Consider the following 144,179-nt stretch of genomic DNA (forward strand, 5'->3'; position numbering starts at 1 on the left):
ATATTTTAATTAAGATTTGTATTTTATAATGTGTGCAAGTGCAATTTTGGAATTACTGTTTATGGAAAACAGCATTTTCTTTCTTTCTTTTCCTTTGCTTTTTTTTCTTTTTTCGTTTCTTCTTACTCTTTATCTTCTTCCACAGTTTATGTGTGGCAAATATGTAAACAATTGCGTTTTTGCAGATACGTCTGGAAATTTGATTGTATTATTCAATAAAGTTATATTTATTTATTTTTTAAAAAGTCCTATTGGGAAGAGAGCGAGAGCCTCCCCTTTCGAGCAGGCTGCTGGCTGCTGCTTCGGGCTCGACCAGCCCCCTGGCTGAGGTAACTTGAAGGGAACCACGCGCCCCTGAAGGAAAAAGAGGGACGTGGGGGAAAGCCCCGTCACCCCAGCCCCGTCTCTATGGCAACGGGAGGAAACTCCCTCTCGCTTTCCCGCCTCTTTCTCTCAGTCCGGGCGGGCTGCCAAGAGGGCGGCGCCTTCAGCCCAGCCCGCTGCTCTGGCTCAGGCCGCCCCGCCTTTCTCCTTTCCCCGCGGCTCTCGGAGAGGGGAAGGCGGGCTCTCTGGTCGCGGGAGCCCCGGGGCTGCTTTCCTCCTCCTGGAGATTATTCCATATTATCTGCAGGAAAGGAGGAATGCAGCAGCAGCAGCAGCGACGGACTTCTGGGGAGATGAATGCGGAGAAGGAGGGTGTGTTGCTGGAGCTGGAGGAAGATGACGAGGAAGAAGAGGGGGAGGAAGAAGAAGATGGGGAGATGGGTGAGTAAGGAGGATTTTGTGTGCGCGTGTGTGCGTGTCTACACGTGTACATCCCGTGCATTTAAAACTCCCCCCTCCAGGGAAAAGGATGTTGGGAACTGTAGTTTTACCCCACGCCGAGCTGCAATTCCCAGCAAGCTACAGATCCCAGGGGAGAGGCGTGCTTGAAATAGGCTTGGAATGAGACGGCGGAGGAAGCGCGTCTCAACTACAGCACTTTCGAGCTAAGGCGACTGAGCTTGCTTTGCAACAGGGAGAGTTGAATCACGTCTTAAAAGTCTCTCCCCAAAGAGAGAGAGAGAGAGAGAGAGAGAGAGAGAGAGAGGAAAGGGTGGGTTCCCGTTTCATTGGCTGCCCTTTGATTCACCCTTTTTTGTTTTTAAAGCGGCGTGTCAACAGCTTGGACAGTGGCGCAGGCAGCAGAAAGTGAACTCGGAAAGTTTGGCTCCGCTATTCTTTCCAGCTCCTTTGCAGGCCGTTCCGCGGTGTTCTTTGGCTTGCACCGTTCAGCTGGGTCTGATAGTGTCCTGTGCCTGGAGGAAAAAGTCTTCTTTCTAATCCTGAGTTGAAAGACCGCGTCGTTATTCTCTCCCCCGTGCTCGCTTCGCTCCCCTCCCTGCTTCCAAAATGCTGATCTGAGATTTGAACGGAACATCCGCAAAGAAAACTGACGGCCATGGGCGTTTTGATGGGCTTGGGAAAGAATGCAGTGTTGTTCCGGAATCTTGGGTTGTTGCTTTTATTATTTTTGTCTGGGAGTTGAAAGTTCAGTGATCATTTGTCACTTTTCCAGAGAAATGTGAGTCAGAAAAGACGGAAGAATAAGCTGGGAGGATAAATGAGACCTAAAGGCATGGTTGTGTGTGTTTGTTTTTTGCAACAGATGATCTGGAAATACTCAAATAGCGCCACCTTTCTCCCGTGCGAAAGGCAATTCTTTAAAATACTGCTAGGATATATACCGGTAAATGGAGGGTAACAATCCAGCAAAAGTCTCGACCAAGGCTGTAGTCCTCCTGAACCCACCCCCCTGGGAGTAAGCCCCACTGAATCCGAATGGGACTTACTTCTGAGTAGATGGGCTGCAGACCTATGGCTCCATTTAAAGCACACCTCCCACCCCCCGTAGAATCGAGGAAACTGTAGTTTACCCCTCACAGAGCTATAATTCCCAGCACCCTTGGCTACAATTTCCAGGATTTTTGGAGGAAAACGTGCTCTAAATGTATGGTGTATACACAGGCTGCAAGTCCCACTGAAATAAAGAAGACTTAGGTTAGTCACAAACCCTCTGCTGCTCTTTTAAATAACTATATCAGTAAATAAAGCAATAAAATGTGTACTTTATTAAATCTAAGCTGTCCTGTTCTGGAAAAGGACATGGAAGTAAGTTTAACAAAGAAGCAACATACAGGAACTGACAATAGGAGAAAGACGCAGTTTGCTGTAGTGATGGAGCCAGCATTCCACCGTAGGTCCAGCAGGGAACTCGATCTCTTGGGTTGCTGCGTTAAAAGCCACCCCCTGTGTCTCGCTTGGACCTCACGGCTGGCATCAACATCAAGAAGAAGTGGTTCTGCTTTCCCAGTTTAGCCATGCCTTAATTTGACTGCCAAAGCATGAGAGAAAAGGCATGATGAGTAAGAAAATCGTATTCTCAGTCTGTAAGGGGGAAAGTAGTTACCGGTAACTGTCTCTCACAGATAAAACATAAGAGGGCTGTTTGCTTATTTATTAAGTTATATATTTTTAATCAACTGTCTTTTCAAACAACCTGGGGGTTGGATTGCAGCCTAAGTCATGCTTAAGAGTGAACCCATTGAAACCAAAGTGACTAATTTAGGCTCCACTGATTTCAAAGGGTCTGGTTTAAGGATTACCAAGTGTGAAGTCCATTTCAATGGGCTTGTTCTAAGCATGACTTAGACTGCAGTCCAAACCCTTATATGCCAAGCTAATGCCATTTGGCATTGGGTCTGATCTGGGCCTGGTCACTGTGCCAGCCTGGCATTGCCTCCCCTCCCCACAACCCGCATTCCCTTCCCACTTTCCTTTGCTGTCAACCATGAGTGGCAAGACTGCTGGAGCTAGGATTGCTCTCCCTGTGTGGATTCAACCCTTGCTGCTGCAGGTGACATATAATTAATGAAGAGCAAATGAACAGAACAATGACAAAACAGTCTATTAAAGCTGCGTAAAAACAATGACTCACCAAAGAGACAAAACAGTACCAATTGAAGGTCGCATTGATCAACCATAACCAATTATACTCCATGTTAAAATTCCATTTGCTGCCATCAAAGGTGATACAAAGAGGGACTCATCCAGGTGCCACAAAAGAGAAACTAGCAGAGTACCACTCCAAACAACCTCTGATGCACATTCACCATACCCTCATAAATAGGCAGAGGCCACATTCAGATGTACGGCTAAATCCTTGTTTAACATTACATAAATGAGCCTAGCCTCTTCCTGTGCTTGTAAGCTATTCCTTCTCCTCTTTGTGGCTTCCTGCATGCCTGAGAAGAGGAATTTGGAAGATTTTGCTTTCCCTTAACTGTGGTTTACAACTTTCCAGCCTTAGTTATAAATGTTTCTTTCCCATAAAATTGTCACAAAAATTGCTTTTTGTAATTTAGTACACAAAAAAATGTTACTCCAATCTTCTCCTTCTACTTTGTAAAACGAACCTGGCATTTAACTCTTCTAAATTATAGTGCAGGTCTGTCTACGTAATTGACACGAGTCTTCCTTGCAATCATGAAACGGTTTACTTCTGCCTAAGTTGTCAACGGAAATAAAACGAAGCAAAGACAACAAACAACTGATGTGTGTGATATTTGCTGGTGATGCATGGAATCAGAAGAGAGCTGTTCAGATTTATCAAAGGGATAGTGTGTGAATTATTTATCATCTTTGCTTCAAATTCTAACAAGGCAAAAGTCAATAGACATGTGATTGTATCTATTGCCATTTGTATTATGCTTAGGTCAAGTACTGTTATTTGTTGAAAAGTAGCAAAGTTATATAGGCAACTATCATTGGTGTTCAGGAAGTTTTTAGTTTATCTGTGTCAAATGTAAATGTAAGTCTTGGTAAATGTCAACACAATTTTTTTTTAAAGTGAGATTGAATGTGCAAGCAATCAACCTGGTTTTAAAAAGACTTCAGGTACTTGGAAGTTCACATGAGCAAGTTCATTTTCCATAGCCTCTGAAATAAATTTATTGCCTTTGTATGTTCATTACATTTCTGCTCATTCTGATCATTGACCCTAATCAAACTGAAGCTGATTAATAGGGTGGGAGTTAGGTTTTAGTGTGTGTTCAGTTCAGGCTCTATACAGCATGGGTAGGCAAACTAAGGCCCGGGGGCCCAATCGCCTTCTAAATCCGGCCCGCGGACGGTTCGGGAATTAGCATGTTTTTACATGAGTAGAATGTGTCCTTTTATTTAAAATGCACCTCTGGGTTATTTGTGGGGCCTGCCTGGTGTTTTTACATGAGTATAATGTGTGCTTTTATTTAAAATGCATCTCTGGGTTATTTGTGGGGCGTAGGAATTTGTTCACTTTAAAAAATATATATATATAGTCTGGCCCCCCACAAGGTCTGAGGGACAGTGGACCTGCCCTCTGCTGAAAAAGTTTGCTGAACCCTGCTATAGAGAGATCAGGGAAGTGTAAAAATGAAACAGAGCTACAGTATGTTTCAGGAACTAAGTTGGCATGGCATCACTTCCTTCTTTGTGGGTTGAGTCAGTCTTCTGGTTTTATAATCGAATCAAGCTGTCTTCTTAAAAACTGTCTATAGAGAGAAAGTGAACTCATGGACATTTTGTTACTTGTTTATTTCTAAAATGTCCATGCTGCCCTTCTGCATTGCTGCATTGCTTTCTCAACTGCTGTTGTTGTTGAATCTAGAACATCAACCTGTGCTGGAGATTGTACTCCAGGATGTAATCCAGAAAGAAAGTGTCTCATTAAAATCAGTGTCTTTGAATGCATGATTTGCAACCAGGCAAACTGATACTTTCTTTCCCTCAACTTGTCGTGGGCTGGTTGGACACAAAGGAATGGTGGGAGGAACCAGCTGTGGAACCACCAAGGCAAGAAAGCTCAGAGCCCAGGGAGTGATGGTGGGACAGTGATGAGAGGTCAGAGGGAGAAGACTGGAAAGAGGATGTGTCAGAAGCAGAAGCAGAAGCAGAAGCAGGGCTTAGTGAGCAGGGAGAGTCTGTGGCAGAGAGGTCAAGAATTGGAAGCTGAAGTTGAAATTAAAGGCAGAGATAAGTCAGGCTAGTGAAAAGTCATGGTTCTTTTCTCCTGCCACTGTGACAGGCTCCCTCCCAGAACCAGGAGAGGCATGAAAAGGTCAAGGAGAGTTTGGCTGTACACAGACACATAGTCTCCAATTGCTTGGGGAAAGCCCTGGAGAGGAGAAGACATAGACAGCTGTGGGAAGGTGGGGACCTTTAGACTTGGCAACTGATTTCCTGGAAGAAGACTCACTGGGAATAAGTTGCTGCTCATTAGCCCTGACACTCAGAAGAGTCTGTGGAGATTGTGTTTTTGCTCATCAAGTGTTAACTCCAACTTTGGACTGTGTGATTACTGACCACCACACCCTGTGACATAACTGTAGCTGTTGTTGCTCAAGAAAAGTTTTGTGTCTTGTCATGGAAGGCTTAGTGCACATACCAGAAAGAAGAAAAACTAGGCAAGTTTTGTCTCCCTCCAAAAAGAACGGCAACAGAAAACTTCTGGCTCCGTGTGTGTGTGTGTGTGTGTGTGTGTGTGTGTGTGTCCAGTTGCCACCTGGTGGCTAAATCGTATAATGACACTATCCACCTGTACTGCAGTAACAGTGGAATACCATGCAAAGCAAGTAGGGCCTAGATTAAGCTAGATCTCTAGCTTTCATGTGGTTTACTGTAAGGGGAACCTCCCTTGGCACAAGGCTGCCTGGCGTTAAAAACTCAGAGCCACAAAACTGCATGACAGGTACTTCATTAGGATGGAACATTGCCCCATTCTCCATGCCTCCTATTCCCTAATATAGCCATTGAGCCTTGTCTCTATGATGCTATTGTGCAATGCTGTTTGGTACTCCTGCTTGGCAAAGGCACAGGGGCTGCTAAAATGAGTGGAATGGTAGAATTATTCCTTTATTACCAAGGAAGAATGCCAAATAATTGTGGCTCATGTGAAAAGGAAAATGGAAAAGTTATGGAACAACAGCAAAAAATCAATAATGAATTCTGTTGTGATGTCTGTCATTCTGAAATTTGTGTAAAAATGTATATAAGACTTACCCCATACCATCTTAGGGCCCAACCAGATGAGATGATGGAGATCAGTGGTAGTGATGCTTTCTTCAAAGCTTCAAAGCAGCCATTGGTTGAGGAAGCGATTGAATCAGGCCTGTGGTGCTAGTTAATTGAAGTTGCTGTTAGTTCTGCAGGGCAGGAGTGGGAGACAGAGATACCTGTAATAGGGGATGTTATGAGCATTTGAGCAGGACTAAAGCGAGTACAAGTGGCTTTCTCTCTCCCTGCCCCAAGGCTCAAAATTTATCTTGTTGATCATATTTTTAAAAATTCTTACTATAATTTAACAAGTACCTGGTTGTACAGTATTTTTTTCCTAGACAAGTTTCAGTGAAATACATAGTTCCAGTGAAATAAAAATCTTCACTTGTTGACCTGAGTTGAGGTTCTGGTTGAATGAGGAATGCCACATTTTTAACAAGTGGGAAAAGATTTATGTCTGAACACTTATTTTAATTTCCCAAGCTTCTAGGCCCCAGAATTCTGGGTTACTTGGCAAAATACATTCTATCTTCTCTGGGATAGAAATCTAATAATTTGCCACCTTCCTAAATTATTTATTCAGTGACTGTACAGGTGCAATAAAAAAATGATCCATTATCCGTAACATAAATTTATTTTACAAGCAATTGCTAACTTCTTTAGTATACTCCTAGGAGTTTTTGTGTGTGAAATATGACACCCATAACATTAGGATGCAGCAGAGCATCTTCTTCAGTTACCTAGGATAGTTTAAGTCATGTTGTTTTCCTGGTTTTGCTCTATCTCTTGGATATTTTTATGTACACGGGCTTCTTCAAGAAAACACCCATTTAGAATTCATTTCTCCTTGACTTTTCTGAAACTACTCAGTGTGTTGTTTTACATGCTAAAACTAAACCAGCCCAAACTGTATTCCCTTCCAGTTATTTGTTTTCTTCATGTTCATACTAAAGAAAGTTATTTCTTCTACTATCTAACTGTCAAAGAGGTGGATACGCAACTAGTCAGCTAGAGAGTAAAGATAAGATATTTCTAGAATTGTTGCCTTCCTTACAAGCAGAAAGTGGGACATCAAACTTTCCACACACAAAAAGGCAAAAAGTGCCACATTTTGAAGAACTGCACATGTTATACTATAGGATTGCACTTCCTACCATTCTTCCAAAGAGTTCAGGGTAATGTACATGGTTCTTATCCTTTCCAACCCTGTGAGGTAAGTTAGGATGAGACAGAAATAGCCAACATATGCCCTCCAGATATTGTCAGATTAAACTCCCATCAGCCCCAACCATTGGTTATCCTGGCTGGAGCTTGATAACATCTGGAGGAACAATACTGGCTACCTTTGGACTGAGACATAGTGACTGGCTCAAGTTCTCCCAGCAAGCAGCAGTCTCAGGACCAACTCATGTCTGGAACTGCTTTTCTGCATGGTTTGGTCCATTCTGATACATGAATCCAAGAAGTAGTGCTATGCCAAAACATAGCCTGCTTTTTGCCTCATCCCCAGCATACTTTAGAATTACTTTAGTGTATAGGTGAATGCAAAATCGAGCTTACTATATCATTGCAAGGTGGCCAAGGGTGTTGCATGTGTCTCCCACCATCCCATTAAATATTTCTCCAGCACTCTGCAACTTCCCTGCCTCTCCAAACTCCCTGGTATGAAAAAAAGCCTCATGGTAGTCTTTATCTAGTGATGGGCTTTAACTAAAGTGCAGGAAACTTAGTAGGCTGTCAGGGTACATTCCAGACAGGAAGCCAAGGATTTGGGAAGGCCATCAAAGAGAGGATTTATAGAATGAGAGAGAGGATACTCACAACCTCTGAATCTGTGTCGAAAGTAAAGTAAATGTGGGTGACAAATCCACCAAGTTTTCCCTCCCCTTTGATAATTTTCAAATGTAATTTCTTTTCTCAGTAATTGATGGAGAATAGTCACAAAAAATATTGGAAGAAATATTTGGCACACTACTATAGGGCTGCACCCCAACAACACCTGGAGGGCCACAGGTTAGCCTTTTCTGGTCTACACCTAAACTCCCTATTCTTACTAGTGTTCAGATAATTGAGGTCCAGGCTATATTGGAGTTGATGTAATCTAAATCAAGAGAGAAGTAATCTAAATCAAGAGAGAAGGGCTAGTCAGCTTCTGTGGCCAATTCTCCATTCTTCATCTGCATTTGCTCTCTGCCTTAATTCTTTTGTTTAATCAAATTCAACTTTTCTCCAGAAGCAGCACAGGGATATTTTGAAGATAAATACATTAAAGGCTCTGGTTACTATAGCAATTGTGGGGGGCAAGAAGAAATAAATTGTACTAATGATCCAAATTGTCTTTATTACCCATCTCCCCCCATAAGACCAGACCTTCCTTATATGTCCCACTGGCAAAATCTAATATGTATTTTGGCAAGCAGCCTCGTCTGCTTTAGTTCTCGAGCAACTTATCTCATACTAATTAAGATTCTGAATAGAAGATTCATCTTTTTCCTCTAGCCTATAGTTTTATGATAATATATTTATATCCTGCACATAGGCCTGCATGATAGCTTACAGTAATGCTAAATACTAATAAAATAATTAATAATACAATAAAATAAAATATTAGTGTCACAATAAAACAGGGAAGCAGTATAGAGAAAGCAAAATGGGAAAGAAAAACAGAACCATAACTAACATTAAACTTCCTGTTCTCTCCCAAGGCATAGTGGAACAGGAAAGTTTTAATTTGTTTTCCAAAGACAGATAAAGAGTCCTGTGGCCTTTCTGATAAAAGAAACTCTGAAGTGAAAGTGCCACTAGAAAGAATATTTCACACCTAATTGCTGACAAACTAATTTCTGATGAAGATGGCATTGGGAGTAGGCTCTAACCAAATAACTTAACGTTCAGGGGAAAAAATCATGGGAAAAGCAGCCTCTGGTATATCCTAGCCAGGCTGGATGGGAAGGTCTATGGCAGCACTTTGAAGATTGTATCTAAACTCACCGTTTATCAGTGGAACTCCTTCAGCACTGGTGTAATGTGTTCTAAGGGGCCAACACTGGTTAACAGCAGTCCTGCTACATTCTGCGCTAGTTTCCAAAGGGTGTTTGGAGAAGTCATTTTGTAAAAAAATGTACTTACCCAAGCAGGATTTGATTTAGTTAAAATGTATGTGTATGTAGGGTCATTTAATGTGGGGTCATCTGATGTCCTGTTAAAAGCGTTGTGGGAGGCGGGAATTATTGGTTTGTTGTTTGTTTTTACTATGTATTTTGTGGTTTTATATTACGATTTTATTTTGTGAACCACTCTGAGATCTGTGGATTTAGGGTGTAATACTAAAAATACTAATAATGCAATGGTTGATTTAGAAAATATTAAGTACCTGTTAATGGCTGGTCATTGGCTGTTATGTAAGTACATGAGACTGGCCTGAAAGCAAAGAGTAAGGTTACCATAACTTCCGTCACAGAGCTTCAGTATGCTGATGACAATGTAGGGTGTGCACACTCAGAGGATGACTTCCAAGTCATCCTAAATATCTTCGCAGAAGCTTATGAAAAGCTTGGCCAAAAAGCCGAAGTGCTGCACCAACAAGGACAAAACAATCCCTCTGCAGTGCCACAAATCCAATTCAATGGTGTAATGTTGGAAAGTGTTGCTCACTTCTCCTACCTGGGCTGTTATCTTTCTACAAGGGCCAACATTGATGCCGAAATCCAGCATCACCTGAGCTCTGCAAGTGCAGCTTTCTCCTGATTGAAGTGCAGAGTGTTTGAGGACTGGGACATTTGCAGGGAAACCAAAATGCTTGTTTACAAAGCTGTTGTACTACCAACCTTACTGTATGTTTGTGTAACATGAACCACTTATAAACACCATCTCCAACTCCTTGAAAGATTCCATCAATGGTGTCTCCAAAAAAAATTTACACATCACTTGGGAAGACAGGTGAACTAATGTAAAAGCAACGATTCTTCAACATCAACTTTCTTGGACTGGTTATATTGTGCAGATGCCTGATGATCGTCTTCCAAAGCAACTACTCTATTCTGAACTTAAAAATGCAAAGTGTAATGCCGGTGGTCAACAAAAGAGGTTTAAAGACTCTCTCAAGGCAAATCTAAAAAAATGGAGTGTAAACACCAACAATTGGGAAACACTGGCCTGCAAGTGCTCCAATTGGAGAGCAGCCTTTACCAAAGGTGTCATGGGCTTTGAAGACACTCGAACTCAGGACGCAAGGGAGAAAGGTGCTGAGAGGAAGGCACGCTTGGCAAACCCTCACCTTGATCAACCCCCACCCGGAAAGCTATGTCCCCACTGTGGAAGGACGTGTGGATGCAGAATTGTTAAGACCATGTTCATGGAAAACCATCCTACTCGGCTACGAGTGATAGAAGAAGAAGAAGAAGAAGAAGAAGAAGAAGAAGAAGAAGAAGAAGAAGAAGAAGAAGGGCTGCTATGTAAGTACCTGAGACTCGTCTGTTGGAAAGTGGTTAGTTGGTTTTGCAATATTGAGAGTACAGTGGTAACTCTAGTTACGAACTTAATTCGTTAATTCTTAACGGAGGTCCGTTCTTAACCTGAAACTGTCCCTAACTAGAGGCGTGCTTTCACTAATGGGGCCTCTTGCTGCCGCTGCGCCACCGACACACAATTTCTGTTCTCATCCTGGGGCAAAGTTCTCAACTTGAGGTAATTCTTCCAGGTTAGCGGAGTTTGTAACCTGAAGCATTTGTAACTCGAGGTACCACTGTATTGTAAATTACACTTCTGATTGGCTTATTGGGCAGAAATTATTAATTATGCATTGGACAGGAAAAGTGGCCTGATTGGCAGGGAGGACTCTATGTCTCTCAAATCTGATTGGTTGGTGGACAGACAGGCTGGGACATAAATAGGCCTAATCTACTCATACTGAGAGAGACTGCTGACCAGATATGGAGAAGACAGAGGGTGAGACTGGCTGAGAAGAAGCAGCCGGAGGCTAAAGGTGAAGCAGATGGGAAAGAGACTATCCAGGCTGGAGGAAGCTGAAAATAATAGTCTGCCTTAAAAGAGCAAAATCATTAACCTTAAGCTGAAGATGGGCAGTGAAGACAGTAAGAAGAATTCAGCAAGGAGCTGACCAGAACTGCCTGTAAGCCTGGCTCAAAGGTGGTCCACAGTAGCTAGTGGCAAGACTGACTGGGGAAGAGGGGCTAAGGGTAATGGCTATTATGTTAAAAAGTGTTAGGAACTAAAGTGTATCAGCCAGGTTCATGGAAACATCTGTAACAGAGTCAGTGTTTAGATACAGCAGCTTTATTGCAGCATATATAAGTAACCCTTAAAGAAGCAGCAACAAATTGGAAGCATGGCATTCACCTTATCATATCAGAACTTCTATTAATCCGTACTTCTATCAGAAAGGGTTAATAGAAAAGTAAGCTGTACGGTATGCAGCTCAAGAAAGATATCTTAAATGCAGTTTCTTGCCCTTAGGAAATATATTGTCCCCCTCCCAAAGACCTAACTGAGGAAACATAGTCTTATCTGTGCTAAGTTTAGATCTTGGACATGATGAGTTAATACTGCATCTGGCCTTTAAACTATGTTGGCATCTTTTTCTGTTTTATTTCCATGCCGAGATATTTTCCATCTGTGTTTTATGGACACGTGCAGGACTCAAGTTCCCCGAAACTGCCAGTTTTATCACAGTAATGTCACTGTTTTTCTTCATTTCTGTGTGTATGTTTAGTAACCAGCTACATATTAATTAAGGAACATTTCAGTCAACCCTTGTCTTCAGCAGCGAATGCAAAATGAATGTCTGTCGAAGAGTAATTGCAGATGGGCAAGAGGGCGATTCAATTGCAGTTCAAGCAAAACATATTAAGCTACAGCATATGCACAGGAGAAGGGTTAATATGCAACTTCCTCTGCCACACTATTAAAGTACCAGGTGTTGAATGGTTTCTTTAAATGTAAAGGTTCATCATTGTTCCACTCGATGTGTATATCTTAAAGGGGCCAGAGCAAGGGCCAGAGCAAGATAACGAGACCCAACTTTAAAGCTGTGAAACATAGCAGGTGCTGCTGAGTTGTATTTGATTAAGGTGTGTCAGCATTTGGGTTTAGTATATAAGGAGCAGCACCTAGCTCTCCCATTACCCTGGGGTTTGGGTTGGTGGTTGGGTCTGGTTTGGTTGTTAATGTATTTAGTGTAAATGGAGTTTTTGTTTTTCTTATTAAAACCTTGTTTAAGTTATTTTTGAGTCCTTTTCATTTTTAATGCATGATCTCCCCAGCAAGCTATCTGCAGCGCTACCATACTACAAATAGCCAACATCTTTGGTTATGGGCCCAGCTGCTGAGTGGATGACTGCATATTTTTGGACTCTGAGAAAGGTTTGAGTTTTGAGTTTTCTGACCGTGAGCTTAGCCTACAGGCACCTCTTCAATCTGACAATGATTTACAACCTGAAACTAGTGGTTTACTTAGTCCCATTAAGTCTGAGAAGTCTGACTCTCCTTCTGGACTGAGACGTTCAGATAGAAAGAGACAGAAGCCACAACGATTTGCAGATGAACATTTTAATACTGTGTATGCCAATAAGGTAGTTTTTGAGCCAAAAAGCTACAGTGATGTTCAGAAATTACCTAAGCAACAAGCTGCAAATTGGTATAAAGCTATGAACTCCGAGATAGCTTCTTTAAAAGAGCATAACACTTGGTCTCTTGTACCACAAACCCCAGATATGAGACTTATTGATTCGAAATGGGTTTATAGAGTTAAAACGAATGACAAAAACGAAGTTGTAAGGTACAAAGCAAGATTAGTTGCTAGGGGTTTTCAACAAATTCCAGGCGAAGATTATGATTTGTGTTATTCACCAAGCGTAAAATATGAAACAGTTAAGCTTTTGTTAAAAGATGCATCACAGCGTGGACATTCCGTTTATCACCTAGATATAAAAACTGCATATTTGTTTGCAGATTTAAAAGAACAAATTTTTATGCGTGTTCCTGAAGGCATAGACGCCGCTGAAGGTTTGGTATGCAAATTAAACAAATCCCTTTATGGTCTGCACCAAAGTGGAAGGAATTGGCACCAAACTTTAGCAAAAGAATTGCTGGATATTGGTTTTTCACAAGGAAAGGCAGACAATTGTGTGTTCATAAAGGAAAGGGCAAACTCTGTAACAAAAATATGTGTGTATGTAGATGACGTATTAATTTCTACAAAAACTAAACAGGAATATGAACAGGTGGTATCACAGTTACAGAAGAAATTTGATGTAGTGGAATTAGGCATAGCTAAAAATTACTTATCCATGCAAATTGAGAAAGGCAAAAATGGATCTTTTCTGGTTCATCAAACTGCAAAAATTGATGATCTTGTTGAAATGCTATGTTTAGAAAATGCAAATGGGAAGGAAACACCTATGGTGTGTGGTTTCACCTTTACAGGTGAAGACAAGCCATTTCCTAACAAAACTTTGTATCGTTCTGCTATAGGCAAGCTAAATTTCATTCAAAGAATCTCAAGACCAGATATAACTTATGCTTTTCACTTTCTGGCAAAATTTGTGGAAAAGCCTACTACACAATGTTTCTCTGCTCTTAAGAGAGTGGTAATGTACCTTAAACATACCAAACATTATAGGTTGCAGTTTACAACATGTATTGACAAAGGTTTTGAAATTTTCTGCGATGCATCTCATGCAATGGAACAAAATAATTGCAGGGGTGTGTCTGGTATGGTGTTTTGTTATAACGGTTGTCCATTTGAATGGAAGTCCCAAACACAAACCATTATTTGTCTCTCCACAACAGAAAGTGAATTATGTGCATGCGTTCAGGCCACTCGTGATGTAGAATGGTATCTGCAAGTGTTTGCAGACCTACAGATGCAAGTAACACTACCAGTAAAAGTTTACCTTGATTCCCAGAGTGGACTTGCTATCCTGTGCTCAGAGACCAATACGCAGCGCACTAGAGTCTTAAGGTTACGTTTAGAATTTGTAAAGCAACTAATTGCTGATGAAATGGTTGTATTTGAATATGTTCCTGGTGACAGTCAAATTGCGGACATTTTTACAAAAGCACTTCCAAAGGTTACACATGAAAAACATGTACAAAGTATGCTTTCTGTTTTTGTTCCACAATGATGAACCGCAGGGGAAATGTTGAATGGTTTCTTTAAATGTAAAGGTTCATCATTGTTCCACTCGATGTGTATATCTTAAAGGGGCCAGAGCAAGGGCCAGAGCAAGATAACGAGACCCAACTTTAAAGCTGTGAAACATAGCAGGTGCTGCTGAGTTGTATTTGATTAAGGTGTGTCAGCATTTGGGTTTAGTATATAAGGAGCAGCACCTAGCTCTCCCATTACCCTGGGGTTTGGGTTGGTGGTTGGGTCTGGTTTGGTTGTTAATGTATTTAGTGTAAATGGAGTTTTTGTTTTTCTTATTAAAACCTTGTTTAAGTTATTTTTGAGTCCTTTTCATTTTTAATGCATGATCTCCCCAGCAAGCTATCTGCAGCGCTACCATACTACAAATAGCCAACACCAGGCTCATGCTAGAATACTAATTGAAGTGACTTGCTGGCACAAAAAGCAAAGGCAAGAGCCAAAAAAGCAAACAAAAGGAAATCCTTCTGTACTACACTTGTTCCTTTTTTATTATTCAGTGCAGCTCTGATTTATATTGAACATTATCTGGGCCATTTCACACCCGTAAATGCCGCTAATATTCTGCATGTGATATGAAAGACCTTAGGAAGGAGTGCTTGTGTGAATCATCAAGAGCACAGAATAACTTCTGGTGGCACCATTTCCGTCTGATTTAGATCAAAAATAGCTATGCACTGCTCCTTGTGATCTAGCTCTTAATACCCAGCATTTGTAATTCAGCTTTTAAGAGTGTAACAATTGCCTTGGCATGGTCAGACTAAAGGTCCATTCATTCAGTCTCCTGTAGTATGAGATACCCATAGCAAGCCTCCATGCCATAATGATGGTAGCCTTCCTTTGTTGTTTGTTCTCAGCATCTTATGCTACTTCAATTATTGTAATTGACACCTATTTCTCCATAAGGGATGTGGGTGGCACTGTGGTCTAAACCACTGAGCCTCTTGGGCTTGCCGATCAGAAGGTCAGCAATTTGAATCCTCGTGATGGAGTGAGCTCCCATTGCTCGGTCCCTGCTCCTGCCAACCTAGCAGTTTGAAAGCACGTCAGTGCAAGTAGATAAATAGGTACCGCTGGGGCGGGAAGGTAAGTGGCATTTCCGTGTACTCTGGTTTCCATCACGGTGTTCCATTGTGCCAAAAGTGGTTTAGTCATGCTGGCCACATGACCTGGAAATCTGTCTGTGGACAAACGCCGGCTCCCTCAGCCTGAAAGCAAGATTAGCACCACAACCCCATAGTCACTTTGGACTGGACTTAACCTTCCAGGGGTTCTTTACCTAGTCATCCATGAATTTGTCTTAATCCTTTTAAAGCCACCTGAGTCCCATTTCAGATGTTGCAGTAACACAGTACAGTGGTACCTCGGGTTAAGTACTTAATTCGTTCTGGAGGTCCGTTCTTAACCTGAAACTGTTCTTAACCTGAAGCACCACTTTAGCTAATGGGGCCTCCTGCTGCCGTTGTGTCGCTAGACCCCGATTTCTGTTCTTATCCTGAAGCAAAGTTCTTAACCTGAAGCACTATTTCTGGGTTAGTGGAGTGTGTAACCTGAAGCGTATGTAACCCAAGGTACCACTGTAAGCCTTATTTCCAGTGTGGCTAAAATCGCCACCTTCAGGTGATAAAGGGGCCATCTGGATGTCATTCCACAGCACTCCCACAGAAGGGCATCTTCATGCAGTGTTGGCTTCAGGATTTGTGGGGTCCAGCCTCAACAGTAAGGAGTACTTAGGGGTGCTGTAAGGAAACCTGAGTTACTTCTTAGCATAGCAAATGCTCATCAGGTTTCTATAGCACACTTGTGAAACTCTTTCAACAGAGTGATAACATATACCAAGGAAGGGCAAGAGAAGGAGATCTGTACACATAGCCTTTCCCTTGACGTACAATAACTGTGAGATAATTTTTAGAAAACTTAATTCTACCATTATTATGTTTGGTCCAGGAACTTGCCCTTTCATGAGAACTGATGGTATGGGAGCGTTTAGCCAACCTGCCTTGCGAACAGAGTTTTTGCAAGAAAAAACACGGGAAAGGAATAAGATGAAATGAAGTTTCCACTGCCATAGAATCACAGATTGTATGTAGAGTTGGAAGAGACCCTGATGATAATCTAGTTGAACCCCCTGCAAAGCAAGAATATTTGTTGTCTCATATGGGAATCAAACCTGCAACCTTGGTGTTATTGGCACCACACGTTAACCAACTGCACATCATGAGCATGTTTAAAACACAGAAAGTGGAAGCTCAGCTGTTTGTTGCCACTGGCATTAAACTCGTCTCATACAAAAATTGAACGCGATCAATCTACTGTTCATAATTTTACTAGCTTCCTTTACTACTTTTTAAAACAAAAATCAAAATCAGGACCTTCAAGTAAATGCCTGAGACACTCTCCCATAAAGGCCAAACGTGCAGTTTGGCAGTGTTGCTGGATTCAAACCAAGTGGTGTTTCAGTGGCCAGCAGTGCTTTCCACCATCTTTAGCTGGTACACAAACTGCAGCCCTATCTGGAGAGAACTGACCTTGCCACATTGTGATGCACAACACAAGGGGCTGTCTTTGAAAACATTTCAGAAACTCAGAATGTGCCAGAATCCATGGAGGCTAGGTAGTCATCATTGTTATATCAGCTGGGCTATGTACGGATGTGTTTCTGGGCTCAATTTAAAGTGCTGGTTTTTACTTTGAAAGCCCTAAACAGTTTGGCACCGAGTTCCTTTTTGGACCACCTGCAACTATCCTGTCCACACTTTAGGATCTGATTCAGAGGCTCCCTGACATATTCACCTTTTAGGTTGCTTAGGTGGAAGTCGACAGGAAAGAGAGGTTCTTCTCTACGGTGCCTGCAAGACTTTGGAATTCCATCAGATCTGTGCAAGGTTACTATGCTGCAGGGTTTTTGGAAGACATTGAAGCCTCTCTTTTTCATTCGTTGTTCTAGGAGTGATGTTTTACTGGCTGGGTGATGGCTTTGGGTGGTTTTTTTTTATGAAGAGTTTTCCCTAAGAACCTTAAGCTTTTTAAAGCTTAAACTTTTTGTATTATTGTTTGCTTCTCATGCTGTTTTGTGTTTGTAAACCACTCTGGCTGGAAAATGTCTCCAAAAGTGGCCTAAAGTGTTGTTGTTTTCAAATAAACAACGCAACAGGGTATATCCCATTTTATTGTGAGAAAATGTCATTAAGTATAAACAATGTGCTTGATGCTATAAGGTTGCCATGGGTTTGCAGAATAGATTTAGTAACATGTCAATCCCAAGCAGAATGTATAAAGGGTTTGTATTGGGGGTTTTGATTATTGATTCTGTTGTATCTTATATCAGGCATACACAGGACTTGAGCAGAGGGAAGCTGTCCGTCAAGATCAGCTGCTAATCCCAAGCTCTGTAGCACAGCAGAAAGAAAAGCTGTTTCATCTTATTTGTGCTGCAGTGGTTTCCTCTGTGTATATATCTGTTGGCAGGTTAGCATCTAAGTGTAGATCTGTTTTACAGATACATTATTCAACAGTTTCCTGACCCATAACCATTTAAATGGATCTAAAATGTGAGATAGTTCCCATAGCAATGCCCCTGAGTTTGCTTGCAGCTGTAATCATTATTTTTGGCAGGTTTACTTTTCCAAATACAATGCTACCTATAAAAAATGATACATGTAGCATATGAGAAATATGATGAATTGTTCCATCTAAGCAGCCTGTCTAGTGGGACACGGAGGTGTCATTCATCAAAATATTCTCCTCAAATCATGGCAATTCCCCCCAGGTCAACTGTACAAACTCACAGTCAGCTTCAAATAGCCCCAAATGCCCCCATTCAAAGTGCAGAGCCTATTATGTAGCTTATCTCAGAGTGTTTCATTATTTCTGGTTGCAACTGAGGAAGAAGCACATCACTGCTTCTAGAACTCAGGATGTGTTTATACATTAGCCATGCAACTGTCTGGCCAGTGTTCGTCTATATAGTCAAATGTATATTAGAACAGGGACCGTGGTTAAAAATTAACAGCATTGAAAGTGCACTAACTAGAACAATATGGAGTTGCCACCATTAAATAATTCTTGCCACCATATGCAATTTTACAATCTCCATAGTTGGTTTGGAAAAGAGAAGAAGGGAAAGAGAATGGAACCCCCACAAACCTAGCAGAGTTTTTTGAGTGGGGGGGGATGAATCTGTAATCCATTTACTAAAAGACAACAACTTATTCTGTAATTCTTCATCTTATAGTTTTTCACAAATATGAGAGATTTAGGTAAGATTCCCATGTTACAGGTAAGAAATTGTGGTTGAGACACAATGGCTTATACATAATAGGTCAGTGGATAAAGTGGGATTTGAATCCTGGTCTCCTGTAGGGGAAATAACAGCCTATCAAAATATTTCTGTCTGGAAATAAAAACACTACAGGACATAACCACAATGTAAGCCTCAAAAAGACATCTTCAATGTTACATTGTCAGAAGAAGAAAGTAGCTTACTTGCTTGGCTATATGGCATAACTGTGTTACTAATATTTGCAAGTCATGTTTGTAAAGTGGTACCAACCCAGCCATGTTTGTTACAGTTTTTGTGTGCAGAAAAAGCTTGCAAGTCTTAAATTGTTTGGAGAGAGGGCCTCTTCTTCATGCTACAAATATAATCTGTTGATTTTTTTAATGTCCAAATTGGCGGTGGGGGGGGGGGCAATCCCAAAATGCGTGAAACCTTAAATCAAAAGAGAATAAGTGTTCTTTTACACATGCTAGCAAAAAACCACACAAAAAAACCACTGGTCTTTGAGTATGCTGTGTCCACTGTTAATTGATTTCATGTGGATTAGATGGTGCAAATTAGAGCACTGTCATTTAGAGTTTACACTGTATACTTTCCCATCTTATGTCTTGTCATCATAATTCTTCTGAGCTCTGTAACTGAAAAGGAAGAATTTGGGAACAACTTCTCCCCACCCCCAGTTTCTTGTAGAGCAGTATATTCCCATGTTAATCCGGTCAGTCGGGTTTTTCAAGATGTTGGGACACTTTGCTCGCTAAGAAAGAATTTGTACAAAGCTTCTTGAGATAGAATAAATACCTTGCTATTTCTATGTAGGAAATTTGCTTCATTCTCCCCTCCTGCATTCCCACCATTGATAGGGCAAACGGACACCAGTTCTTTTCAAGGTGAAATTGTTGTCCTTGTACAAGCGTAGGAAAGAGCAGCTGTAGCTTGTGTAGGACTCTGCTTCTTAATCGGCAAAAGTGAATCACATCACCAGCCACCCAGTGCTGCCAAAAGAGCTTAATTCTGGAGCCACATGGAAGAACAGCAGCCAGGTAAGAAAAACAGCTAATGGAACTGTAAGGAACAGAAGTCTCAAGAAGAAAGTGCATGCTTGATTGAGAGGCAGCAAACCTTTTTATGTTATATGCAGGAGTTTCAAAGGGCAGATATGGGGATGGAGTGGTGGGATTTTGCCAGAGAACAATATGGAAGGAAGCGGTTTTTGAAGGGACTCAATCCACAATCTACAAAACTTGCTGCGCAGATGCAGAAGTACCAGTAACAGTAGTAAGTTAAGCAGCAGAAAGGTCATAATGTGAGCCATAATTGACAAATTGCTCATGTGTGTTTGTTAATCATACATTTAAGCATGCAATATTTACACTGCTTACCACTGGGGCCGAACTGTGGAAAACAGCCTGGGAAAGAAGGATGCAGAAGGGAAGGACTAGTCATGTAGAGAAATGCAGAGTTCTTAATTCATATCACATAGCATCTGAATAATAAATAAATAGAAACATTCAATTAAATATCAGATTGCATTTGGAAGATTTTTCTGTAACTCAAAAAGAGATATTTCCCTTCCAACATGGTTTAGAACAGACCTTCTTCCTTAATGACATGTTCAATGTTTCATGAAAAAGAAGGGAAGCCTGAAAAAGAAGCAATTTTTGTCTTTTCTACATGTATATTTTTGCTTGAAGCATGCCTTAACGCTAATCTAGGGAGGTTTCTACATAGCTTTTCATCGTTTACAATCTTTGTTGAACTTCAAGGGTGGAGCTTAATAGTACATACATCCTTTCCAAGCATGTTCTTGGCACGTTTGATATAATTAAAGTAGCAGTTTCTGTGATCTAATAGCGGTAGGAACTCTCAGAGTCATGTTCAGAGAGTAGCTTCTGGTATGAGGCAGGCTCAGGCATGTATGTTTAACATTCTTGTCAAGTGCAAACTTACAGCCGAACCAAACGTTATGCCATAACATAAATAACAAAATCCCAAGGGCCACTTTAATGTGGTGGGGATGGTGGAGATGACATATTTCTGTTTTGCCCTGACTCACCTTGAATGGTCTGCTATTTTAATCCGCCGCCCCCCCCCCATCTTCTCCCACCTTTTTCCCAGGGTACCTTGGTGTTACTTTAGGATACATATCTCTGCACTACTTAAGCTTTCCCTCCTACTATTTGGCACATGGTATGATTAAATGCATGAGATCCAGTAGGTGGGCTCCCACGAGGCAAGACACAGTAATAACAGCAAGAACCTTTATTGAACTACATAACTGGGAAACAGAGGCAAAGCAACTGCTTATATACACTTCTGAAAGCCTGGGCCACTCCCACTCCCAGCAGGGCCATAGCTAGGGGGTGGTGAGGTGGGCCCCTGCCAGGGGCGCAGGCGAGGGCCCCCGAAAAATTGACTTTAAAATATGTCCACAAATATGTCTGCGAATCACGACTCATAGTTCAAGGGCCAATGGCAGAGATCCAAATCCTGATATGTTCTGTGATTGGACAACATGTATCAAATCAGAACACAGGAGCTCAGAATCCTTAGTCCAGATTCCAGCTCAGGGAAATACAGACCCCTGAATATATAACACGAGCTACCAACTGTTGCTTCTGGGAAGGCGGGTGGAGTAAAATGATGTCTTTTTCAAAGTGGCCTAAGTTGCTGTAGGTGTCTAAAAGTTTTCACATTTCACAGAAGCAGTTTACCTTCCTTAAAAAAAATAAATCAGTACTTGATAGCAATTGTTTAGCAGCACTAGTGGAAAATATACTGTGGATATTCTGCAGTGCTGCGAAGATCCTTTTTAAGATTCATGGTTTATATTATAAACTCACTAAAAGGTTTCACCTTGAATGCCTTTTTAGGGTGTGGGGGAGGCTTTTAAAATGCTACACTTTCAAAGCTCTCACTATAATTCCCACATCTGCACCAAACTCTACTTTTGGTTTGAGAGCCAACCAATTGAGATCATTGAACAGGACCAACATTTTAAGTTATGACTCATATTTTTGAAATTTAATGTTGGTGGGAAATTGCTTGAAATATTTTCTTGTTTCCCTCCCTGGAGCAAATACGACACCACCCCCACAACAGCAGGCAGGAAATGGAATTATCCACTTCTGGAAGAAACGTTAAGAAGCTTAAACAATATGAAGAGTAGGTTGCCACAACCTACATCTCTAATCCTAGATATGTTTTATAAGTTATACTAGGCTATAGTTTCTGCCCAGTTCGCATGGCAAGTTTTTATTATACAAGTCCCTTTGTGCAAAGTAGTTTCTACACAATTTCAAGCAATTTTATCTAGGCCAGCAAAAAGCCATATCAATTAAAACATGGTTTGAAATGTCTGCAAACTTTGGCAGAATCTTCCCCTCTCCATAGCAAATTTGGTACACAGGGATGTTTTTAGGTTGTTATCTAGAGCAGTGTTTCCTAACCTTGGGCCTCCAGCTGTTTTTGAACTACAATTCCCATCATCCCTGACCACTGGTCTTGCTAGCTAGGGATGATGGGAGTTGTAGTCCAAAAACAGCTGGAGGCCCAAGGTTGGGAAACACTGATATAGAGGACCTGAACCCTGAATCTTCTGCCCTTTCCTTCTACTTCTTTTTAATTACAAAAAAAAACTACTTACAGGGAGGCTGGGCAGATTGCAAAGTGCAAGGCAATCACAACCATAATTTCTTCAAAAATCTAAATTTACACAAATATATTAGCATATGCAAATTTATGTCTTAAGTCAATGCTTTGAGACTTTTAAGTACCTGGCGCCTATGTGGGATACTAAAAGTGATATCAAACCAGCTGCACTATTTCATAGAACTATAGAGTTGGAAGGGGCCATGAGGATCACCTAGTTCAACCCACTGAAATGCAGGAATATGCAGCTGTCGCATACAGGGATCGGACCTGCAACCTTGGTGTTATCAGCACCTTGTCTAACCAACTGAACTATTCATATCTCCACAACAGAGGTATTCCCTTTGGGCATTTGAAACTCTCCCAGCAAGTGCATAACAACTCCCATGTATTGCATGCGAAGTCCCTCTGTCTGAATTTTTCGTGGACAATTACATTTCTTTCCTTTAAAACAAAGAGTGAATTATGGCTCAGTCTTTCAAATGCTGTGACAGCAATTGCATAGTGTTATCAAGAACTATGACTGTGAAAAGTTACATAATGTTACACCAGTGCTGCAGGTAAATATACACAAACACAAGTGTTTAACAATGCACACCTGTGCACCAGCAGCAGGAAACTGGAAACAGAAGACTGTTTTCAAGTTTAATGGTGGTGGTATATTTTCAGGAGAAGATCACAGCTGTGTATGGAAAGGTTAACACTTTCATTCCCTGCCACAGTTTGAGCATCCTCCCCTACCAGAAATGGTCTGCAAATGGATTTGAAAACAGACTTCTTCTTTTTTAAAATATAATTTTTATTAACAGGCCAATCAAATCACATTAATTCCAAATCACATTAATTCCAAATTATACAGCCAAATTTTTAAATTTTTGTTGGGGGTACCCAAACATCAAGCTCCGAAAGGGGACCAAACATCACTCATGTTGCTGCTTTAATTAAACAGTTCTATCCAGTTCTGTCCAGATAGTCTCTTTGTTACTTTCCTCATCTTCTTGTTGCTATCATATATTCCTTTCTTTGCGATCTCTGATCTCTGTGATCTTCACAAGCAGGTTGAAAACAAACGCCCTCTGTGTGGGTTTTACACTCTCCAAAAATCATATCACACAAAGAACAGAAGCCATTTCCACGCCTCCGTAAAGAACATTCCCTCCGTCTGTCCGTTGATTTCCCCAGGCTTGCCAAACATATCTCAGAGGGCCCTGCCAGGTCAAGATATTCCGATAACCATACATTCACATTCCGATGACCCTGGTCCTCCTCCCCCTCGTCATTCTATAGGCAAGCCTGTCTTAGCGAAACACCATTTGTAACTGCGTCATAAAACTTTCCATTCCTCGGTGTTTCTACCAGTCCTCTCTTTGATCATTCCCACACAGTTCTTGATCTCCTGCTTGTGATTAATAATTTGCAACGATTCTTCTCTCCGGAGGGGAGGGTTATTGGTACTCACATAAGATAAAAAAAGAAAAGTTTTTTCCTCCCCCCCCCTTTCCATTTCACTCCAACGTACCTGTCTTTTAATGATGATTCATCACTTGATTTACTGTTCAGCCCGTTGCTCCGCTCCCAGAGATCCATTAATCAGCAGTCTTTACTCCCGATCTTCCCTTGATGTATGTGCATTAGCTTCTTTCCAATTATATATTTCCAATTATATATTCCGAGCTAATGTGAACCAGTGCGCGAATTAGAGACAGCGTCCGGGAGAGCCGGCCTCACTCGAGGGCTTCGTGCCAAGTGCCCACACCCCCTTCTTTCGAATCCGGGGATGAATTATGGACACCACTGGCTATGCAGTCCCCCCCATTCCCTGGGGGGGGGGGTAAGGGAGGCTGCGTACTCCCATATCAGCCTCTTAATTACCTCGTGTGGGTCGGAGAGATGTTATTGTCAGCCATCTTCCAATGCGCCCCCTGGTGGGCCCCCTTGAAAACAGACTTCTATGGGTGCCAATGGTAGGCTGGTTTTTTGAAGCTTGATTGTTTCACAGATGCGATCTTCCTTCCCTACTTGCAGTCTCTGTGAAGATCACACACACACACTTCCCTCTGGCAAGAAGGGTTGAAAAACGCTGAAATGCTTTTGTCCACCCCTAATTGCTGAGGTGGGAGAAAGGGAGACTTTTACATGCCTAATATGTGTGTGCATGTGGTGGGGGTATGTGTTGTGCGTGTGTGCACTTTGTGTATGTGTGAGAGAAAGTGCGGGGTGTGCCTCTTGTTCTGATCACACGTACCATGGAGATGTGACCTCTGGAGGGTTGGCCAAGAGGGAATGCAAAATTGCTGCTTATCCTTGCTACACGTGTTTTCTCAGATGCCCTATTATGTGCAGTGGGGCTTACGTCATCATAAGGGTGTTTATAACTGCAGCCTAAGACTAACACACTGACCTGTTGCAAAGGGCATGTCTTTTTGAAAGCAAGTTCAATTGCTCATGCTTTATATGAACCTTGAGTTGAATCAGAGTGCCTCGTAGTGTTTGGAGGGTTTACCCAAGATGAGATAGGATCTCTGCAAGTTCCCTATCCCACAAATTCCCCTAAGCCTTGTGGCACTTTGTCTCCTTGCTTGCAAAAAAACCAAAACACCGCAGACCTTTTCTTTCTTTCTTTCTTTTGCAAAAAAGCAAAACCATTCTAATAGGAAATGTCCTTGGTCAAGCTGGGGCTGGGGGAGAGGGGGGAGAAGGATAGCTCACTGTGACGGACACAGGGCTTTTAATCAGAGGGAATTATTTCACTGTGGCTTTCTAAACACAGTGGTTTGTGGGAAGGATGTTGATGGGAATAAACACATTGAACTCACATGTTTGTTGCTCTTTTCTCAGTCTCTCTTTTCTTTTGTCTCTCTTGAGTAGGATACATAGAATAGTTTTGTGGTGGATTAGGAGGCACCCCTCCCCTTACCAAATATGGACCCAAACCAAATCTTGATGCCAGTGCATACTCCTAATAATTGCCTGTTTAAACCCTTACCTTGCCATCTTCTGTGGGTGTTTTGTTACATAATGATCTGCATATTTTCTTGTTTATCCTTCGTTTGTCTCCATGGGATAGGAAGATATAAATAAATAAGTGGAAATTTAAGAGTCAATTGAAATTTTCTCCACTGCAATGCAGAGCCAATAGTAATTAACCAAAACTCTGATGAGTCATATTGCCCTGTGATTTACTCACGAAGGAAGGAGGAATTCACAAAAGAGAGAGCAGGGAAGGGAAAGAAGGAAGTGAACTGTGATCCATGAAAGCTTATGCCACAATAAGTATTTAAAGTACTGCTGGACTCTCAGTTGTTTTTGCTGCAAAAGACTAGCCGTCTGGAAATAATTACGGTTCAGAAAAAAACAGCAGCATTACTTTTACTCTTGCCCAGAGTTAAGAGAATCTGTTTCTCAAGCAAGATACCAAGTGAGAATTAAACTGAACACATGCTTAAAATCAGTGCTTTCCCCCATATATACATATATAGGGGTACTCTCATTTTCCTACTCATATTGAAATACTGCCCCTCAATGAGGGCAAACTTAGATTCAAAAAATGTTTAGGGGTATGCGTACTCCCAGAAAAAAAGGACTGCTTAAAATATAGCCTTTATTTTACCACAAACTTTCACCATGAAGCACTAGCGTGCTCACTGAACTCTGCAGCCAAACTTAAAATTCATCCTGTTAGAAACAACTATATCACTGGTTTCACATCAATCTTATTGTAAAATAAATGTGCTTTATCTACCTTTACATCACTTTTTATAGTACAGTAATGTTTCCAGAAGGCACACCTATGTTCAAAAAAGTCTCCTGGGGATGACTGCCCATCTGTGTTCTTAAAACTACATTTACTGGATAACCAACATAGTCCTGTCCATATGTTTTGAACTACAGCTCCCATAATCCCTTATTATTGGCCATGCTGGCGTAAAGCAAAATTGGGCTTTATATATTTATAGGGAACTGAGAGTGATGTAGGAACATAATCTGGGTTCATGAACCTAACGTAGCATATTATGTTCTTAACTCTCAGTGGTAGGAATGAAAGGGCAAAGCTGAGAATTTCACCCCAAAATGAGGAAGATGTCACAAAATTGAAGGCTGTAACTAAACCGTCTCTTCTGTATTGTTTTAGTCTTGGAAGAAGTGGAACAAGATGTCTTTCAGAGCTATGGAACAATGCCCGGCCAGCAACCACTGCATAAGCCAGAATGGGTAGGTGCTACTTCAACGAGTGTTGTTATCTTTGCTTTCTTCTCCAAAGCCTTTTCTGTGGTGGCCCCATCACCACCACTATTTGTGGAATATTGTCCCCTTCCATGGGAGGAATGGAGGGTATGGAGTTATGCAACTGCCAAGCCAAGAAGATAAGTAACTATGCAACCTTCAGAATACATCTGAAGGCAGCCCTGTGTAGGGAAGGTTTTTTTAAAAAAAATGTTTAATGTTTTATTACATTTTTATATATGTTGGAAGCCATCCCGGGTGACTGGGGCAACCCAGTCAGATGGGTAGGGTAATAATAATAATAGGACACCTCTATATTCATCAGAGAAATATTGGAGTGTATGTGCTTGTGTTCTGGCAAGGAGAACAATAAGTAGTATTATTGTGGCAGCAATTTTGGCAGTGGTGGCAGAAGAAAGGAAAACATAGTGACACTGGGGTTTTCAAGGACACTGAAGAAGAAGAAGAGTTTGGATTTGATATCCCGCTTTATCACTACCCGAAGGAGTCTCAAAGCGGCTAACATTCTCCTTTCCCCTTCCTCCCCCACAACAAACACTCTGTGAGGTGAGTGAGGCTGAGAGACTTCAAAGAAGTGTGACTAGCCCAAGGTCACCCAGCAGCTGCATGTGGAGGAGCGGGGAATCAAACCCGGTTCACCAGATTACGAGACTACCACTCTTAACCACTACACCACACTGGCTCTCACTGGAGACACTGTGCCAAGACCCCTCAGAAGTCTGGAGCCTGAAGAGAAGGAGAATTTGCAGGGCCATTCTCACATGACACTTTGCTTTGTTCTATGATCTCCCTTTACTGAAGAATATATTGAGACTTCAGAACCTTCATTTCTGAAGGATGTGCTAGCAGGCTTAGGGAATTAGATGTGGCAGCAATGGACTGAAGATGAACCCAATTGTATTTGACCCTTGACCTCTGAGTCTTAGTTAACATCCCAGAAATACTGATAACCATGGCACTAAGAGGAATATAAATGAGAATAGAGACACTCACATGCAAGAATTACGTAAAGAAAAATAAATTAAGTGTACTGTATGATCAATTACTGCTTTGCTTTCATAGGGTTTAGCTATGTTGATGTATCGCAATAAAACCAACTGCCTCATTGCCCAATAAAGCTTATACCACAATAAACCACTTAGTCTTTAAAGTGCCACAACAGGCTTTGTTGTTTTATCTTGTTTTGCTTATGCCACACAATATCAACCCTATAAGGCCCCCATGGGCTACATAGGAAAGTACACAACAACATTCATGCTAATTCTACGTTCTTAGGATAATTAATAGCTGGTTAATTATTCAGGAATAACTATGTCAATAACATGCAGTGCTTTAGTTTTAGAACAGATTATGTGGTCTCTTTTCATTCAGTAACATTGCCAATTAACTGTTGTAAGGCTGTATTCATATAATACATGAGTAATTAGCAAGTGCTGCACATTATAAGCCCAAATTGGAAATGGAAGTGAAAGATGGAAGGAGGCCTTAGGGTTTTGGCTGAGTTTAAAGTAACTTCATATTATCATTATTATTATTCCTATATCACCCAAGGATCACAGGGCATTTTACAATATAAAACCACAAAAATGTATACCATAGTAACAAGCGAAAACAATAAGACCCACCCCAATTGTTTAAAAGGCCATAGATAGTTTCATTAGCCAAAGGCCTGAGTGAAGAGGAATGTTTTTGCCTGTCACCTAAGGATATGCCACAAAGACACCAGGTGAGCCTCCCTAGAGAGAGCCTTCCACAAACTGTAAACGCTGTAAAAGATGTGGTACTTAACATTAAGTGGCAAAACCATTGTGCAGGTGAGAACCACTAGTGCACACCTCTCTTTGAAGAGTTGCTTGCCCACTTGTCTAGGATGTGTAGCAATTCTTTCCAGCGAAATAGCATGACCCTTTTGCTCAAGCCATCCAATGGCACATTAGCAAACAGAGACACACAAGCCAGTATGCATATTTGAGACAGCTAGGCGAAGCTTTAGTGCACGTCTGAGATAAATATTCAGATCAATGTTTGCTTCCAAGATCTGCAGCGACAAGCTTATGCATTCCATTGGCTTTTGCTTTGGTAGACTATTCATTCCATTATATATAAAAAAACCAATTTCTTCAGCATGTATTGGATTAAAATTCAATCTTTACACCTTGTGGGGCGGCACATAGGTTTCGTGTATGTTGCGATGTTATCCAAACGTTTTCCTACAGGGCTCTGCTGAGCCAATTGAACATACATGTGCACTTTCTTGAACTTAGAATCATAGAATTGTAGAGTTGAAAGGGACCCCTGCCCCAGGGTCATCTAGTCCAACCCCCTGCAATGCAGGAATCTCAGCTAAAGCATCCATGGCAGATGGCCATCCAACCTCTCCTTAAAAACCTCCAAGGAAGGAGAGTCCACAGTCTCTTATCAAAGCTGTGCTGGGTATGTTCTGTATGATAGTATGTTGGAATTTTCACTCTAGTATGTAAAGATGGCTGTAATGTTAAAGGTATGATATGTTCCTTACAGGCAGAGTTTAATCTGAAACCTGACTCCCTCTACTTTAATGATGGCCAAAGAAGAATCGACTTTGTTTTAGCATATGAAGATGAGAGCAAAAAGCAACATAAGAGGAGCTTTCAGAAGAAGCAAATGGTATGGCTTGCCTTCTTGTTTTATGCTGCTGTTTTGGGGGGCTCCACTTTTATGGGCAATTTGAAGCATCTGTTTTTAGTGATTGCAACTTCCAAAGGTGTGCCTTCCCTTCTTTGCTTTTGTCTTTTCCCACAAAGCTGATTCATAGAATCTCAAACAAAGAGAGGATTTGCTGTTCTTCCCCTTGGCCTTTTTTTTTTTTTTGTCTTGATCTTTCCAGTTGGGTTTTATTTCTCGTAGTTGAAAGCTATATTATCCCTTGAATTCAAATGTACTTAGTGCTGGCATGCTCGGTTACTTTTCTGAGCGCTTGCCACAAAGAGAGGACTGAAGCCAAGAATGAGAAAAGGAAGCTTTTAAAAGTTATGCGTTCCGTACAGTTCCGTACAGGGACGCGGGTGGCGCTGTGGGTTAAACCACAAAGCCTAGGACTTGCCTATCAGAAGGTCAGCAGTTCGAATCCCCATGACAGGGTGAGCTCCCGTTGCTCGGTCCCTACTACTGCCAACCTAGCAGTTCGAAAGCACATCAAAGTGCAAGTAGATAAATAGGTATCACTCCGGCAGGAAGGCGTTTGCGTGCGCTGCTCTGGTTCGCCAGAAGCGGCTTAGTCATGCTGGCCACATGACCCGGAAGCTGTACGCCGGCTCCCTGGGCCAATAAAGCGAGATGAGCGCCGCAACCCCAGAGTCTGTCACGACTGGACCTAATGGTCAGGGGTCCCTTTACCTTTACAGTTCAATTTTTAGCTTGGTATTGCGCTTTTGGGATAGTACCCCTTCAGAATGAATCTTTGAATGCAACCCAGATTAAAACAAAAACAAAAACACTCTTCCCTGCACTTAGAAAACCAGCTCATCAGAGAGACAGGAAAGCTATCTTCTGTACTTGCTAGCTTTCTATAGGAAGGCGTCTTTAGAATGGGAGGAAGGGTTATTCAACCATCCAATTTCCTTATCCAAATTTAGGTAATAGCAGGAAGGCTATACTATATAATATAATAAGGTATAATCCTTATTAAACCAAAAAAGAGGAAATAATGAGCAAACGGAGACATAAATAGCATAAATGTGCCTTGGGGACCAGCACATGGCGCCAGCTGCATCAACATCCTATTTTTCATAGGTCTCTTGTGGTCAATCTAGTGAACCCTGGTTGCCTCATTGCTTCCTAATAGTTGCCACTGCATGATAAGCAAGAATTCAATAGCAGCAGTTTACTATCACTCCAAGTCTACACTGGAAAGAATTTCCCCTGCCCGATGTGAATATGTCACATAGCTGTTAAAGGCACAAGAGCAGTTAAGGACCTACTGACCTCAAAATACTACCTAAAATGTGTAACTATGCTATTTACCTTTGAGTGACCTATAATTTATATTTTCCTCCTAGGTGACAGGAATTCAAATTCTTTCTTTCCTTCTTTTTGAATCGCACTGACTCTTAACAACCGTGTTTAACTGTTGAATATTTCGCCTGATCTCCTTCCTCAATTAAACTAAGATTACACTGTGCAGTTCCCATGTTCTTGCTAGCTTTCCACGCATGCCAGTTTGTGCTTTTGTTTTGTTTTAGTACATATCTGTTTGGTTCCCAGCATAATCTGCTGACATGTCTTAGTCTTAGCATATTGTATTTTTGTGTGTGTTCAGTCAGTCCATCAGTCCATCATTTTATTTGTATCCCACCTTTCCAAAGTTAAAACCATGCTCAAGGCTGTTTTCAACATATAAAAATACTACATAAGTACAATCATAACAACAGTAGTCCTAAACAATTTTTAAAAATCAAAAAATTCATAACCAAATAGAACAATTAAAGGAATATTATTAATTTATGCCTGAGTTATCTATCTAAAAGTTCCCAGTAAGTTTTAAAAAAGCAGAAGTCGGTTCACTTTTTGCCTGCATTATGAAACCATTATATCCTGTCACATGCTTTGTATTCCATGACTAGTTCTGGGTTTTGAACTTGCAAAATATATGCAGCCACATGGAAATGAAGTCATTGGCCACCCATATGCAAGCAAGTAGGGGGATGTAAAGCACACATGACTACGCAATCTCACACTGCCCACCTAAGCCAGGCCAGCTATGGTGCTAGCAGCCCCAAAGTGCAATGAAAATGAAAATGGCAATAACACCAATTTTCTTTACATTGACTAAACATGATCCTGACCTGACCTTTCTAACCTCAATCGAGCCATTTTCATATTTCCAGTTTGTAGCGCAGGGCTTAGCTACACCATATTTGTAGCTATGCTAGTAAGAGTTTTAAATTAATGAATGAGTAACCCTTCATAACTTCAAAGGCTCCATTCAAAAGTAACACTGAAACAGAGTTTGGGACTAGAGGAACAAGTCCTGTGCTCATGTGCATCTCCTCTTCCTCTCTCTCTCCTTCCCTCAAATACCTGGTTTTGATTAAGTGCTTTCTCTTTAGCGGGTGGCGCTGTGGGTTAAACCACAGAGCCTAGGACTTGCAGATCAGAAGGTCGGCGGTTCAAATCCCCGCGATGGGGTGAGCTGTTGCTCAGTCCCTGCTCCTGCCAACCTAGCAGTTTCCGTGCACTGCTCTGGTTCATCAGAAGCGGCTTAGTCATGCTGGCCACATGACCCGGAAGCTGTACGCCGGCTCCCTCGGCCAATAAAGCGAGATGAACGCTGCAACCCCAGAGTTGGCCACAACTGGACCTAATGGTCAGGGGTCCCTTTCCCTTTAGCACAAACCATAGTTTCCTCTTACATTTAAACCAGCACTTTTGATAGTCCAGGATAGGGAGCTAAGAAACCCCTTATCTAGAGCATGTGTGTGTAGTGGACAGAAAAAACTTTCTTTTGTTCTGCTGATGACTGCAGGGAGATTTGCACCTCCACCTTCTGCCTAGAGAGGTCAGCCTCTGAGGACTGTAGGGAGCTTGTCTCAGCACTAAAGGCAGCAGCAGAAAGGCTACAATGATCAGCATAAAATAATCTCCTCCTCACTGCTCTGTGTAAACATTGCTGCTGAATCTTAAAAGTTTCTACTGGCTATTGTTTCAGTCTCTGCCCCTAGACTGCAACAACTGTAGTCATTGCCTCATTAACACTGGATTCTCTTAAGATGCTATAATTCTGATTCTAATTCTAATTCTGGTAGCTAAATTGAACTTAATAGCAATTGCCAACAGGGAAGTGAGAACACATATAATGCTAGTGGAGCCCTCCCAATAAAATAAAATAATAAAATAAAACCAAAGGGTTGGATCCCATGTAACACCAAGCTAAACCATGGTTTGGCATTACATGACCAAGCCTCAGGCTTGTGCTTCCTCTCTCACTCCTATCTCTCTTTCCTTTTACATGGCAAGCCTAATTAGCTACAGTATTTTCTTCTTGGCATATACCATTGGCATATACCATCATTATCTCTGAACTGGCAACCTATGGTTTCCACTTGTCCTCGCTCCAAAGCAGGATGGTTGGTTGGATATAATTGCAAATCACTTGCCAGATTTGGATGACACTGCAAACCATGGCTTGCCTCAAACCAAGATGCAGCTAATGAAACAGACTGCATGAAGGACAGAAGAACTGCATGAGCCAAACCACTCTACAAAGTGGCTCAGTATATTGTAGATTTATCATGAGATACAGATCAGAGAACATCCAGTTTACCAGGACCTGAAGAGCCTGATTTCATAAGTAAATAGTCTTTTACTGACTCACTTGTACCATTCAAATACAGTAATTCAAATTTAGTTTGGCTGCTTGACAAATTGAGAAGTTGTTTGAACAGTTTTCTTTAACGCAAAGAGAAAACTTTCTTTTCCTGTCCTATAAAACAATAGCGTGAATCGGTATGACTAATTTGACCCAACAACCCCCACCCCCTTGCACACACGAAAAAAACTCACTGCAGTCAACCAAATGCAACCAGCCATGCTCTGGGCACTCCAGTGTCTCACACAGCCAACAAAAACAAACAAATAAATAAAGAACCTACCCATGTGACACTGATGCAAATACTCCACACATACACTATGCAAAAGAATGAAAGATCATGACCCTCTTTCTTTCTCCCACCTCTCTCTCCCCACCTCTTTCTCCCCAAAACTCAAAATTCCTATGATAGCAGTGTCTCACACTGAATGTAACTGACCTGTAGAACAGACTCTATGAATTGAAAACGTGGTCTGTGTTATTTATGGAATTATCTCTTAAAATTCAGTATTGCTTTATATTTACTTTTGTTCTGTTTTATGAACAATGTCTGTTTGTAAGAAAAACGCCTGCTTCACACTCAGTGGCAAACCCATACTTGCCACCTTGCACATTCACAGAACCATGGCCAACAACAGCTCCCTGACTTGTGTACTTGTAGAATGCACACATGTTCAAACATATACATGTGTTTGCTGTATGGATTCATTGCATTGTGTGTGCAGCTTAATATTTTGATGTGTGAAACACATGCAAAGAAAGCCAGATTCTAAGGCTCCTTGATGATAAGTTAAATGCAGTGATTTGTTCTTTTTGCACGAAGACCTTGGTGCATTTCTGTTGGGAATATGAATTGTTATGCTCTTCATGGGGGGAAAATAAAATCTTGAACTATTTTTCAATCGATTTCAACAGCGGAAGAGGCTGGCATATGAATCTAACTTGATAAACTGTGGTTTGCAGCTTGAAGCAACAAGTTCGGTGAGTGCAGCTTCCTTTGTACTTTTGGCAAAGTGTGAATTTTTTCATCAAAAGGGGGGGGGGGAATGAATTTGTATGGAAGTGGCATTGAAATCTATCCAGGTGCTTGCATTTTTTCACACCATTCGCTCTTTAATCTGGCAATAGTGGGAGAGGGGGAACTCAACTCCCTCTTTGTTATATATATTCTATTTCTTAGGTGTGTGTGACAAATCAATACATTCAGAACACTTGGTTTGAAGTGGGTTTAGTTGCACAAAAGAATGCCTCAAATGTTACAGCAAAGAGAGGTGCCTGCACTTTCACCATGGGAGAACCATGCCTTTTCTGTTATGTCTTAATGGTGCTGTCTCTTCCTCCGAAATGAAAAGGAAAAGCAACTTACGCAAGAGCTCTGTCTGCACACTGCAACACAGTCAGTGCTCTGGTTCATAGTGTACCTTCTCCACTGCAAGTCAATCTGCTTTTATCTGAAATAGCATAGATTTATAATGCTTGCAGAGTATTTCTGTCTCATCAACTGCTCCTTCTAGTGTTCCTGCATAACTATTAGAAGTTCATTCTGTTTCTGCACTTGCTGGGCTATTATGGGATGACTCTACGATTGCTAGAAATGAAGTGATATGGTTCAGCTTCTCTAACGCCCTATGTTATTCCACCTTTAAAAAAAAATCAGAAAAAAATTGCAAAGTTTCTCACTTATGCACAACAATCATGCCTTCTTTCAGATTTCCATCCACCCATATTGCTGAAATATAGTAAGCTGAAGAGAGAAAAATTACCCCTCTTCAAACCGGCACAATTTACAGTGCCTCTACCAGTTCCCAGATATTTTATATTGTGGACAAGGAAGGTCAGCTGCATATATTACATGTGGCAAGTGATAAAAATCAAGAGCAAATCAAGCTTTAGAGCCAACTTGGTCATATTTATGACCGTATGTCATTTTTATGCTAGTGTCATCAACTGGCATTGTTCATCAATCAAAACATTTAGAAACAGCAACCTTGCTCTCAGAGGTAAATTTTGTAATCACAACTAGTAATAGAATTTCTTTATACAACTTTGTTTATAACATGCTTGATGGATTTATTGACTTAAAACAAGACAGTTATTTGTCCCTTTAATAGACACTTTTCTCCAGTGAAAACCTATATCTCCTTTTCCATGGAGCTTAGTTTGTGCCAGGGGCAGGGCTTAAACTCACAACTCTACTTTCAATGCCAGGCCTCAGCCTCAAAACAAGGAAACAACAGTAAGGCCAAAAGTGCCTCTGGGTATGTTTATCATACCTTCCGATCATCTTTGAATCATCAGAAGGAGTGATGGGTAAAGTCCTCATGACTTACCTTACACTTAACACATGCACACCTGCAAACTCCTAGACCTCTTTGCATCTTCTTCCTTTCCCTCTGCTCAGGCCTACTTGGAGGGATGAGGGATGCAGAAGGAGAAGCAATATTGGACGCTGCATGGTCTCTTTCTCTTTCCCTCTCCATCCATCTCTCTGTGTGTGCATAGATGCCTAGCAGACATCAACCCAAGCTCAAGGATAGAAGTATTGTAAGAAAGACCAGCAGCCATGTTGAAGCAGAAATTTCCAGGCTCTCCCTCAGGAAATAGCTACTTCTTCATTGAACACCAGTCTTTCCTATTCAAACTTTAATCCCTGAAGAACCAATAGTGTGCCAGGTTAGGGGAGAATGACTTCCAGTAGGCCTTGCACTCTTAAAAAATAAGCACCACCTTTCCAGTTGTAATCTTATGGTGCTCCTACTGTTATTGGTGTGTCAAGTGCAGGAGAACTTCTCAGCTGAGTTTGTCCAAAAATGTCCCTGGGTAGTCCTTTGCTGGTAATGGCTTAAAACAGTGATGAAATTTTATCTATGAATATCCATTCACTGCAGGTTGGGGATGAAAAGCTTATATTTGTAAAAGTGCACGCACCTTGGGAACTGCTGTGCAGCTTCGCTGAAATTATGCACATCAAATTGCCCCTGCAACCCAATGACCTGAAAACCCGTGACTCACCATTTAAGTGGATTAGCAGATTCTTCAGTGTGGATGAAAACATCATCAAACCAGAGCAGGAGTTTTTCACTGCGCCATTTGAAATCGACCGTTTGTCAGACTTTTACATACAGGACAAGGAAACTTTCTTCAATCCAGCAACCAGGAGCCGGATAGTAAGTTTGCAACATTTACATAAGGATGAATTTACTTTCTGTTGATGTAGATATCTAGACCGATTTTTTTTCTAGCTGTTTTGAGCATCAGATCAGCCAAACGATGCACGAACAATGTTTTGCACCGTACAATCAATCTCTGGGGATGGGTTGTAGCTTGGAGAAGGGCAAACTCGGCCCTCCAGATGTTTTGGGACTACAGCTACCATCATTCCTGACCACTGGTCCTGTTAACTAGGGATGATGGGAGTTGTAGTCCCAAAACATCTGGAGGACGCTCCCTTACAGCCACAACCACCGTCTTGTGGGACAAGTGCCATCTCATCTTCCTCCCCAAGCTCAGCAGCGGTAGAACTGGTGGGGGAAATAGGGATATTCCAAGATAAAACCAGAATCCAGGATGACTTTCGTAATTCCAGGATTGTCCCTGGAAAATCGGGACACTTGTGGTGGGTAGCTCAGTTCTGCAAGTGACAACAGGAGTCTGGCTGCAGAATGTGAGAGTTAGAAGGAGCAGGGATGCCACATCACTCTTAGTTCACTAACTGCAACCTGAAATAGGACTGAGTCAGGGGGAAAGTTCCTTGCTGGGCAGAGAAGCCTCTCTCTATCCATTTGCCAAGTTCCAAATGCCTCAACTGATCCTGCTTCCATTTCCTTTCTCCCTGATTCACAGCGTAAACCTACCTCCCATTTCAGAATATCTGTTCAGGCTACCTGCCCACTTCAGTGGTTTTCATTTAGTAGTAATACTTAAGGAACACTATGTATATTGCTCCATGAACTGCCATTTTAGGATTAATAATGTGCCTGATTAACACTATTAAGTATACATCAGAAGTGAATTTGTAAAAGTTGGTCCCCTTTTGCTAGGTGGGAGTCGGTGGTGGGTCTTTGGTCTGGACCAGTTGGAGGCCAATGATCAAGACAATGCATAACTTTAGACACTCCTACCACATGATAGATGTCCCCTGAGCTTATTCTGGTCCAATTCTTCATTAATAAAGAACTTTGGGGGTTTTTCAGGTTCACTTTATTCTTTGCCGTGGGGAATATGCTATAAGAGACAACGTGAGAAAGTTTGGAATCAATAAGCTGCTGGACTCTGGGATCTACAAAGCAGCTTTTCCACTCCATGATGTAAGTCCAATATTTTTAAAAAGTACCTTTCTGAAAAACCAAAGAAACAACCCTGCAATCCTATAAATAATCCTAGAAACAATGATACAAAAGGTTCTATAGAAGCCAATAAGAAAATACTAGCTGGCCTTTTAGCTGTTTGTTGAACATTCATCCTGATTTGCTTGCGCAAAAACTGCAGAGAGGCTAAAAAAACATTAACTACGTATTGAGCATTCATTCTGATTTGTTTGTGGGAATGTAATATTGGTGTTTCATCAAGGAATTATTATCATACACTTTCCAGTGCATTTCACTTATCACAAAAAGCCTGATTTGGGGATGGGGAGTGAATTTGTTGCACAACATCACCAAAGGAGTAGCCAATGTCACAGAAGACAGAATTGGGATTCAATGTGACCTTAACAGATTGGAGAGGTTCTACACTTAGGCAGCAAGAACCAACTGCACAAATATAAGATGAGAGACACCTAGATTGCCAGTAGTACATATGTGAAAAGGATCTAGGGGTCTTAGCAGACCACAAGCTTTGCATGAATCCACAGTGTGATGCAGCAGCAAAACAAGCTAATGCTGTTTTAGGCTGCATCATCAAGAAGTACAGAGTCCAGATCAAAGGAAGTCATAGTACTGCTCGATTCTGCCTTGGTCAGACCACACCTGGATTACTGAGTCCAGTTCTGGGCACCACAATTTAAGAAGGATATTGACAAGATGGACCTTGTGCAGATGAGGGTGACCAAGATGATCAAGGGTCTGGAAACCAAGCCTTATGGTTGAGGGAGTTGGGTATGTTTAGCCTGGATAAGAGGAGCAATTATAATTGCTCTACCTGAATATGTCAGTATGTGATTGACACCCAAAATCACACCCCAAAATCATAGCAATCTGGAAGCACCCTGTATGCCAAATTGTGGCCTGTCTCTTTTGCAGCTACTTCAGTGGACAAACAGTACATTTTCTGGAATACTGCAAAATGGACAAACACTAAGTGATATATACCATATTTTTCCATGTATAAGATGCCCCCATGTATAAGACGACCCCTATTTTTGAGCCCAAAATTAAGAATATTTAATTGCAACATTCCGTGTATAAGACGACCCCCAATTTTAAACTTTAAAAATTTGGGAAAAATGCAGTCTTAGACATGGAAAAATACAGTATATATTTTATACACAGTTTTAACAAAGTCACTACCTGGCTTTTGCCCTCAGTGTCTTTACAAGAATTATGTATACCATCTAGTATTGGGGAATATATTGGCCCATGGACCAAATAACAAAACTAATTATGTTTAGCGTCATATGAAGGAAGATTATGAACCTTTTAAAAGTACTCGGATTTTCAAGCTGCAACAAAAGATGAAAACCCAAGCTTTATTTTAAGCATTTTTTTTATATCTTCCATGTTGGTTTTGAAATAGAATTCCTGAGCTCTGAGTTGGCTTTATTCTTTAGCCGTGTACATTTCCCCTCCTTTCTTTTAACTCAGAGATGCCAATTTGACCCATGCTTGTGGCAGGTAGCTTTTGCCCCTTAGACTCACAGCAGAGCTTTCTCCCTTGACTAGTGCAATCACCTCTCCCAAGGTTTTCAACTATTCTTTGAGCTGAAATAAAACTGGTGTTATGAAACCTTTATTTTCAGTAACGATGGCTCTCTCAAAGGTGAAAACTCTTAATTTTATATATCTTTATTATTTGTAAACAGAATCTTTTTGTGAGGTAATGCTTTATCATCCGTCTTTGTGCTTTTGCCCTTCTAGACTGCGGCGTTTTGTGATTCACATGTTTTGTTCTTCGCTTTCCTTCTTTTTTTGGTTACGTTTGCACTTTTTGAAAATAAATAAATATAATATAAAAAATAAAATGCAACTAGTGTAATCACCATCATCATATATATATTTTATACCCCGCCCTCCCCAGCCAGAGTCGGGCTCAGGGTGGCTAACATCAATAAAATTACAATAAAACATAATGGGGGGAGGGACAAAAAAAAACCCAGTTTGTTAAAATACGAGTTAAAATACAATTTAAAATGCAGCCTCATTTTAATAGTAGCCCATAAATCAAAACCATAAGGGGAGGGAAACATAAGGGTCAGACTGAGTCCAAACCAAAGGCCAGGCAGAACAGCTCTGTCTTGCAGGCCCTGCAGAAAGATGTCAAGTCCCGCAGGGCCCTAGTCTCTTGTGACAGAGCGTTCCACCATGTTGGGGCCAGTACTGAAAAGGCCCTGGCCCTCGTTGAGGCCAACCTTGCTGCTTGGAACCTCCAAAGTGTTGTTATTTGTGGACCTTAAGGTCCTCCGCGGGGCATATCAGGAGAGGCAGTCCCGTAGGTACGACAGCACCTTCTCCTCAAGAGAGGAGGCTGGCAGTAGCAGCCAGGGAAAGACTATGGAGAGGCAACGAGATGCTCCCTTGCCACCACTGCTTGAGCGCAGGCTCAATCTCCTCCCTGAGCTCAGCAGCAACAGCACTGGAGGGGGAAATAGGGACATTCCAGCATCAAATGAGAAGCCAGGATGGCTTTCGGAATTCCTGGGCTGTCCATGGAAAATCAGGCCACTTGGAGGGTATGCCATCATCCCTGAAAGTTTGCCATGCTGAGTGGGACTGATGGGAGCTCAAGAGTCCAACAGCTCCTGGAGGGCAGGTTGAAGAAGATTATTCTACTTAATATCTCTTATCATTCGAAGGAAGCTAGAAATAGCCTCAGACATTCACATGTCAAAACGGGCAGCATTAACCGTCTCTGTGGTTTTTTTCTGCATAGTGTGGGAAGCTTCTGTGTCAATTGCAGCAGCTACCAGGAAATCATTTATGACTGCTGCGGCACATTACAGCAGCAGCATTACAAAAATAATGATGATGATAAAACATCAGATTGTAGTTTCCTCTAAATGAAAAACGGTGTAATTTGACCCTCAGGCATTTCCTGGTAGGCACTGCAAACGCTACAAGAGAAGCCATTCCCTTTTTGAGCAGGAGTCTGAACAACAGCTGACATTAAAAAGGCATGACATGAACTGTGCCTTCAAGGAGGTGGGAATTCTTTAATTATCCACTCAATACTCTGTTTCACAGTCAAGATTCAACTACCAGTCAGAGGATCCCAACTGTCCAAACGAACGGTATCTGCTGTACAGAGAATGGGCTCATCCTCGAAATATTTTCAAGTTACAGCCCTTAGATCTTGTCAGGTAGGTATGGACAAGCATGAGAGAGGCTGCAAGTCCTCTTCTAATGTGATCCCTCCCTGCTCCATGTATAATCATTATTTTTAGAGAAAACATGCAGAGTGCAGGTAGCTTAGTCAAGTCACCTTAATTTGTTTCTCTTGATGTTCCTTGGAGACAGTTTGATTTTGTATAGTCATCTACTGGTTACATATTTGTGAGAATGTTCAAGATGCCTAAATATATTTGCGTAATGAATAAGAAAACCAAGGTCCCACTTGGAAGTTATCTCAAAGCCATGTAATTTGCAGCACAATTCTATGCATGTCTATCCAATGTATACCCCTTCTCAACCAGTGGGACTTACTCCCGAGTCATTGTCTAAGTCTGCATAGGATTGCAGTTTTCATGCAACTGAATTATTTCTTTCTTGATATTTATAATTGGCCTTATCCCTAACACTGTAGCATAAATGGAAATCTTTGAAACTAGGTTTCTTAAAAATGAAATAAATATGTTATCCCCCCCAAAAAAATGTTAAGCAAAAGCTATAAAAACAGCCCTAAACCAAAAATTACCAGGCTTACACGTCAGCAAAATTACAAAATAAGGAGGTTTCACATTAGTAGAGAATCCAACTGTGGATATAATACAAATTTTAACACAAGTGAAATTGTTATTGTGGTGCTCTGATAGAGTTCCTTTGGGACAAGGCTCCCAAGGTTTCTTAACATCTGTGTGACAAGCAGAAATTTAAAAGACAAAAAGTATTTTCTATTTCTGTACCTCTGTGCCAGGAAGTGTCTTGTTAAACTTGCTAGGACAAAAAGAAGAAGAAGATGGAATTGCTGCTTCTGAATGCTCTTGAAGATCATTCATAAACTCAGAAAATGAGGCCTCAAGGTTCAATTCCTTTAAGGCAGGCTTCCTCAGCCTTGCCCCTCCAGTTGTTTTTGGCCTACAACTCCCATGATCCCTAGCTAGCAGGACCAGTGGTCAGGGATGCTGGGAATTGTAGTCTCAAAACATCTGGAGGGCCAAGGTTGAGGAAGCCTGCTTTAAGAAATCTGGAAGCACAAAACTGATGGCAGAACACAATGATCCATGTGTGTCAACATTAAATGTAAGGAGTTTCTCGCTTCCCCAAATTATTGGATTGAGAGGAATTGTATATTTGTCCATAGTTTCTAAATATGTGTTTTTATCTGCAGGAAATATTATGGGGAGAAAATTGGAATCTATTTTGCCTGGCTAGGATTCTATACTCAGATGTTACTCCTGGCAGCAGTTGTTGGACTCGGGTGCTTTTTGTATGGCTATTTCATGAAGGACAACTGCACTTGGAGGTAACCTGCACCAGTTCATGTCATTCACGTTGGATATGATCCAGCATACATATGATCCAGCATAAAGATCCAAATGTCATTAAGTGGACCATTCCCAAATAATAATTTGTTGTTCTAGAGTTCAGCAGAACTCAGTAGATTTTCAGTGAAATCTCAAACTTATCAACTCAGAATTCAATGAGGATTATTTTTGAGTCAGTGGGGTTGAGGCCGCAGCCTAAATTATGAGCATGCACGTATAGGATTGCACTGTTTGTTGTTTTATAATAACATACGAATGGTCAAGTTATTGTTTAAGTGTTCAAACATATTTTGAAAGATTAGAAAAAGTTGCCACCCCTTTTGCTACTGAGTAACCACATTCACAGACTTTCCAAGTGTCCCTATTTTCCAGGGACATCCCTGATTTAGAGAAGCCGTCTTGGTTTCTGATTTGATCCCAGAATGTCCCATTTTCCTTTAGGATGTCCCTATTTTCACTGGTTAAATGTTGGAGGGTATGGCGTTATCTGAACCCCTGAGCTGTCTGAAGGCAATCCTGTATAGGGAAGTTTTTTTAAAAAAGTTTAATGTTTTATTTTGTTTTTATATATGTTGAAAGCTGCCCAGTGTGGCTGGGACAATCCAGTAAGTTGTGTGGGGTATAAATAGTAAAATTATCATTATGGAATGGGACATCTGTCATCAGAGAAATGTTGAAGGGTATGCATTCAATGTGAAAAGGTTAAAGTATGCTAAGGCCAGTTAATCTTCAGTGTGTGGTACTGTATTGCCCCACAAATCTCCTGTCATCTGTGACCAATTTCCCAAACTTCTTTTTTGCCTCTGCTCTTATTCCTTTGTTTCATAGTTCTCTAGAGTAATATAGTTTGCAAATCTTTAACAATCCTCTCTTCTGGACATACCATAGGCTTAGAGGGAAATCTCAGCAGTTCTTTTTATACAACTCTCAGCTGAAATCAGTTGAAAAAAATCTGCTGTTGAAACTCACAAACCCGTATAAATATTAGTTTGATTTATGAATTTTAAAAATTGTGATGCTAACGATAATAAAATAAAACACAAAATAGCGATGGGGGAAAATAAAGGCGGAAATCAACAGGGCTATGCTACACAAAGGGTTTTAAGATTGTAGCTGAAGAACAATGAAAGATAAGTTACTGCAGTCTACATACAGAAGATGTGTTTGGAACTCAATTGCAAGAAGTCACATGGAGGGGTGGCATTTTGGAAAGAGAAACAGAAGATGGGAGAAGATTAAGCAGTTCCTCCACTCAATCATTTTCCTAGAGAATGGAGTTATGGAGAAGTTATCACTTCTCCATAACTTGTTTTTTTCTGTACAAATGGGTCACTATGGTAAAAAGCACTATTGTATGTAAAGTCTACTTTGGCCTTATTGAAGTAACTGCAAAGTGGAAACTTAAGGGAGTAAAGCATGCAGGGAGAACTATGAAAGCAGTGAATTAAGCAATTTGTTCATTGAATTACTCAACCTCTCAGATGGATCCTTTCAATTTTAGCCAAGAAGTCTGTGACCCAAACATAGGAGGTAAAATCATCATGTGCCCCCAATGTGATCAAGAATGTACATACTGGAACCTCACAATCACCTGTGAATCGTCCAAGGTAACAACAACATTTACTCTAGCGGATTATGGAAAGGCATTGTTTTCTGGGGCATGAAATTTTATTTTGAAGCGAAGTTAGAAATACATGCAAAAGAAAAAAAGAAAAGAAAAGAGGATGGATACTACATAATAAGACGAGACCACTAATGAAAAGGGGAGAATGCAACTTACTGATTACAACCATTGAACTTGTGCGAAGGTTAAGTTAAAAGACAACCTCAGGAAAAAGCTCATTAGATAAATGTGTCTATTTTTATTTGACTGGGATGTGAAACTTGAAGGCAAGTTCCTATACTGTCTTTCAGTATCCCATCTGTTTGCTCAGGTAAATGACTTTTGGCTTTATGAAGTATCCTTAGGAAAATGGATAGTCCATTAACTTGAATTGCTCCTGTCTACATGTGGTTTGTCCTGCGCATCTGTGTTTGAAGGAGCAAGAGTGATATTCTGGTGCTTCTTATGGCAAGGCAGACCTGGCCACAAACTGTTTTCTTCTCCTTCATAAATAGAGTGACCCAAACCTCACTTTAGAAGAGTAATATAAGGGATATGATAGAGATGAGAATGAAATAAATTGAATAAACAGAGCAAAGATATGAAATCATTGTGTGTGTGTGTGTGTGTGTGTGTGTGTGTGTGTGTGTGTGTGTTTTAATAGCACTAGACTTAGCATGCTTTTCATGTGATAAGCTTATCACATTATAGTTTGCCTTCCACTGGTAGATCTTTTGTTTATATGATGATAAGAATGCAGCAGCTGGAGCTGCTAATCTGTGATATTAGTTTTACACAACCATATTATCATCTGATGGTTGCTGCCATCACATTGGGAATATATAATTTTTGACATTTCATTTGTTTTCAGTTTGCTCAGGTTTTTATGTATGCATTTAATATTCCCAGCACTGAAACATATTTTGCCTCTCTTTTCAGGATAAGTAGGCGTTATAAAATGATTTGCCTTTAAAAACAAAACAAAAAAAACCTTATGTATCACATATTTTGCCGTTTTCCATAATGTGGGACTAGATTGGCGTTACAGTTCTGCTTTCTAAAACTTGGCAGAACACTAAAAAAAGGAAACTTTATTTAACTATAAAATGCAGGCTGTTATCAAGGCAACTTCTCAAACAGTAGCAAGCTGTGTGCCATGGCCATTGCTTCCAGTTGGCAAACGCTTCCTCCCCTCTAGCAAGCAGATGGTCAATGTCTTCAGCTGATTAGCTGTGGGGCAAGAAAGCAGCAAGGAGGTGTCTGAGTTCGGCCCTTCCCCATAAATGATAAGGAATGCTTTTCTTTTGGCATTGTATGCATACTGCAAGGATGTCAAATGTCTATGTGGGGCTTCCATTTCCATGGCAGAAGAGATGGTCTGCCATGTGAAAATCTGTTTCCATGCATAGGTAGCCCCTCTTATGAAATTAGGTGTTGTGTAACAGCCTATGTTCTTTAGCTGTGCCAAAAAAACAATGCAAAATTGTATGCTAACCCCTATTTTTCTGAATGCTTTCCAGAAGCTGTGTATCTTCGATAGCTTCGGAACACTTGTGTTTGCAGTATTTATGGGAGTATGGGGTAAGCTAATTTCAAATACATTATTTGAGGCAGTAGGTTGGGGGGGCTGGGGGGGTTAAATCCAAACCAAAGCCAAAATACAGTGGTACCTTGGGTTAAGAACTTAATTTGTTCCAGAGGGCCGTTCTTAACCTGAAACTGTTCTTAACCTGAGGTAGCACTTTAGCTAATGGGGCCTCCCACGATTTCTGTTTTCATCCTGAAGCAAAGTTCTTAGCCCGAGGTACTATTTCTGGGTTAGCGGAGTCTGTAACCTGAAGTGTCTGTAAACTGAAGCATCTGTAACCCGAGGTACCACTGTATGGCTTTGTTGCTGTGGGTAGACTTCTGGAGGGTCCCATTTCAGACTGCAGGTAATGGTTTCATTTTTGTGTGTGCTCCCCCTTTAAAAAAACCCTGCATGTGATAAACTATTACATCGGGAAAGAGGCACTTGTGTGGGTGAGAAAACGTTTGCTTCTTTCCTCATTTTATTAGTTCATATACTACTGCACACCTGGATAGCTCAGTCGGTAGAGCATGAGACTCTTAATCTCAGGGTCATGTGTTTGTGCCCCATGTTGGGTAAAAGAGTCCTGCAGTGTAGGGGGTTGGACTAGATGACCCTCGTGGTCCCTTATTCTATTCTATGACTCTATACACATAACAGTTGTTAGCAACTAATGTATTAAATGGTCATGGTAAAGTTTTGGGTTGTTGTTTTTTACCCAGAAAGCATCTTGTTTCACTGAATAGATGCTATTTACAAGGTCACAATAACTAGCATTAATCCACCCTGTTTAATCACCATGCTTGCTTGCTGGTGATTAAAATTAGTGCTATATTGAAATCTAATTGCACAGTATGTCAAGTAACATTTAGGCCACCATTAGCACTCTGTAAAGGTGAATATACAGAAAGGTGCCGTTGTAACATTTTAGGCAAATATTACAAATTGACAACAACAGGCTTTCAATGTTAAGTATGTTGCAACTTAGTCCTCCGACACTTAACATTAAAATGGACCAAAACTACCTATTTCCTACAATATTTAAATTGAATATAAAAGACTTGCCAGTAATTCACAATTCTTAAATATTTATTAACAATAATAATTACAGTAATGGAAGAACAACTTACTGAAGTACCCATGGGTCATGTCACCCAACAGCCAACTGCTTCACCATGTGAAATGGCTTTCTGGTGCTATTATAATTTAATACAGGGATTTCCAATGATGCAACACATTATTTTAGTGCATTATATTGACATGCACACTTCCCACAGTGGTGTTCTAACAGCATAGCTTCTGCAAGATTCAAATCCTTGCTAACTGAAAACTCTACTTAGAGTAGGCACCAATCATGGTTAAGGTGAGCAGGGGCAATGTATACCAAAGACAGGTGGGGGTAAGTCCCAGTCCCTTGTTCTTGTCTTAACCATGGCTGAGTTAAAACCCCACACATACACTAGTAGAAGAAGAGGAGCATTACCATCTCCCTCCACCTGTTTTCTTCCCATGCAACACTGCATGCAACACTAATGTCTCACCACAACTGAAACTGATCTGTAGAAAACACAACTTAGAAAAAGAGACAATGCACGTATTTTTGTAAACTAAGAAATCTTCAATAAAAAACACCATGGTTAGCATTGCATCAGGAGAGAGAGAGAGCGCGAGCATGTTACCCACAGCTTTCCTAAATAAAACAGAGATCCTCAAGTTTCTAACAAGAGCTGTGGATTACAAAAAAAGTGTATTGAGGCAACGTGTAGCTAGAAGAAAGCACATCATCCAGCACTGTTATTGAGTTGCATTGTTTGTTGTATGTGACACATGCTGCTGTTGCAGTCATGTCCTGCCTGCTTTGGAGCTTTCTATAGGCATCCAATTGGCCACTGTGAGGATGTAGGGCTGGACTGGCTGGGCCTATGGTCCAGTCCAGAGAAGCTCAGCTCTCCTTAAGTCCTTCAGCTTCCATATGTGCTCAAAAGGCACAGTTTTTGCAACACTAGTGAAGCATTCCTCTTTTCCCCATTGTAATCAAGGTAGGCCCAATTCCTACATTGTGCAGAAAGGACCTCCTGGCTTCTGGCAAAGGCCCTCATCTGCACAGTACTTTGATCATTTAGGTATATAAGGTTTGAGACAATCTTTTGGATATCCTGGTCCCAAACTGTATAGGGCTTTATACACCAAAGCCAGCAGCTTGAAATTTACCAGGGGACACGGGTGGTGCTGTGGGTTAAACACAGATCCTAGGGCTTGCCGATCAGAAGGTTGGTGGTTCAAATCCCCGCGATGGGGTGAGCTCCCGTTGCTCTGTCCCAGCGCCTGCCAACCTAGCAGTTCGAAAGCACGTCAAAGTGCAAGTAGATAAATAGGTACCGCTCTGGCGGGAAGGTAAACGGCGTTTCCATGTGCTGCTCTGGTTCACCAGAAGCAGCTTAGTCATGTTGGCCACATGACCTGGAAGCTGTACGCCGGCTCCCTCGACCAATAAAGTGTGATGAGCGCCACAACCCCAGAGTTGTCCACGACTGGACCTAATGATCAGGGGTCCCTTTACCTTTACCTTTTCTCAATGAAAAGAACAGTAACAGCAGAGAAGGGTCCCTGAAAAACAGTGGTAACCTTCCCCTGCAATGTGTATCTCTAAAGGAGACTTGAGTATGTTTTAGGTCAGGAGTGGGGAACCTGTCGCCTTCTAGATGTTATTGAAGTACAGTGGTACCTCTGGTTGCAAACGGGATCCGTTCTGGAGGCCCGTTTGCAACCTGAAAAGCCCGCAACCTGAAGCACTGTATCTGCGCAGGTGCGCGGCACGATTTCACGCTTTCTGGTACTTCCAGGTCGCTGTGGGGCGCAACCTGAAAAAACGTAACATGAAGCAAACGTTACATGAGATATGACTGTACAGCTCACATAATTTCTGACCATTGGCCACACTGGCTGCTGTGAGTTCTTTCTGCACGTATAGAAATAATGATGCATCACAAAAAGAAGACAATTTAAGTAAAAACAACAACAAAAAATAGTTTCCACTCTTTTCCTTATAAACACCTGGTTGCCATTCCATCAACTGGCAAGATTTGACTCCATTTCTTCACAGATTGGCAAAGAAAACTAATAAACCTTGGATTCGTAATCCTCAGCAGCTAAAATAATCCTTGCTTAATCCTTCTTTCATCAGTTACTTTGTTTCTGGAGTTTTGGAAAAGACGGCAGGCTGAGCTGGAATACGAATGGGACACTGTTGAGTTCTTGGAGCAAGAAGAACAAGTACGTCCCGAATATGAAGCGAGATGCCATCGCGTCGTAGTGAACGAAATAACACAGGTCTGGATAGGTTTGGTTTTTTAAAAAATGTGCTTAGATATATTATAAGAAAAGTTCTTTGGACTCTATCAAGTCCAGTATTTTTGTCAGGAGCCAGATCTATTTGTAGAAATGTATATCAGCTAAGCGGAATATAATGCAATACAAACAAAGAATCACTTTTCATTACTATGCCCTTGTTTTCTGGTATTTCTGCCTAGAATCACTTTTCATTACTATGCCCTTGTTTTCTGGTATTTTTAAGAATGTTGTTGTTGATTACTGGTAGTTTTAACTTGCATTTTTTATGTTGTACCCTGCCGTGGTATTAATACCTTAAGCAAATAATATATAAAATAAAATATTACATAGATAAAACTCCAACCTCAGGAATTTTGGGTGGAAAGGCTTGGAAAAGCATCTTCAGGAAACCTGGGACTGCTCCCGGGAACCGGGGACATCTGGTAACCCTATGTTAGCTAGGGATGGTGGGAATTGTAGTCCCAAACATCTGGAGGGCCGGAGTTTGCCTGTGCCTGCTCCAGGCAATGGAATGGCTCTTCTTTTCTTATCTCAGTGGCTGCGATCTCCTGGGTGATGTGGACACTATTAGGCAGTTGAATGCACAAGTGCGTTCTGTCCATTTCCTTCCTTCCCTCCCACCCCTCCGCATGGCCCTGGGCTCTGGCAACCTAAGCTACACCCCTGGGGCAAATGAAAAGCTGTTCAGTCCCATGCCTAAGAAAGCATGGATCAAGCAGAAAACCATTTGGACCCATGCATTCTAGTGTGGAAGGGTGGACGAGCTTTAAAGCAGACCGCTAACCCATCTGTTCACACAGACTGGCAGCTGCTCTCCTGGGTTTCAGGCAGGAGTTTTCCTAGCCTGGGAATTCATCCCAAGAGCCTGACACCTTTAAAGGATATGCTCCACTACTGAGCTCTGGCCCTCGTTCTGTTATATTTCAATTACGTATTCAATTATATAATAAGTTTGTCACTGCCTGAGTACTGCACATTTTAAATTCATAGTTCGGCTCTGGGGGGAAAGACCCAAACTTATTCTAATGACCTAGTAAAGTTCTCATATTAGAACTTTATTTCATCCTGGAAAGGAGGCTGTTCTGAGGGCAAGTCTCACCATCAATAAATAAGGCTCATGTCATCAGCCATAACTAGGAGTCAAAGGATATATTTCATAGCAGATTGTAATTTACGTGGAGGATTATGGAGTAAAGGGGGATAGTTTACAATGCTTTCCCATAACCTCCATCTGAAATGAGTTGATTTATATTTTCTAAAGCAGGGGAACTATTTAATATGATGTTGGGTATGAGGCAGGTGCTTGCATAATATACTACAACACAAATCTAAAGCAATATGATGAAAAAGAAAATCATTCTATGACTGGAATGGGTGCCATGTGAACAGAAGTTTATTTATTGTAATATTGATGCACCAGCTTTTTTCCTTTTTTTTTTAGTGTTCACAGGTGGTTTCCAAAAAAACCAAACATACACATGAAAATAAATCCAATGTTTACAGTATAAAGCAATTTAAAGCTAGCGCTCTCTCTATATATATATATATATTTAAAAGTAAGAAACCTCCAACTAATTTTGAATAACAGTGCTTTCACCAGAAATATTCAATATTCACATGGCTTTTCTGCTCAGAGATACCAAAGAGGGACCTCTTTGCTTTGAGCTATACTTTTGGATAAGGACTGGCTGAGTGGTTGAGAGATCTGATTGGCTAGAGAATGGTAGATTGACAGAAATGTCTGCAGAGCCTCTCTTGAATTCAAATGGAAGGATTAAATGTGTGTGAAACAGTATGCGGTTTTGATTTCATTTTATTTCTTTTGTAATCACTTGCCATTGGCCTTGGTAGGGCTGTGCCCCATTAGCTCTAGTGGAACAACCTCCCGCTGCCTGGTTCTGAGCAGAGACTACTGCTGGAACTTCCCAGGGGACAGAATTCCTGATGCCTGGAATCCTTATCTTCTCAAGGACAAACTCCAGAGCAGAACTTATTGGCAGAACTTGAAACACTATGCAAGTTGTATGGGAGAAAGAAGCTCCCTGAGATACTCAGGGCTTTACTGGTTAAACAAAAACAACAGCTGCAGTACTTTGAGTTGTCTGAAAGAGTCTGGAATTTGATGTAAACAGTCGCAAATAGTTTCATTACCAAGAAATAGTGTGATGACTTTGTCCTTACTCTGAAAGAATGGTCATCAACAAATTGGAAGGTGTCTAAAATGTCAAGCCTAACAATATATATTTGGCTGAAGAATGGCAAGAAACTATTTTAATTTTAATTTTATGAAGACCAAATATAGTTTAGGTATTAAGAGTTTTTGTGACACATGGCTGGTATTGATGTTTATACACCTATGCATTAAATTCAATTTGCTAAATTGACCTAAATAAATATCTCACCTGAGCTTTATCTCTTTCATTCTGTAGTCCAATATAGCAAGAATATTGATACTCATGAAGGCATGCCAGCTAATTTGCACCTAATATCATCTTCCCGAACATGGAGAATTCCAGATTAGCATTTATGAATATGTGGCATTTTCCCTACAATATTTTTATTCTAACATTATTATCCTCCAGTATTGAAATCTAGCTTCAACCCTTTGAAGAAAAATCTTTTGTTCTCCATTTTTGGTGCTGAAAAGCAATGAAATTGTTTTTCTCACTGTTTTGTTCTTTGTTGCCAATTCTTTAATGTTTTTGAGGTAGCATCAAAAAGCATATCACCTACCACTCTCACCTAGGGGGAAACTGCTTTCAGGTTATGCTATGGTGATCAGATACCTATTTGTTATTGCACAGCGAGTATAATTTACTTTTACTTTTAAGTCAGTTGATTATTGACCTGAATGGGTCTCAACTGCTTGCATCTTGTGTTAAACAATAGCAAATGTTAGTAGTGAGATTTTTGAAACTGCATTATTTTCAAGCAAATCTCAGTGCTGTCTCTCTGCTTTCAGCAAAGGGAATTTTCTATAATCCTTTCAAATTGTAAGCTTTTCCTTTGACAGAAACTTAAAAGCACATTTTGCTTTTTACTTTTACTTAAAATCAAAAAGGTGGCAGAGCAACTTTTAAACTGATGCCAGGGAAGGAGAAGAGGCATGTCTGCCTTGGAACAAAGGATAAAGCAGAAAATATTTGTGATCATTCAAGTGCAGGAGAGGTAGAACCAGACACTGAGAGGGCAGTGTCACATGACAGCAATTCAAAGAAGTCAATATATTTTACACAGTATATTTTCCATACATTTAGAAATGATCCACAGAATTACTTTAGGCATGGCCTTTTCTCCTTTGAAGAGTATATCCCCAACGTATATCTCAGGCTAGCCCAAGACATTTTTGCCGCCTGAGGCAAAACAGAAAATGGTCCCACCACGGCCATCACCCACACACTAACACAAATGTCATGGTGCCAAGTAACTAGTGCTGGTTGGTTTATTTTCACCTTCAGAGAGAAGATAGAGTGATCATAAATTAGAAAAGTTAACCATTTGCTGCCCTTCCATGACACCCAAAACCTGTCGCCTGAGGTAACAACCTCTCTCTGTCTAACAGCAGAGCCAGTGTTGGGGGATACTGTGCACTGCTTTTGAAATTCCTTACAATTCCAAAAGCCTTTTCCTAAATGACATTAGGAGAGCTGTTGTTCTGAGAAACCCAAAGCTCCTTTAGATGCATGGAACTAGTTGCAGAGTTTTTTGGGGGGCAGCCCATGTTTTTTGAGGACTATGTAATTTTAGCATGATAACCCGCTGAAGCCTCTCAAAACTATATTCAACAATGCTCAGACAGGTTGAGGACGATATGTGAAGCTAAGTATTTTAATCTGGAAACATAAAAAACACAAACGAACTGTTTTCCTGAAACACTGAGCTACGTGAAAAAGAAACGTGCATATTAACAAAGCGAATTCTTTCTTGATCCCCTTTCTTCACAGCAAGAAGAGCATATCCCCTACACAGCTTGTGGAAAGTGCGTGAGGATGACCTTCTGCACGAGCGCTGTCTTATTCTGGGTAAAGTTTCCACAACTGCCACTTGTCATTTATTTAGCTTCGCCAGCATGATAGATTCTGTAAAGCTTAAATGGTTATGGCCCCTTCCTGACGGATGGCTGTTCATGTGTTGGACTCATTTCTCACGGCTGTACTGCTTCAGAATTGCACAGGACTTTTCTTTTCTTAAAAACAGAAAAAAACACAACTTAGTACATTAATACATTTCTGCACATGGAAATCTCATTTCGGAGAAAGTTCCGGCCTGACATTTTAAAGCTTTTCATGGGTTATTTTTGTCTTAAGAACACTTTGAAAAACAGCTCTCCTTTCAAAGGAGACAGTGCAAGGCACTGCGAGAATTGAGCCATGCGAGCAACCGTGCCTTTAAACTGGATCTCAGAATGGCAAGGATTCCTCACTTTGTTCTCCCTCACCTCCAAGAAAGCATCTTTCTTCCTTATGCCAGGCTTGATCCCTTACCTTGTCCCATTTTCCCTCTTTTTATGCTATCCTGCATTGAATTTCAGGTGTTTTTGCCTAGCTGGACTTCTCTCCTGATGGCTCCATTTCTGGATTTCTGTCTCCTTACTCCCATCTCGATCCCCCATCTCTTCTGAACCCCCTTCTTACCTCTTGTGCATCAGCTTGAGTTCTTGGATACTTTGGCTCATTTCCTTCACAGGTTATATTTCAAAGGTACGTTTTAAAAGATCTACAAATGATACGTATGTGCACAGCAGAACATGATACCAGCAGCTTCTATAATAGGACTCATGTTCTAGGGAGCTGAGATAGATAACGGCTGGCCTGGCACTTGGGAGAAAACATAACGGTTTTTTGCCATGAAGTGATGGTCAGTCCAAACCTCGTTACCTTTCCTGCCACTTTTCAGATGTGTTGTTCCAGGCATCTGGGTCAATAGTGTGTTACAGATTACAGTGGTACCTCGGGTTACATACGCTTCAAGTTCCGCTAACCCAGAAATATTACCTTGGGTTAAGAACTTTGCTTCAGGGTGAGAACAGAAACCGCATGGCTGCGGCGCAGCGGCAGCATGAGACCCCATTAGCTAACGTGGTGCTTCAGGTTAAGAACAGTTTCAGGTTAAGAACGGACCTTCGGAACAAATTAAGTACATAACCAGAGGTACCACTGCAATGGGTCTTTTCCTACCCGTTTCATCTGATTAAGAGAGCAAAGCTGGGTGTCCTTTGCTCCCCCACCCCCACCCCAATTCCAGCTTAATTCAAAGGAGAAACTAAAAGAAGTCTATACAGCCATGGGGGGAAATGTGTGGCATCATGGAAGAGTTTCAAAAATAGTTCCAATGTGCACTAGCCAATGCCAGTGGTAGGATTGTCATTAGCACGGCTGTAGATACTGCCATGGAAGTGCTACTGTAATCTTCCTCTTAAGGAACATACCACAGGGCTACGAGAAGGAAGGACATTGCAATGAGCAGAGGCAACTGGCAAAAGGAGGAAGCTAAAATTATATTCAGGGCTGGAGGGGTGAAATTTATTACAGAGTGCTGCACTGCATGCTATTCTTGTGTTCCTGTCTATCTCCCTTTCTCCACTTTTCCTTTCACCCTCCATTTCCAGTTCCCAGTGCTCACCTATCTGTTTTCTCCCGCACAAATAGATATTGTGGATGCTGTTGTAGGAAATGTTTTCTGTACCAGAAATGAAGTAGAAAATTCATAGGTTGCCAGCTTTCAAGAAGTAAAATCCAGGACAAGAAGTTGTTGAGCTTTTTTTTAGGAAGACCCAAGCTTTTTTCTGAGATAAGCCCCCAAAATACAATTTTTCAATTGACTTGCATAAGATCCAGGACAATTTCCCCCCAGAAATTCCCCCCAGACATCAATTCCAGCTTGGAAATCCCAGTACTGTCCAGGAAAATCTGGTCATATGGCAGCCCTAAGATTCAGCGAACCCATATTTACTGTTGGGTGAAATTTAATGTCTTAAAAAATGAGTTACGATTTGGGAGTTTAATTATGTTCAGGAAGTTTAATTATGAGAGGAATGAAATGCATTGTAGGTATATGCATCAGAATAATAGTATATTGATTGCTATATACAATCAATCAGTGGCATGGAGGAAAGTCGGTGTTAACGATTGCATAGACACTTACTGATACATTTAAACACACTTTTGAAGAATGTATAAATCTAATATATTTGTATTTATAGTTTCATTTACTTTTTCTATAATTATATATGTTACGGTGTTTATATAATAAATTCATCAATTAAATGTGTGTGTGTGTATGCATGCTATATATGTGTATATATGTGACACATAAAATATATCATACTTATTTCATAGCAGTTTCATTGTTATTTGATTTCAGATCCTGCTCATTATCGCCTCGGTTATTGGCATAATTGTTTACAGGCTGTCTGTTTTCCTGGTGTTTTCCGCAACGCTCCCAAGGCATATCAATGGCACCGAAGCCATCCAGAAGTACTTGACTCCGCAAGCAGCAACTTCAGTTTCTGCTTCCATCATAAGCTTCATCATCATTATGATTCTGAACATGATCTATGAGAAAGTAGCAATCATGATTACTGACTTTGGTAAGATGATCTCTTGCCCCAGCTACAAAGCCTTTCAGAGTAAATGGAGGAAAACGTTGTGTTCTTAAGGGGTAACTCAGCAAAACAGGGTGCCTCTGCCATGTATTTGAGAACTTTCCCCACCATTGCTTGCAATGACTTCTAAAGATTTTAAAGTTCAGGCTTTCTCAGTTAACAAAGAAATGACATTCAGCTCCTTGCCTAAGGAATCCTTCTATAGCCAGCATGAAAGATCAATTGTTTACAGCTGTATATTTATGAAACTGACAAAGCACGGAAGATTACTGTAATAATTCCAGCCTTATGAAAATGGATCAGCACTGCATAATGCATTCAATTACATTCGGTATTGTTTATAGATAGCGTAGTCATTTTCTTGTAAATAAAAAGGGGAAGAATCACTGTTTGAAACCCTTCATGCCTTAGTAAATAGCGAAAACAGAGCAAACACTGCTGGTTTCCTTCCCATCCAGGTCATTTACATTAAAGGAGCTGTCCTATTTTGGCGCATCTAAAGTAGCTTCATTTTAATATTCTTTCATTTGCATCACATCAAAATGTTATGTTCATTATGTATTGAATCTGCTGGAGGCTTTTTGCATTGAGAATTGCTGCTTGTTCTTGTGTGGAAGAGCACATATTTCCCCCCCTTTTTATAACACGTTGTCATGAAATTAACATAATGGCTACAGTATATTAGAGAACTCCAAATAATCTAAATTATAAAGATGTAAATTGTATTCAAGTCTACAACATACATATCTCTAAAGCTCTTCTCGAGTTAACCATTTCTCTCTCCCTCACCCCTTAAACTACAGAACTACCAAGGACGCAGACCGATTATGAAAACAGCCTCACCATGAAGATGTTCTTGTTCCAATTTGTCAACTATTATTCTTCCTGTTTCTACATTGCATTCTTTAAGGGTAAATTTGTAGGTTACCCTGGCGACCCTGTTTATTGGCTGGGGAAATACAGAAATGAAGAGGTATGGATGAACTACCTGCAGTGGGTTTTCCTCTCTTCATTTTTAAAAATTTTTCAGCTAGAAGTGTTAGGGTCAAACCAGATGTTACACATAGTTGGAAGTAACATTAGCTAAATATCATTTTTAAAGAAGTTTTGTGCAGAAGGGAAAGCAGATGCTTAACCCTTTCCCGACTGTTTTTCATGAACTTCAAAGTAGGAAAACAGACACAAGATGAATGCTGCTGCTGCTGCGCTTTTCCCAGTTCCCCCTTCAAAAGCTTAATTTGATTTTTGAAAAGCCCATCGTGGTAATATTATACATGTATGTGTGTAACATCTAGTTTGGCCCTGAATCTTGGCCACTTCATCAGTTTCAAGAGATACATGGGAATCAGTGATGGTGTTAAAGTTTGGTGGGATTGGGATCTCGCAATGGTAAACTGAAGAACTCAGCTTCACAGCTACCGCCATTTAGAGCTGAGACCAAAGCCTCCAAGCTCATATTCCATCAAACCTCAGGTGCCATAACTTCTTGCAGCCACAGCTGATCCCCCTCCCCCCAAAAAATAACTTAACTGCAATGATTTAGGGAAGCTTTTAATGTTTGAAGTTTTATTCTGTTTTTAATGTTCTGTTGAAAGCCGCCCAGAGTGGCTGGAGAAACCCAGCCAGATGAGCGGGGTAGAAATAATAACTGGTGGTGGTGATGATATGGTGATGGAGAGGCCTCACAAAATGGTCAACATTGCTTGAAATAGCAGATGATTTGCTTACTTCCCTTAATGGATGTGAACACTGCAAATGGCAATACCACTGTAGACAACATGGTGCTGTTACTATTCCACACCTGTAAAAAGAATCTTTGGGGCTGCTTCAGCCCCTCCACTCTCCTCACCGCAACCCCACATAACTAAATTATGAGAAATGTAAGTGCCCTGAATCAGATCAGGGCACTGACAGAAGCAGATAGGGCCAGCCCAAGACATCTTGCTGCCCAGGACAAAGGCAATATGGTGCCTTTCACTCTGTGATTCTTCTTTCAACACTGACAATAGGACACAGACCTGCACCATATCCGAGGACAGCAAGCTAACTTTTAGACCCAAGGCAGGCAACTGCAAGGCATTCAGAACACTCCAACTTCTTGCTTCACTGCCTAAAAGCAGGGCGAGTTCTGGAAGTAGGCTTCTGAGTGAGTGTCCTTGACTGCAAGATTAACTATATGCTATTCCCACACTGGTAATCAATTATTTTGGAGGGCACCGATTATGGTTAAAGGTAAATGTAGTTCTGCTGCAGACATTACACAAGTTTAATCTCTAAACTTTGTGGGCTGAAGACTACAGGAGCCATATGTAAGCTATTCTTTGCTTTTCGGAGAAAAAGTCTGGTATAAATGAAGCAAATTTATTAAAAATGAAGGTGTTACATTTTTTAGCAATAATCACCAATGTTAGATAGTTTGTGCATTTTTCTGAATAGTTATCTGAATAGAATGATGCTAAACAAAACATTATGCTAGTCTTTTTGAAGGAACAGAACATATTTTAATATGTTTTCATTAATTGAAAGTTCGTTCCCTGCAGCTAATGAGCTGGAAAAATTCATGTCCACCCTCCCCCTTCTTCTTCCAATCCTAGTGTGATCCAGGTGGATGTCTCCTTGAACTTACAACACAACTGACAATAATAATGGGAGGCAAAGCAATCTGGAATAATATACAAGAAGTGCTTCTTCCGTAAGTAAACAGTAAATAGTGTTGATAGCTAGGAGTCAAAGCCAAACCTGAATTTGAATACAGGGTGGTTGTTTTTAGTGAACCTGAATTTAAACCTCTTGGTTGCTTTGAGCTCACAGCAGAAGGCAGCCCCTAATACACAAAAAGCTGCAACTGATTTTTTTTTTACAAAAGCAGTTTAATGATCAGAAATTCATGAGGACTCCATAGGAAGTGAGAAACGGCCTCATCCAGTCCTACAGATTTGGGAAATAATAATGAACAATGAGATAGTTGTGCCTTATTTTACTTTCTGAAACGTAGGACTGGTTCAAACTATGACACTGAGTTACTTCTCGGAATGTTGGAAATTTTAAGAAACAAGTGGCAGTGGATTAAAGCAAGCTCCAGAAACATTAGTCTCCATCAATGGAAAACACAGCAACATATGCTTTTGACCATGAAGAGGTCATGAATGGAATCCCTATTCTCTATTGTTTTGTCTCCATTTTTTTTAAAAAGGTAGAAAAATGAGGATCCAAACAGGCCAAATCCATCAGAACCTATACAGATGACATAATGAATGGATCTCCCAGTGTAACATGTAGCTTGACCTTGCCTGTATCTGCCAGAAAAGGCAAAACTGAGCCCATTATTATCAAAGCAAAGAGGCAGACTTAGCTATTCCATATTGGACAAAAATTGCATGATTTCTACCATAAAGAATAAATCTAGCTGGTGATCTCCATTCATAGGTGGCTTAAGAACCTGATTGGAAGATTTTGTTCAGCTTCACGGTCTGAGAAAGTTGTCCCTCGCTGGGAACAGGACTACCACCTGCAACCCATTGGCAAACTTGGATTGTTTTATGAGTATCTTGAAATGGGTAAGCTGGCTGCTATAATTCTCTTTAATAATTAACCTTCTATTAATAAAAGCAGAATGGGTGGATTCTGCTAGATTGGATGGCTGGACTATTCCTTTCTTTAAAAAAAAAATCTGAACACAGAGTTTTTAACTGTGGTTGTACACAAGACATTAGAGTTGCACTTACCTGAGAGTAAGGTAAAGGTAAAGGTACCCCTGCCCGTACGGGCCAGTCTTGACAGACTCTGGGGTTGTGCGCCCATCTCACTCAAGAGGCCGGGGGCCAGCGCTGTCCGGAGACACTTCCGGATCACGTGGCCAGCGTGACATCGCTGCTCTGGCGAGCCAGAGCCGCACCCAGAAACACCGTTTACCTTCCCGCCAGTAAGCGGTCCCTATTTATCTACTTGCACCCGGGGGTGCTTTCGAACTGCTAGGTTGGCAGGCGCTGGGACCGAACGACGGGAGCGCACCCCGCCGCGGGGATTCGAACCGGCGACCTTTCGATCGGCAAGCCCTAGGCGCTGAGGCTTTTACCCACAGCGCCACCCGCGTTACCTGAGAGTAAATACCTCTGAATACAGTGGGGCTTTACTACAGAGTGAACAACCACATGATTGTTCTCTAACTGTACTATTTAATGTTGCTCTCTTGCACATATATATATATATATCTCAAAAAGATTTCTACACACCCTGTGTCCTGATTGGCATTATAAATTCCTTTTTACAATGCCGTTGGTTTCTTGCTGGCTACAGAGTGCAGATAATGAATGAAATGAACTAAGTATTACTCACAGTAATTTACTCAGAGTGAGTTAATGAAGGTGACTAAGATGGGTCCCTTAGTTTCAATGGATCTAGTCTGAGTAAATCTTAGCTGAATATCACCCATAGACTTTGGGTAACTTTCCCATACTTTTCTGATCCAAGAACCCAGCTCTTTCAAGTGATCTAGAGTAGCTCTGTTTAGCCACTGGGTTTGGCATGCCTGACTTTTGAAAGCGCACACAATGCTAATTAATATTTCACCAGTGTTTGTCACATTTCTCATTGGCAGTTATACAGTTTGGATTTGTCACTTTGTTTGTGGCCTCGTTCCCACTGGCTCCTCTTCTGGCACTTATGAACAATTTACTGGAAATACGTATAGACGCCTGGAAGATTACCACACAGTTCAGGCGCATAGTTCCTCAGAAAGCTCAGGACATAGGAGCATGGCAGCCCATCATGCAAGGAATAGCTCTTCTTGCTGTGGTGACCAATGTAAGTACAGTCTTTAAGTAGTAACAATTTGGGATCTGAAATGCCAAACAGTTATTTCCCATGGGGAAGTGTTCTTCAATCAGTTGTAATGTCCGTTCTCCACATTCGCACCTTCGAACAGTATGAAATTGTTGACATGTTAGATGTTCTCCATTTCCTTGAGGAATGAGAAGTCCAGCGACAGTGGTACCAATGGTTGGTTGGTTGCTTGGTTTGTTTGTTTTTTATGAGATACCAATTAAGACTCATGGTGCCTTTGTGATATCTGTTTGTATACAAGCTGACCATCTTGGGTTGTACTTTATTGCACATTCTATTTTGTTCTTATTTTGTATTGCGCTTTAAATTGTTATGACCCATTGCAAGACAATGTGTGATGACAGCTGGTATATAAATATTATAAATTAAATAAGCATATTCCCTTTGCTTTCTCTTTCTCCCTTTGAGGACAGGGTCAACAAACCCTACTGCAATGAATTTTGCTAAGGCTCTGCGGTAGGAGTTTCCACTCAATTAAACTGGCTGGTGCCAGGTTTAGTGTCCAAAATTTACTGCTAGCTGGCACCATGCTAGAGGCATTCCCCTTACTCTTTTACACAGGAGGAGGGAATGCATCTTCTGAGATGCCTCTGGCAACACTAACTAGTAAGTCACTTAAAAAGAAGTCTTGTGTGGTTTTTCTCCTGAGTCGATGTTTTCTTCATCTAAAAAGTTCAATTGTTTTCAAATGGACTCAGGTGGTTTGATCATAGAACAGCCAAATAATTATTGCCTCCTAAGTTTTACTGAGAGCTGACTTATTGAAATTAATGGATCAAAGTTTGCCATGGCTATTAATTTCAAGTGGGTCTACTCTTGAGTAGAACTAGCACGGATTGCAACCCTTAGTAACAATAGCCACTGAAAATGCACAGTGGCCCAGGAAGCCTGACTGTCATAACCGCAGCAGAGACTTTCTAAAATAAAAAAATAAAAATCCCTAAAATAGTTGATGCCATGCTTCTTTTACAGCGAGTTCCATTTCTTTCCACTTTATGGATTACACTGCAAAACTGGCAGAACTTTAAGTGGATATTGTACAAAGCTACCTTGGCACTTAAGAGTTCATGCAGCAGAGCTGACATTGCTATATTCAGTTGCCAAGCATAAGCCCAGGTTTCATTTGTTCTGGGGTAATAGGAAAAGTGATCACGTCTTGGAACATTGAAATCAGATATTTTTTTTAGTGTGATCCTCTTTTTAAAAAAAACAGCCTACAAATGGTGGGGTGGGGAGTTTATTTTTACAGAGCATCCAGAAGAATATATTCTCCTGCGTGTGTCATCACTGCTATTGCACATCTGGAAATCATTTGAAAGAGGTGAAAGTTTATGTGGGAAGAATACTGGAGGGGTGAAGAGAGAAAGGCAGCGTAAAGAGCAAACAGGTTACACTGAATTCCAAATAACATTTCGCAATAACTCAGTGTTCTTATACATAGGAAAAGTGGGAAGCGTGGACAGCATTAGAAAGGTATAATATTGTGATCACTCAGAGGGTGTTCCCTACTAGCATGCAAAAACCTGATTCTTATAATCATTTCTGCAAAGCCACCAGGGTATTACATCCACAGTTTATTGCATGCATTGTGTGGTCGTCTGCCAGGGAAAAGCTGCTTATGTTTTATCCCACCCTCCCACCAGGGACACAGACCATTGCACATAGCCTGTTGTGGGTACAATCATAATGGAAACAGGAAGGGAGTTGAGATTTTTTGCCAGCCAGAAACTGGAGAAATCTGGATGTGTTGCGCTTCTGTTTTGTACAATAATATATTTCCCATTTCCAGACAGAGACAGATACAGACACACACACACACATTCCCTCTCTCTTTGTATAAAATTCTACCTAGATGCAGTTAAATCTTGCCCATTTCCCTCTCTTTTCAAATGCAGGCAATGATAATTGCTTTTACGTCCGATATGATTCCACGCCTGGTGTATTACTGGTCATTTTCCGTTCCTCCCTATGGAAGTCAGAGCACTTACTCCATGAAGGGGTACATAAACAACACACTTTCCGTCTTTGCTGTGTCAGACTTCAGAAACGAAAGCAAGCCAGCCGCTCTTCCCATGTTTGCCAACCAGACAACATGCAGGTAAGTCTATTTTCCCATTTAAAATAGCATATATATATATATATATATATATATGGATATATACAGTCATACCTTGGTTCTGAAATGCCTTGCGAGCTGAACTATTTGACTCCCGAACGCCACAAACCCAGAAGTGAGTGTTCTGGTTTGCAAATCTGCTTTGGAACCTGAACGTCTGACGTGGCTTCCGAGGCTTCCAACTGGCAATCGGAAGCGGCGCCTTGGTTTCCGAACATTTTGGAAGTCAGACAGACTTCTAGAACGGATTCTGTTCAACTTCCAAGGTCTGACTGTATATACACTCACTCACTCTCTCTCTCTCTCTCTCTCTCTCTCTCTCTCTCTCTCTCTCATACACATGTGTCTTTACTTCTACTTTACCTCTAGGCATTTTAAAGTAATAGTAAACATTGGTCAAAAAGAGAAAATAAAAAAATAAAAGATTGTTTAGTGTCAACAAAATAATGGATTTCAGTAGATGTGATTTATCTGCATTTTGTTCTCATTATGGGACAGCTGCATATTCCTGCATTGCAGGGGGTTGGACTAGATGATCCTCAGGGTCCCTTCCAACTCTATAATGCTACAGTTACATTCTGCTTAACTTGTGTGTTACCTTATCAGGAGAATGGGATGGATTTTGCTCCCCCTTCTGGCCTGAGTGCCATATTGCAGAGTCTGCTGAAATGATTGCTTCATTGTCTTTGACTGTTAGGTACCGGGATTTCCGATACCCCCCTGGGCACGAACATCAATATGAACACAATATCTATTACTGGCATGTTATTGCAGCCAAGCTCTCATTCATCATTGTCATGGAGGTCAGTATATTTCCTCCTAAAAGGAGTTTCTTCATCATTTTGTATTAAAAACCATGTCAGCATGTGTCTTCCATTCCTTCATCCTAAAGTTGCAGTAGTGCCCTTTGTATACCTTGCGTAAGCCCAGCCATGCAATGGGGTGAAAATTTCTCAGGCATGTTTTTCAGAATTTTCCTGGTGCGATCCTCATGAAAATCAATAAATTTGGGTGGGGGAGTTGAGGGGGGTGGGGAATAAGCAAACAGATTTTTCTGATCTCAATGGAAACAAAACTTGCCATGCAGTTTTGGTGCAGCCTGCCTCAATGGCATACATTTCGGAAGAAAAACATACGAAAATTGTGCAAAATGAAATCCTCATGAATGTCCTCCATCTAAAGCAAGTCTAAACAAAAGCTAGCAGTTCTTCCCTTTCTCCTCTACGGTGGAGGGTAGAGATATACTGAGCAAATCTTGAATACTGTTTTTGGGGTGGGTTGTTTTTGTTTTTTTTGTTTTTGTTTTTTTGTTGTTTTTTTAACTGCCTTTCTGGAGACTGAGATGGGGGAAAAACAAAAAGGCAAAAAGTTTGTGAATGCATTTTAAAATTTATGTTATTAGTAGCTGTTTTTTAACTCTGTCTGTAAGGATATTAAACTCCACTAAGATCTCTGCCTGCCACCCTAGTTGGGAGTTAAAAGTAAAGCCTGCCAAAAAAAGAAAAAAAGAGCCATTGCACAAAAATCCCAATTTTCACCTTCACTTGGTTAACTATTTGTTTTTTTTAGACGTTTGTGTATTGCTTAATTATTCACACTTCTAAGCAGTGTCCTTTTACATCAAAACAATCCACAGAAAATGGGACAACGAAGCAATAAACGTTTATCACAAAACTAGACTACCTCAAAGTGCCGGCTGGAACAAGAAAGTCTGATTCAGGCACCTGAAGTTCCGCAATAATAATTTTATAATAGTAATAATTTTATTATTTATACCCGCCCATCTGTCTGCAAGGGGAGGGAGCTGTCTAATCTCGGTTGGGATGGAATCCCACAGCCTTGGGCCCACAACACTGAATGCGCAGGATGGCAGCGATGGTGCAAAACATAAAATACATTCAAACTTTCAGCTCGGGGAAACACTGGTTCTTCACAAAGGGGGTAACTGTGCAGCTAGGAAGCTGCTGTCCCCCCAGAGTCTGTCCCCAGGGAGGACTCCAATGAGGGTCCTTCTCTGTCCATACTGCACAAACAGTGCCTAGCTCTGCGGTCTCCGTGGTAGGTAGCACATTGGGATGGCAGAGATAAACAGCTGCATGGCTGGCGCTTTCCTAGCAGGGAGCGGAGAGAGAAATAAATTGCCACCTGGGCATGCTCTCAGAAACTCTCTTAGCAACCAGCAGGAAACCTTAAAGAAACATTTCCCTTTGCCATGCATTAGAGGTTGTTTCTTTGCATCTCCAGATTAGATTGATCCTTTGAAATGAACGTGAATGTGCAGGTCCTCATGCGTCTGTTATCTGAGTGCACATAGGTCATATCTGCACTATGAATTTAAAGTGCTATTGTATCGTTTTGAACAGTAATGGCTTCCTCCCCACAAAACAATCCTGGGAACTGCAGTTTGTTAAGGGTGCTGAGAAATGTTGGGAGACCTCTATCACCCTGCCACAGTTGCCAGAGTGGTATAACAATCAGTCTCCTTTCCCGGGGAATTCTGGGAATTGCAGTTCTGTGCAGGGAATAAAGGTTAATGTAAAGGGACCCCTGACCATTAGGTCCAGTTGTGACCGACTCTGGGGTTACGGCGCTCATCTCGTTTTAGTGGTCGAGGGAGCCGGCGTACAGCTTCCGGGTCATGTGGCCAGCATGACTAAGCCGCTTCTGGTGAACCAGAGCAACGCACGGAAACGCCATTTACCTTCCCGCTGGAGCGGTACCTATTTATCTACTTGCACTTGACGTGCTTTCGAACTGCTAGGTTGGCAGGAGCAGGGACTGAGCAACGGGAGTTCACCCTGTCGCGGGGATTCCAACTGCCGACCTTCTGATCGGCAAGTCCTAGGCTCTGTTGAGTCACCTAACCTGACAATTCTCAGCACCCTGAAGAAACTGCAATACCCAGAATTCTTTGGGAGAAGCCGGGACAGTTAAAGTGGTGTAGCAACGCTTTAAATGCGTTTTGCAGATGTGGCCAACAGACTTCCAGATTGCGGCAAAAGTCAATAACGGGGCAATATTACTCTCTTTTATAATGGTTGTATATTCTGAGTAGCTGACGCTGTTTGTGTTCCCTCCCACTCCCCCATCCAGCATATCATCTACTTGGTGACATTTGCTATTTCACACATAATTCCCGATGTGTCAAAGAAAACCAAAAGCAAAATTAAACGGGAGAAGTATCTAATACAGACACTCCTGCATGAGAATCCTGTGAAAGCTATGAAGAAAAATATGGGGAGCATCGCCGACAAAATATTAAAAGGCGCAGATGGGACTTTCCGGCCTAAAACTGAATAGAGACATGACAGCCTGACAGTGCCTAACCAGTGGTGTGTGAATCTTTCTACCAAAACAAACAAACAAAGGGATCAGACCAAAGACTTGGTAGAACGTAATTGCAAAGGAAGAAGTGAATGCTCGTAAACAGAATGGACAAGCATTTCACCGTGGTTTTTGTTGACTGTTATAAAGGTGCTGTCCTAATCTAGACTTTTGTGGTGTGCCTTCCAGCTGTATGCCATTTGAAACCAAACCTCAGAAACCAAACCACTTGTCTTAAGAGGGACACGGCTTATTCGGACCAGTTTTGAGTACTTTGATTGCCTTCTCCAGCTTTCTCAAACTGGGTAGAAATGGACACTGTGGCAAGGAGGGGAAACAGGGCTGCGTACGCTGGCCTCAGCCTCGAGACCCCTCCGCTCAAATGTACAGTCTGCACAAAATGAATTTAAGCAAAATGACAATCCAAAGGTAAGGGGGGAAACCACTCTTGTGTTCCACAAAGCCTTAAGAGATATGTATACTGAAGGGAACGCAGTAATGTTCAGCCAGGAATGACCAGTGCAGTGGGGCAGCGACATGCCCCAGCTCCCCTGACAGCAGTGTTGCTGCTGCTCAATGGGGCAGGGCTGGGTGGCAGTGAAGGCAGCAGTAGAGCAAATCCAGTGTCTCCTTCCGACATTGGCCCAACCTGACTGCCATGCTGCCCCATCCCATTAAGGAGCAGCTGAACCACTGCTGTACAAGCAGCCACCTGGCCTTGCTTCCCTGCACTGGCTGCTCTTGCATTCAGCATAATATGAAGGGATTTGCATCCCAGTCAGAGCCGTACTGCCACTGGCACCTCTGCTGATTAGAAGAGCCACAGAAGAGAGGACACTTCAGACCTGCCTCCGTTTTTGCTTTGTGCTCTTCTAATTTCCCACCTCTCATTTCAACCTGAATGTCCCTAGAAGTCTCTGGCAAGTAGTTCACAGTGCTAGCAGACATTACTCTTTTGCTTCATGGATCTATAGCCATTCTTCTGTTTCACTGGAGTCCCAAGCTCATGTTGATTTCTGGAGAATGTCTGAGTGTACAGCTGCCATCTTAGCTTCAAAATGCAGAGTGGAAGATCTTGCACTGGTTTGTAGTTCAGACTATGGACTTGTCAGGCCTGATCAATGTAATGCATTACAAAAGGCACCACCGAGAAATATTAAATGGGATGAAGAAAGCCTTTTCAGTCATTCAGAATGTTGAACTAATATTCAAGTCCCAACTTCCAGACCAGGGGTCAGCAAACTCTTTTAGCAGGGGCCTGGTCCACTGTCCCTCAGACCTTGTGGGATGCCGGACTATATTTTGGGGGGGAAATAATGAATGAATTCCTATGCCCCACAAATAACCCAGAGATGCATTTTAAATAAAAGGGCACATTCTACTCATGCCAAAACACCAGGCAGGCCCCACAAATAACCCAGAGATGCATTTTAAATAAAAGGGCACATTCTACTCATGTAAAAACATGCTGATTTCTGGACCGTCTGCGGGCCGAATTTAGAAGGTGATTGGGCCAAATTCAGCCCCCCGGGCCTTAGTTTGCCTACCCATTTTCCAGACCATGGGAGCATTGTGCCTGTTGATCCAATACACAAACACTAACCCCTCACTTCACTTAAGTGAACATAAACATGGATATGCAGCCACATAGAAGAAGAGATATCTCCATGTGGCTGTGTATATAATAATTTGATTCAGGTAGGTGTGGGGTGAGTGTGTGTATCTACAAAAGCATGTGTGAATTCTGAGTTGGCCCAATACATTTTGCTGCTTGAGGTGAAGGACGAAATGGTACACCCACGTATTCTGTGTGCTGAAGGTGACCAGACTGGCAGTAGAAGTACATGACACACACAACTCTATCCTCCAACATCTCACCATTGAGCCTCAGCCTCATAATCTGCCACCTGAGGCAGCTGCCTCCTTGGGCCTAATGGTAGAGCTAGCCCTGATTCTAAAGAGGTCAATGAAGACAATAGTCTGGTGTGTAACTTGTGTCACCAGCAAAGGAATATTTAGAATGGGGTGCAGCTTATAGTGCTTTATCACCAGGGGTGCCAACCTGAATAAAATGTTTGGGTGTGTGTGGAGATAATCCCTGCCCCACAAAATTTATCACAAGATGTGGTGCACGCATTCCATTTGAATGGCAATGCCCATCAACTGGGGAGGAGCTCGAATATTTTATGGGGGGGACGGGACAAAGGGACCTCAGTCCCTAGGAGTTGGCTCCTATGTTTATCACTGTTTCAGGAACAACTGGCTGGTATTGTAGGAAGTACATTGGCTCACAGAGCATTGAAAGTCTTGGTGCCAATTGATTTTGCAAAGCTTTTGGCTGATCTAATAAAGATTACAAATAGAGGTACAATCGGTTTAGAATATTTGACAGTAATGACTGCTTTATTAAGTGGTTTTCCCGAGAATAGACGGATGTGTTGATGATGATGAAGTGTGCTGTGAAACTCTGACCACTGACAACCTGTTCTGACATTCGAATTAAGAGACTTACTCAAAAGATCTATTGTTTCACTGTGTTAATTGTGTATCAGCTATGAGGCAATGTGGCTAACTTTACATTTAATATGTATTAGGGGAGCCATAAGTGTTACTTATATATGATTATATATTATGAATACAGAGTTGCAGTTTTGAGTAATTGATTTTGTTTTAATCATGGTAACAGAAAAGAATATTGATGTAATGCTTGCATGTAGATAATCTTCTGTATTGCTGCTTCATTTTATCTCCCATCAATGCAACTTGACATATTTGTTATGTTGTATAATATGCGCGCACACCATAATGAATATGTTCTACTACAGATACCTCCAGTGAGGCCTGATGCAATCTTATGCTCAAAAGTACACATGCACATTTACTGGGAATAAGATTCCCTGAATACAACACAACCTATTTCTACTAGTATGCATGGGTAGAACTGTGATGAGAATATATAGCTTTTTTCAGATAGGGTATCAACAAAGAAAAATTAGATATCCATCCCAGGTTCAAATCCTGAACTGAAATGACAGTTTCTAGTATCCCATTTCATACCTTATCTGTCTCTTATTTTTTCCTATTTGCAGACTACTTTAGCTCTCCAAAATTCTGGATCATACCAAGTGTTATGCAGAGACTTACCATGAGGCATGATAATTAAAATTTCTACACTATAATGCATATATTTTGGTTGATGTCCAGTGCTAATTATACTCATGTTACTCTTGTCCATTAATTTCAATGGGTCTACTCTGGGTATGTCTTGGATCCCACCCTTTATTTGTACACCCACTTTACATAGATTTTAAAATTTCGGTTTCACCTATTCTGAAAACTGAAGTCATCATTTGAGTTCATAGATTTCAGGCTAAAATTTTACATTCAGCATCAAATAATTAGAGGTTCGTGTCTCAAGACTTGGTTGCTCAAATTGGTGTTTGTTTGAATTGATATGAAAGACTTCCTGTGCTGTTGGCTCTGTTATAGGTATTTATTGCATGCAAGGCATCACGTGATAATATTATCGCCATCAGGTGATGAGCACACATATGGAGATTTACCCTTTCTTTGGGAATATTGCCTGACATGGAAATCACTCTTCCCTGAGCAGCATTTTTACCATCCAGTAGTAGTTTATCCATAAGTTTCCCATAATACATACGAGTTCTTCTCCCCTTCCTAGGATTAACTCAATTAGTCTTTATCTACAATATTATATCTAGTGCATGAACCATGGGGCAGGATTCCCAAAAGATACATGAACAAAAGGGGTGTGAGCTTTTACCAGAAATCTACAGTCCTGCTTTTTGAATCTAGATTTATTGATCTGAACCATCCTGCTCTGTATCTTGAACTTTTTCTGCAGTCTCCTGCACACTTACCTGGGAGTGAATCCCATTTAACTCAATGGATCCTTACTTAAACCCATATAAGACTGCTCCGTCGGACAGTTTAAAAAAAACACACAACAACTTAGGTAGGCCAAATAATGATGCTAATGGGGGAAAATGTTTTTCTAATTACATCACTGCTACACAATAATTTTGAAATTGGAGGTTAAAAAGAAGAGCAACCAGTAAGTGGTATTATACACTTTACAGAGCTTCTATGCACCAGATTAAAAAGCCAACAAGACTTTTGGTACATGACCTAAAGAAATTAGAAAGAGTTTACGCAGGAATAAAGTTTGGAAGATTGTTTTGCGAATTATTACTTTCATTAGTTATATATTGGCTTTGGCTATAACCGTAACACAAGCTGTTTTGTCAACAACAGACAGTAACTGTGATAGCGATAAGTCCCAGGCGTCTCACAGCAAGAAGTGCTGGACCAGCATTTGGGGGAATCAAGCTGTGAATGAATATTTCAGAGGATTCCCCTGGCTTAATAGTATTTACTAAGAACATGTTCTCCGTACTTTTTCTGGTAATATTGACTATTATGTTCTGAACTGATTTTTTTCCTCTTCTTTTTATTTATTATCATTGTAATAAAGTTGATTTTATAATGTAACATTCTTAATACTGGCCTTTTTTAAAAAAAACAAAAAACCGACTGCAACACTGAATAATCTACCGATAAGTGTTATTGAGAGGGTGTTTATTTATGACTTTTGCTAGACTGTAAGTTTTCAATTATGCGAAACATTGAACACATAGTTCTACATACAAATGAATGCAATTTTCTTGAAAGAAACATAAAGTCTATAAATGATCTAAAGCCAGTGGAAGTCGTGGTGGTGGGAAAAAGCCATGGAGGCGTCTTCCTGGCACTGTAAGCCGCAGGACTTACGTGAGAAGTGCTAGAGGGGAGCAAGGCGGTGGTGAGGGTGATCCTATTTCGACACACTGGAATAGGACATTGGCAGCACCCCGGCCAATGTCCACAAAGCCCTGACCACTCCTCTGCCCTGCCCAGGTGTCCTAGGCCAGCTGGATACAGAATAAGTTGTGCCTAAGCCATGATTCACTGCTATTAGTAAATTGTCGTTTAATTGTAGCAATGAATCTACCACATTAAATTCATCCAAGCAGCAACTGTTCTTCCAGGGCTGAGGTGATCGGGTGGTGCATTCCCTTTTTTTATTGTTTAAATTGAACAAAATGTAAAATAGACCCTGTTGAGATGTATTGAGAGACGCAGGAGGGAGGGGTTGGGACAGCACTGTTTCCCCCCCACCCCCACACACACACACACTGGCATAGGGACTTTAATAGCACAGGAAGTGGCTTTAAGCTGTTTTTAAACAAGCTGAGCCCATTAGGAACCAACTTCTTCCTCTTCTCCCTTGACACATAGAGTGGCTGAGTGAATAAGCAGGCATGCTTATTTCCACAAATGTACAACTGGTGGTTGCTCTGCCCCCACTTTACGCAATCCAGTTCTTATACCCGAGTGGTCACAGGCTCCTGTTACTGCGACCCGCTACAAACATCTGGTGCAAGGATTCTGAATTAATAAGGGGTTGTTACACTAGAAATATTCCATGTAAATGAATGCAACTTGCAGTTCAGCAGCAGAGCTGCTTTTGACAAACTTCACTCCAGGAATTCTTTAATCAACCAGTTTTTTTGTAAAATATTCTGCCTGCTTAACACCGCCCTAGCTTGAATGACTCATATTTCATCAGCTGCAAACATGCAATATCCTCCCCACCCCCTCTTTCTCTTTCTCTTCCACATTTTACACTTCCTGCCTGCCTGAGAACTTGGGGGACAACTAGGATTTAGAGGCTGGCACTTAATCACCCGCATCCGTACTAATCTCACATGGGAATTGACAAATCACAGAAGAACCATCGTCTTCTTTTTTATTTCTTGTACTGGGAAAGCTGGAAAACAGGCAAGGGAGTTTTTAGCTCAGTGGTGCCTGAAGCCATATTGTGCCAAACACCTGTTGGAAGAATTATGGATTAGTAGCAACTAGTTATTACAGTAGAAAAACGCAGTGTAAAGGAAGATAAATGTTCCTTTAACAGCAGAGCTTTTTGGGGGAAAATTCAGCCATGTTAAATGTTAAAAATAGGTCTCATTTTTTATTTTATTTTTAGTATTCCCCTCTTCAAATGTAACTTTAAAATGTGGGCACTGGCGGAGGAAGAGGGTGGGGGGTGCGGTCCGCCCTGGGTCACCCTGGGGGGTGACATCGCTGTGCGTGCCCCCCCCACCTGCTGCACCCCCGGACGCTCGTCGAATGAGCGGATGGCAGCACCCCACCCTGACGCTCGCCGTGCGGCTAGTGGCACCCCCCACACTCGCCGCGTGGGCAGCAAGATGCTAGTGGCGGTGCTCACGACGCTCGCTGTGCGGATGGCGGGAGGCTAGTGGTGCCCCCCCCCGACGCTCACCCCCAGGCCAGCTAGCCCCGCCCCTGCACCGCTCCGGGTGCCAGAGCAGATAGCTCTGCCTCTGAATGTGGGTGTGGTCTTGGTCAATGACTTGTTCATGAGCTAAATAAGGTGGGATCTACACACATATAAAGGGATGCAAGTGGCCTGTGGGTTAAACCACAAAGCCTCGGACTTGCCAATCAGAAGGTCGGCGGTTCGAATCCCAGCGACAGGGTGAGCTCCTGTTGTCCCAGCGCCTGCCAACTTAGCAGTTCGAAAGTACAAAGTGCAAGTAGATAAATAGGTACCACTCCAGTGGGAAGGTAAACAGCATTTCCGTGCGCTGCTCTGGTTCGCCAGAAGCGGCTTAGTCATGCTGGACACATGGCCCGGAAGCTGTACGCCAGCTCCCTCGGCCAGTAAAGTGAGATGAGCGTCGCAACCCCAGAGTCGGTCACGACTGGACCTAATGGTCAGGGGTCCCTTTACCTTTACACACAAATAAAAACCATTCTGAAAAGGCTTTTTTTAAAAAACGTGTTTTTTTTAAAAACACACTGAATTTTCCATAAGGCTCACCATCACTATCTAGTGTCACATTGTATACTGCACTTAAAACACACTTAACACATTTTATTTGCAGTCATAGGATTCATTTTAGCTGAGGCTAGTGAAAGTATTTCTCAGTCTGCCGGAACATTTTGTAAATATATTTAAGGACTCCTATCATAGTAATTGTTTTATGCGAATGAGTCTTCTAGACCATCCACATTATGAATAGACACTGAGCAAGGTGGAGAAAGAAACACTTAATGAGGAAAATAAAGAATCTGTGCTATGCTCTCCTGCCATAACCTAAGCACATGGCTTCACTTGACTAGAACGTGTTTGATAAATTTATCTTTCCCACCCTGTCCCAAGTGCACAGGGTATGCCAGAATATAGCTCTCTCTAAGCATATCTTCATAATAACCCTGTGATTCAAACTGAGCAGGCATAGCAGACATTAAAAGATACCACCTTTAGTGGCTTTGGTCTCACAAACCCTGGAATCTTCTTGGTGATGGGTGGGTCAGAAATCATATAAACATGCAAGCAATTACCAGAGATGCTCAGGACCTCAAAAGTAGCCATGCCAAATGTGCATATGTGCATCTCCATTCATGTTGTCATGAACTGGCAGGACAATGGGGAGGAGGAAGAGGATCCCAGCAAGGAGTGTAGCCAGGACTGGGAAACACCGGGACAAGCTGGGGGTGGGAAAGGGGAGGTTGGTGTAGGAAGTACTCATGGGGTTGTAGCAGGAAACCCCCCCCCCCATCATTCAGTTTGTACAAACTTCACACACACTCACACTCACACACTACATATGCTACACTTCTGTTATATATTCATAAAAAATCAACCATACATCGGATTTGCACTGTTCCACTTTTATTTGACTCCATGAAGGAAGGAGTACAAAATGGGGAAGGTTTGATACAGGCCAGCCATAATCCCTTCACCATCCCAGCACATCCACAGGAGCCCTGCCCAGTTGCTATGCCAACCCTGATGGTCCTAGACAGAAGACCATCAAGATCACAAAGAACTTGCATATGGGAGTGGATTCAGCATGGACTGAAAGAAAGGACAATGATCAGATTTTCCCTCTGGGGGCAGGAAACTGCCAACTCCCCTTTGTCTCCTGGAAGTGACTCATGGGGAGGGGGAAAGGAGGAACCAGCCAGGTGACAGGACACTCAGGTTACCACCAACCCCTCCCTCAACCCCTCCTTTCTGTAATGTATGCATGATGTTTCTGGGGGTGGGCTTGACCTAGAGGATGGGAATTTCAAAAGTTTTTATAAGGTCTTGCACACCATCTTTCTGGGTCTTTCCTCTCTCTTGCAAGTGAGGGGAACACCCTGTTGCAACAGTTCAATAAAGGCCAAGCCTACAGGCTGCTGTTTTGCTCCAAGTTATCCTGGTTGGTGGTGTCTTTGTTTTGTCCAAGGGAGCCGTCAGATTTTTCCGGTAACAGGGTGATGGAGGATGGTGAGGGGATGGAGGATGGTGAGGGGATGAGGGTCAGGGCACAGGAACCAGAGCAGCAGGACCTATTACCAGAGCCAGAGGGGCCCCAGTCTCCACAAATATGGCGGGCTCTGAGGCATAGGGAGCAGCAGGTGAGGTGCTCTAGGAGGCCAAGGCAGGCAAATGCCCACAGCCCAGCTCCCTAGCTGGCCAGGTGGGACTCACTAGCTCTGGGAGGAGCTGGGTGATTCCTCAGCTGGAGTAGGCTTGGAGCAGATGAGAATCACCTGCCTCATCAAGCCCAGATGAGGCAATCAGCAGGAATAGTATAAAAGGGAAGCAGAGGTGAGGTGCAGTGGCTTATCAACTGCCCATGTTGAGGGACCTTGACTTGGATGTTCCTGGACCGCCATGGGACTGTGCTTTGGGTTTGACTCTGGGTTGAATCCTGGCTGTTGGACTTCAGACTTGGCTACTTGCATTGACCCTGTGCCTCGTTTCCTGACCTTTGGACTTTGCTTGTGTGAATTGACCCTCAGACTTCGGACTTGGCCTACTGACTTGCTGCCAGGTAGGCCAGGGGTTTGGAACACATGTGATGCTACAATTGTGCAGTGTAGTAGTTATGGCTGTGCACACACAAATACTGATCTGGGACCAGAACTTTGGATTGGCACAAATATGATATGGGACAATCCAGAGCCGGCTTGACCCGGACAGAGGTCCTGAATTGATTTTGGGAGCCAGCCCTAATGTTTTATTAGGATTTTAAATCCTAATTAAACGTGGTTGGAAGGGGGCAAAATGAGATGCACACCCCCTCGCAACCACATGCGTAATCAGGGTTTTAAAACCTGCCTGACTGTCTCTACCAAAGCCCAATTCAGTTTGGGATGGAGGCCTTGGTTAACTCATGAGCATAGTCCTAGTAGTGGTAGTGGTAACCACATGCCACAAAGGTGTTGTCCTAGCATTCACCACATCTTGTGGCAGTGAATAGACTAAGATACAATCCATTGTGATTATTACTTGCTTTTAACTGTATTTGCAGTGACTGTAAAGAAATTGGGGTGGAACAGCAACTGCTTTGGAGACTATCTTATGCCACTTTGCACATCACACTTTTCTTACACACTTGGGATTATTTCCATACTGGCGAAAGCATGGAACCTATGTGTTGCATGTTGCTATCATGCATGTGTGTAGGTACCTAAAACTGAGTATTGCAAAGCCCATCATGTAAGCTGCCATTCATAGCAGTTTACCAAACGGCACACATGCAAAACACTTATCTAAGCATTTGTCATGGGCAATGATTGCTATGCACAAATGTTGTACTTTTTTCTTTTTTACACAGAAGTCCTTTACTGGGAGAAAAATGCACAATCATTTCCTGGAAGAGCTGCAATTTTTATTTTTTGCCCTATAGAATTCTCAGCACTCTTTTTTCCAATCATGTTATTTGTCAGTTCATTTAACCAGTTGTAAACAATGTACAAACCTTTTTTTTCCAGTTCACAGGCAGAAATTCATTTCTTGGTATATAATGCATGCATACTGATGCTGGCACCATACTAACAATATGATCCTTACCATGTCTGCCCAGATTTTTATATAGGATCAGATTGTTACTATTACTGTTTGATGTTTTTTTATTATTATTTTATGTGTTGGAAGCCACCCAGAGTGGCTGGGGCAACCCAGTCAGATGGGTGGGGTATAAATAATAATTATTAATAATAATAAGTCTGATGGAGTTCAATGGGGCTAACTCCCAGGATTGCAACTGAAGAGAATTAATTCTATGGTGAACTGCTCTCCTCCAGATGTAAATGGCATGATCTGAAAGCCCTGGGCAGTCCCTCAACCTGAGCAGAGAGAGGGATGAGGATGACTATAAATCTCATAGCAAAGTCAGCAGGATAATCGCAGATATTTTGTACAGCATTGTCCTCAGCAGAGGTTGGTCTCACCTAGATCCTTAATGGAGTAGATAACAGCTGAGAGAAGATATTTGCAGCCAGTTATTTCCCTTTACTTGGCAAGTCTCTTTGCAGCCTAAGGGCATAAAGCGGGAGGCTGCAGAGGGGATTAGCAGACTTTCTTTTCAGCATTACTGATGTGCCAGACTGATGACTCTATTAGCATTGTGTCTGGTGAAAGGTTTATTTCATGCCGGGTCTTCAGAAGCCCATCACAAATGCAACAGCCCCATGAGTTTCCAGGGTCCATTTTGTTCACTTACTCCCCACCTATTGTGGCCAGATAATGGATTATAGTGGCAACTTGGTCTGCTGATGGCCATGGAAGAAGATCTCAGCATTTTCTAGGCACCATGACAACATGGTATTCTATAAGTCTTAATTGTTGTTGTATATTTTTACATGCCACTTTCCAGCCTGAAGGGGTGTGTTTGCAAGGAAGTAAACAACCTAATCAAATACAACCAAGAAAGAAATGATTCAAATCTCCCACTTGCAAAATAAAAGCAACAAAACGTTAGAATCGGGGAATAAAAACGATCACTTAACAGAAAAAGTGTGCAAAAGAAACACACCTCCTAAGGAAGGGAATTCAAGGATCTGAGTGTCATTCTGGAGAAGGCTGTGTCCCATAGACTTAGAAATCTGACCTCAGAGACAGGTAGAACTCAGAGGAGAGCACTCCATCAGATACCCTGGACTAGAGATGCAAAAAAGGAATGTGATTCTTGTGGATTCCAATATGAGCTGAGCTGGTCCACAACTCCCAGACTAACCTGCAGGTCAAAACATCACTCTCCTCATTTGCCCCTTCTCCAAATATTGCAAATCAGTTGTATTCCTGGTTTTCAATATCGGGAATAGACTTTATTAAATCTGTTGGCAGTACTAAGTGCAATCCTTTCAACTGCAGAAACAATTGCTAAAACTGTAAACAGGGCAAGCTTCAACAAACAAATTAATTTCCATCTTAGCCTCAAGCAGAATATTTTTCCCCCTCTAAGATTATGTGTGAATGGTGAACTATTCATACAATTCAATGTATAGGCACTGCCATGAGTAATTGAATATATTAATAAAGCCCATTATTCCTGCCATAAGCTATTATTTCAGGATAAGTCTTTTATATCTACAGCGTAATTTGAGGCAAGCAATTCTTCCAGCTTTCCTTTGTTTGATTTCACATAGTTTGTCTGGAATTGAACTAGATTGAAACTCATGCCCTTTCATATTGGGTACAGCCAGTTCATTTAAACAGACTCTGGGGATATTAGTGCTGAGGTATTCATGAGACAAACCAAGCCATAACATGTGCCTGAAATACGTGTAAGAACACTTAAGCCGCCTTGTTTTGCAGATTTAGTTTTATTTTAATTGGGCTTTACGTGTGTCCACTGGGTATGTGGTTTTTTTAATGAAAAAATTAAGGCCAGTCTGGTGAATTATTTTATTATTGACAATGGTGCGCAAATTGAGGAAGGGATGGAACTGCAAAAGCGTCTCGAGTTTTGAATCCCAAATGAAGGCTAATTCAAAGATCCAGACTTTTGACTTGACAGTGTTTGCTGAGTAGTTCCCTGAAGAGTCTGATACTTTGCCGCTTTGCCTTGTACAGTACATGATTGCTTTAGGATCTATTTGGACTGAGTTCATAACTCAGTGGTAGACTACCTGTTTCATATATAAAGTCCAGGATGCCTCCAGATATGAGTGATTTAGCAGCAATGCACCAGTTGTGATTTTTCTGCTTCAGGATGTGTGTGTGGAATATCAAGTCTCCATCCAGACCTGTTGATTGTGAATAAGTTGGAGGGTGGTTTATTTTATTTTTTTGTCAGGTCTGTAGCATGACCCCTTCATTGTAGTCCCAATCCTGGCTCCTGCTGAAACTGTAATTTAAGAAAAGAAAGGGAAAGGAAAGGCTGCTGTAGAAAATATTTTACTTTTTAAAAAACAAAAACAAACTGAGCTGATAAGGCTTTATCTGCTGTTACAGTGGTACCTCTGGTTATGAACTTAATTTATTCTGGAGGTCTGTTCTTAACCTGAAAGCATTCTTAACCTGAGGTACCACTTTTAGCTAATGGGGCCTCCCACTGCTGCTGCCATTCCACCGGCGCACAATTTCTGTTCTCATCCTGAGGTAAAGTTCTTAACCCGGCGTTCTACTTCCAGGTTAGTGGAGTCTGCAACCCGAGGTGTTTGTAACCAGAGGTACCACTGTAGTCTGTTGTATTTTAAACAATTGTTTTACTTATTTTTACAGTTGCTTTTACTTATATCATACGTATTGGAAACTGCATTTTGATATTACATACTGGCACCCTTAAAAAATTATGAAAATCTTGATGTCTGCCTGAAAAAAAATAAATGAAATGGATCTAACAAATTAAAGGAGAGAAAAGGGGGGAGAGAAAAGCGTTCACTCAAGAAAAGAGAACAGCGTCGAGTTCCTAGAGCTTGATCTGAAGTTAGAGACATAAGAGAGATCACAAATGTTGGCATATGTGGGAGGAAAATATCCACAATGTATGCCTAATACAGACAATGTATCTTGAGTCTTTTCCCCCCCTGAGACCAAAGATGGTCTTCCAGTTGTTAAGACTCCAACTCCCATTAGACCCAGTCAGCATGACCAGTACTCAGGGAGCTGCAGTCCAGATACATCTTAAGGAGGTACACATTCCCCACTTCTGCCCTAGACCAACTTCATTTGGTGGGGGAACGGTTGCTCTAATATTTGCTCCTAGTTGCACCTAAAGTCTCCAGCCTTTCAGTCCAACTGTACCCTCTGAAGCACACAAATACAGCATGTACTTTTAAGCTAATAAGCACAGCACCAAAAGCATATGGGAAGAGATCCAAGGTCAAAGCTCTAAATCCAAACTTGGGGAGTGGCAGGGCAACTTTGTCTTAAGAAGAAGAAGAAGAAGAAGAAGCAAGAGACAGATGTGAAATCTTGATAGATGAATCTCTCCAGGTTAATAAAGAGCTATAGCTCTCTCCTGTCCTTTAGGTTCAGCAGACTTTCTGTTTACACTTTAATCTGTTATGCCAGATTTTTCCTTTTCTTTTTTTACTGCTAGAATACAATGCCTGTGAAACTGAACGAAGGCTCTGTCAGGAGTTTGGTTTTTACTCTGCAAAGTCTTTATAGGTGTTTGTTTACATACAGCTGCCTAAAGTCAATACATTTGGTTCCCCCATGTGGACAATAAAATGAGGAATGAAAAATTGGGGTTTAAGGTGATTAGAGGCATAATTCAGCCAAAGGTAAATATTTGTAGATAACTGAGGCCTAGTCCCATTGATCCTTGTTGAGTTACACATATACTTACTCCTTCCCACTGAAATAGGTGGGATGGGCAAGTCTGTCAGTTGTTCAGTTTTTCTTTCTCTCCCCCCCCCCCAGTCTTAAAAACAGCTCTCCACATTTCCACATCATTTTGTGATTTTTCTGAAAATTCTCATAAAAATTCATAAGCATGTTAATGCAAATTTCTCCTATTATACCCATGTTTATATGCAATTTTGCCTAATATGTGTGTTTCTATACGCAATTTACCCTAAGATATACATTTCTGTATGCATTACACAGCTTGAGTACTGCAAAATTTAGGGAAATGTGAATTTCGAAGGATGGATGGATTTCAGTTGTGTTGTTTCAGAAATTGTGAATTAGGTAGGTACGCCTTTAAATGTGAACTGAATGTGATAGTTTATTTACACATTAGACAAGATATTTTCTACCCGGTTCTGGAGGAAACGGGATAGAATTGATTACTTCAATATGCTTTGTACAGGCTTTAATGTACAGTGGTGCCTCGCAAGACGAAATTAATTCGTTCCGCGAGTTTTGTCTTGCGGTTTTTTTCGTCTTGCGAAGCAGGGGGTCGGGAAAGCTTTGGAAAAGCTTCAAAAATCACCAAAGTCTTTAAAAACCTCAAAAAAGGCTACCACACCGCGTTCTATGAGTTGCTCCTCGAAGTCAAGTCGCAACTGTATTAACGGTGTTAAGAAAAAGGAAACAAACTTGCAAGACGTTTCCGTCTTGCGAAGCAAGCCCATAGGGAAAACCGTCTTGCGAAGCAGCTCAAAAAACAAAAAACCCTTTCGTCTTGCGAGTTTTTTGTCTTGTGAGGCGTTCGTCTTGTGAGGTACCACTGTACTCTGAATCCAGAGCTGTTCAGTCTGGTTTGGAGACCGGCTTCCAACCCATCCTATCTTCTAAGGATTGAAAAATTACGATAACTCAGGACCTCGACTTTGCCCATTTCTCACTACATAGTTGAAGATGGTAAGCTAAATGGCAAGCCAGTCATCTGAAGCATTCTGCCAAATAGAGGGGGGAAATCTTTACCCCTTTTTGCATATGATCAGAAGAAAGGGGTAAGAAAATTATCCTCACTCATTTGGCAGTACATCACAGGTAGTGGTAAACAGTCATCTTTATTGAACTTTTATCAAGTGGTGTATAAATTTTATGAAATAAGTAAATAAAAATATAAATAAATAAATGTAAATTGCTACAACACTTATTTCCTATTTCTATTACAGTGGAATAGAAATCGTATACCCACTTCATCCCTAAAATAAGTTGATTATTACTTTCAGAAGTGTCCTGTAGAGGGAGCAACTCTTTCATTTAGCAGCCAAAGGCAAGCAGAAAAATCAGAAGAGGAAATCATTACCTTGAGAAAGGTGAAGTGTGTGTGTCCGTGTCTGTGTCATTTCAGATATAAACATATACCACTTTTATGCAAAATAAATGTCTTTTTAAAATGTGTTGTTGGGGGGGATTGTTGGGTTGTACTTGCTTTCATTTTTATTATGTATTTCGTGTTTTTATTTTGTGATTTTTATGTTGTGAACCACCCTGAGATATGCAGGTTATAGGATGGTATACAAATTAAATTAATTAATTAATAAGAATAAGAATAAGAATAATTTATATGTATGAATGTAGTTTTTATTACTACATTTATATTCCCTCTTTAACCCAAGGGGCTCAGCATGGTGTAAATGGTTACACACACCCCACAAACACAAACGTATTTTCTCCTCACAGCAACCCTGTGTGATAGGCTAGGTTGAGAGGCAGTGACTGGCCCATAGTAACCCCATGAGTGTCATAGATTGAGTGTGGATTTGAACCTGGGACTAGAAATCCATTTTACCATTGTGGGGATGACTGCAGTCAGGTGACCTGCATCCCAGCTCAGTCAACTTTCCAAATGCCGACAGTTGATGGAGAACTGCAATGCCTTTCCTTTGGCTTATTGCATTTAACCAGATTTGAACGAGACAACACTTCAGGCAGAAGACTCCTTCAACCACAGGACTGTTCTCTGTGACTACCATGTGTGTCAATACACAACACTTTCAGGCAGCTGCCCTGGGCTCTGCTTTAAAATAGCAAGAGGGACCACTGCCATTTTGATTTCCTATGGCGACCTTGTTGTACTGTTGCCAGGAGCATTGTGGGAAATTTAAATGGTGATTTTCAGCCACCTGAAAGCAACTGAAGCCCCTCAAGCCACAAAGTGGCCCCAATTTTACCTTTTCAGGATGCAGGTGGGCTGGTAACTACCAGCAAACTAGCCCATCAAAGAGAAAGGTTTCTCCCTTCTGAGTTTGTTTTTCTACATGTTCCACAGGTGAGCTTTCAAAAACATGACTCAACTCCAGAGCCGGCGTCTGAGGTGATGCTGCCAGCTGTACTTCCTCAGCATTCTGTCACCTCATTCTATGGCAGGCACCCCCAACCATCAGCCCTCCAGATGTTCTGGACTACAATTCCCATCAACCCTGACCACTGGTCCTGTTAGCTAGGGATCATGGGAGTTGTAGGCCAAAACATCTGGAGGGCTGCAGGTTGGGGATGCCTGTTCTATGGCATGTGAAGAGTTCACAACCAGCTGTTCCTAAAATTGAGAAGCAGAAAAGCCCCACTCCCATGACTTACCGTATTTTTTGCTCTATAAGACTCACTTTTTCCCTCCTAAAAAGTAAGAGGAAATGTGTGTGCGTCTTATGGAGCGAATGCAGGCTGCGCAGCTATCCCAGAAGCCAGAACAGCAAGAGGGATCGCTGCTTTCGCTGTGCAGCAATCCCTCTTGTTGTTCTGGCTTCTGAGATTCAGAATATTTATTTTCTTGTTTCCCTCCTCCAAAAACTAGGTGTGTCTTACGGTCTGGTGTGTCTTATAGAGCAAAAAATACGGTATTTCTCTAAATATTCAACTATTCCCTGTTTGGGTTTCTGAATATTGAGCTCTGGAAGGCCATCATGTTGCAGTTTATTAGAATTCTAATCTGGACTGTTAATGGACGTTCCGTATCTGAGAGTTTGGGACCAAAATCGGACACTTCAGCTAGTCAAAGAAGTCTCTAGCCAGGCAGGGCATCGATTTGTTTTGTGCTTTCTGCGAATGCTCAAAGAAGAGAGCTGCTTTCAAAGAGGAAGAGAACGTTCTCACTTCTAGCGCCCCGGAGACTTAAGCACAAAATTCCCATTAGCAGCTGGTAACGGGAGTTCTCTCTGCCGATACCTTGTGTGCCGAGAGAATAAGGCATCCAAAATAACAGATTTCAGAAATGTGTGAAGATGGAAAAAGTCAAGTTCGGAACACAATGAGATTAAATTGCAGAAAAGAATAAAGCTATGTGTTCAAGGAACAGTGCAACCAAATGCATGTCCACTCAGAGATAAGTTCAATGAGACCTGCTCTCAGGTAAGTGAATATAGGAGCACAGCCTAAAATTGAAGGATAACAGTGTTCAGAGATATTGTATCAGTGGTAGGAAAGCCAACACTGTGTGAGCAGATACTTGTATACAACTGGTGAATTGATTTTATAGTTTAAACAGCGGAAAAACCCCGTTTGACACCCTCAGTTGCCACCAGGATGTATCTTCCAACACAATTCAGGACAAAGTGATGGACTGGGTGGGGCTGTTCTCTTCTGTGTCCTTGTCATCTATGTGGCTTATGTCCTAGCTTTCTGATGGCTGTATTCCCTCATATTAACCTGCCTGTGTTTTGAGATATTTGGGGAGACTGTTTTATTCGTCCTGCCACCCTTACCAGCACCCTTGGTAGGGACATGGGAGAGGCCCTTCTCAGTGGCTCCTCCCAGACTTTGAAACTCCCACTCTTGAGAAGCTAGACTTGCTCCCTGCTTGCTCTCCTTCCACTGGCAGGTGAAGAATTTCTTGTTCCAACAGGCTTTTGGGAACTGACTGCTTTTAATGAAAGGGCTGGTGCGGTGCTGTTTTTATTGTAATTATCTGTATATTTCTCTCTCTCTCTCTCTCTCTCTCTCTCTCTCTCTCTCTCTGTGTGTGTGTGTGTGTGTGTGTGTGTGTGTGTGAGAGAGAGAGAGAGAGAGAGAGAGAGAGAGAGAGAGAGAGAAACATACACACACATTTTAATCCTGTCAGTGTTTAATTGTTTTTAATGATTGCTTTTTATTGACGTTATTAGTGATTCTTACTTGTAAGCCTGTCAGGGAAAGAGGCAGATTATAAATAAATATGATGATGATGTCAGAAAGCTTGAAGTCCTAGGGATGCCAGGATTGCCTCGCTTAGACATGAACAATACGAAGATCAAAATTGTCAGAAGGATAATTTCACAGACTGAATCCTTGGAATTATCTTGAGAAACTTTTAGTAGGAATCAAGATGGGAAATTTTCATTCGGAAGCAACAAATTTATAAGAGCAGGGTGGGAAAATCAGTGAGATAAGTAGGCCAATTGCAGGATGTGTAGTTTCTATTTTTAAAATGTAGGTTGTGTTACATACAGTGCAATTGAACCCTGATGTTACTCAACCTGTACCTGTGATTAAGGAAGTCCTCAGGCGAGTGATACACGCCCATTAAATGCAGCTGAAGCAGGCATGCTGATCTCCTGACTCAGATCCAAAGCCTCATTCTTCTGTGAAGCTATATTTTGTAGGACAAGCAAAGGAGTAGTGCAGGATCTGAAAGGAATGGATACTACTAACAGCAAGAAATGGACAAGTTTTGGCTTTTAAAAAAAACTTCTAGGAACTTGCTAAAAGTCCTGGACAACTTTGGTTCATTGATCAGCTAAGGAGCTGTAGATTAATAATTTTTTGTGCATGCTGTTCTGCACATCGGGGGGGGGGGGCTGTGGTCCTCCAGATGTTGGATTACAAGGCACATCCATCCCAATGGTCAGGAATTGTGGGAACTGTAGCTGGGAGAGGACTACAGGTTTGCCATCCTTGGTTTAAATTTTCAAATCCTGTTGTTGGTCCATGTCCTGGAATCTTGAGATGCTGTGCTTTTTTAGCTGTAAGGAGTTAGCAAATTCTGACAGGAAAATAAAGATGAGAAAAGTGATTTTTGGAAACTAGGGGGGCTTAGTACTAATAGTAATAGTAATAGAGAAAGTAGGGTCACCAAACTCTATGAGGTAAAGCACTTTTTTTAAAAGATGTGCTAGCCCCTCTTTTAAGAGGGGCGGGGAGTAACCACTTGGGGTCCATCATCTGCCTTTGGACTGTGGGCTTCTCAATGGAGGGTCTTGTTCGTTCTTCTCCATTTTGTTTTTTCCCTGAAAATTGCACCCTATGTGCTATTTCCCCCCTGCTCCCAAAGTGCTGTTTGCTCCTTTAGTTAAAATTCTTTCCATGTCCTCAGGCTTCTGTCCACATAAAACCTTTCCCGCACACAATACAAGCAATATAAATTTACTTGGCTCCATTCCACTGCCACCGAAAATTAAATTCTAGTACTCCTCAATGGTCTTCCTTTCTTGTATTAGTATTAGTAGCATAAAGTACTTGTAATGTAAGAGGAATGTATTCGGGGTGAGGGTGTCTTTTCTGCAAGATTGACACAGCAACCATTTTTAAAGTAACACACACACACACCCTGCCCCAAACCAGACAATAAACATGAATCTATGCTATTAATGTAATGTGTAGTTTCACCCTGAGACATGATCTGAGGTGGCAGTCAGTCCTATATCAGCTGGATTTTACTAAAGAAATAATACTAATGGATTGTTAATTTATTTTTATTATCCCTGTGTGTGTGAAATATAAGTCTCCAGTCCTTTGTGGCATGCGAGAAGGCTGTCTGCCTATTGGTCAAAGGGCCTGTACTCTCATCTAAATCCTCCCTCTTACTCGCTGAGCCAGAATAAATTTTGCCAAGTGGATATACATCTTCGCGGACTTACTATCTTCACATAATGGATTTGATCCAGGTCAAGATGGAGCCTTAGATTAATCTAGCATCTGATCATAAATTTATTTTTATTTTATGTAACAGATTTTTTAAAAATTGAGTAGTATATAAATCTTAAGTAGTTTAGGTTAAATACAATGAAATGTTTAAAAATTGGTAATAGAAACATGCATTAAAAAGGCAGGCATAATTATCCAAATACATAAAGTATGGCTTTCAGAATGATACAGTAAATGAAGCTCACTCTTTTGGCTATGGATAACTTTGCTCTTCTCCAATTAAGCTCTTCAGCCGGAATAAAGGTTCTCTTGCATTGTTGACACCATTAAAATTACCTGTTGCCGACAAGCAGGTGTCAGCAACAGGTGCAGCTATGTTGAAGCTGAACAAGAGGAGAGGTTGGCAAACGACTTGATGTATGGTTTCTGAAAACCACATTTTAACTCATGCATGTCAGAAAGATTAAACTGCATCACAGAAGTTCGATATCAAAATAGTTCTGGGGTTAGTGAGGCAGGGAATGAGGTCACAGGAAACTTCCAACTTCGTTTTAAAGCTTTTATTTTAAGAAATAATCTGGTGATGGTGATCATCTCTGTAAGAAGAACCAAAAGTAAGACAAAGCAGCAATGCATAGGAGTCGGAAGGAGCCTAAAACAGTTGTAAAGTAAAAGGGATGAGAAAATAAACACACACACACACACACCAAAAATTGCTTCAGTTATCTGGAGTCTCATATCTCATGAGTTTCCAGAGAGCTGAGAAGACTTAGTAAACATTGTCTGTCCGTGCATTTATTAACTGAAGCAAATTATGCATGGGGCAGCTAAACAGAGCAACAGTAATATTTCAGATTGGTGCAGATATATAGTAACATCTCAAGAATTTTGTTATGAGTAAAGATGGTGAACTTTGTTTGCATTTCAAGGCAACTCTGCCTGATATGCTCTTTCTGAAGTGATGTGCAAACCAAAATACAAGCCACCCATTGAAAATTGCGTATTTCTGAATTTTGCATGGCATTCTCCAGCCAAGTAATGTGTACAAAAATACATATACATGGGGTAGTGTGTGCATAAAAACATGTTACATACGTTGTTTTGAGGGAAATTGGTTTGCAAAAATGTGCATATTAATGAGAAATATGCCCTAAAATTGTGGTACAATTTCATGATTAAAAAAAAATGCAGACTGCAGACAGAATTTGATTGGAAAAATGAGAAACACGGGGGAAATAAAATTGCCAGATTCACCCCTACCTAGTTATGAGAGTGATGAAAATGACCTTTACTCGTTTGCATAGAGGTTATTCTTCATTTCTGTTTCTCTGGCAATGGTCAATACATTTGGTGACCATCCATCCTTGCCAGTCTTCTGCCCTCACTTCTTATGTGTCACCAATCAGCTAATAAGATCTGCTTTGCAGCATCCAGCCAGCTGGTATCTCAACGTTGCTCAAGGAAGAATTGCGCCCCTTTCCACTGAAAGCCAGATTCATTTTGGGTAGAGTTGGATCATTAATCAGATGGTTTTGAACCAATTAGGACTGTTTTAGTTTTCAAGCAGAAAGAGTCCAAACTTAATGAACAGAATTGATATCAACTGGCTTTGAAGGGAGGCAAACCACATACATAGAATTCACACATTTTCTCACAGGAGTGATCAACCCTGATGAACTTCTGAGACAATTGTGCTGAGTCTCGCTTATATGCTCATTTGCATAAATGCAGAGCAGTGTTAAAGAACTCGTGACCACCCGGCTGCTATTGGATTGCAATTCCCACTATTCCTACCCATTGGTTATGCTTGCAGGGAATGACAGAAGTTGGAGTCCAGCATTATCTGAAAGGCTACAGTAGGCTTCCTCAAACTCGGCCCTCCAGATGTTTTTGGCCTACAACTCCCATGATCGCTAGCTAGCAGGACCAGTCTCAAAACATCTGGAGGGCCAAGGTTGAGGAAGCCTGGGCTACAGCATCCCCACTCTGAGGAGTATACCATTGTTGGTAACTTAATCAAGGGATTCATGGATTCTTGCCAACTTTTGAGGGCACTTAAAGGGTTGGAGTAGCTTGCCATCCAGCCGACAGTCTACAGTGCAATGGTAACTTTTTGGCCAACCCCCCCCCTAAAAACAACCATTGTGTGAAGAGCCAACTGAAGGAAAACATACTTCCACATTTGTTTGGAGTTAAGGGTAATGAGGGAATGAGGGAAAAGCATTCTAGAAATGAAATACGATGTGCTTTCAGGAGAATTTCATGTGTGGAGAAAACCCGCTCATTACTTAAGGTAATTTATATGGATATAAATTGCTGAGAAGGCAAGCACTGATACTAGAAGAGGATTGCATGAAACAACCTTTAAAAAGTGTATTTAAGGAGACTTTAAGGGAAGACGGAAGAGCCTCAGGATAATGGAGTATTCTGAAAGCCATGAATGAATAGAACAAAAGGAGCTGAAAAGGACACAAAAATCCAAAGTGAAAGAAAAGAAAGGGAAAAGAATACATGAGCATATACAAGTCACCAGGGTCATCAATGTATAGACGAAAAATCGAAAAATCCACACGAGTATCTTTTTAGAAAAACAATTGTGAATGTGGATCATTTTTCCAAGTGTAGAAAAATTAAAATAGACTCATGGTAACAGGGAGCATCTTCATAGGAATTTTTCACATGGAGAAAATTATTTAAAACGGAAAACGTTTTGGCATTCAAAAATGTGAGAATAAACAGGCCATGGGTTAATGAGCATGTTTGCTGATTCACTCTCATTCCAGTCAATGGCCCATCAGTTGGCAGAACTTGTTTGATGCTGACAGTTGAGCAATCAATTATCTCTTGGAATATATATAGAGATATACATACATAGCACAAATGACCACAGAACACATTCTCTGGGCAGGATAATCACTGATGCTTGAGATCAAAGCGAAGATTGCAATACTATATGCATTTACCTAGGAGTAAGTGTCACTGGCCTCAGGCCACTTCCATTTATTGGATATACGGCCCTGTATACCTGAAGGAGCCCCCATCGTTCAGCCCAGACATGAAGATCCAGTGTTGGAGGGCCTTCTGGCGGTTTACTCATTGCGAGAAGTGAAGCTACAGGGAACCAGGCAGAGGGCCTTCTTGGTATTGGTGCCCACCCTGTAGAAAGCTCTCCCATCAGATGTGAAGACTTTCCTAGCATTTAGGAAACATCTGAAGGCAGCCCTGTATAGGGAAGCTTTTTAAGGTTTTATGTTTTTATATGTGCTGGAAGCACTTATCCGAGAGTGGCTGGGGTACAAATGATAATAATTATTAATTCTGAGCTGTTGGCAGGGTGTTGGCTATTTATTGAGCATTCATTATGATTTGTTCTCCCATACTTTCCATACTGCAAAAAGCCCAGTGGGGAAAGCAAGTCTGTTCAATTATTTATTAGATTCCATACCTGCTCTTTACCATACGTTTATCAGGGTGTTTGCAATAATAAACTACACAATTATAAAAGCAAATCAAACGGTTACAACCATAAAGCAAGAAAAATGCAAAAACTGAACCAGTTCCATATATAAAACAACTAAAAGTAATTCCATATACAGTGGAACCTTGAGTTACAGACGCTTCAGGTTACAGACTCCACTAACCTAGAAATAGTACCTCGGGTTAAGAACTTTGCTTCAGGATGAGAACAGAAATCGTGCGGCGGCGTGGCAGCAACGGGAGGCCCCATTAGCTAAAGTGGTACCTTAGGTTAGGCACAGTTTCAGGTTAAGAACGGACCTCCGTAACTAATTAAGTTCTTAACCTGAGGTACCACTGTACAAAAACAATTATAAACAGTTCTTGAACAGATGGAGCCTGGGATAACTTTGCCAGGATGCTTAGTTAAACCTAAAGACCAGGCACTTAAACATTTGAGGCATAGTTAACTGACAGCACTATGGTATACAAGTCTACTACCTGAAAGAGCATCTCCACCCCCATCGTTCAGCCCGGACACTGAGGTCCAGCTCCGAGGGCCTTCTGGTGGTTCCTTCACTGCGGAACGCCCTCCCATCAGATGTCAAGGAAATGAACAACTATCTGACTTTTAGAAGACATCTGAAGGCAGCCCTGTTTAGGGAAGTTTTTAAGGTTTGATGTTTTATTCTGTTTTTAATATTCTGTTGGGATCCGCCCAAAGTGGCTAGGGAAACCCAGCCAGATGGGCGGGGTATAAATAATAAATTACAGTGGTACCTCAGGTTAAGAACGTAATTCGTTCCGGAGGTCCGTTCTTAACCTGAAGCACCACTTTAGCTAATGGGGCCTCTAGCTGCCGCCGGAGCACGATTTCTGTTCTCATCCTGAAGCAAAATTCTTAACCCAAGGTACTATTTTTTATGGGTTAGAGGAGTCTGTAACCTGAAACATATGTAACCCTAGGTACCACTGTATTATTATTATTAATTATATTATTCAGAAATAAGTCTGTTTTTAATGGAGCTTACTCCCATTACAGGATTGAAGTCTAAGTGTTGCATTAGAGCTGGCAATGGGGAAAAGCAGGGTCCTTGGTACCTTTAACAGATAGATGTACAACAGTTTAAGCCTTTATTTGTTTGGAAACACCAGTTATGGGACAAACTTCGTCTCTTCATATTCTGCCTGCGCAGTCATTTTATCACGAGTCCATGGATTTATTTTGGGGTCCTCCACTCCACTAGGAAAAGAGGACACAAATTCACAATAGAAACAAAAAATACACAACTTTTATGCAAATTGTGTCCTCTTTCCCTAGTGGGTTTGAGGCCCCATTTCACACAGTGTACTGGGCCAGAAAATCCTTAGGATGGGTGTCTCTTTAGCTAATGTGGAAACAGGAGACACTGAAAATGACACTGAGTGTTCTTTCTCCTACAGTTGCTTGGGCTTGTGCGTTAATTGGGGTATATTCATATTTAATTCCACATGTGTGACACTATCCTCATTTCAAGCCTATTCTAGAAAACAACTTGCCATGTGTGTTAGGCAGCAGCGGGCAAGGTGTACCCAAGGGGGGTAATTATCATTTATTATATTTAAAAGAAAAGGGGAATGTAGCGCTTCACAAATGTTCTGTGATAAACAAGGGTGCCAGAAAAAGCAGTCACTCTTAATACCTCTTGCAGGAAATAATCATTAAATAAGGAAAATTAAGAATACTTCTTTTATTTACATGAGAGTTTATTAAGAGGCACACGAGGAAAGTTGCCATCTGTACAGTCCTTAGTCCTGAGAACACCTATCGCCACCAAAGGAAATAATAATAACATATAATTCTTATTATTTATCTTCACCAACTACTGCCAGTATCTGTGGAAAGGAATGCATGTGTGCTTGGTATTCTGCAGCTCAGAGATAGTCCCTCTTTTATTGGCCTTACCTTTTTGAATCCCTTTCCTGCTGTGAGCGTTGCTTGCCTACACTACAAAAATAGCATAGATAAGCCAGAATGCCCCAGGGGACCAAACAGACCTATTGCCTTAGAGATTGCTCTCAAAGGTCTGCTTTAGCAGATACTGGTTTCCCTCCAAGATACAAGATTCTAACACATTTCAGACCAACATAAAAATTGTGCCAGGCTGACAGAGACAGCATGCACTCAAATACTTCGTTCTCAGCCACCAGTCATCGTTCCCGACATCTCTCTTGTTTTTCAGTTGTCAGAGTGAACTCGATTCCTCTCCTTTGAAAAATCTTTGACATAAGCCAAGCCCATCTTTGTCTTATGCTTTTGAAGGTCTTTGTACAAGGAAGTCAGGACCTCTCTGCCCTTCTGTGTTGCAAATAGTGAGCAGAGCTTCATGCCATACAGTCCCTCTCATCACATCTGAATTTGTAAAGAGCCAAAGTAGCTGAACAGACTTTCATCATCCATTTCTGAAGGATAGCAAAAGCTTTTAACTTGCAACTTCCGTGCTTTTTGAAACGATGGTGCATTCATAAAAGCCTCAATTCTTCCTGACTTTTTGATTCTCCGCTACATCTGCGATTCAGTGCCATCAGTCACGCATGTCCTTCCAGACTGCCTTTGTGGAACGCAAATATGGGATACCACCTTGTCCTGATTCCATAAAGGGACGCCAGTGGTGCTGTGGTCTAAAGCACTGAGCCTCTTGGGCTTGTCGATTGGAAGGTCAACGGTTCAAATCCCCGTGACGGAGTGAGTTCCCATTGCTGTCCCAGCTCCTGCCAACCTAGCAGTTCTAAAGTATGCAAGTGCAAGCAGATAGTTACCACTGTGGCGGGAAGGTAAACGGCGTTCCCATGCGCTCTGGTTTCTGTCACGGTGTCCCGTTGCGCCAGAAGCGGCTTAGTCATGCTGGCCACATGACCCGGAAAGCTGTCTGTGGACAAACGTTGGCTCCCTTGGCCTGAAAGTGAGATGAGCACCGCAACCCCCTAGTCACCTTTGACTAGACTTAACCGTCCAGGTGTCCTTTACCTTTTTTTTACCCGGTTCCATTCCTCCTTCCAGGGAAATTTCTGAAGGCGGTAGGGGGGTTGTTCTGTGGGGTTTCCTTCTGATACTCTGCAAACAGACAAAGCAATTCTGGCCTTCATTGCTTAGGCTTGCACTGCTATCCCTACTTACCTGGGAGCAAGCCCCAGTGAATTCAATGAGACTTAGTAGAGATGATTAGGATTACCGTGCTTTTCAGCACAAAAAGTAATACCAAAGCAGTTCACACGCTAATATTGTCTCACAGTACTTTTACTCTGTTTTGTGCCATGCTGTTCTTAAGCCCTTTGAAACCATCATTGAAAAGTGTTATAAATAATAAATACACTCCTCACTTAAACAGAACTGTTGCATTTTTAAATCCTAGAATTCATGTTAACTGGAGAGTATGTCTAACCTAAACCATGCTTTCTAGCACGTAAACCCCACTGAATTCTCTCTCTCTCTCTCTGTATGAGATATAGATAGGGATGAGTAGGAATCAATTGCCATTTTTGTCATGTGAGCAACACAAATAAAAACAGATAAAAACTGATCTTTTTAAGCTAGTGAAGCCCCCCTCCCGATGTTAAGACTTTATGGCCAATGTTTATCCTTTTCTATGCAGGCACACACATACACCCAGGAAACTAATGTGAGATATTAATAGTAGATGAGCTGCTACCAGTGGAAGTGATTATATTTTCTCAATACTTGGTAGATGCCTTGGCAGTTCTTGAAAAGCAGCCAGAGTTTCTTTGGCCAACTTATTTGTAGGCGAGCCATTATATACAATGTAGTGTGGAAGGGAGAAAAAGAGAAGTTAATTCTTTTTGGTAGTGAAATAGTGCCTGCATAATTCTCCCAGACACTGCTCCTTGTGCCTTTGAAAATATTCCTTTACTTGCAAAGGAAAATGAGGATGTCTCTGCAAACATTGTGTCTGTAATTTGCTGCTGTGGTGGCAAATTACTTATTCTTTATACTTCTAGGGAAAAAGGGGAATTAAAAAAAGAAGTCCTAGATGCATTGTCTGAATGGCATGTCCAATTCAAAAGAGGTGAGTGGATGGGAATGTGAACATTTTGTAGATGCTACAGAAATTCAGACAGGAAGGTACCTCGTGCATAACGTTCCCAAAGCTGAATATACAGCAGGAATGGCCAGTGAGGACCAGCAATCTAAATTAAATGCAGTACCCTTTAAAGACTCTGGGTGACACCCAACTAAATCATATGCAGAACAGACCCACTGAACTGGACTTCTAGTAAGGAATAAAGTGGAAGCGAATTCCTGGCCTGGACACAAACAGGAAGACATGTAGGGGGTTCCCGTTGATGGCAAGAGCGAGGTTGGTGAGGCAGCGCCCTATATGCCCTAATGAACAAGCCTGGACTGCATTTAGGGCTGCTTCAGCCTTTGTGCGTTTTTCTCCCCCCCCCCCCCTTCAGCTTTATGACTCACCTCCCATTTTCAATCCCTTTGCTTTCCATTTTTGTGGTACAGTGATACCTCTGGTTACGTACTTAATTCGTTTCGGAGGTCCGTTCTTAACCTGAAACTGTTCTCAACCTGAAGCACCACTTTAGCTAATGCTGCCGCACCGCCGGAGCACGATTTCTGTTCTCATCCTGAAGCAAAGTTCTTAACCCGAGGTACTATTTCTGGGTTAGCGGAGTATGTAACCTGAAGCGTATGTAACCCCAGGTACCATTGTATGTCTTTTAGATCTCAGTGATGTTACCTTCATTGCTCTTTGTATAGTACCTGCCGATTGTGGCTGTTCAAAAACATGAGCTTTTACTCCCACTACAAAGTAAGTTTTAACTCTCACACCGGTGGCTACCAAACCTTTCAGGCCACTGGGCTTATATGGCATTTTGAGAAAGGATCATCGTTGCCTACCACAAAATGGCTGCCATGGGGGTGTGGCTTAACACCAAATGACCACCATATCTAAGAGCCGAAAAAGGGAGGGGTGTAAAATGGTGCGCCCCGTAAGCCCTCCCCCACAAATGGAAAACAAAGGCACCTACACCAGGCACTGCTATACTCACTCACAAAGAATACTTGCTCTTTGCACCTCTCCTCTGTTCAGATCAGAAGTGTGTGTGAGTGTGTCTGGCCCTGGTTTCCACTGAAATATGGGCATGCTTAAGCTGTTCAGTGTAGGCAAGGTTAAACCAGTACAAATAGGTCCTGGGCAGGAAGAGAAAGTAGGAGATACTGGGGGACACACCGTACTCTACATACTTGCTTCTCCAGAATGTTGCTCTGGAACGCATTAGTGGACTGGTACATTATGGTACAGGTCATCCCTTTTGTTTGCTATAGAACAGAAGCACTGTGCACACACCATTAATTTAGCAAGCAACAATTCTGACAGTTCCAATTATGGTATTTGTGTCAAGACAAAACCTGTTTCTACCTGTGTCTGCTGGCCACTTCAAGAAAATTATTGCTGCCTGGCACATCTTTTGCTTTCTGATTGTTTGCTAGGCTCCACTGAGCAATTGCTTCATGTACTTCCACAATGAATTTGTGTGGTGTTCTCTAGCTCGGTTCAGTTGTGACATCTTCACAAACAGCAAGGGAGTTTCCTGGTGCACACTCTGGCAGGCAAAGTTATATTATAATAAATGCAGAGCTCAACTTCTACCTCCCTCTTCCACATGCCTGTGGCAACAGGCATGATTTAGCCCGTGAGTCACTCCATTAGTTGCATCAGGAGCCGAATACTACACAAACATGGCACAGGTCAAATGATCTCACAGGTGCAGATGGACTTGGCCAAGTACAATGCACTCATTTTAAAGTAAGGACAGCACAATGAGATATTAAATGAAAATAAAATCATTTGTTGTCTTGTGGACAAAAATCAGCATTCCTAGTATCACACATGTACACGCACACAAACAAGTTTTGTAATGCAAGCAGAGCTAGAACGCTTTCAGATTGAATTCTGAAAATATTTTTTAAATGTTTGTGTTGGGAAATTTGGTGTGTGTGATGGTGGATAATTAAATATGGTGGCAATAAAGACAGAGGCCCTTTGGGTGAGTGCATCCCAGATCAGGGATATTGTCTGTTCTGGACAGGGCTAAACTTGCCCCTTAGAAACGTTAAGTAGTTACCCTTGGAGCCATCATTGTCACTTGTGTCCCAGAGAATTGCATCAGCCCTTAAGTGTGGTTTGGAAGTCGCAGTTGGTACAGAATGCTGATCTAGGTCTACCTACTAGTGCATTCTAGACCATTCATGTTAACCACTCCTGAAGGTATTGCTCTGCTTTCCAATTTGCTGCAGAGCTAAGTTTAAGGTTCTGTTATCATCCAATAAAAAGGGACACGGGTGGCGCTGTGGGTAAAAGCCTCAGCGCCTAGGGCTTGCCGATCGAAAGGTCGGCGGTTCGAATCCCCGTGGCGGGGTGCGCTCCCGTTGCTCGGTCCCAGCGCCTGCCAACCTAGCAGTTCGAAAGCACCCCCGGGTGCAAGTAGATAAATAGGGACCGCTTACTAGCGGGAAGGTAAACGGAGTTTCTGTGTGCGGCTCTGGCTCGCCAGAGCAGCGATGTCACGCTGGCCACGTGACCCGGAAGTGTCTCCGGACAGCGCTGGCCCCCGGCCTCTTGAGTGAGATGGGCGCACAACCCCAGAGTCTGGCAAGACTGGCCCGTACGGGCAGGGGTATCTTTACCTTTTTATCATCCAATAAAGCCTTGAACAACTAGAACTCAATTACCTGAGAAAATGCTTCCTCCCACGTGAACCTACCTGTGCACCGAGGTCTGTAGAGAAGCTGCTCTAGGCGGCACCATGGCTGCTCTGATCCACCTTGCATTAACAGGGAAATGGCTTCCTCTGCAGTGACCGTCTCCCCTCACAGATCGGGTGAGCAACCTCCATAATGTGCTTTTGTCAGCAGTTAAATATGTTTCTTCATTGTTGATCACTGGTTCATTAATTCCTTTTTATCATCATGCTTATTCTGTGACTCTCTCTGTATACTTTGCTTGGTGCTTAATGTTTTAATCATGTTGCACAACACTTTGGTATGCCACATGAAAAGCTGTATAGAAATCCCTTTTGTAAACAGATATGTTCAATTCCAGGTATAACTGCAGTATAACTTTTGTATAGTGCAGGGAGACCACAGTGGCAGTAATATGGTCAAAACTATTAGAATGGATGGCCCTTTTGGCTTGTAGAACAAGCAATGAACATTCTCAGTATTAATTGCTTCTCACCCACTCCTTTCAAGACTCAGGGCTAGCCAATTCCGCTTTACTCATACAGTGTATTTTCTATTTAAAAGCAGTGCTTCATATTTTTAAAATCTCTAAGTGGTGTGCGCTATGCACAATATAAAACATCACCCTTTAAAAAGGCAACCTGAAACCAATAAAACATTATAAAAACAAGGAAAGACAGAAATTCAGGGAACTTGTACATTGGGGTCCTATCTGAAGAATCAGGGAAATCTTGGGCAAAATAAATATTTACAAGGCATCCGAAGCAACTGGGGACTGCTGATTCAGGTATGACAGATGGAAAGGCATTCCACAACACAGAAGCAATAGCAGAAAATGCCTGCTTTGGGGTTACAGCCATGTGGTATTCTGTAGGGTAGTGTTACAAGTAGAATTTCCCCAGGTGATCTAGGTGACCATAGTGATCTATACAGGGGCACACAGCCGTGCAGGCATATGGGTATGTATTTATTTAAAGAATTTATACACTACCCTTCGTCAAAAACTATTTCTAGATGTTTCACATATAACAGCCCCATAACCCTGTGAAACAAAGAGATAAAAGTTTACAGCTGCACCATACTTAAAACAGTCTTCAAAGAATACAAAGGATTTCCACCTGCTACCTGGAAGGTAATACTACTAGCATGGGACCAGGTGAGTGAGTCTCCCAGGGAAAAGCATCCCATCACTGGAGTAATACAACCCCCACCAAGTTCTTTCTGTAGATCACATCTACTTCATCTCTGAAGGTTAAGGCATCCATAAAAGAGGACCAGCAGAATATCTTCCAAGTGTGGAAGAAACTGATATGTGAGGAGAAACTTTTCAGATGGATCCCATGTGGTTTGAAGTTAAGTACTGGTTGAGCTTGGCAATAAACAGGCAGCCAACACTATTCTTTCAGAACCTGAGATGTGATCCAAATGAGGTGCACCATCAAAAGCCTCACTACTGTAATCTGAACTTAGCTGAAACTGCCAAACATCTTCAACAGCAGTCAATGCATCACAGTAATTGGGAAGCTTCAATATAGAGTTTTTAAACAAATGGAAGTTTTAAAGAGCAATTCTATGCATGCCTACATAGAATTCCCACTGAACTCAATGGGGTTTACTCCCAGCTAACTGAATTTAGGACTGTAGCCCAAATTTGATTATACCAAGCTTTTGCTGGCATAACATTTCACTATTGTAGTGTGACTCTGTGACAAATGTGTTGGCAAACATATGCATCATGCAAGCATACTTATTAGGAAATTCTGGTTGGCAAGTAGCTTCTTTTTTAGAGCAAACCTGAGTAATAGGTGGGATGACCCTCAGAGGTGACAGAAGAGGATGCTTGGCACCAGCAATTATCTTGTCACCATATATTGCCTACATAAATTGGTGCCAGTAAAGTTATTAGCAGGCGGCTATAGAATTTTAAACAGAAATAATTTGAAAGTGGACAGAGTGAAGAACAGTAACGCAGATCAGATAGATATTTGTTAATTTAATTTACTTATTTATTTATTTACAGTTAAGCGTCTTGTAAGATATCATATTCACCAATTCGTATTCGTCAGCTAGTCACTGATGATCCAACTACATTCAACATGTGAATTTTTTCCTTTCTGCTTCTTCAAAAAAACCCCAACAAAAAACAGGCAGAGGGTGGTCTGCTTAGGACCTCAGCAAACAGGGAGGTGAATTGCAGATTTTGGGAATTCCAGCTTGCAAAAGCAGCCAAACTAAAAGTGCCAGGCAACTACGGACCCCTATTTCTGTATTTGTCACTTAGGGACCACAATCATTCACCTAGAGGAAGAACAAGGTCATCTGCTATGGGCCAAGGTGTCACAGGGGTAAGATTGTCCCACCTTCACTTCTGTTCCCTAAGTGTGATTGTCATATCTATCAGGGTGGCATGGTTGGAAGTCACTGCTGTCAAACAGCGGTATTGACAAAGTGTGGCAATATTCTTGGGACACAAGACAGTGGGGAAAGTGGAAAGCCTCTGCCTCTGGAAAGAGGCACATTCCATTAAACAATAGATGCTCCTTCTGAAAAGGATAAACTCTCTGCTGTTTGTCAAAGCACACCATTTCCTTGGCCATCAGCCTAAGCCATCACCATTACAAGGCCTCAAGTTCATGAGAGCATCGCCAAAGAATTAAATGAAAAACTGGACTGTATGGAGGCTGGTTTGAAGCTACCCATCTGGAGGCTGGGTTTAAGAAATAAAAACAAAGGTGGAAGTGCCTCTTAGCTGCAGAAGTGCCTCCTAACTCTCCCGGGTTTGAAGTTCTCATCAGAGAGAACTTCTGATGCTAAGAAAAGCCCCAAACCACAACCACGTTCTGCATGTACAGTACCACATAGGTCTTCTCAGAAGACGCAACTTCTACTGAGTTCTATGAAGCTTCTACCTTGGCAAGTTGGTTAGAACCCAATACATTTGGCCATTTCTGTTGTTCAAGGAAAATTTGAGCAGTCTTTTCTGAGATCCCTGATATAGGATGAAAAAATATGAATGGCCCCCGTGTCCTCTACTTCTCCTACAAATCGTATTGGAGAGTGAACCTGCTACCAGAGCCCACTTTGTCATCAACGTTCAAACTGTTCCCCACATTATTTTAGATTCCATTCAGGCACACTTTTACCACAGTGATTTGCATTACAGTTGTTCTTTGTGGAGTGCTGTACTGTGAAAGATGACACCTGCCCTGAGGAGCTGCCAAATACATGTCTAATTCTTCCAATAAAAAAGTCAGAAGTAATACTAGCTTAGAAGAAAGCGAAGCTCTATTGTAAAAGAAAATGTCCTCCCCCACCAAAAATGCGGAGCATTGTTCCCTCAAGGATGATCATATATGGTTATTATAGATCTCTTGCCCATTTCAGGTTCGTTTGCAAGCTGTTAGTTAGAATTAGCTTTGAGTAATTATGTCTTTAGTAACTAACATGATCAGTGAAAATAATCTAGGTCCATAATGAAGGTAAAACATGTGGATTCTAACATTGTTCTCTGGATTCTATATTTACTATTAAAAGGGAATAGCATATTCTTAGCTCTTGCTGGCAAAACCCTCGCTGATGACGTTAGTTCATAGCCTTCTTTACCTTTTCACATACGAATTTTTCAAGCGCTTCTTCTCAGGTAGAATGTTGCTCCTCCCTCTTCACATCTGAAGAGCACCAGCAGGCTTCCTTTTTATTTTCAAGGTAACCTTTATCAACCTTGTCTAGCGACAGAAGGAAAGGGCAAGATTGCACAGGGCGAAACTGTTAAGTGAGTGGAAGCTTCAGAGTTTCTTTAAGCTGATGTTTTTACATTTATGACAGCTTTGTAGCACTCTTAACCCTATAAGCTATTCTAACAATGGAGATTTTCAAACACAATATTAAAAAAACAACTGCTTATGCCCTTTGTACCACTTGCAAATGTTCTTAATGCAGGAAAGAATATACAGTGGTACCTCAGATTAAGTACTTAATTCGTTCTGGAGGTCCGTTCTGAACCTGAAACTGTTCTTAACCTGAAGCACCACTTTAGCTAATGGGGCCTCCTGCTGCCGCCGCGCTGCCGGAGCACAATTTCTGTTCTCATCCTGAAGGAAAGTTCTTAACCCGAGGTACTATTTCTGGGTTAGTGGAGTCTGTAACCTGAAGCGTATGTAACCTGAAGCGTATGTAACCTGAGGTAACCAACTGAGTGGGTTTGAAGGCACAAGAGGCCACTGCTTTGCTGAAGCTAAGCAAGTATGGGTCTAGTCAACATCTGGATAGCCACATATGTACCACCTTGAATTCCATGATGGACAAATGTAAGAAAACAAAGCATGTACATTCTGGCCTGTGCAGCTTTTTGTCATGGTACAAACCAATTAAACCACGCTGTTAGAACAAGGGAACTTCCAGCTAGAAGGAGGAAGAGGCAGCTGCATGAGGCAGGCTGCAGCTTAAGGACTAAGTTTGATATGAGAGAAAAGCACCTGCACTTTTGGGATGGTTGCCAGTTGAATGTATTATCCATATAAGGTATCTAGCTGGTACCAAATCTATGTGGAACAAATGCTAAACCTGACCTCTGATGCAACCATATGTAGTACTCTATTTGCTACAATTACAACATTGCTAGGTACTTGTTTTCCTGTGACTTTTCTAGGCTAGTGGAACTCATTCCACTTTAGAAAAACACCAGCTCCAAATTATAGGAGCAGGGAGCACAGCAGCTAATCCTCCCTGCCCACTAGCCTATTTCAGCAGATTCACTCCACACATTCTGATTGAAGCAGCATCTCACTCTTCAGTCTTTCTGCTTTCCATCTGCCCCTTAATTATAGGATGTCAATGCAACATAGTTACGCAATACGTCTCTGGAACTTTATTAAACTGTTTGGTGCACAAGAGATAACAGCATTTTTTCATCTGGATAATTAAAACACCATTCTGATAATGTCCCTTTGATTGGGCATGATTGCACAAATACATACACCCTCTACTTCTATTATTGCAGGAGTAATGAGAGACAAGTGTTTTTCTTCCATACCCTGCTTGTTTAAAACAACAAAAAATAAAACCAGAGTTTTTAACATAGTTAAGAACCGGCTACATGTATAACTCAAAAGGAACAGAATGTGGCAGATGTTAATTCTACTGCAAATGTTATGCATTACACATGTCACTAAGACACACCAAAAAAATGCTAGAACGTATTCACACCTCTTGACAGCAACACACCGCACAGAGTTCCTGCCAACTTCTAGCGATGTTCACCTCCAAGTGGCCATATCATCCCTCCCCCCATTTCCCTGTCCCAAGTCAACATTCTGTTGCTAATGAGCATTAAAATCTTCCTAGGTCTGATTTGGTTTTGGTTTTGTCTGCTTGCTTTTTAGGGTATTTCTGTTCACTTGAACATGTGTGAGAGTTGCACAAACTGAGTTCCAGCTGGAAAAAAGCCCTGGTGGTGGTAATAATTTTTTTAAAAATTGCAACCACTTACAATCCAGCATATAAACTGGTTTTGGACTGGATTCAGACCTGATTTTTTTGTTGTCCCAAGCTTAGTGTTGATGAGGCCCAAACTACAATTGTTGACTCTGCCCGTCATTGGCTCAGGTTCCATCTACTGCTGGTCTTCCCATCTTCCACCGTAGCGGTCTCAGTGGGCACTGGCTGAGAGTTGCTTAGTCACTGTACAGACAAAGCACCTAAAATGGCCGAGTGTGCAAAACCAATGGCCAGGTGAGCACATCTCCACCAGGCTTTCCAGTTCTGAATTAGTGAGGGGATATGTTTCTACAGTACAGTGGTACCTCAGGTTACACACGCTTCAGGTTACACACTCCGCTAACCCAGAAATAGTGCTTCAAGTTAAGAACTTTGCTTCAGGATGAGAACAGAAATCGTGCTCCAGCAGCACGGCACCAGCAGGAAGCCCCATTAACTAAAGTGGTGCTTCAGGTTAAGAACAGTTTCAGGTTAAGAACAGACCTCCGGAACGAATTAAATACTTAACCTGAGGTACCACTGTATTCACTATTGTAATGCTGCTCTTCCGTGAATGTCAGTACTGTATAACTTAAATGAACTCAAAGTGGTCTCACTAAATTTAGGCCACTTACAAGGTCCAAAGAATGGATTAGCTTCAGCAAGAACTGTCTCATGTGACCTTGGACCATTTCCTGTGTCATCACCCACAAAAGTTAAGCGTTTTTAGTTAGTGGATCACGTAAGAATACTTATTTGACTTCTGCCTTATCCAGTCCTTAAAGCCTTTAGCCAAGGGTTAGCCTGGTAGCATTTCCCATTGAAAGAACTTTCCAGACTCCTTTATCTGTGCTTCACCATGCTCCTATGTGATTTTCCTAAAAAGCAATGATGTATACAGAAGCCCATTCACCTTTTGGATTCTGCCGTAATTTTGGTGCTGGTTTTTCTGGTTTAGACTTTTGTTGTTCCTGTTTCAAGTGAGTACTTGCAGGAAGGGGAGCGGAGAAATCATGCAGGATTTTTTAATTCCTTAGAAGTTCTGTTCAAATTCATTATTTGGCAGATGCAAGGGACAAGAGCCTTTTGCTTGCTGGCAGAATAAGGTCTAACGTACCATTACCGGTATTTTAACTCCTTCTTCCCCCTTGAGATGTTCATATTTTTAACTCTGCAGGAGTCTAAACAAAATTTTAAAAAACAAGCTTTATTAAAATTATGCAATTACTGGATCCATTTTTATTAAATTCAGTCAACAAATCCTTAAGTATGTTGGCTTTGATTTTGCTGTTTCACGAGGATTCTACCCTACATGCACCACACCAATGCTCAGGGCAATCATGCATTTTAAATCTCTTTCTCTCACACACTTTTACAACATCTGCGACTGATGAGTCTAATAGGATCAGGACCAGAGTAGTGTTGGGGCTTTGCACTATACACCCAACATGCACTCCCATCGTAAGTTAATATCAGTACCAATATCAGCTTGCCTTTAAATGGTAACAGCAGCTTCTATTTTTGCAGGGGCAAAACAAAAAAAGTAACCCCACTTCAGAGTTGCTAAATGTCACCACTAATTTAAGCTTGGCCTTAATAAGGGCAGCAATTGGTGCAATTTTGGGCAACGTAAGACATCTTAAAAGAAAGAAACAACCATTGCAGCCCGCTTCAATGCTGACCATTTCCAAAGGGGTAGGGTTGCCATACATCCAGGAAATCGCGGACATGTCCTCTTTTGGGGGGGGGGGGTCAACATGCCCCTGTGGGGGGGGAGGTTCATGCTTTAAAGGAAATGTCTGGGTTTCGGGATTGTCCTATTTTTTGCTCTTCAAGATATGGCAACCCCACCAAGGGGTAACCATGCTAATCTGCTGCAACAAAAACAATGAAGAGTCTTGTAGCACCTTAAAGACTAAGAAAAATAATTATGGCATATGCCACTTCATCAAAAGCATGCAATTCAGGGGGGGAAATTGCTCTAAAGAGCCATAAGACTTTCTTTCCAGTGCAATTTTTCTAGAAAAAGAGGTGCTGGAACTCACAATGAACGCCTCCTTTGTTCTCTTATAATAGAAGTGGTGTCCACCTGAGATGAACTGGAACTGAGTTCCAGATGAATAAAAGCCCTGCTTTTAACCATTGTTGACAAACTGATATTGGACTAAGCACTGTCAAAATTAAGTTGTGTGCAACACAGCTATGACACTTCAAATATGTGTGGCTCAAGATCATTAGATATACATAAAAATGTAATGAGGCTGAAGAATTTATGGAAACAGAAGCAGTCTCCTTGACTACTTGTGTATTATTTGCATACTGTGAATTTCAAAAATAATTTCACCAAACTGCACTGACTGGTATACTCCCCCCCCCCCGCCCAGCTTTCCTTAATGGGTGGGGGGGATCTTTAGAAATTATGCTCCATGCTAAAAAGGTCACTCAACTGAAATATTTACTGAATGGAGGAGAGAAACAAAATCCTAGATAACAAGCTTAAAAATAAAAACTACCCATAACCCCAAGCATTGATTGATAGGGGATTTTGTGGTGGTTATAATAGAAAAAGAGGTGCAGTCTTATCAGGTAGTGATATTCAATAGCCTGGTTCAGAAACTAACCAAACTGCTTCTGCAACTCTCACGGTGGTGATGAAGGTACGCAGTCCATCAAACACAAAGTAGTATTAGATCCTGACTCCAGGCACATTGGCCCAAACACACTGTATGGGTGATCATCTCACTTTTTCTTTTTTAAGGATAAAGATGTGTGTCAATTAGTACATTTAGACTATGTGGTGAAGGGAACAGACATACATTTGGTCCACCTCAGTAGGTGTCTGAATCTGGCCACAGATTTAGATCAAAATGTTACTGACTACTACACAATGAGCTTGTTTAACGGTAGCTGCATATATTAAACAGATTTTCAGATTCTGTTAACAAGCATTCTGAAATAGCAGTTGTGCCAGGTGGGTACACATTTAAATATTCAAAGAACCCTCAGTGTTGAGAGGGATATAAAGAGATTGTGGTTTTAAATAACTGGCTCTGCTGCAAAGTTAAGATCGATCTGCCTAGATTAAAAATGAAACCTGTTTGCTAACTGTATATAGAACTGGTTTGCAAAATATCATCTGGAAAGTCAATTTGTGAATACATTATGAAAGCAGCAAAAAGCAAACTGATACTTAACTAGGCTCATGGCAATCATGAGATATTTTGTTGCTGTGATTTTGTGCCAGCTGTGCCTCTTAGAGATCAGTATTTTTCAGGTATTCAACACTCGGGTGTTTACAAAAGATGCTTTCTTTGAATGCTAGCCCATTCCTTTCTGGACCTGCTGTTTCCTCGTGCACTAGATACTATTGGTGAAAGATGACAAACAAGGAACTGGGTTGTATTATGCACACATCCCAATACACTACAAGATCCCTTGTTTTTCATATTTGTCCACTTCAGTATCTCTAGAAAATTCACACAGTGGTCTTCAACAAGCACAAATTATGTAAAATGAAAATGTGTCATTCTATATAGCTGGCTGTCAAAGTTTATTTGTTGTTGCAACCATCCTGGTCATTTCAGCCATCACTACAAAGAAATATACGCCCTATCCATACTACAGTGGTACCTCAGTTTACGAACTTAATCCGTTCCGGAAGTCCATTCTTAAACTGAAACCGTTCTTAAACCGAGGCGTGCTTTTCCTAATGAGGCCTCCCGCTGCCGGTGCCTTTCCACTGTTGGGCTTCCGTTCTTAGACCGAGGTAAAGTTCGCAAACCGGGACACTATTTCCAGATTTGTGGAGTTTGAAAACCAAATCGTTCTTAAACTGGACTGTTCTTAAACAGAGGTACCACTGTATTCAGAATGTGCCTATATACACCATTAAAAGACGGTATTAGCCAACTTATACATACATCTATAACTTGAAATGCAAACCCAAAGCACATGAGTTTCTATATTTCATTGACGATCGGATCTTTACAGTCCACCATATTATCCTTGATGAATGCTCCGTAATTCTATATTTTAATGGAAAAAATATTAATGAAATAATTATTCTGTCATAATACAAGAAAACTGCAAAAGAGTCATAGAATTGTAGGTAAATTTATAACAACAACACTTTATTGTTTAAATGCTGCCCATCTGACTGGGTTACCCCAGCCACTCTGGGCAGCTGCCAACAAATTAAAACACAATACAATTAAAACACAATGTTCAGTGTTACCCTAATGGAGGCTCCTATACTCACCCACAACAGGTTATTCCACATTAATAATGTCATATTAGAAATAATGGAAGGAATCTAAAAGTAACATTAAAAAACCTGCCACAAAACATGAAAGGCAATACAGAACAATCTGTCCTCAATAACAAGAGCAGCAGTTGTAACTGTGTAAAAAATAATAAAGCTCTACAAAAATTATTCATGTGGTTAGAAACACTGGAAAGAGAATATAAAAGGGGAATTTCCAAGAAAGATTGCAGTAAGGACAGTATCATGATAAGAATGCACTGATGTCACAAATTTAAATTAGCTCACTGCATTAACAAAACTATGCTAGTTGGTTTAAAAACAGTATTATAGGTTTATAATATGTTGTAAATGCATATTTGTGGCTCTCCCCCCCAAGTATTTTTTGGGGGGAGGAGGAGTTCATATATAGGCTCAACCTAAAATAGCAACCCCTTCCTTATTTGCACAGCCGCAGTATTTCAACCAATGTGAAACCTTGACTATTTAGGACAGGCATAGGCAAACTCGGCCCTCCAGATGTTTTGGAACTACAGTTCCCATCATCCCTGACCACTGGTCCTGTTAGCTAGGAGGGCCGAGTTTGCCTATGCCTGATTTAGGATATTGTACCATTTCTCAAACCACAATGACTGTATTGCTTGAATCTCTGGCCTGCATTGACAATGATCAGCAATGCCAATTTCACAATGCAGTCCTTCCTCCTGCAAACAAGGGGAATTCCTGACTTAAAAGATCACTTATTTAATGGCTGTTTTTCATTCCAAGATTTCTCCCTTCAGAACCTTTCCATAAAAGCCAATCCCATTAATGTCTTTTTTTACTTTCCCCAAATGATTTTCACTGGTGGATTAAAAAGCAGCAGCTACCTCTCAAGATCTGTACATTAGCTTCCTTGGAATATGATAAAACTCTAGGAAATACATGAATGAGACTTTGTGGCACAGATCATAGCACATACCTAAAGTTCATGTTGTTAATATCCTAGAATATTACCAACTTCCTAATGTAGTAATAGTACAGTGGGACGCTCGGGTTGTGAACGTGATCTGTGCGGGATGCACGTTCGCAACCCGCAGCGGACCGTGGGTTGCAATTCGGCACTTCCGTGCATGCGCAAAGCATGATTTAGCGCTTCTGTGCCTGTGTGGCCGCTGAAACCCGGATGTAACCCATTCCAGTACTTCCGGGTTTCGGCGGTACGTAACCCGAAAAAACGCAACCTGAAGCATCTGCAACCCGAGGTATGACTATAGTAGTAGTAGTTATTAAAGTTCTGTTTTAAACCCTTGAATTAAAGGGGGGGGGCTCCTTTCTACAGAATATGCCTCGAATACAAATTATAGATGTTTCAATATTAAATGTGACAAAATGTTCACCAAATCAAAAGTGTTGTGCTAGTTATCAAATGGTTCAAACCAAATGTTTGGCTAGTTATTGTGGCATGAAACTTCACATGCAAGAGACCACTGCATTTGTTTCTAAAGGTAAAGGTAAAGGTACCCCTGACCGTTAGGTCCAGTCGCGGACGACTCTGTGGACTGGCATTTGTCCGCAGACAGCTTCTGGGTCATGTGGCCAGCATGACTAAGCCACTTCTAGAAACCAAAGCAGCGCATGCAAATGCCGTTTACCTTCCCGCCGGAGCGATACCTATTTATCTACTTGCACTTTGACGTGCTTTCAAACTGCTAGGTGGGCAGGAGCAGGGACCGAGCAACAGAAGCTCACCCCATCACAGTGTTTCTACATGGGCTTTATAGATCCAACTTAACTTTACCAGGTTTAATAAACCTCATGGCCTGCCATAAATAAATAAGCATTTACATCTACTTAAAACATCTTTATCACCAAATACTGCAAAGCGAAGAAAGTTGCTCCCGTTTCATCATTAATTCAGCACTTCCAAGTATGAGGACTAGCCCATTTCCTCCCACAAACTATTCTTGTCCACTGGAGTCCCCTCACCTCTCTTTAAAGAGCTAGAGTCAGTATAAATCAGAGTTGCTTTCGAGATGGAATCCTCTGACCACAAGCACAGTTCTCTCTGCTCTGGCCAGACATTATCTGATTTAGCATCACTGTACCATCTCTGCCTGAAATACTTTTTCCTGGAGACACAAAGAGGGGGTCATAGCTGTCTTGGGCATGAATATTCTGATTTGTTGCAAGCGATATTAGAAAAGCTTGACACGATGTTTTAAAGAACGATGTATGACATTTGGGGCCAAGGCTGATAGGTGCCCATAAACAGCGCTGCTGTGAAACTCACAGAGGCCTGAATGAGAGCAAGGTGGACAGATCACACCTAATATCTACTAGCCTATTCTTATTCCGCAAATTCATTGATGCTGGAGTTCTACACACACACACTTACCTGGGAGTTAGTCCCGCTGAGGTTTATGGGGCTTATTTCTGAGTAATATGTAGGACTGCATGCTTATATTACATTTCTAATTCCACCTTTCCTCCAAGGAGCCCAAGGTGGCTTACATCCATCTCCCTCTTTTCTTCTTATAACAACCTTGTGATGTAGGCAGTGTTAGAAACTCAAGATGTATAAGCTAGGTGCTACACAGCTTCTTATATGAAGGTTTCAGTCTCCAAAATGGAATGTCTAGTTGCCATTTTGGGGTAAGACAGCTCTAAAGTCTTGTTTTCCTAATGATGGACTGACTGTGATTGATTATCAGTTCAACATCTGGCTAGCTTAGAAGACTACCTTGAGCTAGGTTTGAGAACTTAAGGAAGAAATGTCACTTAATCCACATATATATTGGCCTATCCTACCCCTTTACCCCTTTTTCTTAAAGGTAACATGGACCATTCATAACGTAAGAATATCCTTCACAACTGTGAGCAGGGCAGTGGGGTAGGGTAAGTGAAGTGAAGACAAGCTACAACAATTAATTATTTGAAACCCAACACTCTAACCACTACACCACACTGCCTCATTGGGAAATGTTTCATTGTCACAAACCAGTGGAATCTGTTTGCTGAAAATCAGCTAAGTTATTCAGGTTACAGTTCACTCTAGATTAAGAGCGAGTTCTTCAAACCTCCACTCCCACTTTCTCATCAGAGGCAGGTCAACATGTCCTATCATCCAAACGTAAGAGAGACCACTTGAGTGAGACACATCCGAACCCACCTATTGCTCATGCCAGTGATGACAAAAGCACAAACTTTTAGAATACCAAACCAGTATTATTTTAGACGATAAATGCAGTGCATGTTCCGTACTTCAAGGATGTGACTTCAATTCTCACATAACCTTTAAATAATTAAGTTACTTCAAACAGAAATGCTCTTGTACGCCACTTTGCACTAACCTCACATAAATCTGCTTAGCGGTATTGAAAGGGAGGAAAATATATCACGGGGATACGTAATCTGCTGTATATTAATAAACTGCAGACCAAATTATTAATACTAATTAGGGGATAGGAAGATGAGCCCCTGGATCTTCTGCAGATTAAGTATACAACCAGCCACGTAACTTGAGGCAATCCTGACAGTTGACAAAGAACCTACATTCTTCTGTCAGCTCACGTCCAATTATTCAGAACTGCTTTTGATCCGACTTGAAATATGGTGTTGTGAACTGCTGCAACAAGCTGCAGCTCAGTTCCTTGAGATGACACCACTAAAAATACTATCTTATTGTTTAGCATGCTTTAGTTCCTTTTAAAGTAACCAGCTGGTCAGGCACGCCTGGAGACAGATTTCTGTCCTTTTGTTGTCACTCCCTCGCATTTAAGGATACAGAGGTTTCAACGAGAACCTGTAGACCTCTGGGTGTTTTTGGGATTCCCAACTCCCATCAATCCTAGCCAGAATGGTCCAGGGAGGAACCTGTTCTTCATTAACATCTGGAGGGCCACAGGTATCCACCCCTGCTACATTGACCACTTTCCAGTTCTCAACTATGGAGACAACTTACAGATTTGTCAGAAAATCTGCAGTCACACTGGAGTTCTTCAAGAACTCTCAGGTGGATACCACCCCAACCCCGTGATTTGTGAGTTTTAAACTTGTCAGCAAGGCATAGAACTTTGTCGCTTGACAACACAACTTGCTTCCATTTCTTATGCCCTGCCTGAGATATAAAGTTCTAAAAAATGGATCTCGCTGCGCCTTCATCAACAGATGAAAAGAACTGAGCTTGTCTGCAATCTCATTTAGCATACCATTGACTCCTTTGTAAAGAATTTGTTGTTGGTCTTAAAGTTCTCTGTGATATTCGTCTCTCTTTTTTGCATCCTCGTGGCCTTAGCAGTACTTTTCCCAATTTGCAAAATATATTCTAGCTAAGCTAAGATTCTATTGTTGTACCTGAGAAACCTCCAAGGATTCTTGAGAGATGTGGTTGTTTTTGTTTTATTTTACCACAGACCCTTTCAAATAAAGACAATTTCCTGAGAGCTGGCTTGCTTGTGCAGTTGTGCTTGTACCAATTCCTCACCCCCATTTTTTTTTTTTTTTAGAAGTTTCCACCTTGAAGTTAAATACAGTACAACTGTTTTAGACTTCCTTGTCAAATGTTCACTTACATTTATGTTGAATTTAATAACTCTTCATCTCACACCAGGTCCTGGACACCACTTAACATTAAGTCCAGGGTTCCCTCATCTCTAAATGGTTACAACATGATCAACTAGAGGACTGCTGACTGGTAAGGAAAAGAAAGATGGCAGAGGCCAACAAATCCATCTGAACATGCCTACCTGCAGCTTTGCTGACTCTTGAGGTCCGTATTTCATTAAACTGGAAATATTAATTTAGATTGCTGTAGTTTTGCTTGTTTATGTTATAATTGTTTAGCTGTTTGTTGGTCCTGTTTACATGATTTTGTAGTTTTTGGTAGTTTTTCTCTTTTTATTTTTATTACTTTGTTCCCCATTCTGGAATTGAAAAAAATTGATGAAGAATGGACTATAAATACAGTAAACAACAACAACAGTTGTTGTAAGGTACAGTGGTATCTCGGTTTACAAACTTAATCCGTTCTGGAAGTACGTTCTTAAACTGAAACGTTAAACCGAGCCGTGCTTTCCCTAATGAGGCCTCCCGCCAATGGTGCCCTTCCACCATTCGGATTCCGTTTAGACCGAGGTAAAGTTTGCAAACCGGTACACTACTTCCGGTTTTGCGGAGTTCATAAACCTAATCGTTCATAAACAGAACTGTTCTTAAACCGAGGTTCCACTGTACTGTCGTTTGAGATTTCTTTTAGGAGCAAGATCCAATAATAAAATAGAATTTTATTCTGAAGACTTGTACAAGATGTGCATATCTTAAGGTCACAAACTGAAAAACCAACTCTAAACATATCATCCCATGAAATTACGGTAAATGGAACTTTGTTACAAGAACTGCCTTTGAATCCTGAATAAACTGCCCTTAGATTCAAAGACTGGAAACCCTTACAAAGACTTAAATCTACTTGTAAATGAAATTTTTAAAAAGGATGAAGACAAGTTTCCCCAATACACAGGCCTTTATGAAAGTACTGGCAAGTAAAGCAAGCATTTCTCATCTTCACCTCTTCCAGGATCACAGGATTGATGAAACATGTTACATAAAAAGGGGCATATAAAAACCACAACTTCCTTGAAATGTCATTAGTTCAAAAGAAGCTTATTTCCAAAGAGACTTTCAGCCAACTATTCTGTCCCAAAAGGAAAAGGTACACTTTAATTCCTTTTGCACGAAGAGATTAATCTGTTAACCATATTCCTTCAGACAACTCATGCCCCATACTAACTATTTTAGGTCTTCCTCTACGATAAGAGATCTAGACAGGTTACCCGGTGTGCCTTTCCTGAAGTAGTGTTTGGCTCTGTGGAGGCTAACTTCATTCCTCATAGTGACGGTAGATAAACCAACCATCTTTACCCTCCTTTCAGTGGTCAAAGTCAGCATTTTGTAGTTCATGATGAATTTGCATGAAATACCGTACATAAAGGAATTAAGCTCGACTGCTTTCATAATGGCAGCCTTTTAAGGGAGGGGGAAAGGAGAATGGAATTTTGGACTTAAATTGTTCCATGGCAGTTGGGACAAACTGTTAGAAGGAAAGGCAAGCCATCCACCCCCAACTGTTTGGACAGTAGCAACATAATTCCTCCAGGGGTGATAACTCTCTACAGCGGCGAGTTAAAATGAAACCTTGGTGGGAAGTCACCTGCAAAGCCTACGACAATGTGAGTACTATGCATTTTAACTTAACGTTGCCAGCAATTTGTTCTAATGGCTAGTGCTTGAACACAAGGATGGAGAACCTGCACACTTCCCTTTAGCATGGCCAACCAAGTTCAGCACTGGGGGGAGACAGAGGCTTCCCCATCCTTCCTTCAGCCTCATGGTGAAGGGACAGGATACAATTATCCCTTGAGTGTCTGTTTGACTCCCATTTCCCTGTCCCGGGCACAATGCTCTTCCAATCCATGGGCAAGGCCTGAAAGGCTACAATGGCTCCTCTATGGTAGTTTTGGCATCTGTGTTAGCTGGCTGTTTCTGTAAGCTTCTGGCCCTCTGCTAGAACCTCAGGAGCAACTATTCTCAGCCTGGTGCCCTTCAGATATTTTGCTCCCAGGCAGCATGGATTAAGTGTTGTAGTCCAAAACATCTGGAGGGCACAAAGTTGGGGGAGGCCGAGTCACGTTATTATAAAAGTAATGGCAACTGGGTGTGCATGAGTGGGATAATGATTATTCTCCACTCCAGTTTAATCCAATAAGCAAGCTCACAAGTGTAAGGAAGAGAGTGTTGGAGACGGCAAGGTCTCTTTGTGTGTGCAAAGGTGGAGTCGGGCTAACCCTGATGGTTAGAGAATTCTCCTCTTGCTCCAAGTACAGTGGATGTGTTGATTAGATACACATTGCAACCCGTCCCGAAGGGCAGTAGAGAATGGTTCAGAGGCTGAAGTAGGCCGCAAAAGGGATCAAAAGCTCAGAACAAGATTATGGACATGGCTGACGTCTCTACTGTCACTGCAAACCACTCCAGGGTCTGGATAACTGGAGCTGACAATTCCAAAAAGAAATCTAGCAGGCTCCATTATATGATACAAATGTAGTCAAACTACCACAGGGACGTCCCTTGGATGATTTCTTCACTGCTGGGAGAATCTATTACATGCATCCAAGGAACATTTTTTTTAAAAAAACCAACCTCCTCATACTTTCATAAACAAGCTGTGAATGTTGATTGTTGCTTGTCTCTGTAAAGCAGATCCCTCCCATTGTTACTGCAATTCAGAAGCCTGAAGCAGAAAACAGCATATGTTCTTTGCTAATTCTGGAGGAGCTGCTGCCGTTTCCAGTGTAAGCCAACCAGTGCTTTTCACCAAAAAATGAGGTGTTGTACTGTTGGCACCGATAAAGGATGGAGCAGTGTGCACAATAGCATTTTCTCCGTTTCTTCACAGAGTAAGATAGCTAAATTAACCAGTACCTCAGAGATCCTGCTTCTCTGCTTGTTCTAGTTCTCAGTACTCACTTCCACTGGATTCCAAAATAAGCAAACAGAGATTCAGATTCACTGATTAACTGTAACAGGTGAAACTGCTCTTCAAAGGCTGCATAATATTGAAGCATGCATATTTTAGGGTTCTACCATCCCACTGCACTTGATTGCATTCGAGGGAGAGTTGAGACTTGCTCCATTACTGCAACTGTTTCCTGCAATTAGCACCTGGATTTGCTCATTTCCTCCTCTTCCTTCACCCTACCCGTTTTGGATTAAACTGTCAGCCATTATGATAGGGGACCTATAAATTCTACATCGTCTAAAATACTGTTACGCACTTAATTAGCAACAGTGGCAATAACTGGAAATTTTGAAATTCATGTAAATATATGTGCAGGACAATCTCAGCATAGAGTTAAATCCTATCATGTTCAATGGGAGTGCTAGAGATGCATGCTTAGAACTGCAGACTTAAGAACAAGACTTTATAGGAAATGGTGTGTAAACACACTAGAACTAGTTTTGATGTTCAGCACCCAGCTACATACTCTTTTTGCTCTAGTTCAATTAGAAGTCAATGCCTTGCCCTCTAAAGCACTGTTTTCTTTGCTCATGTGTAGGTCGGAAACTAAAATTAGCTTTGTTGAATCTTAGTGAATAACCCCCATAAGAACTATATTCAACTAGCTACCTTAACTTGTTACCTTGCACATAAATACAGTGGCTGCATTTGCATGCAACACTATAGATCAGTGGTTCCCAGTTAGCGAAGTACTGTGGCCCTCCAGTTTTTAAAAAGCCAAGCCATGGACTTTTGAAAACTTATTTATTTCTACGGTAGTTTTTGTTATGTGAATGGTGCCACAGAACCCGTGGGTGGGTTACACAGACTCCTTGTGGTCAGCAGACCATCCATTGGCAACCACTGCTATAGATTATCATTATGATGAACTCCAGCAGCTCTGCGGTTCTTGTACTCCTCCTTGTTTCTTCCTCTGGTGTTACCTTGAAGGGTTCAGAAGCTTTTGCTTCCATTCTGACCTAACCATAGCTTGTCATGGCATCTGAAACCAGACAAATTGCTGTTAGTCTTAATTATGATTAGTAGAAACAAGCTACCTCCCCAAAAATAGTTTTCAACAATGCTTTGTTTCCACAAACCAGTAAAGATTAAGTATAGTTAAAGTCTTGCATCAAAACCTTCAACTGTAGTGAAAGCTTCTGAACTCCTCCTTGCAGCTGGTTTGGAATCATTGAGTCTTGTCCTTACAACCCTAAAATATAGTTTACTGTTCTGCGCAAAATGGTCCAAAGTTCATACACTTTTAATATATGAGCACTGGTTTTTATTTAGTGCAAAAACTTCAGTTCACAAACTAGGCAAAGCTTGAGTATTTGATTTAATAGTAATGTACAGAAGAAACCTGAACTTCTGTTCTTCGATCATTTCCTATACGACTTAAGAGAGGCATGACAATATGGAAGCTTGACTTAATACCAGGATGCAATACAGGGAGTAAGTGTTGATGCAGAAAGGTACCTTGTTCTTCAATGCATAAAAAGCAAATAGAGATTGCTGCCCTTGCTATCAACCTAGGACCTCAGTTTAGCTGGTGTGGTATAAACCAATGTTTAGGATTAAACTGATGAGAAAGTAACCAAATTTAACTATGCTCAGTAAACGTTTGGAGGGGGGTGACACCCCCCCATACTTAAATTTCTCTGGGAGAAAAAGGAAACCATCTCCCCCCAACTGCTTTTAACAGCTGCATGGTAGGCAGACAACCGGAAAGTATTAATTTTTTCCAAGTACTGAGATGTAGTGATTTGGGAACTGGGGTGGTTGGGGTGGGGAGGTGATTGCACTTCCCATCTTATAACACTTATTGGCACTGTACCTTTACGTTGAAAGAGGTTCCCTTACTTCCCTACTGAACAACTCCCTCTTTTCTTTTAAAAAAATGAATAGATGTCAGACTGGGCTTCGACACTTCCTTTAGGAGCACTCTCCCCTTTACAATCACTACAGGAACCAATAGCCCTTCTCATTAATGAATACATAGCTCTGCTTACTCAGAATATCAGTTAGCTATCCTTTAAGAGTAATTTTACCATAAAGGCTTGCAGGTCAGCACAAGCTCATCTGCATGATTTTGCATCATTTGCTGGAAAACTTACACCAATTGTCTTAAATCCACCAGATTCTTAAGAGTCAAGAAGCGTTTTTTCCCTATTTTTGAGGAAACTCAAACCTTCATTTTTTGGTTGTCGTTTGAAATGCAACCCAATGTCATATATCAACCTAGTTATGTTTCATAAGAAAGGACAAATATTGACACAACATTTAAGCATGCCATGTATATAGCTACTGATAAAAACTAGGGACACAAATGCTGTAAATGCTCAAAGAAATTTATCCAAGACCACAGTGTTAAAGAAACAGTCAAATATCTTATTGTCTTTTAAGAATGTATACCAGCCTGCCATCCTATAAACAAATTTATCACAGCTCCAGGTGTTCCACAACAGATAACATAGGATTCATTGAATATAAATCATGAGCCATGTGAATACAGCTTGCTACATAGCTTAGTTTAAATAAGTACTTTGATTAATGCAAGTCTCATGTGGATTATGAGGATGAGTATTTGTGAAGTTGAGGCTCCAATCTATCCACTTTAAGAGGTAGTCCCACTGAGTACAGTGAGATTTACCATTGAGTAAGGATGCTTCAAATCATACTGCAGAGCTAGCTTAATGGATGTGACCATTAAGTGACAAGGTTCAATTTTAGGTGACTCTCCTTATAGCTAAGAGTCACAACTTAATCACTTGGGGGGGGGGGTGATAAAAAGACAAATGACAATATTTTAGTTACGCTAAACAGAAACACTATTTGCATTGGCGTTATCACCTTAAATCACATCTCAATTTAAAATGGCTATAACAAAGGGTTGTGAGAGAAAGCATCTTTTTTTAATAAAAAGGAACAGTCTTTTCCAGAGTGTGTTTGGTAAAAGTGCTTAACAAGCAAGTCTTTTTATATTAAGAATGTGATAGGCTCTGGGAAATAGAATTTTCAAGGTGTTAACAAAGAAATAAGATATGCTTGCCTAGTGTAAATATATTCTTGCCTTGATTATTTAGCTGAATAAAATGCACACTGTGGGACTACAACCTTCAACAACTAGTGCAAGTACTTGTTATTTAAAATATAAAGCACATATAATGACCCAAATTCTAAGAGAAACCCATACTACTGAAGCATATAGTTCCTATGTAAACTTACCTGGGAGTAAACCCCATGGAACACAGTGGGGCTTCCTTCTGAGTAAAGATACATGGCTTACGCTAGGAAGCTTGAAGTTCTTTATTAACAAAAACTAATGATGTCTATACTTAAAAGTAACAAAACCAAAATGCCAGAAAGCAAGCTGCAGCAGTCTACTCCTGAGAAGAAAGCCAAAACCACATAGGAAAACAACAACCATTGCATAAAAGGATAGTAAGCAGAAGGGAGAAGTAGATGCGTTAGTAAAACAGTTAATTGTGGGTACGAATTAGCACTGGGGAAATGACCACAGTGGCTTTGTTTCATAACTACCTTTTAAATTCTACTATAAATAAGTCTGTGGCAAAATCACAGTATCTGCATTCTAACAAAGTTAATGTTAACATTGGTACAAATTAAGAGTATACAATTAGGCAGTGTTCCAGTTGAGCGTTTATTTTTCATAAATATTACCAAATCAAGTACGTAGTTTAATTTGTGCTGCTCACTAAGGCACTTTGATCGCACAAAGCGAAATGAAAAAGCGTTACGATGAGGTTGGTTGTTTTTTTCCAGAATTAGGACAATGCATTGCAAACCACAGCAGCCTCAACGCATCACTTTTAAGCCTTTTCAAAATAATTTCCGCAGGCTAGTGCTAAAGAATCTAACCATTAAAACAAGCAATTCAAGTTTAGTTTTTTTTAAATCCCTTTAAAAAAAAGAGCTTGTTAAAAACGAAACATCATCTTCGTAAGGGAAAAAAAGCCATTGATAACAAGACCAAACACGAGATCCCTTACATAAACGTAGATGTACCTTGCAGGGTTGCCAGCACTGCAACTCGGAAGAGAGCATCAGATTTAACAAGGCGAGATACATTCAGAAAGGCACAATTGCAAAAAGGAAGCACGAGAGTTATGCATTCCCAGACGTGACGCGCGTTAAAAGTCTTACAACTCTGCCCATCCTTCGCTTGGGGAAGAAGTGCTGGCTTGCTAGAACAAAAAGAGAGAGAAGAGGGACTAAGAAAAAAAAGTTACAGGGCCCTGTTGTAGTTAAAAAAAGAATAATCTGTGGAGGAAAGCCGAGGAAGGGGACGGGGCTGAGAGCGAGGCGGCGGCGGCGAGAGGATCCCCTCCTCCTCCGGCTTCTCCATCGCGCTGTGGCGACCGGCGCTCCAGTCCCACCCCGGGGTGGAGACCTGCGTCGCGGCGGCGGAAGGGGAGGAGGCAAACGCTCGCGAGGTCTGAGGGAAATCCGAACTGCGGAGAAAATGGCCCCAATTCAAAAAAATAAAAAATAGCAGAAAGAGAGAGAGAGAGAGAAAAGAGCAGCCAATCCAGAAAGGCCAAAAAGCAGCGAGGAGCCGCAGCGAAGACCGGCGGAGCATCAGCTCCCCGCCCCGCGCCCTCAAGCCCTGCGGGCGGCAGCTGCTGCTGCTGCTTTTTGCTGCCTCGCCGACTCCGCCCGCCTCCGGCTCTCGCGTCAACAAGGCTCGTCTCGGGGGGGGGGGGGAGCGAGGGAGCGGCGAAGTCCTTGCCCCCCCTCTCCCTCACACACTCTCTCTTTCAACGCGTTGACCCGGCCGCCGCCTTCTGCTCCGCGCGGCCCCCCTTCAGCCGAGCCCGTCTCTCACTCTCTCTCTCTCCGCTGCTGTGACAGCTCCACGGGCACAAAATGGGGCTGCTCTTTTCCGTGGGCGCCGCCATTTTGTGAAGAGCTGAGCGGCCGTTGTTGGTGCTGTGGTGGCGCCGCCGCCGCCTCCTCCTCGGTCCGAAGGCCGCCCTGTAAACGGCTCCCGGGGCCTTGAGTGCGGTGGCGGGATGGTATCGACCCCCTCCAGGGAATCCCCCAGCGGACGGTTGCGTAAGGGACCGTGCGCAAATTGCGGCGCTCTGGCAGCGGAGCCCATCTACGCAGTTTGAGTATCCTTGCCGCCGCTGCTCCCGCCGCCGCAGTATACAGTACGCGCAAGGAACTGAAGCGAGGGAACTGACTCACCTCTGCCAAGTTACCAGGCGCTTGTGGGAGGGAGACCCCTAGTTTTTGAGTCATTCGAGGACTGTTTACAACTCTCCCTCCTGAGTGGAGGACGAGAAAAAAGCCTTATGTTCCCACAAGGCGCTTGAACGCACGCTCGCCTGGTGCTGCATTTGTTTTTCTGGAGCGACAGCAACAGCTATTTCTGCGGATGCTATTAACTTGGAAAGAGCAAAATAAGCAACGGCGATCAAAGTTTGCATGCATCCCTTCGGATTAGGGTGCTTCTGGGGGGTGAGATTTGCAGAACTTCTCCTCCTCCCCCCTCAAAGAAACGGCTGTAGAAGGGCAGGAGGTTTAAAATGTTGAGAAATAATCCCAAACCAGGGGATTTTGCCCTCTTCTCAATAATGAATATGACCTGGAGGGCAGGTTTTACCAACCGTCTTAATACATCTCTATCTCTCTGTTTTCAAGATGAAACTGCAATCCAGCTGAAAGAAAAACATAATCTTAGATTTTAATTTCCTGAAGCAATTTAGTACATGGCATAAAGGGAATATAGATTTCCTTGACCGGCTCACTGGAGACCATAATGTGTAATCGATTTTTAAACAGAACTCTCTCCTAACTTTAGTTACCAGATCTCAGATTTGATAACATGATGATACAGGGCTGGGGGGTCAGTTCACTGCAGGAGAGGGAAAAGTGCCCTTTGCCCCATAAGTCTCAAATAGTCTAGAATCTTGCTTATTCTAAGGTGGAGAGCAAGTGTTCACCTACATTACAGTTTTTAAACGTCAGTGACATTAAAAAAAAATATCAAGCACTCATCTAGAGTATAATTTATTTTATGGGCCTAACTGAAAAAGAGCTGTGATTGAGAAATATTCCCAAGTATTTCAAAGAGTTTATCTGAAGTTCCATTTACATCTGTTGAAGATGGGTGAAATCATGAGTTACTCTGTGGGAACAAAAAAATCCATTTGATTTCCCCACATAATTCCAACTCTGAGTTGGGTTGCGATTACAAAATTATTTATTGGGTATTATTGCTACTAAATTTTTAACAAGGACTATCACATACTACATTCTTTGGCATGTCTAGTAAGTAAGCCCTACTGAACTCACTGGAAATTACCCCAATATATGGATTGCAAACTAAGGAAAGCAAACTTTGCATGTGGGGATCCCATAAGCTTATTCTGGAAATCCAGAAGGGCTTGTTTTATTAATACGTAGTGTGATTTGCACTTCAGTGGTGTGCTTAAATTAATCAAGTTACCAGAAATGATTAGAAGCTTTTCTTTGGACGTGCATTTCAATACATGGTATGGAGCACCAGCATACAATGCCCCACTTCAAGCTGCAGCTCTATGCATACATATTTGGGAGTAAACAATGGGGTTTAACTTCTGAGTCAATACATATTGCGTTGTACTGCAGCAAGTCTTATGAAGTATATGGATACATAATATGGTTCAAGTGTTCTACCCTCTTGCTTGCCTTGTCCAGGTCTCACACACCTTGAGCTCACCCTCCCCCCCCCCACATTCCTACCTATTGTATGCATAAGTTCACATCCTTCTCCCTTCCCCCTAACAGCTATAATCTCTCATAGCACTTTTGTGTTTCTTACACATTCATTCTTGTGCTACTTGATTTACAGTCTGGGCTTGCAATAGTCAAGGAACACAAAACCGCCATTCACTTTTACAGACCTCTAGGTTTCACAGTCCATATTTTGGATCAGGGGCCTTTAATAGTTTAACTGCATTATTACCTATAAGATTTGCAAAATGAGTGGGCTGGTATGTCATATTCTTGGTTTAAAAAACACCAAATAAGTAATATATATGGTGTAAATTTATAAAACTATGTGCTGCATACACAATGTGGTCAGGTGTAACTTATAGCCCAAGTTTCCTCAGTAAGTACATTTCCCCTGCCTATATGATGTTCCCTGATAATTACAGCTGCACTTTCTCATTGTACAATAATAAAACTTCATGTAGTGCATTTCAGGATTTCAGAGTGTGTTACAGTTTATCCCATTGAGCCTTGCAACACCCCTGCAGGGTAGGCCAATATTATTACCCCCCCCCCCGTTGCACACGGCCTCAGGCTGAGAGAATAAAGACTTCCCTGATAGTGAATTCATGGCTGAGATGGAATTTGAACTAGGAAGATCTCCCAGCTTTGCCATGGTTAGACAGGTTTCATATATTTTGAAGCCGATTATAATTATTTTTAATATAAAACCTTTGTATTATTAGTGAATCTTCAGAAGTCATGTGCTACAGAAAACTTTCTAGATTTTTTTTTTAAGATCACCCTGAACTACAGAGGTTAGGAACTCTCATAAAATTACTTTAGGCCATGCGTAATGTGATACTAGGAAATATGTGTTCACATGTAAAAACATACGGTATCCAAAAATATGCAGGATCTCCCAGTTTTGATGTAGAAAGGTTTTCAAAGTTAAAAATGCACTGATGATTATTTCCTTTTCCTTTTGAAAGATACAGTTGGTGTGTTTATATACAAAACACGCAAGTCCCTCCCTCCCCCTATTCTTATATCTTCTCCGGTTAACCTGGAAAGTACTTCCATCTTTCTAAAGTTTGGGAAGAATGGAACATTTTCCCCCTGCCCCTAACCCTGGAACAACCGGTAGTAGCCGCTTCCAACCCCTTCCTTGCCCCCCCCCTCCTCCAGCCTTTTCTCTTTCCGCCCGGCTTTGTGTGTGTGAAGTTTGCGGCACATTGCAGATGAGCCCTTAGCCGCGAGAGAAGCCTATTGTTCCCCGCCAGGAACTGCTCGCTGGCAGTGCTGCCTTTTGCCATTTCGGAGCTGCCTTTTGCAGTGCCTCGGCCGGCCTGCGGGGTGCGCTGTGTCGCGATCTCGCCCAGGCAAGCAGCACGGCGGCCTCAGATCTTTTTGTCTGAGAGAGGAGAGAAGTGAATCCCGCTGCCGCCGCCGCCGCCACCACCGCCGCCGCCGCTGTACAGTGTGTGTGTGTATGTATGTGTGTGCGAGAGAGAGGGAGAGGGGAGATCTCATGGAGCCGCGTCTGTAATACACACACGCACACACACACTGTCAGTCCCTCACTCCAGCCTCCCCAACCCCCACCCTACCACAACACTAACCCAATTCATTGTGTGATCCAGCAGCACCATGTTGAGTCTCATGTGCAGGCTGGATCGGCTGGGTTCGTGGTGCTGAGAGAGGCAGGCAAGGCAGCGGCGGCGGCAAGAATTGCCGAGCGGTGGCCCCTCTCTCCCTCGCCGTGTGGAGACAGGACTCGTAATTGCCACTCTCTCCGGGCTCCCTTATTCCTTTTAAACTTTTTCTCCCTTTCTCTCTTCTCGAAACAAGTCCCTCTCCATGGCTGATCCCCGGCCGAGCACAGGAGGAACCCGGGTCTCTTGAAAAAAAGGCGAGGAGGAGCCGCGGATTGTTGTTGTTTTTCTCTTGGATTTTTTTTTTCTCCCCTCCCTCCACTTAAGGAGACAAACCCCCCCCCCGACCTCCTTTTTTTTTTTTTAAATCCGGGGGGCCGACATGGCAAATTCGACCGGGAAAAACCAACCCGACCACCGGAGAAAAGGACTGGCTTTCCTGGACGAGCTGCGGCAGTTTCACCACAGCAGAGGGTGAGCGAGAAGGAAAATGGGGAGATGGAAGGGGATGGTGGCGGCGGGGGGAGGCTGTGCGAAGCGGCCGATTTTAACTTCCAGCCCCTTCCCTGAAGGACGAGGCGGCCCCCCGCCAGGGCAGGGAAGGGGGGCCGACTTGACAAGTTGTTTTTGTGGCGCTCTCCCCTCTCTCGGCAGGTCTCCTTTCAAGAAGATCCCCGTGGTGGGTGGGAAGGAGCTGGACCTGCACGCTCTCTACACCCGAGTCACCACTTTAGGCGGATTCGGGAAGGTGAGTGGAAGTTTTAATTCGCTTTCTCCTCCCCCAACTCTCTCGCCGCCCTCGGGGGCCCCGGCGGCGGGCTGGGGGGGTCGGCGCCCGTCTTTCCCTCAAGCCGGGCTGGGAAGGGGGGGAAGGGGAAGGAGGAAGCAGGCAAGGCAGGTTGGTGCCTCGGCCTTGTCGGCGGAGAGCTGGAGCCCGGGGTGTGGGGGGGGGGGCTGCCGCTTTTCCCAGGGTCCCCCCTCTAGATATTTATTTTTGGGGGGGCCTGCTATCACCCCACGTCTCCTGGAGGGCAGGAGAGAGCGGGCAAGGCGGCGTGTGCGAGGCAGTTTCTTCCGCTTGCGGGTTGTGTGTGTGTGCCTTTCTCCCTCGCGCGCACAGAGAGAGAGAGGAGACTCTGAGTGCAGTTTTAGTGCAACTCAAAATTAGCGGGCATGTTTAACATCGATAATCGGCACGGAGCTCGGGCTGGGAGATGATCCCGGCGGCCGTGGGGGGGACCAGGCGCTGCCCCGCCAGCCCTTCCCGGAGAGGAATAACAAAAGGGGCAGCCAAGACGGTGTGTAATCAAATAGCCATCTTTAGGCTTCAAGGCTAGGGACAGAAAATGTAGGCCTCAAAAGAAAGGCCTCTGTGTGTCGCGGGAGCTGGCGGGCGGGCTCGGCGGGACGGGGCCCCGGCACCCCTGGGCCGGCGGGGGCGGCCCCCCATCCCGACTCGGCCTGGCTCCTTTTCAACTTCTTGGGGTTTGTTTTTTTTAACGGGCCGCGGGAGGATTTAAAAGCAAGGCGGCCGGAGAGACTCCCGATTGGTTATTGTCCAGGCAGCGAGGACAAAAACAAACCTCTCCACACCGAAATACAAAAAACCCTTTTCTCGCTCCCCAATAAAATAAATGTTGTAAAAGGCGAGGGGAGGAGCGAGATGGGATCGCCACGGTTGCCTGTCAGGGCGAAATAGGGATCCCAGATCCGAGGGAAACAAATCCAGAGATCTTTCTCACATTTCTTGGGTTTTTCATGGCAGCCCTTTTTTCTGAGGGTGGCGAGCGACGACGTTGTGCATGTGTGTGGTTTTTGTGCATCTCTGTGTGTTGTTTTTGACAGGTATCTGAGAAGAATCAGTGGGGAGAAATTGTAGAAGAGTTTAACTTTCCCAGAAGTTGTTCTAACGCTGCCTTCGCTTTAAAACAGTATTACTTGCGGTAAGTGTTGATAAGGACTTCTGCAGCAGTGGTGTGGAACATGGGGGTAGTAGCATTTTGCTCTTTTTAGGGTGTGAAAAATAAGCAATATCTTCTCCTTCATTAAGACATTTCTTTTTAAAAATTGCTGCTGTGTCTCTTGCCAGTTGAAAGTGCCTTTTGCTTTTGTTAAAGGCTATGATGTTTCTGGATTTGTATTATTTTTTATTTACTTCTGCCTGATGCCCAGTGTGTACAAATAGTAGTTGCAGGAAGCTTTTTATTGGTTATTTAACACTGATATCATAGTAAGGCTGGCTATATGAAGCAAATTAATTTTAGTTTTAGCAACTCAGTGTTTAATTGCAAAATAATTAAGTGACATTGCTTGTCTGTTTTTTAAGATGGAATGTTGTTTTACAATTATGTATTTTAAAATAAATGGTAGATGTATACATTCTTTGTCATCAATGACTGCTATTGCTGAAGGTATGCTTTGGATTACATATAAATTTGAAATGTTGGTTCTATGAACGGATTTCTGAAGTATGCTGTTGCTGTTACTTGATTTCCCCTCCCCCCAATCTTTAGCAATTTTAATTGATAAATGGTTTCATGTAGTATTTACTTGAAGTTCTATATTTTATAATGGAATTGTAGTAATTGTAATATGATGCTGTCTTTCAAATAATACAAATATATATAGCCCATGTTTGTAGATGTTTCTGTCAAGGAATCTATGTGAATTTTTGTTATTTTATTTTAAACAGGTTTAATATTTTGAGTTTATAATTTAAACTTAAGATGCAAATATTTTCATTTTTCTGTTAGTGTAGGTACAGTCTGCTCTGTTTTGTGACAGGCAAGTTTTAATAATTTTAAAATCTAACTGTAGGGGATTTAGCACTCTGAATTAAGAAATGTAATTTTTGCAGGTGCACTTTCCATTGGTTGTCCTAGATTGACTTCCAGTTTAAAGCTGTAGAGTCACAGCAACAGTGTAGAAGTGGTTATTGAGTTACAAGGAAGTCTGGAAATCCTTAGGCAGAATCAGTTGGAATATAAAGTTGCTGTATGCATGTTTGTGATGGCATATGCTTTTGTTAAAATTTGACTATAACAAGAAATCTCTTGTTTACAAGTGCATATGTGCACCCTTAATTTGTATCTTCACTTCTAAAGGGTTTGGATAAGGAGATATTGATATTTTTAAGGATGTTTTGGGGTTTGTTACAGATATTAAGTACTGGAAAAAGCTAATAGAGATACACTTAATCAAAAAACATAGTACATGCTTCTCTTGAGATTTCACTGTAATTCTCCCATATTACTCAAGTTTCAAATGAAACTGCAGCCAAAGTGTGGCACAGAGTTAATTCCGATTAGGAATACAGTCCTATACCCAGATCCCCACAGGGACTTATTTTTGAGCAGGCATGTATAAGATTCCATTGTAACTCATGTGTTAGATCATGTCATCTCTTTATTCCTGATATTCATTTCAGCAGACACACACCTGGACATACTTAAAAATCTAGTTTTGTATTGTTTTTGCTTTTAGGGGGCCCTTGTTAAAATACATGTGTGCCACTGCTGCACTAGAAAATGACTGTGATCTCTTTGTGGGTTTTTTTTTGTTGCTAACATATTGGCAAAAATAAACTTTATCTGCTGATGACTGTATAATCTCATAAGCATCAATAATTATTGTTTTTTAATTTATGCAGTCATTTTCATAATACTTCAGAACTTTTTTTTTAAAAAAAGAGAATTTGAAGAATTTTTATTTTCTCAATGAGTATAGTATGAACATCCTATGATTGATACAATTATTTGTTATAATTGATCTTTGTAAGGGCGATTGATCTGGCTTTTAAAGTCTCCAGACCTACCTTTTACCTATAAAGAATTACCTTCCCAACTTTGGCCCCAGATCACTTATGTTGTGATTTTTCCCCTGTTATGACTTTGCCTTGTAGGGATGTATAAATCTTTTTTTAATCATGATATGTGGACATACACTGGTTTGTAACTGCAGATTTTCATCTAGAGCACTGGCCTTTGTTTTATTAACATATTCATGAGGGGGCAGATATTAGCCCATTCTTGAACCAATGTCACCATTATCAAACCCTTCCCCCACCCCCGCACCAGCCCAGATGTTTCCTTGCTTTTTTCTTGTTCATGATTTGAGCATGTTTGAAGTATCCTTCCAGACAGAATGATTTTGCGAGTTCCAGGTATACTGAATTGATGTGCTTCACACCTGTAAGCCACAAGGGGACTAGTCCTCAGGGTGGGTGTTGCTAGTCCAGACAGACTAGTATGATCAGTGCAGGAGAGTGAGTTCAAGTATGTGACTGCAATAGTGGCTATGCTGATAATATGTTTGTGTTTTGCTGAGGAACCTTTTCACATCTTCTGGTTGAATAGCCATCTGCCATGGATGCTTTAGCTGAGATTCCTGCATTGCAGAGGGGTGGGCTAGATAACCATTGGGGTCCCTTACAGCTCTACAATTCTATGATGATCATACAGTATTTGTGTTTCATGTTGCAGTCACTGAAAAATGTAGTATCTTCAACAACAAAAATGTTGTGAGCCCTCAAGTGGGTCTTAAAGCAGATATTGGTGTGATCATTGACAATTATCTATGTGAAGGTATTCACAAACACATGGCCTTATGGACATTGTGGTAATAGAAGAATAGATTTTGGCATTTCTAGTTGTTTAGAGTGAAATGGGAATAGAAGGCTTTGGATTACATGTGGTGCAGGTCTCCCTAAGGAGGTGCAGGCAGTTGTCCAGGGAGTGTGATGGAGGCAGAAAATGAAGACATTAAAAGAAAAATGGAGAAGCTTGAAGAAAATAATAATTGGAAGAGATAATCTCCTTTCTAAGACACTGTATAGGAATATTTCTTTAAAATTGTTGCTAGTATCCATCAAACACTGATCTAATCATTTAAGTAAGGTGGATTGAGTCCTATATGCAATAATCTTGCTTCATAATTTGCTTTTAAATGCTTCACTGTTTTTTAAAATGCCAAATTAGTGTTATTTATGTAAGATTGGTAATACAGCCAGTGTATAAATAAACCCAACAGGTATCAGTCAGTGATACCTGTTGGGTTTCTATATGGGAAGCCCATGTTCAAATTTCTGCTCACCTATGGAGAAAATTGGTTGGCGTTTCACGTTAGCCAAACCTAGCCTAACCTTTTTATTTATTTTACATGGTGCATATGGTTCTTCTTATTTCATACTCACAACAACCCTGAGAAATGATGACTAGCCCAAGGTCACCCAGTGAGCATCATGGCTGACTGGATAGTCAATCCCTAGTCTCCTAGGTCATAGTTCAGTACTCTAACCATTGTACCACACTCACCCTCTAACAGACATTCTCTCAAAACAGTCCTTTGAGGTAGATTCTGCTCTGAACTTTTTGGAGAAGGGGCAGAATATAGCAAACAGATAGTAGAATAAATGTTGGCTTGGCTTACTAATCAGCCATTAAAAAAGTAGCTGCCAGTGTCTTCCCCAGTATTCTCTGGCATGCAAAGGGGCTTGAGAGACTGGTACAGTATTTCATGTGTGCAGGGTATGGTGAAAGTAGAATCATAGAATTGTAGAGCTGTCCAGAGTGGCTGGGACAACCTAGTAAGAAGGGCAGGGTACAAATATATTATTATTATTACTATTATTATTACTGGAGGTGAAGGGACCACAAGGGTCAACTAAGACACCATGAGTCTCTCCCTCTGCTTGGAAGGGACTCCTGCTGTTCTTATCTGCTCAAAACCTACAGTGGAACTGATGCTTCTGGAGCAGGGATCTGTTTGGTGCTGGATTCCCACTTTGTCAGAGGGCTTGGGGATCTTTCTCCTTGTGAGCTGGCGAGTGAATTTGTGGATGCCTCTGAAGAAGTAATGGAAAGATGGCTGACATCTTTATTCTGATATAACAACAACATCTAACTTACTGTTTCCATCCTGAAATTATCCCTGTGAGGATCTGTAAACCTGTGTAAATGACTTCTGGGGAATCGCTGTTAACAACTTAAGAAGGCATTTACTTGTCACTTTTCTATTCATCTTGTACATTTATGTGGGCATCCAGTCTCAGACAGTCAGCTGGTGCTAAAGCAATACACAAAGTTAATAGATGCCCAGATAGTTGTTTAGATGACTTGACCACTGTATTCCGTGCTCTAGTAACTTCCAGATAGGATTACTAGAATGCACCCTATGTGGGGCTACCCTTGAAGGCAACTCAGAACCTTCAACTGTTCCAAAATGCAAGAGCCAGATTACTGGCTGGGCTACTATTTACAACTCCCATAACTCCTGTTTAAAAGAGCTGCACTGATTGCTGGTTTGTTTCTGGACCTGACTCAAGGTACTCATTGTTTAAAGCAAGAACTTAGGCCTCAAATATTTGGAAGGCTTTCTACTTCCCTACATACCCTCTCAGATGTTAAGATGAGGGAGTCCTCTTGGTAGTTGTGTGAGCCTCAGAATTTCAGGGAGAGGTAATCTTAATGAGGCATTATCTGTGGCAGTCCCTAAGCTGTGGATCTTACTTCTGAGCAGAAAAGTCTAACAGAGCACAGTTTTTAAAGGTGGTATAAAAACCCAGCATTTCAAAAGCATTAACTTTCATGGCCTAAAGTTCTCTTCATCATATACATAAAGGGACTGGATAGTAGCATAGATGTAAGGGTGGTTGTTTGTGTTTTAAAAGGAAACACCTAAGTGGAAATTACATTTTTAAGTGATGCACCTTAGTGTTTTCCATGATACTATACAGGGAAGAAGAAATCAATGGTAGCTGTTGAGATACTGGTTTACACAATTACTATTTTCTCTGTCCATCCAGATTAATGAGTTTTAGGACAGCCACTTTGTGATTTGTAGAGTGGCATTCATAGGAATCCTAGATGCTATAGATTGCATTGTTAGCAGTGTTCTCATTTTAATAAAAAGATTTATCTGGTTTGTTGCATTGGTGCCTATGGCCTGGTTTGTACATAACAGTGATCCATGGTTTGTTTAGGAAACCACATATTAATCACACATAGTCCCACAGACCGTGAAACAAACCCAGGTTTGTTTGATTTCCAACTATTCTTGTTTTGTTCCTTTGTAATGGCACCCACTCCCAGTGGTCTAAACCACTGAGCCTCTTGGACTTGCTGATCCGGAAGGTTGGCGGTTTGAATCTGCACAACGGGGTAAGTTCCCGTTGCTCCGTCCCAGTTCCTGCCAACCTAGCAGTTCAAAAGCATACCAGTGTGAGTACCGCTGCAGTGGGAAGGTAAGCAGCGTTTCTGTGTGCTCTGGCACTTGTCACGGTGTCCTGTCGCGCTAGAAGTGATTTAGTCATGCTGGCTACATGACCCGGAAAGCTGTCTGCGGACAAATGCCCGCTTCCTCGGACTGAAGCAAGACAAGCGCCACACCCCATAGTCATCTTTGAAGCTTGGTGGGCATCTGGGGTAGGATGTCCAAACCATAATTAAGGAAGGGTGTCGGATTCACATGTAATGCCAAGCCGTAGTTAAATCAAACTAAAAGTTCCTTAGCCAACAACAAACCATGACTTCAGATTCTTGTTTGTTGGCAGTAATTAAACCATAGTTTGTGCATGGTTTAGATGATCCACCAAACCATGGATAGGGTTATGTGTGAAGCAGGCCTTTCCATTCATTGAACAGATCCTTACAGACAGTCAACTGAATGTAGATAATGCACTGTCGGTATAACTGGTGCCATGGAAGTAGGTTTTAGTGGTCGGTTAGTTTCTGTATAAGCAAATATTCAGATGTCTTTTGTACTATATCCAGAGTGTGTTGTATGGAATAGATGGTAAAGGCAAAGGCACTATGGTCTAAACCACCAAGCCTCTTGGACTTCCTGTGGAATTGATGAAGCAGAACTTGACTGTAGGGTGGCAGTAGGTGATGTTTTGGTGATATCTCTGAAACAGTTCCTCATTATTTGTCCAAATGATTAAAACATAATTAGTGTATCTGAGGTATGCCACTGGGTTAAATGCTAGTTAAAACACATATTACACAGTCTGCTATGAAGATGTTGGTATATGTTGTTGTACGTGTGCCTTTTGTGGTACTGTGGGTTTGTAGGGATGGGTATCTCAACTTGAAACAATAGTATGTAAAGAGGATGATATGTGAATGTTCTGGGGTGATGTTGACTGTATTTCTTTGCCAGGGAAGGTAGTCATGATATCCCAAAGCCCATCGTCATTGTGATGTTTGTATATAATAATTCTATTTCCACAGTTGCTGAGACGGTTTCCTGTGGAAGTTGTCTAATAGAGTTAAGTTTGTTAAGGAAGTCTGTGGTGTCTTTAAAAAGCTTGTTTTGGCACCAGTTATGAAAACCAGACTTTCACTAGGGTCTATGGATTTCCCCCCCTTATTACAAAACCTGTTGAAGGAAATTAAGGGGTGACTTTTTTAAGTGATGCTGTTGAGGCATTTACTAACAACACAGAAAGAACTGCTCTTAAATACTTGTCATCCTTCAGTCCATCTCAGCATCTGACAAAGCTGGCTTTACCAGGCAATCAAGCTGGCTGCCAGGTTACCCCATATAAAGTCAGTGTAATGTGTAGTGTAGCCAGATTCCTATACAACACAAAGTTAAAAACAACCCACAGGAAGACAAACTGCAGTAACAAGCTTTCAGTAATTAACAAACAACAGCTATGAGAAATTGAATGCTTTCACTAAAGAACATTGTCAACGGAGTCAGTTGTGGAAGCAGGTAAATGGCTATGGTTGCCAACCTTCTTACTCCAGTAGGGCTACTATGCCTATGATAATAAGCAGAAGAGTAACAAGTAGCATTTACCTATTGCTGCCTCCCTTTGCTGTATGGTTTCAACTGTTACATAAACATCTGTCAAACATCTTGCAAAGTTGTCCAGCTAGAACATGAAGGCTGGCAATTGTTGGTCTTGCAGTAGGCTTCACTAGTTGTCTTTATGACACTGGGAATTGGGAACACCCTTTCCTCCGCACCTGTTGGAGGGCTGCTTGTGGGGAGGTAAGGCTAGTGATCCCAGGACAGGAATCAGCAATAGTCAGCATCTGCAACACACAGCCTTGACTTCGATTCTCAGTAGATGCTAATGAGTGATTAATACTGGGTGCTGCCATCTAGTCTCTTCCAGTTCCTTTACCTCAGCTTCACTCTGCCTGATGGAGAGTGTAATGACTGAAAATATAATCACATCTCCCATGAGAGTAGTTGAAGGGGAACTCTGTGCATGTCCATTTGTTCTACTGTAATCCTGCAGGACAAAAGCCATCAAGAGTGTTTGGGCAGTAGTAGCAATGGTTGGATCAGAGAACCTGGCATTAACCCTACCCCTTTCTATACAGTGCAGATAGGCACTGCAACCAACAGTTAAACAGTATAACTGGGGCACTGTTTTCATGGGGAGCAGGGAGAAGCACATAAAAGACTGAAATATTTTCAGTAGTCATGGATTGAATCATGGACTCTTCTTTTCCTTCCTTAGCCATGTAGGGTGCTTTGTCCCTTCATCTCTAGTTGAAGGAGTCAAACTCAGAATCTTGTCTGTGTGTCCTAAGGCAAAATATATTTAAAGATTCTTGGAAGAAAAATGTTAGAACAAGTAGAGGAATAACATATTGCTGAGTTAAAGCCCTTTGTGCAAAGTGTCCTTTCTCCATAGTTCCCATAATCAGAATCCCCTTGTATGCTTGACAGGAGGCCAGAGAAATATAGCCTCCTGGTGTACATCATATAGTGTTATGGGCTCTGTGGAAGAGATTTTATATACAGGTCTGGGTGTGCTATGATTTGAGTGCAGAGTTATTCAGAATCCTATGCTTTGTCACAATAGTGTGCACAGAATGAGGACAGTGTGAGTTCATTGGGGCTGTTTTAAATCGGATCAGTACTTTTTCTGGCATAACCTTTTACCAGCGTAATAACCAGGAGAGGGGCTTGAAGGTGTTTAGGACTTCCTTTCCTGACTTGCTCCTAATGCCACCCGTATTTGGTCCCTCTGTTGGTGGAGCAAGCAGTGAGAATTTGTCAATATATCCCTGACATCATGTATGCATCAAGACCCCACACTGATATACCTTCAGGCAGTGCAGTTTGAGCATAGGAGTGTGCCGTTGGTATACATATAGTGAGCTCATGAGTTGGTCTTTATGTAGACCACGTCTTTAAGAAGTTAAACAAATGACCACATATTAACGTGCTCCAGACTTCAGTATTTTAATTGCATCATATTAGTGTTAAACTAAACAATTCTTCCTAAAATTGCTTTCATTAGCAGGTGCTTAGAATGAGAAGGACTGACCAAGGTGTCCTTTAATATCCAAACATTTCAGGCCAATAACCGTGTGTGTATGAAAATTGCTTCAGTAACCTCATCAGATTTCCAACATGTTACAAGATGATCAAACACCTCACTGAATTTTCAACACATTCCTCTTTATAGATGATTTCGCTTTCTGTGTGTGTGTGTGTGTGTGTGTGTGTGTGTGTGAGAGAGAGAGAGAGAGAGAGAGAGAGAGAGAGAGATTTATTAATATGAACAAGCTTTTTACTTTGACAGTTGCATTCTCACAATGAGGTAGTGGGTTTTAGCTTTATTTAAAATTGGATGTAGAAGATTGGATGCTCTCAGCATTTTAAAAATTCAGTTTTACATTCTGTTTCCCACCTAAAAAGTTAAACAAAAGAGGTTCTAGTTTAACTATATTGCATTGCACTTCCTGGCAGATGTGGTAATTTTATGATTTGTGGAAGTGTAGTGAGGAGTTAGAAGCCAAAGTGTCAGTAACCATTCATGGACTGTACCTGTTCTTGTGATGTGAGCAGCAGCAGTTAATATAATTCCTCTGAATAGGACTTCAGGTTTGATGTTTAAGATTTGCTCAGTTATATTAGCAAAGTGAATTACAAATAGTTGAAGGATTACAAATAAATGAAGGATTTTAAAGAAACAGTGCTGCTGGGAAGCATGCTTTTACATGTTTTGTTGTTTGGTAAAAAAAAAAAATAGCATGGGAATGTGAAGGTTGGGAGAAGGTTTCTAGATTAAACGTGTTTTGTGTTTGTTTTTAATGTGGTGATTATTGAGGTCCAGCCCTATAAAGAGTTGTTAACTTATTCATGCATAAAGCTCCATTTGTGGGCCTTCAGGTGAGAATCAGAATCTACAGAAGAGTGTTTATGATCATGTTCTGATTCATTAGCCATACATTTTTAAACTCCAGTTTTTTGCGTTTGTTTTTAATGTCATGATTATTGAGGTCCAGCCCTATAAAGAGTTGTTAACTAATTCATGCATAAAGCTCCATTTGTGAGTCTGCAGGTGAGAATCAGAGACTACAGAAGAATGTTTATTATCAGGTTCTGATTCATTAGCCATACATTTTTAAACTTAAATTTTTTGTGGCTCGGTGGCTGGTCCTAGGAATGTTTTGAATTGGCACAATTGTACTAGCAATTGTCTGTGGACTCACGTCACTAAGTTAATACTTTGTGGTTTGGTGTTAACATTAGTTTAATACGGATAGGATTGTTTTTCTTTGCCACTCTTCAGTCTTGTTTTGAAAAGCCATGTTTGGCACAGTTGCACTGGTGGTGTTACTTTCTTGAGTTGTTGCAGCAATAGTGTCCCAGGCATTTGCTGTGCTAGTGCAAAATTGCAGCCAGGACTGTGATTTGGTGGGAAAGGGAGCTGTTCATTCTTGAAGGTATCCGTCTTGGATTGGACTCTTAGCCTTCAGCCAGAATTTATCTTCTGAATTTGTAGAAGTTCTGCATTGCAACAGCTACTACAGCACCCAACAGAATGAAGATAAAGCTAAGATTTGCTTTCAAAAATCCAGTGCTTCAGCTCCCAGCTTGAGCATTCTATAACCCTTAGGTTGGAAGCCAACTTTGATTCTCCCCAAAAGCAACAACTCAAGAAAGCTTAGAGACAACTGCTTAAGTGGTATACAAATTGTTAAAATAATAATACTGATAGCATTGATTCAGCAACTCAAAACAGTATAACAAAAGTGGTCTTCTACCAACAGATACAACAAAGCAGCAGTAAACAGTGACTTTTTGATTATAGGCATGTCCAGTTTCCCACAACAGAGGAAGCAGGCATGTGTCTGCTTGTACTGGGTTCCCTGAGCCTAATCCTATGCTCTGCAAAAGAACTGAGTTGATAGGTGGATGTTTGATCAAAATAAACATAAGTGAACAGTTTCAGGGTTAGGAAGGGATTGTATGAAATCAGCTATGTGATTTGCAACAGGAGCTGCTAACTTGTGGCTGTCCAGATATTGTTGGACTGCAGCTCTCATCATCGCTGACCATTGGTTGTGCTGACTAAGACTGATGAGAGTTGGGAGGCTGAACAACATCTGCAGGGTTACTAGTTACTCACCCCTACCTTATTGAGTATAGAAATAACTTGCTTTCATTTAAAAAAAGTATTTCTTTTGTACCTGCAGCAATAAGTGTGGATTTATTTTTTAGGCTTTTAGGGAAATCTAAAATATATATACAGTAATGAATTATTATAGTTGAACTTGGTTTAACCATTTCCAGTGGCAGTTTACTATATAAAACTTAGGAAAAACAAGATTATAGTAAGAAAGTTGAGGGAGATATAATAATAGTAAAAATGATAGAACTAAACTGAGGACATAGTGATAAAATTCTTTAGTATGGAACATTGGATTTGGTTAGCTAGGAATTGAGTAATACATTGTCAAATGAACTTTATGTTTAAATATGCAAAGTTAAATCCTGATCCTACAGTGAATTCCTGCATCATGCAAATGCCCTTATAAAGCAGGTGGTTTTATAATGTGTCTGTGGTATATGAACTGAAAATAGCAAATATATATGCATTTTAATAAAAGCAGCCCCACATTTACCCAGGATAGAGATGTCAGGACTCAAGCATGAAATTGAATATATTATTGTTGTTATTATTATTAAATTTATATACTGTTCTTCATTGGAGGATCACAGGGCGGCTTACAAATATATAACACAGAAATGCATAACATAGTAAGAAACAAAAACAATACCCCCCCCTTTCAGTAGTTGGGTCTCCTGATTTCAGACTGCTTCTTTCCCCTCTGCCCTTTACAAATCTAGTGCGTGAATACTACTATATTGACCTGTATATGCCCTGTGCCCCAGACTGTTCTGGTGTTCAGGTAGAATGTGTGTGTTTCATTATGTTATGTGGCTTATTTCTATGAATTGCTCCTTCTTGCTTGTGCTACAATATTCTCTGCCCCTGCCACCTCACTGCTTCCTGTCTCTTTGCTTAATCTCTTCTTGCCTGCTGCCACTTCTGCTTCCATGCTTCGGTGGCTGAAGCAAACATCCCCAGTAAATGTATTTGAGGAGTCCATGGTGTAGTTGAAGATGGCTCTTCTGAACTTGTTGTCTGCTACATGTAATGCACTGTTTCAAGAGGAAAAATGTCCCTAGTCAGTGTATCTAGGTAGCATTGGTGGCACTGGTGACTAACATAGTAATTTCACTACTTTGTGCCAACTGGCGTTTAAAAGTTAATTTACATGGGAGGAAGTAAATGAACAGTGATATGCTACTGATACCTGTTTTCTTACTAACCATGGTGTTTGGTTATATAGACGAGCCCTTAAAGGTGCAATCCGATATCCATTTATCTGGTCAGTGATCCCCATTGAACTTGCTGCAGCTTAAATCTATATAGACATGAATAGGATTGAACATAAAATTTTTTGCATCACAGGGGTGATACTTCTAAATGGTACTGTGCCATGTTGCACATGAAAAGTTTCTTATACAGTTCAGTAGTTATAACTACTGGTAGTAACTATGGTGGAGTTTGATCTTGCAAGTGTACCTGGCAGGATGTAGCTGGCATATTGCTGGAATTGTTGTAAAAAATAGTAATATTTTTGAAAATAATGTTTGACAACCCACCTTGATTTTCTTCATCCTCACTTTATTCCCTCCTTTCCCTTTCACTCAACATTTAACATTTCACTTAAATTGCAAGCCTGTTGACAGGGCCTTCTCTTGACCTAGCATCTTTAGGCATTTAATAATAGTAAGTAAAGTGCCACGCTTTCTCCAGGCATGAAATGGAGACACTTCGTAAGTCATAGGTAATAGGCAGTGTGAGGTAGAAAGGTAGACCACTCTCTGCCTTCCATGGAGTACATATACAGTACTACATAGACAGAAGCAATGTAAACTTTGAGAATGTAACTGTAGTTTGAACTTATGTACACAAATCCATTGTAACAGGAAATAAGGGATGTAACACTTTTTCTTGTGACTCTTTACATGTCTGCACTACAGATTAAATTGATTAGACCCAGTTTTAAGGTGTTGATGTAAACATAAAGCCCCAAGTGACTTGAGACCTAGATATCTGATAGCGTGCCCACCCCCTTGTATTATACAGTATGGGCACCTAGATTGTTGGGATGGAGGACTTCCCATAGTCCACTGGTGAGTATTGTTCATTTTCTTTGAACTTAAGATAGGGCCTTCTCAGTAATTGCACCCTGATCCTAGAATTCTCCTCCCCTTGAGGGCACAGTTGACCTAATTGCTGATGGGTGTAAATCAGGAATGTAAACAACATATCCCCCCTCCCATTCCAAACCATTCATGATGTGACTTTCATTATGAATAAGAAATATCAATTGATTTACAGCATATAGCGTGGTTATTTGTGTGATAGTTGCAGTCCGGGTCAGTGTAGTGTTTACCATTAGGTCAAAGCCTTAGTTCAGTGGTGAGGAACCTCATAAGCCCAAGGGCTGAATTCCCTTCCGTGGACCCTATACCCGCAGTAGGTGTTGAAAATTAGCCATGTGCGGTGCATTTTGCACTGGACTGTCTGCCACTTGCGAATAAGTGAAGATGCCTGGGTGCCAGGATGGCGCCTACTGTCTGGAGGTGCATGCCTGGGATCATTGGATGTTGACTGTTTTCACACACTAATACTTCATCCTGTAGAATTCTGTTGGTTATATTTTATCTGCACAATCAGAATGAATCTCAGGAACCAAAATGCTTATTCTGTGCAGCCTGAGCAGGAGCAATGGACAACATTATAGTTAATTGTTGTAGCTTGTCTTCACTTACGCTACCCCATTGTCCTGCTCACAGTTATGAAGAATATTCTTACGTTATGAGTGGTCCATGTCACCATTAAGAAAAAGAGGTAGAAATAGGGCAGTATGTACGTTGACTGTCCCTGGATAAAGTGACCTTTCTTCCTCAGGTAATCGAAGTTCTTAACCTAGCTCAAGGTGGTCATCTAAACTCGCCAGATGTTGAACTGATAATCAGTCAGTTCATCATTTGAAAAATAAGACACTTTGGGCCGTCTTGCCCAAAAATGGCAGCTAGACATTCCATTTTGACAACTGTAACCCTAGTTTATGATCCACTTGGCACCTAGCTTATACAGGCCTTGCAAGACGAAATCAATTTGTTCCGCGAGTTTTGTCGTCTTGCGATTTTTTTCGTCTTGCGAAGCACGGTGTTGGGAAAGTTTTGGAAAAGCTTCAAAAATCACCAAAGTCTTTAAAAACCTCAAAAAAGGCTACCACACCGTGTTCTATGAGTTGCTCCTCGAAGTCAAGTCGCAACTGTATTAACGGTGTTAAGAAAAAGGAAACAAACTTGCAAGACGTTTCCGTCTTGCGAAGCAAGCCCATAGGGAAAATCGTCTTGCGAAGCAGCTCAAAAAACAAAAAACCCTTTCGTCTAGCGAGTTTTTTGTCTTGCGAGGCATTCGTCTTGCGAGGTACCACTGTATATCTGAGATTCTAACACTGCTAATGAAGGAGGTAGGGCTTTGTACAGTAGGCTAGTTTCTACACACACTCTTCTCTAAGCTCCATCCAGGCAAGCAAGGACCCACTCAAAGCAGAGCCATTGAGACATGTGACATGGGGAGAGGAGTGTGGCAGTGGAGGGATTGTGAGCTGAGGAGAGTCCTGTGGGCCAGATGGTGAGAAGTGGAGGGCTGAATTTAGTCATTGGGCTTGAGATTCCTCACTGCTGGGGCCTTGCGTCTCTGTTCCTGGGATCCAAATCCAAACTAAAGGTGCTTATATGAGAATCTGTAAAGCTGAATTTCTTCTATATGTCATGGTTGCAGCCATGTTCGTTTGTTCACAGCTGCCCTGTTAATGTCTAAAGCAGGGAGAGCAGGAGTCTTATTTTTTTCAGCAAACCATTTGTATTGCTGATGGAGAGCTGACCTTACCTTGCTTTATTGCTTGTAGCACTTTCCTTCCAGTCTGGCTCACTTCCTACAGCATAGCAGGGCTAGATGAGAGTGCCTCCAGCGATGGAGCATGTGGAGGTAAGATGAGGAGAATGCTGAGGGATCCTTACATATCCAAATTTTGTTGTAAAGCAACAACTTGAATTTGAACAAGTCAAAATTCGAAGAGCAAGAATGGCTGTCCCAGTCTCTCAGTTTCGCCTTAACAAAATAACGGTGTCTGGTTACTTTTTCCCCAGTACAGTGGTACCTCGGGTTAAGTACTTAATTTGTTCCGGAGGTCCGTTCTTAACCTGAAACTGTTCTTAACCTGAAGCACCACTTTAGCTAATGGGGCCTCCTGCTGCTGCCGCGCCACCAGAGCCCGATTTCTCTTCTCATCCTGAAGCAAAGTTCTTAACCTGAGGTACTATTTCTGGGTTAGTGGAGTCTGTAACCTGAAGCGTATGTAACCCAAGGTACCACTGTACAGTTTTTCTTTGGGACAAATTTGTACAGCACCATAGGAGAACAACAAAATTATTAGAAGTCTAGCAACGTTTCCTAGTGAAAAGATGTTAATATGTGTAGTTGGGCTTATTATGTAGTTATTAGCATGAGAGCAGCTTCCATAAATGTGAAAGTGGAAATACATTAGAGAAAATTGGCTGACTAGAGTACTACAGGTAGATGTAGCTGAGATCAACAGTATGAAATTTAACAAAGGAGAGTTTAAACCAAGAAATAGGGCAGTAGTTTAAAAGCAGGTTCTACTGAATTGTGAAATCAAATTGCAAGCAAAATGTTACTGACTATGGGACGTAAAATTACACTGGACATATCACGAGCCATTCTTTTGCATGAAAATTGACTCAGAGTACACACATTTTAGGAGTGATTTAATGAATTATTCCTTTTTGCATATTTTTGTTTTTAGGTTAACTCTCTAAAGCATTGAATCAGATTTGTTACACGCTTCCCAAATATGTGTGATATTTCTGCCTATATGGAATAAGAATGGATGTCTTTCCCGCATAGCCTGTTATAACCAAGGCTATCTTTGAGCCCCCTGTCACAACTTAATTGGTATAGGACAGCAGCATGCTAATTATAACTGCACATGTGAGCCTAGTTAAAGTTTTGACTGGAAGCATTTTTTCCTTCATGAACTGATAGGGGAAAACAAATGAAAAACTAGTATGGCTTCATAGTGCCAGCTGACATGTATTTTTGTAGCACAAGGACCAATTATTTGATTGGAAGAAATTAGTGGTGAGCAACATACTGCCTCTTGAGATAACTTCTTAGTTATTTTTTAAAGGCCTGGTTTGCGTAACATGGAAAGCCAAACTATGGCTTTACCAGGATCTCACAAATATTCAAGATTGCTGCTGCTTTCCCAAACCCTGGCCCTTTTCACTGCTATGCTGAACTAAGCCAAAGTTTGGCTTAGAGTGTTGTCTGAACATGCACGTATGGGATTGTTACTACTGTAGTCCATGCTTTTCAATTCTAATCTTTATTGGTGTCTCAGGTTCTTAAGTCATTTGGAGGGGAGTTGTTCCTTTCTCTCTGCCTAGGCATAGTGGGAAAATATTTTGAATCTAGTAATATTTTACTTCCCTTGAACATTTCTTATCAATTATGATATGGCTTCTTGATGGTAAACCTGTTTTCAGTATATAGATATATACACACAACTGATTTTAGCAAGGCTTTTTAGTGTTTTGATATTTCAAAATGTCAAAATTTAGGTGAAAGGTTTATCCTAGATGTTGGATAAGCCCAGTTGGTAGTGATATCACTGAAGCAACAGTTGATAATGTAACTGGCACACATTGTTGCTCTGTCTTTGGGCAAAGGTGAGATAGAATGGAATGAATTCTTATTGCTGCTGCTGCTGTTTTATTTGTATGGAATTTATGTTGCTTGGTCTTTAACATTATTATTCATTTTTTGTGCATTTTTGTCCTGGGGCATTTGGGCAGTCTGTAAATATGGCAAATAAACTGATTTGGCTGCATTCCTCAACACACTTACCTACAAATAATTCCCAGTGAAGCATACTTCTGAGGACTGTACATTGTATTTATTTCAACTTGCTACATTATAAATTTGAAACCAACTAAAGTAAGATGACATGTTCTAAACTAAAGTAAGATGCCTTGTTAGTTGACCAGCGGCATGAGGCTGGTCTACTAGACAAATCTATAACTTCTTACCCTCGTTGGTTATTATTTTTCTTTAAGTTTTTGTAGAATACTTTCCATTTAATGAATTTGCTGAGTTTTTCGACTTACGATTGGCAGGAAAAATATTCAGCATTGAACTAAGAGCTTTTGGCAGAGATGGATATATTTGATCAGATTTCATTGCTTATGGAAAAAATATAAAAACTTTTAGGAGACAGGAAATGAATGTATGGCAGAGAACTGAGACAGCTAACATTGTGTTCTTCAGATGTTTTGAACTACAACTCCCATCAGTTTCACCAGCATAATAATCAAGGATGATGAAAGCTGTAGTCTTCAACCTCCAGAGGGCTTAATGTTGGATACCCTGGGAAAGAATATTGCATAAGATATTGCATTACAAGAAATGCAAAGGGGGGGGGGGAGTTCAATGGGTAAATTTATGTTATATTGTAACCAGCATATACAATATAAGAATGTTAAAAAATGTCCTAGAAGCAATTTACTGTGATTAATAGATTATTATTGTAATAAAGTTGTTGTTCAGCTCAAACTATAGTTTTTATTTATTTATATACAGTCTCTATGAAATCAGTTGGTTTGTAAAGAATATAGTGTGTGAGAGATATTATTTTATTGTTTTCCTCACTCCTGTCCAGCCCATGATGACAGAGCCTCTTAAGAGTACAGAACAAACCTTTATTGAGGCAGAAAGGAGAGAGGGGCTGAGCATCGGCTCTCAGACTAGATGACAAGAAAGGTGAGGCCAGTCAGACTAGAAGCGATGGTCTAAGGAGTCCAAACTCAGGGCAAGGAGTTCAGAGCTTCATGGAAGCAGTGGAGTTGTCCCAGTGGGTTGGCACATCCCTCTCTTCCCACTGCCACACTTTTTAAACAGTGGAACAAAGTGAGCTCACTCATAAGATTCTTGTGCCTTGCAAGACTATTGAGCAAGCTTACGATGGCTGTGATTATTATCAAGTTTCATGTTACTTCAAATGAACTTGCATTGAAACAATAGTCCTACTTCCAAATAAATTTGCTTAGGATCACTGTGAGGTTCTGTAATGCTACATGATTACAAATGCTGGTTTTTGCATAGCCTCACTGTCTATCACTGTGTTTTAGTGTGGCGTAAAATTTATTTACTTTGAGATGGTATATTCAAGTAGTTAGTTTTGCTGGGACATGTATTGGAAAACTAATTTTGCTTAGTAACAGTAAATTATCACTGCTGCTATATTGGGTTAGTCAGCTAGTCAGTGCTGGGTCATTTCAGGGTAATTAATGTGAGATTGTTTAATACTAATTTTTGACTAGCCGAAAGGTTTTCAAGGCTTTGCAACTGTAGCAAAACAGGGAAACCTTGGAAAAACTGGAGAATAAAATGTGTTGTCCTGTAAAATCTTCATTTCCTACCTTCTTTTAGCTTATTCTGTAACATACATGCTTTTAGAAGTTTTACAGTGTAATCATATGCATATTTCTTCAGAAGTAAAGTGTAGCTTGCTTCAGAGAATTGTATATAGGACTACAACCTTCAGATAATACTAAAACTACCAGTAAGATCAAATGGGCCTTTGTAGCATTTCCAAATGCTGCTGAACGTACTTATTTCTAACCCTTTTTCCACATAATGCATATGTCTTATTATGAGAGTCCAGTGTACTCTCAGATATAATGGGACTTATGGGAGCATTAATGTATTACATTATCATGAGAGGGGCTTCCTTCTCATCTTCATACATACCTGCATTTAAGGTTTATAACTGAAAAATGCTAATTGATATAAAATGTAACTGTTGCTTTTATTAGTGAACTCTTGAAGATTGTTTTCTTTGCTTGGTTCTTCTGCACAGTATTCCTTAAGACTCTTGATGGGAAAAGATTCTGCGTTCAGAAGCATTTGAATATTCAGCTGCTGCACTAATGCAAAAGTTTCTTTGGTGTGTTTGGTGGTCCAAGAACTTTGGCTCCAAGCAAGGCTATTCTGATTTTGTGAGCTCCTTCTGTTCCATTGAAACATACTGTAATTTTTGTTCAAAAAAATCCCTTCTGTGTTTCTAATAGTTATCTGAAAGGGTTTGGAAAACAAATCTATATGATATACCGTACCATGGGGCCCATGTTTTATACTAGTTTCCAGTACAAATTTACTAGAATATTATATAGTATAATATAATAGTAAATTGGGACAAAAATGTCTACAACACACCACAATTAAACATTTCTCCATTAATGTTTAGAAGCTTTATAATTGTCCGTTTATGTTTCATATGTCTTATTAAAATTTCTATTGTCAGTTCATGTCAATGAGATCAGAAAAAGATCCTTACTAATGCCAATGATGATTAAGTCCAGTCAAAGGCGACTATAGGTGTGGCGCTCATCTCGCTTTCAGGCCGAGGGAGCCAGCGTTTGTCCACAGACAGCTTTCTGTGTCATGTGGCCAGCATGAATAAACCACTTCTGACACAACGGGACACTGTGATGGGTGCCAGAACACACAGAAGCGCTGTTTACCAATGCCAATGAACATGCTCATTGATCTATGCAAAGGTGAATTAACACAGTGGCTTCTAAAGCGACAAACTTGAATCCAGCTCCTGCCATTGTTAACTAGCTAAGAAGATCAATTTATAACTTAGTTCTTGCTCCACAAAGTAAACTACAGTCTAATTTTGTGTGATTCTTTACTTAAGGTAAAGGTAAAGGTACCCCTGCCCGTACGGGCCAGTCTTGACAGACTCTAGGGTTGTGCGCCCATCTCACTCAAGAGGCCGGGGGCCAGCGCTGTCCGGAGACACTTCCGGGTCACATGGCCAGCGTGACATTGCTGCTCTGGCGAGCCAGAGCCGCACACGGAAACGCCGTTTACCTTCCCGCTAGTAAGCGGTCCCTATTTATCTACTTGCACCCGGAGGTGCTTTCGAACTGCTAGGTTGGCAGGCGCTGGGACTGAGCAACGGGAGCGCACCCCGCCGCAGGGATTCGAACCGCTGGCCTTTCGATTGGCAAGCCCTAGGCGCTGAGGCTTTTACCCACAGCGCCACCCGCTTACTTACTTTCCTTTTATTACCAGTTGTTGGCCTCCACAGAATTAATGTCCTCATGCCCACTTTGGACAGTGCCTAACTTTTGTAGAACCTGAGATGTAAAGCAATACATGCCGCTACTGCTCCTGGCTTGTTTTGTGAGAAACTAGCCTGCTCCCTCCTAGAATCATAGAATCATAGAGTTGGAATAGACCACAAGGGCCATCGAGTCCAACCCCCTGCCAAGCAGGAAACACCATCAGAGCACTCCTGACCTATGGTTGTCAAGCCTCTGCTTAAAGACCTCCAAAGAAGGAGACTCCACCACACTCCTTGGCAGCAAATTCCACTGTCAAACAGCTCTTACTGTCAGGAGCAGTGTCCTGACAGTGTTTTACAGGTCTTACTGTCCTGACAGTGTTTTAGCCAGTGAATGAAGTCCTAGGCAATAATTAACATTTAGTAAAACAGATCTGTCCAACTAGGCAAGGAGAAGGCTAGAGCAAAACCAGCGTTGTCTAGAGTCTCTAAAGAAGGGATTTCTTGGTTTGTTTTAAAGCCTTTTCGGCAAACCATTCAGCAATCTAGGGTTTAATGACTGGGGAGCTGTGTGTCAGCCCAAAACAAAAGGTAGTACCAAAGAAAGGAGTTCCTGATCTTACCAAATCTGGTCTTATTTCATACAAAGAAATGTGATTCACTCTTCTCCCATGTGCCTGTAAACATTTTAAAAATGTTTTAGCAGTTTTTAAAAATTGCTTTACCAGTGCAGATAAAACCCATTATTATTATTATTATTATACTCATGCTGCAGGGGCTGTGACTGAAAGAGAGTGGAGTGTTATAGCTGTTCTGCTGCAGGAAAGGGGCAGTTAGGGAAGACAATCCTGAAGTGTAGTCCATTCATGTTGGGAGGATTTTTTTGGCGGGGGGAGGGTTAGAGAAGTGCAGAGGAGGAAGGAGCAGTGTAATTACCGTAGTTTAGGCCTGAAAGGGGCGAAGGGAGCCACGGAAAGAACTGGGCGCCAGGCTGGTGGGCATCAGGGCTACCTGTTGAAAAGTAGGCAGAAGGAGGGGAAGGGTAGACCTGGAATACAAGTTTTTCAGAGGACAGGTCTACCAGGCAACAGCTCAGTCACCAGATCTAGAAATGGTAAACCTGTTCCTTGATGAAGATGAAGGATGAGGGTGGTTTAGATATACCAAATTATATATAAAATATTATTTTATGTGGCCTCTCCACAGCAAAAGTCCTGTGGGTGCCCATGATTGGTGGGCTTAGATTAGGCAGTAACTGCAAAGATTTCATGAGATTTTACTAAATCTATAAAGCTATCTCATTTTAATCTAGCTGGTACTAGAATATTCACTATTCTCCCCCCCCCCCTTGCTAAACATGACTAATAAATATAAATGTTGCTATTAGTTGGTTTTGTTTATTCCTCAGAATCGCTTAAAAAAACTTGTAAACCAAAGAAATTCTAACTATACTTGCTAATATATTAGCATGATAACAAATTGGCATAGTTTTCATTTACAAACAAGTGTTATATTGAATTTCTGCCAGTAAGGTCTTCAAAATTAAGATCTGTGGTTACATGAACAACCTCTTAAAAGAATGTTCATAGTCTTCCTTACCAGTTAGAGCCTACTGTGACATCTTCTTGTTTAATAGTACAATCCTTTTTAGTACAATCCTTTTTAATTTTTTTATTTATTTCGACTGCATCAGATCAACACAGCTACCTACCTGAATCTAGAATCCTATAAAGTACATGCTTACTCAAAAGTAAACCCTGCTGAGTTCAGTGGCGTTTCCTCTCAGGGATGTGGCTTTAAGGGTGACTTATTTTAGATTAGGCTGTATAGCATGGGTAGGCAAACTAAGGCCTGGGGGCTGGATCCGGCCCAATCGCCTTCTAGATCCGGCCCACGGATGGTCCAGGAATCAGTGTGTTTTTACATGAGTAGAATGTGTGCTTTTATTTAAAATGTATCTCTGGATTATTTGTGGGGCATAGGAATTTGTTCATATTTTCCCCCCAAAATATAGTTCGGCCCCCCACAAGGTCTGAGGGACAGTGGACCGGCCCCTGCTGAAAATGTTTGCTGACCCCTGCTGTATTGGCTAGTGTCAGTGAAAATTCTTATTGAGTGAACTACTTGGAAAATTTTGGAGGGGACGCTGTGGAGATGCTATTATGTGTGGTGGAAAATTAATGTTCCAGTTAGTACACTTTCTTTTTTTATATGGAAGGTAAGTTGTAGAATTGGGATTTCT

General features: G+C 41.4%; 2 protein-coding genes and 1 long non-coding RNA gene across 8 annotated transcripts in view; 2 read left to right on the forward strand and 1 right to left on the reverse strand.

The window, feature by feature from the left end:
* Positions 1–453: 453 nt before the first annotated feature.
* On the forward strand, positions 454–69,542 carry ANO6 (anoctamin 6). Of its 3 annotated transcripts, XR_013394335.1 has the most exons (21): positions 454–765; positions 26,302–26,381; positions 28,935–29,060; positions 33,676–33,741; positions 35,649–35,927; positions 36,954–37,067; positions 40,158–40,273; positions 41,461–41,595; positions 43,119–43,224; positions 44,741–44,801; positions 47,975–48,120; positions 52,086–52,163; positions 54,505–54,730; positions 55,549–55,718; positions 57,340–57,437; positions 58,172–58,302; positions 59,343–59,548; positions 61,483–61,685; positions 62,401–62,506; positions 64,797–67,106; positions 67,150–69,542. XR_013394335.1 is itself a non-coding variant. In XM_077934669.1 (20 exons), the coding sequence occupies exons 1-20, from the start codon at positions 642–644 to the stop codon at positions 65,001–65,003; spliced, it is 2,778 nt and encodes a 925-aa protein (XP_077790795.1). In that variant the 5' UTR covers positions 454–641; the 3' UTR covers positions 65,004–69,542. The 3 variants fall into 3 exon arrangements, 2 of the variants coding, with proteins under 2 accessions (XP_077790795.1, XP_077790796.1); XM_077934669.1 differs by having other exon boundaries at positions 64,797–69,542; XM_077934670.1 differs by lacking the exon at positions 454–765 and adding an exon at positions 19,377–19,561 and having other exon boundaries at positions 64,797–69,542.
* A 41,171-nt stretch (positions 69,543–110,713) lies between these two features.
* The window catches only part of ARID2 (AT-rich interaction domain 2), a 97,467-nt gene continuing 64,001 nt past the window's right edge, over positions 110,714–144,179 (forward strand). Inside the window, exons 1-4 of one of the 3 annotated variants that reach the window (XM_028745963.2) lie at positions 110,714–110,731; positions 120,634–120,911; positions 121,092–121,185; positions 122,283–122,380. In XM_028745963.2, the coding sequence (XP_028601796.2) occupies positions 120,820–120,911; positions 121,092–121,185; positions 122,283–122,380 (284 nt within the window). In that variant the 5' untranslated portion in view covers positions 110,714–110,731; positions 120,634–120,819. Of the gene's footprint in view, positions 110,732–119,410; positions 120,912–121,091; positions 121,186–121,499; positions 121,736–122,282; positions 122,381–144,179 lie in introns of those variants that run through there. The other 2 variants (XM_028745962.2, XM_028745965.2) reach the window with 2 other exon arrangements.
* LOC114605119 (uncharacterized) lies at positions 112,808–117,267 on the reverse strand. Of its 2 annotated transcripts, none has more exons than XR_013394337.1 (2): positions 116,089–117,267; positions 112,808–113,062 (listed from the first exon to the last, which is right to left on the reverse strand). It is a non-coding gene; the product is annotated as an uncharacterized LOC114605119 (long non-coding RNA). The 2 variants fall into 2 exon arrangements; XR_013394336.1 differs by having other exon boundaries at positions 115,288–117,267.

The sequence above is a fragment of the Podarcis muralis genome, chromosome 10 (assembly GCF_964188315.1).
Source record: "Podarcis muralis chromosome 10, rPodMur119.hap1.1, whole genome shotgun sequence".
Lineage (NCBI taxonomy): Eukaryota > Metazoa > Chordata > Lepidosauria > Squamata > Lacertidae > Podarcis > Podarcis muralis.

Bases quoted from the DNA above. Each gene is read 5' to 3' on its own strand.
- ANO6 (XM_077934669.1), top strand. From the start codon at position 642: ATGCAGCAGCAGCAGCAGCGACGGACTTCTGGGGAGATGAATGCGGAG. The intron at 37,068-40,157 runs GTAAGTCCAATA...TCTGTTTCACAG, and splicing joins CAGCTTTTCCACTCCATGAT to TCAAGATTCAACTACCAGTC. The intron at 44,802-47,974 runs GTAAGCTAATTT...TTCTTTCATCAG, and splicing joins AGTATTTATGGGAGTATGGG to TTACTTTGTTTCTGGAGTTT.